This window comes from Muntiacus reevesi, chromosome 2, assembly GCF_963930625.1.
Source record: "Muntiacus reevesi chromosome 2, mMunRee1.1, whole genome shotgun sequence".
NCBI lineage: Eukaryota > Metazoa > Chordata > Mammalia > Artiodactyla > Cervidae > Muntiacus > Muntiacus reevesi.
Genome location: NC_089250.1, coordinates 155,996,578 through 156,140,756, shown reverse-complemented (window position 1 = coordinate 156,140,756; position 144,179 = coordinate 155,996,578). Strand labels below are relative to the sequence as shown.

The window sequence follows — 144,179 nt, the reverse complement described above, 5'->3', positions numbered from 1 at the left end:
AGTGCTGTCCCCAGGCCTCCTTAGAACCCTTTGACTGGTTCTGTGTGCCTATCCCCCAGTTTCTTAGCGTTTTCCTTCCAAAGGCTCCAGGCTGAGACCGCCTTTGGAGGATGGTCGCTGGGCTGCTGGAGCTGCTTCTCCCAGCCCCTGGCCAGTTTCTCCTGGGAGCATCTCCATCGTAAATCACTTGCCCGTGAACCTTCTCCTGAGTCCACATCTGAGGGACCCACTGAAGACAATTTATGATCATTGTGAAAATTTACTAGTGAAACATAATGTGAGAAATTGCCTTTGAAATAACTGCAGAACTGACTGCAAATCTTCCATCTCTGAAGTATTGGGGTCAGGACAGAACAAAAGTTCAAAAGGTGACCTGAAGCTAATTGTTGCATAACATACTCAGCACAGTCGGCCTCCGGGTGCTGTCCCAACAACTAGGAGCTTTCATCTTCCTGGGCCTCGGGGGACCCCTGAACTGCTCTGTCTGCTAAGTCGGCACCGTTTTCCACTCAAGGATCATCAGCATGTTCCCACTCCACTCCCTGTGTGACCTTTCTCAGGGCTCCAGAAGAAAGGCAAAGTCCTGAGCTTAGGACAAGAGCCCAGACTAGATTCACTTTTGACAGCTGTATCAGGAAGGCACTTACTTTTGGAAACTGTCAGGGGGGCAAGTGGTTAACCCAGATTTTTGATCAACAAAATGTAAATAGAAACGAAGGCCATTTTGTTATATCACCAGATTTAGTACTTTTCCCAAGGATCACATTTGTTGCTGTTTTTCAGTCACTGAGTCATGTCTGCCTCTTTGTGACCCCATGGACTCAGCATGCCAGGCTCCTCTGCCTTCCACTACCTCCCGGAGTTTGCTCAGATTCACGTCTACTGAGTCGGTAATGCTGTCTAACCATCTCATCTTCTTCTGTGCTCTTCTCCTCTTACCTTCAATCTTTCCCAACATCAGGGTCTTTTCCAACCAGTTGGCTCTTCGCATTAAGTGGCTGAAGTATTGAACCTTTGGCTTCAATCATTCCAATGAATATTCAGGGTTGATTTCCTTTAGAATTGACTGATTTGCTCTCCTTGCTGTCCAAGGGAGTCAAGAGTCTTCTCCAGCACCACAATTCAAAAGCATCAATTCTTCGACACTCAGCCTTCTCTATGTTCCAACTCTCACATCTGTACATGACTACTGGAGAAACTATAGCTTTGACTATGCAGACATTTGTCTCTGCTTTTTAATATGCTGTTGAGGTTTGTCATAACTTTCCTTGCAAAGAGCAAGCAACTTGGAGCACATACACACAGGCTTAAAAAACATGTCCTCAGAATTCAAGGTCTTGTTTTGGTATCTTTCCTATGGCTGAGTTTCCACACGTCGGTGACATCCACTTGAGTCTGCGGACAGGACCGACCCATCACCATGTTCAGATCCTCAGTTTTCACCTTCATTAAGTGGGTACATTTCTACTCCCATATAAACTCAGATCACTTTAGAGACATTAATAAATAATCAAACTCTCCTCAGGAGACCCAGCAGCCTTGTTTTTCTAGTGGCCAAGTTTTGCATGCCCTGTCTTATATGCCTCTCATGCCAATAACCAGAGAAATCATACATGTGCTTATGTATTTGTGTACGTCAGCATTTCCTTAAGTCATGGTGTCCAGCCTGGCCCCCTTGGCTTCCATAAGACAGGGTGGGATTAATCTGGAATTAGACCCATCCAAAGGGCTGAAGGAGGAATGGGAGGGGCAGAGGGGGCCAGGCAAAGCTAGCTGAGACCAGGAGGGAAGCCAGAAAGAGGATGAGCCTAGAGGTTCCCAATCCGGGTGGGACATCAGATTGGGAACCTGCATGTACACACATGTACAGACTCTGAACCACCATGTGCTTCATTCCAACCCAGCCAGGTGAGGCTTTGGCACCAGAGAGGTCTAGTCTAAGATTGTTCCAGAGGTTGGCAGGACAGAAGGGCAGGGGGTCCAGAACCAGCTCTTAGGACATCTGTCACAGACAGGGTTGTGGGGAATAATGAGTGAGTGTGCAGGGTAGAGCGGAGCAAGGAACCTGGTAGACAATACCGTGGGCACAGAGGAGCAAAGCACAGATGCCAACCTAGGAAACAGGCAGTTGGCACAAGTCAAAACTGAGAGCCCAGGGCAGAGCTGCTTACATCCCTCCTGGCTTCTACAAGCCAGGCTAAGACAGGCTTTCCAAGGGAGCCATGCAGGGATGAGCCAGATCCACACTCAACCCCGGGTCCCTCTGATTTCTGGTTCAGTGGCTCCATTAACTGAAGCCACCAGAACCAAATAGCAGAAAATTCTAATTCTCATCTGCTACTCAACCTCGGCCTGCCTTAGGGGACCAGAAGGTGTTTGTCTTGTGAATCTTTGCTGGGGGCTACAGAAGCAGCAGAAATAGGCTAGATGTTTGTGAAACGCTTACCAGGCATGAATCTGGTAAAGGAGTATAGAACACTCAACTCGGCAAACTCAATAAACAGATCACTTATATAGAAAAGTCAAAGAACATTTTTCTCCTACTGGACATATCCAACCCCATGAAAGGAAATGTCAAAATCTCTAGGTTCTGTTGGAACGCTGTTATAGCAAATATAGACTGATATTGGTGGGCCTATGGCAGGATCTATTCCATGTTTTGGTTACCTGGAAACCCTGCAGAATTGTAGTGAGCAGATACAACTTTGGATTGGGGCTAGGGGGTCAGGAGGCCTGGCTGGGTTCCAGTCCCATCTCTGTTACCAACTAGAAGGTTTCCCTTGATGACCCACTTCAACTTACTGCTCTAGGATGAGGATGTTGTCCTAGAAGATCTCCAGGATCCTTTCTAGCTCTAAGAATGCATGATTTTATAATATAAATGGGGCACTGTGGCTAAAGCCAGCTGATGTTCATTTGAACTTAAAATCATTCCGATGGGTGTTTTCAGGCTTGGGAGGTGGCCTGCCATGCACTTGCCAGAACCAAATTGCCCTCTTCCAAACCCCAAGTCCACACGAGTTTCATGGCCTTGGGGAGCCATTTAGAGTCTCCAGGTTGGGCAGATGGTGCAGAATTTGGTGCCACTGAAAATAAAGTTTGGTTGGTATCTGGCTGGACCCTGCAGTAAAGAACACATCAAGTCTTTTCTTTCCGTTTTTAGCTGGATGGAACTCAGTTAAAACACAGAGATGGAAACTCCAAATGAAGACATGAGTATTTTAATAGTCTGTCAAGAACATTAAAACTCCTCCAAGGGGTGCTTCAGACCTGGAACTCCTGGCATCAGCCCAGGTCTGGGCTGTCAGAACAGCTCTGAAACCTGGCTTTGGAGACTCTGGGGAGAAGCAGGACAACTCCCACGTGGGAACTGTCTTGTGGAAAAACTGGTTTCTGGCAGCAGCATCTGACTCCACATCAAACATTTGCTGCTCTCCTTCAAAAAAAGGGGGAGGGTGGGTGAGGAGGGAATGAGGTAAAAAACGTCTTTCTTCTTAAAAAAATGTTATTGGACTATAGTTGATTTACAGTGTTGTATTAGTTTCATATGTCCTGCAAACTGAATCATTTAAACATATACATGTATTCACTCTTTTTTAGATCATTTTCCCATACAGGTCATTACAGAGCATTGAGTAGAGCTCCCTGTGCTATATAATAGGTCATCATTAGTTACCTGCTTTGTATATAGTGGTGTGTATATCAATCCCAATCTCTCAATTTATCCCTCTCACCTCACCCCCTTATAACCATAAGTTTGTAGTCAACATGTGTTATTCTATTTCTGTTTTGTAGAAACATAAGTTCATTTGTAACCTGTTTTTAGATTCCACATGTTAGCAATATATATTTGTCTTTATCTGACTTTGCTTAACATGACAATCTCTGGATACTTCCTTGTTCCTGCAAATGGCATTATCTCATTCTTTTTCAGTTCAGTTCAGTCGCTCAATCATGTCCGACTCTTTGCGACCCCATGAACTACAGCACACCAGGCCTCCCTGTCCATCACCAGCTCCCGGACCTTACTCAAACTCATGTCCATAGAGTTGGTGATGCCATTCAACCATCTCATCCTCTGTCATCCCCTTTTCCTCCTGCCTTCAATCCTTCCCAGCATCAGGGTCTTTTCCAATGAGTCAGCTCTTTGCATCAAGTGGCCGAAGTATTAGAATTTCAGGTTCAGCATCAGTCCCTCCAATGAATATTCAGTACTGATTTACTTTAGGATGGACTGGTTGGATCTCCTTGCAGTCCAAGGGACTCTCAAGAGTCTTCTCCAACACCACAGTTTAAAAGCATCATTCTTTTTAATAGCTGATTAATATTCCATTGTATCTAAGTATTGCATCTTCTTTATCCATTCATCTGTTTTCAGTTTGATATAGTCCCACTTGTTTACTTTTGCTTTTGTTGCCTTTGCTTTTTGTGGCAAATCCAAAAGTAAAACCATTTCCAAGACCAATGCCAAAGAGTTTACAGTCTATGTTTTCTCCCTTATGGCTTCAGGTATTATATTAAAGTCTTTAACTGATTTTGAGTTAATTTTTGTGTATGGTGGAAGATAGTGGTCCAGTTTCATTCTTCTGCATGTGGTGTCCACTTTCCCAGCACTTTTTATTGAAGAGACTGTCCTGTCCTTTCCCCCATTGTATATTCTTGGGTCCTTTGTCATAAATCTATCGTGTGTGTGTGTGTGTGTGTGTGTGTGTGTGTGTGTGTGTGTGTAGGTATGTATGTTTATTTCTGGGCTCTCTCTATGCTGCTCCATTGGTGTGTGTCCTTTATGCCAATATCATACTGTTTTGATTTCTATAGTTTTATAATACAGTTTGAAATCAGGACACATGATATCACCAGCTTTGTTCTTCTTTCTCAAGATTACTTTGGTTATTTGGAGCCTTTTGTGGTTCCATACAAGTTTTAAGATTGTTTGTTCTATTTCTGTGAAAAATGTCATTGGAATTTTGGTAGGGATTGTATTGAATCTGTAGATTTCTTTGGGGAGTATGGACATTTTAACAATATTCTTACAATCTATAAGCATGGAATATGTTTGTTTATCTGTGTCTTCTTTGATTTCTTTCACCAATGTCTTATAGTTTCACCTCCTTGAAGTGAAGTGAAGTGACAGTCACTCAGTTGTGTTTACTCTTTGCAACCCCACGAACTATACAGCCCATGGAATTCTTTAGGCCAGAATACTGGAATGGGTAGCCTCTCACTTCTCCAGGGGATCTTCCCAACCTAGGTATTGAACCCAGGTCTCCCATATTGCAGGAAGATTTTTTTTTTTTTTTAAGGGTAGGAAGATTTTTTTATCAGCTAAGCCACAGGAAAGCCCAATACTAGAGTGGTCACCTCCTTAGTTAAATTTATTCCTGGGAGCTTTATTCTCTTGATGCAGTTCTAAATGGATTGGTTTCTTAATTTCTTTCTTTGTATAGTGTATAGAAATGCAACTGATTTTTGTATATTGATTAGTTATATTTTTGTAAAATTGATTTTGTATCCTACAATTTTACCTTATTTATTTATTCTAACCCTTTTTTTTTTTGTAGTTTTTATGGTTTTCTGTATGTAACATGCCATCTGAAAATAGAGACAATTTTATTTCTTCCTTTTTAATTTGGGTGCATTTTCTTTCTTTTTCTTATCTAATTGCCCTGGATAGGACTTTCAATACTTTGGTGAATAAAAGTGGCAAGAGTGGGCATCTTTGTCTTGTTCTTGATCTTCAAGGAAAAGCTTTCAGTTTTTCATTGTTGAGTACATTAGTTGTGGACTTGTCATATCTGGCCTTTATTATATTGAGGTATGTTCCCTCTATACCCACCTTTTAAAGAGTTTTTAATTATATTTTTTAAAAATTAATTTGCAAAAATGGGTCTTTCATTGGGGAGGGTTTCAGTTATGTGGTCTTTCATTTCACTTGGACCCTACCCCATCTCGTTCTTCTTGTTTCTCGTTTTTTTAAATTGATTTAATAAGCTGCATTAATGACTCAGTCTGTTCTGGCTGCTATAACATAATATCATAGGTTGGGTGGCTTACAAACAACAGAGATTTCTCACAATTCTAGAGCTTTAGAATTCCAGGAACAAAATACTGGCAGATTCAATGTCTGATGAAGTCCTGCCTTCTGGTTCATAGAAGACAGTCTTCTTGGTTATGTCCTCATGTGGTAGAGGGGTAAGGGAGCAACATGGGGTCTCTTAAAAAGGAACTAATCTCATTCATGAGGGCTTCACCCTTATGACCTAATCACCTCCAAAGGCTCCACTTCCTAAATACATCTCAATGGGGTTTAGGTTTCAACATGAATTTTGGGGGGAGACAAGAACATTCAGTCCACAGCAGTTTGTTATCTATGGGTGTATAACAAGTTACCCCCACATTAGTGCCTTTAAATAAATATTTATTACTTCATAATTTCTGTAGGTCAGGAATCTGTACATAGTCCTCTGCTCAGGGTCTCTCATAGGCTGTAATCAAGCTGTTGGCCTGGTTGCAGCCCTCCCAAGGCTAACTGGGGAGAATTTATTTCTAAGGCCTCCTAAGTGGTATTGGCAGGATGCTCCAATTTCTCACAGGCTGGAGAGAGGCCACCCTCAGTTTCTTGCCATGTGGGCCTCTTTGTAGGGCAGCATACAATGTGGATCTGCCTTCCATCACAGGGAGGGCATAAGAAAGCAAAAGAGAGTAAGCAAGACAGAAGCCAGAGCCTCTTCATAACCTAATCTCAGGATTCACATCCCATCTCTTGCAAGATCCATTAAAAGGAAGTCACAGGTCCAGCCACTATACAAGGGGAGGGGATTACACCAGGATCTGAATTCCAGGAGGCAGGAATTACTGGGAACCGACCTAGAAGCTGCCTATCACCTAAAGTTCTGTGGTTTCTGGTTTAGCCAGCCTGGTGGTGGCCTTGGAGGCTGGTATTGCAACAAAGTACTTCTCATACTGCAGACCCTAGAAGCAGTACATGTATTATCTCCTTGGAAAAAGATTCCAGCCAAACCTCCCCAGTGTCTACAGTAAGTCTAAGGGGTTTCTGACAGTGAGTCAAGATGCACAGCTGTCTTGGTTTAGGCCCCATTTATCAAGCCCCTGGAGGCTCCATCTAGAGTTCAGTCTCCTGGTTCCTCTCTGGGGAGGGGCATCCTGTCCTCTCTAACTCCAGGCCAGCAGCCCTCACCCAGGGTTGGCGGAGGAGACGGGACACAGTGAATAGATTCATTGCCTGTAATCTCAGATGGTGAACATCACAGGACCCAAGCATGGGTACATGAGATTGTCTCCTTTCTTCCATGTGATAGGCCAAAGATTAAAATCCCTCTGCCCTTCTCCCCATCATGTTCTTGAACTTGGTTGTACTTGGAGCAGTTTGTTCACAGCAGCTATTGTATATGTGAGTGTAGAGTTTTTGGTTGTCTCAGCTGCCTCGTAATCATGCCAGTTTAAAATGAGAAGCAGAGGTCAGGGTTCAGCAGGAATAGAGGTGGCTGTGAGGTGGGTAGTGGCTGTGGGACACGTTCTATGCATCCAAGTTGGCAGGTTCACACAGAGGAATCGGCAGCATTGTCCAAAGGAGAGGGAGGCTGAAAGGATGTTCTTCAGATTCAGTGCCAAGTGAGGGGCTCATGCTCAGGTTTGCAGAGTCTTTGAACTGCAAGAATTTTAAAGGAGGACACATAGCTCATCATGAGAGTTATGATTAAGGCTTAAAGGTTGTCCTTAAAATAATGCTCAGAAATGATTGCCACTCTCCAGTGCGTCCTCTGGGGAGAGAAGCTGGGCCATTTGCATCCACCAGGGCCCAGTGGCTAGTAATTCACAATCTGTGATCCAAAAGGTTCTCAGGCTGCAAGGGACCTTACAGTGATCTAAAACTACTCACTTGGCAGGCAGAGTAGTGAAGGCCAGAGACCCTCTTCAGTCTTCTCAGAACCTTTCCTGTCCTTCCCCTGAACCAGATGCACCAGGGGCTCTGCTCTGTTTCTTGTGGTACTTGCCTCTCTGCTGTCCTCTTCTTAAATCCAATCTCCATTCCTACGGCACCTACAGTTTAAGCTGTGGGCTCCAGTGGGTGTAACCAGTCTTCCATCCTCCATTCATCCACCCATCACGTGACAGTTGAGCGAACTGCTATAAGTCTTCCACTATGAACCATGAATGTGGAGATTATTAGGGCAAGAGTCTCGCCTAACAAGCTTATAGTCTCATCAGAGAGAGGAAACTTGTCTGCAAGTAGCTAGACCTCCAGCAAGACTCCTACAATGAAATACAGACGAGCTCCCCATATATCAAATCATTTGAAGAAGTGGAGAAGAAATAGAGGATATGATGACTAGACGACAAGGTCTTCTATTAACCTATATAATTTGAAAAATTAGTGGAATGGATATTTCAATTTTTTAAAGTAGCTCTGATTTTAAGTATATTATTATCTTTTCAGTTCATGTGTCTTAACTATTGGTCAGGAAAAGCTGCATGTCATGTAGTCTAGAGTTTTCTTTACCTATCTTTGAACTTCAATCTTGTTACAACGTGTATGTCCTTGGATGGGTAACACCCTACACCATATGTTAATATCAGGAACATGTGCATCAGTCACCTGAAGCTTTGCTCTGGATGGAGCTTAAGGTGCTTAAGTGTGTCCAGGAGTACTGGGCTATTGGGTTGAATAGGACAGAATCTTATAAATATCAAGAAATAGGCACCAACTGAACGCTTGTGGGATATTATCCCTGGGACTTGGAACAAGTTTTGGGGATGACTGGGAAGGTGCTGAGAGAAGACTGTAGGAAGTGAAAGAGAATCAGAGAGATTCTTTTGGCCATTTCATCACTTTGCCCGGCATCAGCTCTGTTGGATAGCTCACAGGCTCGGGGCATGGAGACGAACTGTTATAAGCAAGGGTCTTCCAAGTCTTTGCATTTCAGTTTTATAGATAAAGGGCACCCTGCTCTCTAGGGTTTCCTTGGTGGCTCAGCTGCTAAAGAATCCGCCTGCTATGTGGGAGATCTGAATTCGATCCCTGGGTTGGGAAGATGTCCTGGAGGAGGGCATGACAACCCACTCCAGTATTCTTGCCTGAAGAATCCCCATGGACAAAGGAGCCGGGAGGGCTACAGTCCACGGGGTTGCAAAGAGTTGGACACGACTGAGTGACTCAGCACAACACAGCTCTCTCTTTCCCTAACAGTTTAGGAAGAAACATACTTCAGCATTGCTTCTTAGGTGCGTGCAAACACCTCTTCTCTTTGTATAGGGACAAACAGCTCCCTGAGAGGCAGAAATTCACTCAATTATGGAAAAATGTAAGCAGAAACCAGGGAGCATGCCAGGGAATGGCCTCAAGGCATCAGAGCTTCCTCCGGGCTGGCAGCCCTGACACATGTCCCTGCGATGTCACAGTGGCCCCCTCCCCCCCAGAGACTTTGCTTACTGGGGATTCAACTCCAGTTGTCAAGGTAATTTTCAAATATACTCTATAGCATGCATAGCTGAAGTGGACGCACAAGCTTAGAGTAGGCTTGTTATAAACATTTTCCCTCGAGAAAACCTCTTTTGTTCATTTAAATGTCTTTTGGGCACCAACTGTTTACCAAACACGAATGTGGCTGAGAAGGCAAGAGTCGCCGGTGTAGGTGAGTTGTGCTTCTGGGAACAAGCAGGACTGGTGACTTGTCCCTGCTGGAGGGGGGCGTTCCTTCTTCAGACCTCAAACTGCTCTGTAAGACACGCCATCAACGCAGGCCACCCGAGAGCCTCCCTTAAATCCGTGACAAGGAATCTAAGGTGTTGTCCCAATGTTCCTCACCATTGATATTGTCTGAAACAAAGTTCAGAAAGCCTCTGTTTTATCAATGATTTTTTAAATTTAAATTTTATTTGATTATTGGAGTAAAACTGCTTTACAATGTTGTGTTGGTTTCCGCTCTACCACAGCGTGAATCAGCCATATGTATACATGTATCCCCTCCCTCTTGGGCCTTCCTCTCACTCCCTGCTTTACAATTTTTTGACTTTGGTCATCTGACCTGTTGCTTCCCCCCTCGGTGGTGAACTTGTGTCTGCCCAGTCTGCTGTTTGACTGGAGATTACAAGAAAGACCTCGGAGCAAATCTCAGAGCAGCTCAGGGAGCTCGTCTGGGTTAGACAGAGTGAGGCTGCCAGGCATGGCCTCCCACATAAACCAGTCTACCAGGCCATCCGTTTATCTCACCTCTGGCTGGGAAGGACCTTGGACGTTGTGGTCATAGCTATGTGGTCAAAAGCTCTCACTATGTGTCAAAGCTCTCACTTTTCAAATACGGAAACTGAGACCAGAGTGGACTACGTATTGTCCAAAGCTGTGGAACCTTATGCTTTTATTCACTTTCATTGTTTTTAATTGGAAGATAATTGCTTTATAATGTTGTGTTGGTTTCTGCCATATGCATCATGAATCAGTCATAACTGAGCCCTCCTCCCTCGTAAGCCTCCCTCCCACCCACCCCCACTATCCTGCCTATTAAGCCTCTCTTTTGAGCCTCCCTCCTACCCTACCCCCCACCATCCTGCCCATTTAGGTTGTCACAGAGCGCCAGCTGGACTTCCTGCATTATAGAGCAGTTTCCCACTAACTCTCTATTTCACACATGGTAGTGTATATATGTCGAAGCTACTTTCTCAATTCATCCCACCCTCTCCTTCCCCCGCTGTGTCCATACGCCCATTCTCTATGTCTGTGTCTCTATGGAATCATATGCTTTTAGCGATGGAAGACAACTTTGGTCTTTTGTGATCTGGCTTCATCTCTCACCCAAAGGAAAAACACTTTCTACACACTCTTCACCAGGCCAGGTGATCACTCAGCCTCTGCTTGAACACTCCCGGCTGTGGGGCGACACGATTTTTCCTGTCCGTTCCATTCACAGACATGTCTAATTGTTGTCTCGCCCTTCTCTGTAATCAGAGGGCATCTACTTTCCTGCTGTGTCTGCTGACAGCTGCTTCCAGAGCGACCAGAACAAAACCCGGAGCCTTCTGTCTCTGGACAGTTACCCTCGCTGCCTGCCTCCAAGCCCCCACTCCAACCCCACCTCCCAATGAATCCCTTTACTGATTTGACTGCTAAGCTTGCCCTGCCTTAGTTTCCAATGAGGGTTACGTCCAGACAGACTTCCTTTAGTGTAGTTTAGTATGTTTATTTATTTTGTTTTTATGTATTAATGACAACCATCACCTTCAAAAAGTCCCACCCACTTTCCATTCCTTTCTGAAGTGCAGAAGGCTCTCATTAGAACATGAATGAGTTCACTGCACTCTTCAAAATCGGGCAACAACAACTAAAAGCTTGCATGTGCTTCCCCTGACAAGCCTGCTTAAATATAATCATAGATCTGTCACCAAATGTGCAGGCTTATGAGGGGTTGTCAAAGTCTTTGCTGAAGTGGGAGATGTTAGGGGGTAGGGATTTTTTTTAAGTTAACTGAAGAGGAACAAATCAAGGACCAAATAATTTTATGACAGTTTTGCATAGCTGCAATGTAGCAAGCTTCACGTGGATTCATGATATTGCAGAGGATTCCTAGAAGAGAAAAAAAATGAAAGTTCTGTGTTGTATAGATAATCGGTCTTGATATCTCTGTTCTTTTAACCTAGGGAGGAAACAGGTAAGGTAAAAGAACCAAGTGATCAATTTCACTCATTCAGATGCAAACCTGTGGTACTGCCTGGAATAGACCAGAGGGCAGTCACTGAATACACACTTGGGTTTCTTTAAGTAATGCCCTGTTCAAATGATTCTTATTATTAGTCAAATTTCACATCATGATGCCAGAGGGTGATGGGCTCTGAGGATATCTTTAAAAAGATTTAAAGCTTTCCTTGTTAGGCCATTTGGATTTACATCACAACATAAAGGAGAACAATTCAGATCTTTATGGGTTCTGTAGATGGGATCAGTGATTGTTGTTCAGTCACTAAGTCATATCTGACTCTTTGAGGCTCCTCTGGACCTCAGCACACCAATATTCTCTGTCGTCCGCTATCTCTTGGAGTTTGCTCAACTTGTGTCCATTGAGTCGATGATGCTATCTAACCATCTCATCTTCTGTCATCTCCTTCTCCTTTTGTTTTCAATCTTTCCCAGCATCAGGATCTTTTCCAATGAGTTGGCTCTTTGCATCAGGTGGCCAAAGTATTGGAGCTTCAGCATCAGTCCTTCCAATGAATATTTAGGGTTGACTTCCTTTAGGATTAACTGACTTGTTCTCCTTCCTGTCCAAGGGACTCTCAAGAATCTTCTCTAGCACCATAATTCAAAATCCAGCACCATAATTCAAAAGGATCAGTTTTCCAGCACTCAGCCTTCTTAATTGTCCAGCTGTCACATCCGGGCATGACTACTGGGTAAACCATAGCTTTGACTTTAAAAACCCTTGTTGGCAAAGTGATGTCTCTGCTTTTTAATACGCTGCATAGGTTTGTCATAGCTTTTTCCCCAAGGAGAATTAAAAGAATTAAAACATCTTTTAATTAAATGGCTGCAGTCGCCATCTGCAGTGATTTTAGAGTCTAAGAAAATAAAATCTGTCCCTGTTTCTACCTTTCCCTATATATATATCATGAAGTGATCAACAGAAGCTATCCTAATTTTCTACATTTTGGGGGGCTGCCTCTTTGAGGTCCTGTGGGCATCGGCCAGGGCCTCTAAATCCCAAATGGATTCCACTCTGGCCTGTGCATCTAGTTGCTTCGAGGGCTGGGGTGGACACAGCGCCACCTTGTACAGTTGTTGCAGAAACAAAACCCAATGAAGAGGGGCATGTGATTGAACTGGTGCATGGGCTCCCCTGTGGCTGTCAGGCTTTCCCATGGACATTCCTGCATCCTTCCTTCAGCTTCCAAAGCTGAATCTCCCAGGCACTCTATTTGACAATGCCTCAGCAGAAATAAGATTTCAGGACTCTGCCTGGTTTAACATGTGCTTTCCACTTTCTCACGAGCCCACGGCTCGGACATGCCTTGCCCTGGATGAGAAGTTCATCAGCAGGAAACCGCGCAGTTCTCAGACTGCTCCAGTGGCACATTTCTATCTAGTTCTCCAGAGAACTTCCCCTTCCTTCTTCACGCAGCCAGGTTAAATGAGGGCATCTCATTCAGACATGGCTTGAATGCCCTGACCCCAAAACAGCATCATGAAAATCAGCTTACCCTTTCCTCCAAAGAAAGCAACCCCACCCTTTTAAGCTCCCAGGAGTGATTGTAATGGGGATTATGAACAAGCGCTGCAGATACCAATTTCATATGTAAGAACGCTTTCCAGAACCCTAACCCTAAGGATAACCCTAAGGGTAAACTGCTGCCGCTGCTGCTGCTAAGTCGCTTCAGTTGTGTCCAACTCTGTGCGATCCCATAGACGGCAGCCCACCAGGTTCCCCCGTCCCTGGGATTCTCCAGGCAAGAACACGAGTGGGTTGCCATTTCCTTCTCCAATGCATGAAAGTGAAGTCGCTCAGTTGTGTCCGACTCTTAGCGACCCCATGGACTGCAGCCCACCAGGCTCCTCCGTCCATGGGATTTTCCAGGCAAGAGCACTGGAGTGGGGTGCCATTGCCTTCTCCGCTAAGGGTAGACTAGAGCAGTATTACTGGCAGTGGTTTTCAAAGCCAGGCTGATGATGTTATATTAAGTTATATTATATCTGCACATGCAAAGGAAAGGGACATCAAAGAAAGAATGGATTTGGATGGGAAACAGAAAGAAACATGCCGGGTATAGACGCTGAAGACATCTGGCTTTTCTGGAGCCTGATGTTTATTTCTTGAAGGTGACATTGTTAGTCGCTCAGTCGTGTCTGACTCTTTGGGACCCCATGGACTGTAGCCCACCAGGCTCCTCTATCCATGGAATTCTCCAGGCAAGAATACTCGAGTGGGTAGCCAGTCCCTTCACCAGGTGATCTTCCCAACCCAGGAATTGAACCTGGGTATCCTGCATTGCAGGCAGATTCTTTACCATCTGAGGCACCAGCGAAGACAATTAGGGACTTTTGTGAGAGCTGGGTGTGACTTTGTAATATCCTCTAATTTTACTGTAAGCCTCTTTCTGAAACCTTCTCATTTCTGGGCACCAAGAATGTATACATTGTCGTATTTGTTACTCTTTAAAACTTATTCTTATACCTGAACAAGGAAAAGCAATCTTTCAGGTGAGGAGTGTAGGTCCTCCTGAAGAATGCATACAAAGTCAGGATTAGGTAATTATCAAGGAAATTCAACTTCCTTATTCTCAACCTAGAGAAACAGAAAATCACTTGGGAGAGGGAGGTCTTTATGGGAATTGCTCAAATGAAAGAGTAACAAATATTTGTAATTAAGGACTTCCCTAGGGGCCCAATGGTTTACACTCTGTACTTCCACTCTAGGGGGCAGGGGCTTGATCCCTGGTTGGGGAACATGCCATGTGGTGCAGCCAAAAAAAAAAAAAAAAAAAAATTGTAATTAATGTCATCTGTCCTTTTTATGTACTTTGTGTTTTGGAGTTTATTCTCGGATGTAAATTTAACGATACCTCCTAAGATCTTTTTATACTTTCATTTACCTATCTAAAATGTGTCAGATGCTAAATTGACAGTGTTTTAACAAAAAGGGTTTTGTTGCCCACTATGAATCTGTATCAGCAGCTGCAGAGTTGCACAGACCTAGGTTTGAGTCCTGGCTTGGCAGTGTTGCCCAGGTGATGTTGGGGGCGTGACTCCAAGGCTCCAGACAGAAAATGGGGGATAATAACAGCCTCACTTCCTGGAGGTGCTGTGAAGGGTAGGATGACATACTGTAAATAGTCACTGATACCAGGGCTGGGCACCTGATGTCAAGAACGTTAATCTGTATCCAGGGGTTTCAGAGGAGAATGGGACTGAGAGTCTATGACTCATCAGGCAAACACTTGCATCTGTAAACGTCTCTGCTCTCTGCTACCCTTCCTAGGACCAAGCCAGACAGCTAGAACCTCCTGGTTGTGCCCAGGTTTAAACCCTAAGTAAATATCAGATATAATCTCACGGGGAGCAAGAGCATTTTGTTACAGGTACGGAAATATTTTATCAGTCTTCAGACAAAGTAAACAGGAGATGAAAGGGCATCATTTTTTCCAAGTTTTCTGATGTATAGAGTGAGAAAATACCACTATGAGAGTCTCAGCAGCCTTTGGGGCATCTGTAGTATGGTAAATAAGACCATGATGGTGTTAAGTGTGATGGCCTTGCTAGATGCCTAGGTTCTAAGCTCAGTTCTGCCACTAACAGTAGGACTGTGCTGAGTCACAAGCTCCATGGGTCTGATTTTCCCTGAGAATATGATGACTCAGCTAGTGGGTCTCCATGGCCCTGTGAACTTCTGAGTTCTCGTCAGGTCTCCCAGGGTGTCACTTCCCACTCTGGGGGTCAATAAAGGTACTCTATAGAGCCCTAGAAAAAGGCTCAAAGCAAGACATGTTTTTCTTCCCAGATAAATGAGTCCAGGGAAAAAGGCCCCTCCCCCAGCCTCGCTATGCTCTGGGGTGACACAAGGCAGCCCAGCCACCACCTCTCATGGGGGTCTCCTTGGGGGGATACTTTCAGGGTCACCCCCCATATGAGGCTGGTGGGAGCCATAGTTAAACAGAGGCATCTCCATTTGGAGAAGAAACACCTTTAACTGAAGCTGGCAGCGATTAACCAGATGGCCTAAAAAGCCTAGCCAGTCTCCATCAGCGTGATGGAAGGTCTTCACAGGGAGTTTTAGGACTTTCCATATTTAGTTCCAAACTGCACGTCCTTGTCACCACGTTGCAGGCTGGCCAGCTGTCTCTCAGTGGGAGTGCGTGCTGCTGTTTCTTCCTGACGTGGGCTTGCTTGACACTGTCGTGCTCGCTCCGTTTGAAAGCAGAGTCCACTGGCCCTAACCAGAAGAACTGGAAAGTCCAACACAGATCTCTGTGGTTCCTAGATGCGGGGAGCAGCCTTTTGCTGGACAATGGGCCACTAGTTCGGTCATGTGTCTGGTTTAATTGCTCATAACTTGTCAAAGTATAGATATCCTTTTCAAGTGCTACATAATCATCATAAAAGCAGAATTCACACATTGTTTCCTATATCAATCCTCGAGTAAGTTGCTTACCTTCCATCAACTGATCAGCTACAGTCACATCCGTAGTAAGGGTGTCATGAAACAGGCTTTGCTGCCATGATGGGTGGGCTTGCTTTCCACGAAGTGAGTAACACTCTTGCTGTTTTCTTAATTATTTTTATTTTCATTCATGACATAAATGAGTGAGTCAAATTTAAAGAAAGAGGGCTTATTTAATCAATCACATTTTAAAAGCAAAGACTGGTACTGAGACTCAGGGTTGAATGTGTGGTTATGAGGGGCACGCTGATATACTGGGTGAAGCAAGGGTAGGATGTTGGTGAATAAAGAAAGTGATGAACTTGAGAAACCATCCACAAATCACTGAAGATTTTCTACCCAGACTGATGCTGGTACATCAGGCGAGCTAATCATTCTTTAACAAAGACCAATTTTATGCCCTTACTTTAATCTTTAATCTGGTCACCATATGTTGTTTCTGAAGGATTGGATAATTAAAAGACCTTATTTTGAGGACAAGCTGAATTGGCAGTGGCAATATGCTGGAAAAAAAGAAAAAAATTTCAGAAACGTCTGCAAAAATGCTTAATGATTTCTTTTATTAATAAAATTTTTGAAAACTTAAGCTGGCCTGGACAGAGACCATAGATTTTATTCCAAATTCTTGAGCTTTTAACTCACAAGAAACAAATGCCCACAATTCTTTTAGAGAACACAATTAAACGTCAACTGATAATAGTAATTTGACAGTGCCCATGGGGTAGAGACACCTCTAGATTAACTATATTTCTGAGGTAACATTTAAACCAGTAAGAATTCTACCTTGTTAGAATTCAATATTGCTTTGTTGTTATTTTTTTATACAATAGTAAATATTTGCATAGAATTAATTTGTATCAGTTTCCTAAGGCTGCTCTAGCAAAGTCCCACAAACTTGGTGGTGTAAAAGAAGAGAAAATTTTCTCCCCCAGTTCTGGAGGCTGTAAGTCCAAACTCAAGGTGTTGACAAGGTGTGGACAGTCCAAGGTATTGCCAGGACCATGCTTCCTCTGAGTCCAGGGAATGATCTATGTCATTCCTCTCTCCCTAGCCTCTGAGGGTTTCTGGCAGCTCTTTGTGGTCTTTAGTTGGTAGGTACATCACTCCAGTCTCTGTCTTTGTGTAGCCTTATCTCTGCATGAGTCTGGATCTCTATGTTTTCGCACGGTCTCTCTCATGCATCTGGGTCCAAATCTCCTTCTTTCTAAAAGGACACTGGTTGTTGGATTGTGCTGTGCTGTGCCTGGTTGCTCAGTCGTGATTGACTCTTTGTGACCTCATGGCCCATACCCCACCAGCCTCCTCTGTCCATGGGGACTCTCCAGGCAAGAATACTGGAGTGGATTCCCATGCCTTCTTCCAGGGAATCTTCCCAACCCAGGAATCAAACCCAGGTCTCCGGTATTGCAGGCATATTCTTTACCATCTGAGCCACCAAGGAAGCCCATGAATACTGGAGTAGTTAGCCTATCCCTTCTCCAGGGGATCTTCCCAACCCAGGAATCTAACCGGTATCTCCTGCATTGCAGTCAGATTCTTTACCAGCTGAGCTATCAGAGAAGCCCTGGTTGTTGGATTAGGGCCATCCTAAAAGTTATGACCAACCTAGACAGCATATTAAAAAGCAGAGACATTACTTTGCCAACAAAGGTCCGTCTAGTCAAGGCTATGGTTTTTCCAGTGGTCATGGATGGATGTGAGAGTTGGACTGTGAAGAAAGCTGAGTGCCAAAAAATTGATGCTTTTGAACTGTGGTATTGGAGAAGACTCTTGAGAGTCCCTTGGACTGCAAGGAGATCCAACCAGTCCATCATAAAGGAGATTAGTCCTGGGTGTTCATTGGAAGGACTAACGCTGAACCTGAAACTCCAATACTTTGGCCACCTTATGTGAAGAGCTGACTCATTGGAAAAGACCCTGATGCTGGGAGGGGTTGGGGGCAGGAGGAAAAGGGGACGACAGAGGATGAGATGGCTGGATGGCATCACCGACTCAATGGACATGAGTTTGGGTAAACTCCGGGAGTTGGTGATGGACAGGGAGGCCTGGCGTGCTGCAATTCATGGGGTTGCAAAGAGTTGGACACGACTGAGTGACTGAACTGAACTGAACTAAATACATTAAAACTGCATCTTAACTAACAACGTTAACAAAGACCTCTTTATCAAATAAGGTCACATTCTGACAGTTACCATTTCACTGTCTCCAAGTTTCCATCCATATAGTGGGAATCATATTTCTGGTTCATGTTTGGTTTTAGGGTAATGGATGTATTATTAACCATTCTCCAATAAGATCTATTCTTTGAGTCTTACTCCTGAGGTCTGATAAGATGGGAAGCCAAACTTCCTGTGGAATTATTTTCATAGAAAGTGAAAATTATTAAGCAAGGAAGCTTTTCTCATGTAAACTCTTCAGACTTGGATTTCCTAGAACACACCTTCAGGAAAATCAATCTAGAAATTTTATCCAGTAAGAGGAATAAAACTAGAGATGTAGGGATGTGGTCTTCATGTTTATGTCTTTCCCACCACTCCCCATTCATATGTTGAAATCCTAACCCCCAAGGTGATAGTATTAGGAGGTGGAGCTGTTGAAAGTTGCTGAGGTCATGATGGTGGAGCCCTGATGAAAGGGATTAATGCTTTAATAAAAGAGACCCAGAGAATTAGCCCCTCCATTGCATCATATGAGGACATGTGAGACATTGACAACCCGAAAACTAGGAGAGGGCTTTTACTGGAACCCAACCATGCTGACCCTGACCTTGGACTTCCAGACTCCATAACTTGGAGAAATTGATATTGTTTACAAGCTACCCAGTATATGATATTTTGTTATAAGCAGATTAAACAGACTAAGAGAATAAGTAAAATCCTTATCTTCAAGTCCTAATCCTAAACACACACACACACACACACACACACACACACATCGAACCACTGAATGCCACTTTGAGCTTTTGGCTTTAGTAGACTGTTTTGGAATTTCTACAAGTGCTATATAACATCTTCATGAACTTCTGTGTAAAGGCATTCTTTTTTGATCTTTTAAAAGATTCACAATGACTTTGGAGATGGTTGCTGTTGGAAGAACAGTCTCATGAGTGCAAGGCAGGGAAAGATGGTCCTTGTTTGGAGTACAACCCAAGAAGATGGGAGAGGAGGTCACCCTGTGGAGTGACGGTGTGTAGAGTTGACTCACTCTCTGGTGAAACCAGTTAAATTTATAAGAAAGCAGCCATTGAAACTTCTGGAAATGATCCTAAGAACAAACAGTAAATGAAGAATAACCTACACAACTCAGGAAATTCAATGAATTTCAAGTAGGATAAATACAGAGAGATTCACAAATAGACATATCATGGTAAAAATGGTGAAAGACAAGAGAAAGAATCTTGAAAACAAGAAAAAACCAAATTCGTTACATTCAAGGGCATCTCAGTAAGATTAACATCTGACTTCTCAGCAGAAACAATAGAGGCCTGAGGTTGGGGAATAATATATTCAAAGTGCTCAAAGATAAAATGTGTCAACCAGACAGAGTTAGTATAGACCCCAAGTTGAAGGGTATGGTCCACAACGAGATTGACCCTATGTCAGATCAACCGACTAACAAGCCAGAGGGGTTTAGTAACTTACCAGAATAAGCCACAGAACTCAGGACAACACCATAGTTAACCTGCAAAAGAAGATACAGGTAGTGTGGGGTCTGGGAGGACCCCAAACACAGAGCTTCAATGCCTTCTCCCCAGGGAATCAGTGTATGTCCCCCTTCAGGCACACTGATGCTTTTGCTAACCAGGAAGCTCTGCCAGTCATGCCTAGAGTTTTTATTAGGTTACCACTGCATTGAACATTGGCCATGTGAACTCTTGTCTCCAGCTCTTTCCTCCCCTCTCTTCCCTGGAGATCAGGAGGTCAGGTTGATATCATGTGGCTGAAAGTTCCAACTCTCTTATCACAGGGTTCTTTCCAGCATGACCAGTCTCCATCCTGATGCTAAGCAGGGGTTCACTGTGAGTCAACTCATTGGCCCAAACTTAGGTGTAATCCAAGGGGCTCACAAATAACAAAGGTACTTCATCACTCAGGAAATTCCAAGGATTTTGGAAATTCCATGCCAGGAACCCTGGGCAAAGAAAAGACAGATCATTTATTATACAACAATCATCGTGTGCCATTCCTGTTTGCTACATTCAATTTGTCTGTATTTTTAATTGAGAATATTTGCATCTGTATTCAAAAGAGATATTGGTTTATAGACTTCCTTTATAGATGTCTTTGTTTTGTTTTTGGTATCAGGCTCATAGGATGAACTGGGGAGTATTCTGGTATTTTTTGGAAGAGTTTGTGAAGAATTAATGTTAATTCCTCTTTCAACATTTGGTAGAATTTACCAGTGAAGTCATCTATTCTTAGAGAAATTTTTGTGAGCAGTTTTGCAATTAATAATTCAATCTATTGATTTTCTTAAGTCTTTTAAGACTCTCTATTTCTTCTTGAGTCAGTTTGAGTCATTTTTGTATTTATGGAAATGTGTCCATTTTATCTAAGTTGAATTATTTGCATTTTTCATTCATAGTCCTGTTTTTTAATTTTTATATTTGTAAGGTCAGTAGTAACACCTCTCTTTCATTTCTGCTTCTTTGTACCACTGTTCTGGAGATGGTAATAAGGATACTGCCCTATGTTTTTGGAGTGACACTCATGGTTCATGAGCATGGCGGTGGGCAGGGGTGGTAGCCTCTGGCCTTCTTGGCTTGAGAATTATGCTGTGGAACCTCTGCCAAATGAGTGAGGTAGGATGAGGGGCTCAGGCCCCAGGGTTCTTGGCTTGCTATACCTGGAGTAGAGCCATCACGGTATAAGTGAGGCTGGGTAAAGGAAGGGAGTCCATGATCTCTTGGCTATACTCACCTGGAATTTCAACAGAGGCCGATGGGGTAGGCGAGATAGACATGCAGGCGGCCTGCCCACCTGCAGAACCACTGCAGCTCTTTATGGGAACTGGGGAGAGGCAGTTAGTTCAGTCTTCTTGGACTGCCAGAGTGAGCCTTCTATCACACTGATCTGGGGCAGCGGCTGCAAGAGTATGGGTCATAGCTCTAGTGCCACAGATTCTTGACATTTAAGTAGATTTTCTTGGTTCAGTATTTCTTCCTTTGCTGTATGCAATTAGACAATTTACAGAGATGGTTATTTATAGATAATTCTACCAGTTAATGTTGTTCACTGGAAAGAGGGTCTTTAGGACTCCTCACATGAAATTCTAGAAGTATACCCAATCTCCAGCCTTGCCTCAATGCACTTCAAGTCTTGGCTTTGTAACTTTAGGTGACTGTGAACAGTTTAGGGAGGGCTGACAGAAAATAGGACACAAAGACCATATAGGAGACATATATGTGGGGAGTTAACCTTGAATTGGAGACAATGTTAAAATATGAAATAATTACCTTTGAAAAGTAAAGTTTAACGTTGTGAAGAGCTTAGGACATGTTCATTGAGCAACAAAAAAGTGGAATGCTTGCAATGGAGAGCAAGACACATAACTTAGACACAAATAATCTCTTTATAAGGTTGTTAAAAAGCACAGTGTGCTGCCCATAAAGCTTGTAGAATAGCACTTTAAAACAAACTGGATCTTCAACTTTAGATGATTGATCTCCTGAGTAAGTAAAATGCAGCTTCCCTATCATCACATTCATTATGGAAGAATTTGACAGAGGTATTTTATTAACATAAATTATTAAAATAGCATCAGTGTTATACGTTTTACCTACAACATTCAGTCAGAGTAAAATACAAATATTTTAAAATTTTTAATATGTGTGTGTGCTCAGTTGTGTCTAACTCTTTGAGACCCCAGGGATTGCAGCCCACCACGCTCCTTTGTCCATGGGATTCTCCAGGCAAGAATACTGGAGTGTGTAGCCACTCTCTACTTCTGGGAATCTTCCCGACCCAGGGATCAAACCTGGGTCTCTTGCATTGTAGGCAGATTCTTTACCACTTCAGTCACCGAAGTTTTTAATAGCAAAGTGCAGTTAAACCAAATGATGTTCTGGGCCAGACAGATGAGTATTTTGTTCTTCCTCCAGGAAGTTAAGGATTGCCCTGGTGGCTCAGATGGTAAAGTGTCTACCTACAATGCAGGAGGCCTGGGTTCAATCCCTGGGTCAGTAAGATCCTCTGGAGAAGGAAATGGCAACCCACTCCAGTACTCTTGCCTGGAAAATTCCACAGACGGAGGAGCATGGTAGGCTACAGTCCATGGGGTCGCAAAGAGTCAGACATGACTGAGCAACTTCACTTCACCAGGAAGTTAAACAAACAAAAACAGCTATCTTTCCTTCTTGACTTCTGGCAAGGCTGTTAGCTATGTTGCTGCCCAGACTGAAGCACAGGGTAAACAGCCTTGTTAGATCCCCAGCAATGCTTGGGTTGTTAGGGCAGTTAGCTTCCAGAACATGGGTAAGCTATCCATCACCAACTCCTGGAGCCTACTCAAACTCATGTCCATCGTGTCAGTGGTGCCATCCAACCATCTCATCCTCTGTTGTTCCCTTCTCCTCCCGTCTTCAATCTTTCCCAGCATCAGGGTCTTTTCCAATGAGTCGGTTCCTTGCATCATGTGGCCAAAGTAGCCAAAGTATTGGAGCTTCAGCTTCAGCATCACTTCTTCCAGTGAATATTCAGGACTGATCTCCTTTAGGATGGACTGGTTGGATCTCCTTGCAGTCCAAGGGACTCTCAAGAGTCTTCTCCAACACCACAGTTCAAAAGCATCAATTCTTTGGTGGTCAGCTTTCTTTATAGTCCAACTCTCACATCCATCCACGACTACTGGGAAAACCATAGCTTTGACTAGACGGACCTTTGTTGGCAAAGTAATGTCTCTGCTTTTTAATATGCTGTCTAGGTTGGTCATAGCTTTTCTTCTAAGGAGCAAGCATCTTTTAATTTCATGGCTGCAGTCACCATCTGCAGTGATTTGGGAGCCCCCCAAAATAGTCTCTCACTGTTTCCATTGTTTCCGCATCTATTTCCCATGAAGTGATGGACCAGGTGCCATGATCTTAGTTTTCTGAATGTTGAGTTTTAAGCCAACTTTTCACTCTGCTCTTTCACTTTCATCAAGAGGCTCTTTAGTTCTTCTTCACTTTCTGCCATAAGGGTGGTGTCATCTGCATATCTGAGGTTATTGATATTTCTCCCGGCAATCTTGATTCCAGCTTGTGCTTCATCCAGCCCAGCATTTCATATGATGTACTCTGCATATAAGTTAAATAAGCAGGGTGACAATATACAGCCTTGATGTACTCCTTTCCTGATTTGGAGCCAATCTGTTGTTCCTTGTCCAGGTCTAACTGTTGCTTCTTGACCTGCGTACAGATTTCTCAGGAGGTGGGTCAGGTGGTCTCGTATTCCCATCTCTTTAAGAATTTTCCACATTTTGTTGTGATCCACACAGTCAAAGGCTTGGGTGTAGTCAATAAAGCAGAAGTAGATGTTTTTCTGGAACGCTTGTGCTTTTTTGATGATCCAGTGGATGTTGGCAATTTGATCTCTGGTTCCTCTGCCTTTTCTAAATCCGGCTTGTACATCTGGAAGTTCTCAGTTCTCATACTGTTGAAGCCTGGCTTGGAGGATTTTGAGGTTTACTGTGCTAGTTTGAGATGAGCACAATTGTGAGGTAGCTTGAGTATTCTTTGGCATTGCCTTTCTTTGGGATTGGAATGAAAAGTGACCTTTTCTAGTTCTGTGACCACTGCTGAGTTTTCCAGGTTTGCTGGCATATTGAGTGTAGCACTTTCACAGCATCATCTTTTAGGATTTGAAATAGCTCAACTGGAATTCCATCACCTCTACAAGCTTTGTTCATAGTGATGCTTCCTAAGGTCCACTTGACTTTGCATTCCAGGATGCCTGGCTCTAGGTGAGTGATCACACCATCGTGATTATCTGGGTCATGAAGATCTTTTTTGTATAGTTCTTCTGTATATTCTTGCCACCTCTTCTTAATATCTTCTGCTTCTGTTAGGTCCATACAGTTTCTGTCCTTTATTGTGCCCATCTTTGCATGAAATGTTCCCTTGGTATCTCTCATTTTCTTGAAGAAATCTCTAGTCTTTCCTATTCTATTGTTTTCCTCTATTTCTTTGCATTGATCACTGAGGAAGCTTTTCTTATCTCTCCTCGCTGTTCTTTGGAACTCTGCATTCAAATGGGCATATCTTTCCTTTTTCCTTTGCCTTTACTTTTCTCCTACTGAAAGGCAAATTTCAGATTTCAGGAGCTTGGAAATCCATTTGCCTGTCATTTCAGTATCCAAGTTCCTTGATTATATCTGCTCCTAAACAGCTGACTAGATAAGAATTGAGCACAAAACATCATCAATGTCTTGATGTATCCCATGTGTCATGAAAAAAAATAATCACAAAATAAAAAGCAATATATTTTTTGTAAAGCAGTTAAGATCAAGGTCACAAATCTGTAAAACAGCACAATTACTGTATATTGGATAGCCCATGACTTTCTATAAACCTTCATTTTAATGGATTTTTAAAATAGTCTAAGTAAGGTTTTATGTACATAAAGGATACTTAAAATATTTATTGTGGCATATTCATAAAGCAAAAGGGAAGTTATACAAAATTACTTATACTAACAACATTGCATTGGGTTATCTGTAAGTGCTTTAGGTAATTTTCTGAGTCCTATTAAAAATCTGTATATCTTTAAATGTACTAGTATTTGAGTTGGTTTGTAGTGTGTGTATTTCATTCGAAAAAATGTTATAAAGTCTTGTCATAAATAACAAATTGTTATTATTTTGAAGTAAAAGTTAACAGAATTTTCCATATGTATTCCAAATCACAGACGCTTAGAGTGATTCAGAATTTGAGGTCATCTGGTTTCATTTACCACCCACTGTGATAAATACTGGATCCAACTATCTTACAAGCTCTATCTGAAGACATTCATGGGCAGAGAACTCAGTGCTCTTGGCACATAAATGACTCAATGTTGAAGCATGGGCTAGTTGTTAGTCACTGGGCTAAGTTCTTTTCTAATGTTATCATAAAATAATTCTGTGAGGTATTAATACTCAGTTTAACAGATGAAGAAGCAATGTCAGAGGTGAAGTTACTTGCTCAAGGCCATTCTGTTATTCAGTGATCGTGTCAGGTCAGTTGACACAAATTCAGTGTTTTAGACATGCCACTATGCTGTGTGACAAATTCATTCTCACTTTACATGATTTCTCTTCACATATTCCAAGATAACCATCACAGGCTTTCCTGACCCCTACACACCCAACAAAGAGTTTCTTATTCAGCACTGTTTCTCATATTATTAATACTTCTCAATGTCCTTCTGGTTACCTTTACCAGGATGTCGATTGTGGGAGACAGAATGCGATTTTGGGAGACAGAAATCATCTTTTCCCCACTTTCGTTTGCCCTCAAAGCTATAAATATTAATTTGTAAAAGATCAAACAATAGAAAAATATATCAGGTCAGTAAATACTAGTCCTTACCTGTCCCCTGTATTTAACTCTGTATTTTGTTGCTGATGTTAAGTCGCTCAGTACTGTCCGACTCTTTGTGACCCCACGGACTGCAGAATGCCAGGCTTCCCCGTCCTTCACCGTCTCCGAGTTTGCTCAAACTTATGCGCATTGACTTGGTGATACCATCCAACCATCTTATCCTCTGTTGTCCCCTTCTCCTTCTGCCTTCAATCTTTCCCAACATCAGGGTCTTAACTCTGTATAGTTATTAGGAAATTATTGTGTCCCTTCTATTATCTATTTCTTGTTTCTCTCTATATTCAAGGCAGCCCTTGCTTTGAACAATTCTGGTGTGCAGTTTTAGGGACTACAGTTTAAATAACACCAGTTGCCCAACAACACAACTTTCAGCTTCAGGTATCATAGTATATTAACGGTGAGTAACTTACCTATGAACAGATGCATCCCATGACCAGTGATTCATAATGTCACCTTCAAGTCTATTAGTCACTGGTCACTGTTCATGCTTTGAGTTCATGCACAGACAGCAAATCATGTAGTTGTGTTGCCTTCTTGTTTTCTAGTCACAGAGCCATGTGACATTTTACAAAAGTGGAAAATCAAAAGAGGGAATTGGCCTAAAAGACAAAATGTACAGCGAAGGAATGAAAAGTGAAAACAGTGGAAGTGAAATTTGAACGGAATGTAAATACAGTTTCAGAGAAAATAGCTGCCCAGGAGAATGTCTGATGGACTCTAGGTACACAACCAGAGAAACGTAGTGAGGGTGAACTTATTAACATAAATGAGGAAAGTGAATGTAATGAAAAGAATTCGCTGTCTCAGGGGAAGTGACACTGGCCAAAAAAAAAAAAAAAAAAAAAACACGTTAAAGGAACTCTTAGCGATAACACAGCACTTAAAGCACAAAGATTAAAATGCTAGTAACTGATCCAAACTTAGAAACGAGCATGACAATTTGCCAGGGCAGAGAAAGGACACCTGCTTTGTCTCATAAATTTGTGATGAGAAGAAAGCAAACACTGTTCAAATAGTCTTGGTAAATTTTCTTAATGAAGAAATAAAAATTTTAACTCTCAATATTTGTAATGTTTTAAATTACAGTGTGCTAAATAAGTATTAGCTTTATTTTTAAATTTCCCCCATACATTTATAATCATGAAAATATTTACTATTTTAATTGACAAATAGTTTTAAAGATCATGGAAAAATAATACTTTCTCCCATTGATTATCAAGATTGCTTTGCAGTTTCAGCTGCATGCATGGTCATTTTTATAATCTTGCATTACTGTACATAGCAATGACCATTTATGTAATTTGTGTGTGTGTAAACAAATGTGTACCTCTATAGAGATAGTTGCTTATTTTTAAGTTGAACTTAGTACCTTTTGACTCTTTACCCATTTTGCCTGTTCCTCACCTCCCAACCACCCATCCGTTCTCTACATCTATGAGCTCTGTTTTTTGGTTTGTGTTTTGTTCTTAGATTCACAAGAAAGTGAGATCATGGTATTTGTCTGTCTGACTTAATTTTGCTTATTATAATGCCCTCAAGGTCCACTCAAGTTGGTGCAAATGGCAAGATCTCCTTTTTTATGGCTAAATAATATTCTACTGTATACATTCATACATACACACATATATACATATACTATGCACACATGCATGTATCACATTTTTTTAATCCACTCATATATAAATGGACACAGGGTTTTTTTTCCCTCATATCTTGGCTCTTGTAAATAATGCTGCAATGAACATGAGGGTGTATGTATCTTTTCAAGTTAGTGTTTTCAATTTCTTCGGATATATACCCAGAAATGGAATTACTAAGTCATATGATAGGTCTATTTTTAGTTTTTTTAGGAACCTCCATACTGTTTTCCAGGGCTTCCCAGGTAGCTCAGCTGGTAAAGAATCTGCCTGCAATGCAGGAGACACCAGTTTGATTCCTGGGTCTGGAAGTTCTCCTGAAGAAGGGGTAGGCTACCCACTCCAATATTCTTGGTTTCCCTGGTGGCTCAGACAGTTAAGAATCTGCCTGTAATTCGGGAGACCTGGGTTTGATCCCTGGGTTGGGAAGATCCCCTGGAGGAGGGCATGGCAATCCACTCCAGGGTTCTTGCCTGGAGAATCCCCATGGACAGGGGAGCCTAGTGGGCTACAGTCCGGGGGGGTCACAAAGAGTCGGACATGACTGAGCGACTAAGGGCCGCGCACGGTGTTTTCCAAATTTCACGATGGCTGCGCCAGTTTACATCCTCACCAACAGGACACACACAGGCGTTCCCTTTTCCTACATCCTCACCAACAGTTTTTTGTTTTTGTCTTTTTGGTAATAAATGTAGTTAAAAAACATAATAGGATATTTACATTATATCACATTTTGTTGATGGATACTTAGGTTGTTTTAAGCTTTTCACTATTATGGTTGCTGACATTCTTTTGTCCACGTAGGCAAGTACTCTAATGAACGAATTTCTGTAAGTGCAACTACTGGGTCAAGACATTTATGCATTTAAAACTTTGATAGACATTGCCAAATAGCCCTTGAAAGAGATGTATAATTTATATTCCTTTAAGCCATTATATAAGTGCCCATTTCCATGTGACCTCACCAAGTCTTCTTAAATCTTGCCAATTTCATGGGCAAAAAAGTCAAATCTACCAGCAAATCTCATGGGTTTACCTCCACATGTCAGTACTATCCAGTTCTCCCATACTAAGGCAATTCATAATTAGCTTTTTAAAAAAGTTTTAAAATATCTATTACGGTATAGTTGCTTTAGTTTCTACTGCATAACAAAGCGGATCAGCTCTACGTATACATACAGCCCCTGTTTTCTGGATTTCCTTCCCATTTAGGTCACCGCAGAGCACTGACTTCCCCGTGTGGTTCAGTAGGCTCTCATTAGCTGTCTATTTTATACATAGTAGTGTATATACATCAGTCCCAACCTCCCAATTCATCCCATTCCCCCTTTCCCCACTTCGTGTCCGTAAGTTTGTTCTCGACGTCTGCATCTCTATTTCTGCTTTGTTAATAAGATTGTCTATACCGATATGTCCAGATTCCACATATATCTGTTAATACACAATATTTGTTTTTTTCTGACTTTACTTTGAGTCTCTAGGTCCACCCACATCTCTACAAATGACCCAATTTCATTCATTTTTATGTTTAATATTACTATTCCACTGTATATATGTTGTTGTTGATTAGTTGCTGAGTCGTGTTTGATTTTTGCAACCCAATAGACTGTAGCCCGCCAGGCTCCTCTGTTTTCCAGGCAAGAATTTCCCAGGCAAGAATACCGGAGTGGGTTGCCATTTTCCTCTCCAGGGGATCTTCCCCACCCAGGGATAGAACCCACATCTCTTGTGTTGCAGGCAGATTCTTTACTGCTGAGCTGCTGGGGAAGCCCTCGTATTTATGTACCATATCTTCTCCATCCACCCCTGTTGATGGACATTTAGTTTGTTCCCATGTCCTGGCTATTGTAAACTAGTGCTGTAATGAACACTGGGCTGCATATCTTTTCAAATTATGGTTTTCTCTTGGGTACATGTCCAGTAGTGTGATTGCTGGGTCACATGGTAGTTCTATTTTTAGTTTTGAAAGGAACCTTTAGACTGTTTTCCATAGGGACTGTATCAATTTACATTCCCACCAACAGTGCAAGAGGGTTCCCTTTTCTCCACACCCTCTCCAACATTTAATGTTTGTAGAATATTGTTATGATGGTCTGACAGGTTTGAAGTGATACCTCATTGTAGTTTTGATTTGCATTTAAGTGATATTGAGCATCTTTTCATGTGTCTCTTGGCCATCTGTACATCTTTTTTGGAGAAACGTCTATTTAGACTTTCCACTCTTTTATTGTTTTTGTGATATTGAGCTGCATGAGATGTTTGTATATTTTGGAAACTCACCTTTTGTCAGTTGTTTCGTTTGCAAATATTTCCTCCCATTCTGAGGATTGTCTTTTTGCCTTGTATATGGTTTCCTTTGCTGTATAAAAGTTTTTAAGTTTAATTAGGTCCATTTATTTTATTCTCATTACTCTAGGTGGTGGGTCAGAGAAAGATCTTGCTGCAATTTATGTCCAAGAAATGTTCTATGCTTTCCTCTAAGAATTTTATAGTGTCTGGCCTTACATATAGGTCTTTAATCTATTTTGAATTTATTTTTATGTATGGTGTTAGGGAGTGTCCTAACTTCATTCTTTTACACATAGCTGTCCAGTTTTTCCAGCACTACTTATTGAAGGAAGCAGTCTTTGCTCCATTGTATATTCTGGCCTCCTTTGTCATAGATTAGGTGATCACAGGTGTGTGGGTTTATCTCTGGGTTTTCTCTTCTGTTCCACTGATCTGTATTTTTGGTTTTGTGCCAGGACCATATTGTCTTGCATAATTAACTCTTTATTGCTTGGACTAATAGCTTTCTAACTGCTTCCTCTCTCTTGGCCCCATTTCTCATAATCCATTTTTCACACAGCAGGCACAGAGATCTTTAAAAACAAACTAGATCACAGGACTCCCTGTTAAAAATTCCTTAATGGCTTCTAGCTTAACTTTGAAATGCTAAAGGATGCACATCACTCAATTTTGGCTGCTGCCTACCCTCCTGACATTGTCCCCATCCTCCCGACCCCCATCCAGTGCAGCAAGTTTGTACCAGCCTCACTGCCTTCTCTTTTTTAATGGAATGAAGTACACGCAGTTATATTATCCATAACCCCTGGTTTTAACCCCTCTCCCTAAAACTCCTGAATCACTTAACACAAAAGCTAGGATCATAAGACTCACATCTATTGGTCACCCTCAGCTCACCTCCCAGACTCCTCCAACCCAAACTATGCACCATTTTTAATCTGGATGATAGGATTCCAAGCAATAAAGTGATCTCATGGTATACTTAAAACAGAAAGCATAAAAAAGAGAAACATAGCTTTAGAGGGAAAATATTTAATCTATTTCATGAAAAAAAATGTACAAAGCTTTAGAAAAGAGGCATTAGGTTTCAGTGTACAGTATAAACACCTTCTGGTTTTCTATAATCACATGTATTATACACTTCTTTTGAGTTGGAAATGAAGGCCACTGTGCTCTCATTCCAAACCATCTTCTCTTAACACATGTATTTGAAAAAGTCACTGGAAACAGACTTGAAATAAATGTAGAAATACAGTGTTGTACAAAAATATATTACTCTATCTACATGAAATGCTCACAAATGCAGACCAAGTCAATTCTTTTAGAACTCAACTAAGTCTAATACATGATCCTGTAAACTGGATTTCAATCACATTCTTTATCTTTGAAGAAAAATTAGATATAATCAAACTCTTGGAATGACAGAAGTGAAGTCAGCACAGCAGACCAACACTATTCTCAAAGATAAAACCACAACTTAATACACACACACGAGGGGAAGAGTCTCAATTTTAAAACTTGACAAATTTATGAAATGTTACAATTTGAAAGTGATTGTGTGTATATATGTATGTATATGTGTATGTATGTGATATATATGTATCACAGCAAACTTTGATTAATCCATAACCCATATGTAAAGTGATGACAGCAATTAAAGCATTTCTAAACTGACTCTCAATGCATCCTAACAGTGAAAACTTCAAACCTTTAAAAAATATTAACCTATGTATAACATAATTAGAAACATATACCTCCAAGTAAAGTAAAATTGATTTTAAAGTCATGTAGCACACTATTCTCCTTCTTTAGAAATGGACATATGAAGAATTTTAGAAAAAAAAATTTACCACAACAAAACCAATCTACTGTATCTGTCATTTGTGGAACTATATAGTTCCTCATTGCAACTTCTACAGACACTACTGTTTTCAAAGAGAGGGAAGCCTAAGGTGTGGAGTGGATGTGGTTGTGTATTTCTACAGGTAAATTTGGGTGATGAACATCAGAGGCACACAAAGTACATTCCAACTCCACACATACACTTGTTAGCATCTGAACATGTAATGAACACAACAGGTAGACCATTCTGCACATGCTCACAGAGTTAACACATTTCTGGTGGGACTAAGAATAATGATGACAAAAATCTAAAAATAGAAGATAGTTCCAAGACTGAGCCCGTCTTCATTTTCAGAAATTAATGTGTCTGTTTTTACCTTTCATTACCATAATTTATCAACTGTTTTACCCTATACACCTTAACACATATTTTTTATGAGCATAGCACACTAGATAATCATAAATACTATTTAAACTGGTTCTATTCAAATTTGAGGATTGCTTTTTCCCCCCTCTATTATGAGGCCTCATTTCAAACATAAATATGTAACCCAGTATATTAAAAGCAAAAGGTAATAAATTCCACTGTCCCTTTAACTCATAAAAAAATCTGACAATTTTGCTTAATTCTGTACTACTAAAAAACACCAGCTCTGAAAGTTGCTCCTTTAAGAGGAAGGAATTCATACCATGCCCTGACATGTTCCAAAAATGCTTGCGAGTATGTGGCTGTTTAGTGCTTCACCAAGCTTGTTCAGGGCTTTTCAGGATATGGTTGGTACAGGCCAGGAAGTAGATTTGGAAGTACTTACAATTCTTTCCTTTTGATCACGGGGCTTTCAACAGAATAAAATGTCCTTTGGTCCACTTGAGAGTGACATGCCAGTGTGGAAAAGGGACGTCCCAAACAAGGAATAACTACAGTCAGGTTGACAGTCCACAGGCATCTGGGGTTCTCACTTTCCAACTCCAACTTCCGGCAAAAACTAAACCGAACCCGCACACCGAGAAACACAGGGGATGCAGTCAGAGAAGCCGGCCACGCCGCCTCCTGCTCTGCTCTTCCCAGGCTGCGGTCAGACCGGCAGCCCTGGCCCAAACCAGCTAGGCTGACCCGCAGTCTAATAATAAAAGAAAGGGCCAAGGTGTGCAGGGCATGGAATACACACAGGAGGTTAGTCCAGCCTCTAGCTCTTAATGCCGTGCTTTCTATTATCCTACTGCAAGGAAAAGAGGGGGGTGGGGACACACTTTTAAATATTCAGAACAAAATCATGATTTATGGTTACTGTGAATTCATTTAAATAAACTGTGTGCCACTGGAAGAGAAAAGGAGGAAATCTTGGTGATTAACAGTTAATTCTACTTGTAAAGTATAACACTCCCATGTCTTAAAGTTGATGCACATTTCCTTATAGATTTCTGATTTGGAATTTTATAACAATATTAACAAATTCTAGTAATATTTAAATTAGCAGATGATAAATGAAAAACATTTCCATTCTTGTAACTGGATGCTCATGAATCATAATCCGTGGTAGGCAGCATTCTACTTCAGACCTTTTAATAGTACCTAAACCTGGAATAATAGGTTGACCTGGTGAAAACTTTACTAGAATGAAATTGCATATATCTTGAGTCCTGGGGGGCAGAGTGGGGTAAGGTCTATATACTGCAGTAGTTATTAATCAAGTAGGCAGATGATTCTGTGTGTTAACAGATGGGCCAAGTATTGTTTCTATAGCTCACTTTGGTCATTAAAAGTTATTTTCTTAAATATGAACAAGCTTTCAAAGGTTTGAGACAGTCCTGTACTAAGAATAAAGTTATACTTGTGACAAGGTCTTATATAATTACCTTCTGAAGACCAATTAAAATAGCATTGTTGGAACTAATACTGAATGGCTAGTTAATTCTTTAATACATCCATCTGCCAAGAAAAACTCTTGATAATATCTGAATGTCAGAAAGAATGGTACATAAAATCTTCTGAGAGAAACAATTATACAGACTGTTCCAAACCCCGAAGGATAACTATGTATAATGAAAAGTCCAAAAAGCTGATATAATTAAATGGATTTACTTTAAACTTCAAAAACAATCACTACTAGGGCTTTTGAAGTTCTTTGGGTTGATCAGTTACTATATATAACTACGGAAGATTTACGCTTTAAAAAAACCAAACAAACACTTTTAAAGGCAGGCATAAAAGCATGGTAGTTGAGTAGATGCACCCAGGTTGGGCCAGTCCTAAATGTCTGATCTCAATTATGCTGGTCTAATTGCTTACCACTTCTTTGTGTCTCAGTTTCCTCATCAGAGAAATAAGGAAAACTAGAACCTCTCTCATAAGGTGGTTGCGAGGATTAAATTACTTAATACACAGAAAGCACTTAGAAAAGTGCCAGGCACATAGTTAGCACTGAATAGATTTAGCTATTATTCTTATAACTTTATTCAAATACTGCAAAGGCTTAAGAAAGCATTCACAAAAATAAATACTCTTAATCCCAGTTTGTTTTCACTTTATGTCTAGGAGTAGAGCTAGAAATTAGGAGATCTGTGTTCAAATAAAAGATCCATCACCCACTAGTCACTCTTAATCATTCAACAAAACTGGCTGAGCAACTGCCTGCACCAGGCACCTCTCCAGCATCAGGCAATTATTCGGGTAGTGCTGCACTTGAGACGTGAAGCCAACATTCTAAAGTTGCTTCCTCATCTGTAAAATGGACATAATATCTACCTGTCTGATTTGTGAGGCAAAATGCATGAAGGCACTTGGATGGCTTGGAAAAGCACCATCAGCGGGTATTCCGGGAACATGGTTTAGGGTATGTCTGGACTTTCTCAAAGGAAGTTCATCAGTCATCATTATAGGTCTTAAAAAACTTCTTAAAACTGCAGGTTTGTTTCTTTATAACATCGTTTATAAAACAGTAATATATTTGTTATAAAACTATTTCTCTTCTTGAATCCCAGCACTGCGGAGAGTATTAACATACCACATAGTTGGTAAAGGAATAGTTTCCTTTAGAAACTGCAGTTGCAAAGAAAGCGTGAAGCCATGTGTTTTATGGTCATAAATTATCATCATTATTATTAATGACCAATAACTGGTAGTTTCATTATCTACTAACTGCTATACAAATGCTATTTCACTGAGCCCTTACAAACCCCATAAGGCAGGTATAGCGACCCCATTTTACAGGGCAGAATCCAAGTGACTGCAGAGTCTGTGTTCATAAACACTATACTACATCACACAATAAAAATACTAGCAGCAAAAGCCACAATTATTTTTGTCTCCACCAAATCACAAACTGAAGACAACTGGTAGATCAAAGAGCTCTAAACTGAGTTCTGATCTTTCTTGATAAAAGTGACTTCAGAAAAAGTTATTTTGTAACTACTGCTTACTGTTCAGTTCATTTTAAGTCTTTAAAAGCATATTCCCAGTTTTTTTTTTTTAAATAACCCATTGCTCAATTTAAAAAAATGAAAAAGTAGAAAATAGTCACAACTCCATAATTTAAAAAAAAAACAGAAAAAGTTGAAAATATTCACAATTCCATCATTCACAGTCCACTACATGACATAGTCCCTCTGCATATATTTTCATGCAATTCATGAGTTAAGAAATTTAGTTTTTGATGACTGTTCCTGTGTCAAATATAATGGTTAGACTGTTTCTAATCGACAGATATAAACTAATATTAAATGTTAGGCAAGTAGAAAATTACCATATTACAGAGGTATGTAATGTTAATGTCTTCCCAAATTTTCCAACTATGAAAAAGCAAGCAGAGAGCAACTTATCTCAGTGGTACTATCTCCAGACTATACTGGCTATGTGAGAAACTTAGTTGATCTTTGTATCTGTGTAAGTATATAGACACACACATTTATCTCCATATACTAAGCTTTCTGGGGGCTGTGTTAAGATTTATAGCTTTCTGCAGGCCTGATAATACTATAGGTAAATATATTATTACAATAGCTTAGGAGAAAGTTGCTTAGTCATTGAACTTCGTCAAAGTTACACTTACGGGTGATTAAACTGTAAAGTTTTCCCTTGTGGACAGGTTAAATATTTGCTTGAGCATTTCCAAGATAACCAAAATTCTTTTCAGAGATATCAATCCTGAGTATAAGTTCAGAAAAGAAAATTTTACCATTTGTGAAGTGATATAAAGAATGTTGGAAAAAAACAGTGACAAAAAAGCAGAATAATTTAGGGCAAAGATCCAGGTATTGTGTCTAAGTGTATGTAATGCCACAATACTGGCATTTTGATTATGGTGACTAACACTAAAATCGTTTTTCAAACTATCACTGAATATAACTTTTGCTTTTCTTCATGCCATAAATTTAAAAACAGACGCAGGAATCACAAAAGTTTTTAAAAATGAACTTTCTAGTGCTCTCTCTTATGTAAGAGGTTTATTATGTTAGTCATAAATTCTAAGAACCTATTTATATTGCTTAACATGATTTACAAAAAATCATGTAATCTGTATACATAATATTTTAGATGTGAAAAACAATGTAGATTACTGGATGGGTAAGAATAAGAATGTTCAATAGAACTGTAGTTAAAAATCAAGACGAGTATAAGCTTAATACTAACAGAAAACTCTATACAGACAAAATGAACATAATATATTCTAGAAATATTTTTGGATTTTAATGTACATGAAAATATATACTGTGTGTAAGTTCATGCATAATACTGCAAAAATAATTATCAAGCATTCCTGCATTAGTGAGTTAAAAGTGTATATATTTTCTTCAGAGAGTGAAATTGTTTATGTCCTTGAATAGGAAAAAATTAAGTCAAACTATTTTCATTCTGTCCAGCTGGAAATGACAAGTATAACAATAAAATGAGATTTTAAAAATGAATATGGCCTCTTCTCCATAAAAGAGAATGTCAATATTATACATTCTTTTATTACAGAACATTTTTTTTTATGGAGAGAAAAGGTTTATGAGGTACTTATATATATATATATGCATATACATAAATAATTTTAAACAGAATTTCTTTTAACTTTACATTTATTCTTCTCTTTAAAAATAGCTTTAGGAGGCTACAAATTAAATAGTCATGATCTCTGCATTCCCTTACTTCATATTTAGGTAATCTGAAATAGTATGTTCAAAACTATATTTCAAAAGAATATAAAGATATAGGCAGATGATTATGCTTAAAAAATTACAATTCAAATTGTGCACTGGTTTTGAAGCGAGAAGGTGTATTATGTTATATTGTCTATAAATATTTACTGAATAAGGATGATTCACCTGTTGTTTTTAAAATCTTGTAAGCTGATTAAACCACAAACATGTGGAATCAGTTTTAGTAAAAACAAGCAGAGTCTTTTAAAATAGTTATAAAGAGAAAGCATCATTGAAAAAAAAAAAACCTTCCCAAAATCTTCTGGTGACTATTTCTTTTAAGGTTAGAAAAAAACATACCAAAAACAGGATCATCAAGTTACTGTATGTTTCAGTCTTAATATTTTAAAGTAATATATTAAGATATACTATATATAATGAAAGCATAAAAGTGCTTCATATTGAAATTTTCACCTTGAAGGCTTAACAGCTATTTTTAAAAACATCACAACAATGATCATTTAAATTCTCAATATGGGAACCAAGAAAACCCCAAACCTGGCAAATCTGCATTTAATGCTTCAACTGAAATGTAAATTTCTAATACAACATACATACCCATTTGCATTGAACTTAGCGGTAACAGTTAATTCTTAACCATTAAGTGGTGTCACATGCAGTAATGTGTTCTGAAGTCCCTTTCTCCTTGAAAGTTATAATATTTCTAAGGAGTCATTCATTGCTAAGACTGTTCATTCATTACTAAAACTATTCATTCAGAAAAACGTTAAAAGGAGTCTGTATATGTCCTTAGAGACTCTTAACTTTCAGAAAAATAGAAATATATTTTCTGTATATAGAAATATACAGAATATTTAACATACCATTAATAACAGTATGCTAAAATAGCAAATAACTTATAACCATAAATATATCTCAAATGAGAAAATCACAGAAGAGAACAAGGAACATTTTTACCACCTAGATGCTCTTTAAGCTACTACTGTGATGAAAAGACACTTTTTTTCTTGACCTAAAACAGACCTTACACCTTGAATGGCAGGTGTCCTTATACCAACACGTAGACTGGATCTTAAGCACTGTTTAAAGTTACTGTGAAATTTACACATTCTGATGTGCTGCTTCATAAAAGGTAAAAAAGTTAGTTAAAATATTTGGTATCATTATTGTTATCAGTATTCACTGAAAATTATCTTTCCTGTAACATGGTCTTAAGTCTTGTGCCAAGTAACAGCCCAGATTACAGAATCATGGTTCGAATCATGGTCAGTGACTTTGCTGGTACACAGCCAGAATGAAGGAATTTGTCTATAATAAATAATTAAATAAGCAGCATACTTTATTTTAATATCAGTTGCTAGACCTGAACAATGGGTTTCTGGGTACCCAGAGGCAAAAATAAAGTTTCTTTTCATAAAGTACAGTGATGGTGGGGATATCGAGAAGAGGCGGCACTGGGTTGCTAGTCAGCTTGCTAAAATATATACTTGAGTTCTACTGGAGGTATGTAGTCTTGCTGTGTATCAGTTATTTGTAAAGGCTGGCTGAACAAAATTCCCTTCATCATACAGGCACTACTGTCTGCACTACAGTAATAGAGAAACACGCTGATAGACAGAATGGCCTCAAGTGATAAACAATCTCCAGGAATCTGCAGTGAGATTGTTGGTTGATTGGAAATGCTCTCTATCTCTCCAGATGGTATCTGTCCTTGAAGAAGCCATTCATTGCCTAGAAAATAAAAAGATAAATTATTAAGACTGCATAAGAAGTTGAGTAGGAAATCAGACCGACTTTACAAACACTAGATTTACTCAACTAACAATATTTACTGAAAGCCTCTAAATGCCAGGCATTGTGCTCTGTGTGAGGGACACAAGATATAAGAAGTCCTAGTCTAGTTATCCTGATATCAAATTAAAATTCTTTCTTTGAACACTGCAAACATAAATATAAATTAATTTTTATTGAAATCAAGATGAATATTACAAGTATGGTTATAGATTTAAAATGTGGTAAAATTAAAATGAAAATGTAAAACTGAAACCTGTTAGTAAGTCCTAGAAATAAACATAAGACACTTCAGAAAATAGTTAATTTTTACCAGATAAAAGTGTCTAGAAATATAATATGCAAACTACAAAACAAGCTAGGGAATACAAACATACGTACAACTCTGCAATGACTTTCCAGTAAAGACAGTGATGAATTATTGACTATCCAAGGGTAATAAAAAAAAATTGATTTTTTTTTTCAGAAACAAGTAACACTGCATACATTATTCCAATGGACTCAATGTAAAAAACAGATCTTTGTTTACTTCATGTTAATACATAAGACTCCTCTGAGACTTAAATATATAAATCATCTATACAACAAACATCTAAAAATCACTAAAAATCTGTCTTCTAGTATTAAAGTTTTTAAAATGTCTTCATTCACTCAGTGTCTTCTCTCCAAAGGAACGTGTGTGTCACCCTGAGGAAGCACATACCTAGGCTGACAGCGTTAGAGGGGCTTAGCTATTAAGAGCCAGTGTTTGGGAAATGCAGGGCATGCTTTCCTGCCATCTGAAATAGAATACACTGAACATAATCTAACAACTTACCAACGACTCAGGGCTATCTGTACAAAAACTGGACCATCTACTGAGCAGGGATGAAATTCTATGTCTATTTTTTAGCTTCTCTGTTTTGACTTCAGGATGAGTCGACAGACTACAGCACCTGTCTCTACCTGTCCTCTTCATCTCTCCTTTAGTTTATTGCTTCTAATATTCTGTTGATTGAAAAATTAAATTTGAGAAAAATATATCAAGAGTAAGGAAAATGTGAAAGGTGAGACTCTAAAGAGTTAAATGCAGAGCTTTTAAACATAATTCCTTTTAAAGTCTCTGGCCTTCTTTGCTTATTTCTGGACTGAGGAATATGCTTGATTTTGTTATACAGCAGATTAGTAGGGGAACTTCTTATATTTTAAATGAAAACAGGGAAATAATAAATTATGCTATTTTAATGTCCAGGATTAGAAATAAAAGTGTTTCTGTAGACAGTTTTCAGATACTTCACATGAAGGATTTGTGAAGCACAACATGCCTTTGGGACTTTTATACTGCCATTTATTTATTAATTTATTGGCTTAAAACCTTCCCATAAATGCTGGCAGCTTGAAGATTAGACCCACCAAAATTTAGTTAAAAATCAGTGTTATGGTCTCTAAATAACAGGCCAAGAAGAAAAAAATGTCCTTTAATCACAGGTTTACAAATGTACCCTATAAAATAATATTCAAAGACTTAAATTATTAGGATTCTTACTTGAAAGTTTATTTGTCCCTATACAAAAAAAAAAAAAATTGTTTCTCTGGTGGCTCGGAGGTAAAGAATCCGCCTGCAGTGCAGGAGATGTGGGTTTGATCCTTGGGTGAGGAAGATCCCCTGAAGGAGGAAATGGCAACCCATTCCAGTCATGGCAATCCATTTTCCATTGCTTGGGAAATTCCATGGACAGAGGAGGCTGGCAGGCTACCATCCATAGGGTCACAAAGAGTTGGATATGAGTTGGCAACTAATGCACAACAATACAATAAAAATGGAACCCATGCCTTGGATAAGTGTTAAGGTAACTAAGAATTTTCTCTCTAGATTATTTCATTTTCCTTTAACACTATATTTTGTATTCTAATAACTCAATATTAATATCATTAACTTGTGTAATTGACAAAGTAGAGTTAAAATAAGCATGTTAATTTACCAGTAACCTACTTAAAAATAATGTTTAATTTCACAGAGAGAAATTAAATTAACATGATCTCCCAGTGATGCAATGCTTTCAGACTAATGGACCTAGGCCGAACAGCTGAATTGGCAGTCGAGGACTTGCTCTAAACTAACTGAGGAATGAATGGCCAGGTTCTGAGTTCTCTTCTGCCCACAAAGCTAGCTCCAAACATCCTCTAGTGCTGCATGGCTCAGAACTCTCCTCTGCATGGAGTGGATGGTGGTGATCTTCTCACAGGCTCAGCTGGTCCCTCTGGAGCCAACACACATTGTCTTCTGGCTAGCCTACCAAGAGCTCTCTGCTCTCTTGCTGTGGATTCCAAGCGGGCAGCTGCAGCACAATAGCTGCTGCCCTGAGAATGTACCAAGGTAAGAAGGCATAAAGCCTGGATCTGGGTAATGTACAAAAGAAAAGTGTGTGAGAGGGCATGAGAGAGGCGGAGTAGGGCAGGAAACTGAAAACTGAGTGAGAACATGTGAAAGAGCGTGGGAGACTAGGACAGAGGAAGATCACTAGAGACAAGAAGTCAGAATTCAGTTATGGACCACAACTATTTCACTTTGAAATTATCGTCTACTCTGTTGGAAATGCTGGAAAGCACTGCTATAAGACAAGTAGTATACTGGTTACTTGCTAATTCATGAAATAAGTTCACACTGATTCAGATACACACCCAAGTCTTAACATAACTTACAGTAACTGAATACTTTGAGAATAGGCTCAAACAAGAAGTGTTCTTCTTAGGCTAAAAGATCGCAACTTAGAGAGTGAGGACAAAGGCTCTGCCTGGATTCTAATCTTAGTAATTTGTTTGTATTCAGTTACACATCCTCCTCCAACAATGTTTTTTCTTCTACTTGAATGGCATACTTTTAAGCAAAGGCTTTGGCATTCATTTTCTTGTAGCAAGCAAGTTAATGGGGCTCAAGTTCTACTTTGGGAATCTCTAGAGAAGAAAACACAGATTCAGGCTTAATAACTGGTCTCAGTGGACATGAATCTGAGCAAACTCTGGGAGACAGTGAAGGACAGAGAAGCCTGGTGTGCTACAGTCCATGAGGTCACAAAGAGTTGGACATGACTGAGCAACTGAACAAGTCAGTTCTTAATGATACTACTGAAATAAAATGAACAGCAATTGAAAGCTCTAAAGTATTTGACAAGAAACTACCTGGAAAAGTGAAAGATAATAAAACAACCAAAGAACTGAATTAGAATATGTCAAGTTATTTCAATTAAAAACAAGAATAAAAAATTAAAAAAAAAATCATACTCAAGGGGGAAATCTAGTTCTTTAGAATCTGTGAGATTTAATGGTATAGCGGTAATCACAATTAATACTGGATCAGGACTTCAGAGAACTTCTGATTAAACTACTTAGTAACTACACTTTTTAAAATTAATTTTAATTGGAGGACAACTGCTTCACAATGTGTTGGTCTGTGCTGTGCAATGTGAATCAGTCGTATCCATATATTTCCTCCCTCTTGAACCTCCCTCCCAAGTCCCCCACCCCACCCGCTAGGTTGTCACAGAGCTGCTCCCTCATGCATTACCTTGGCTGGAGAAAAACCACTTCCATGTGGACCAGACTAACTTTCAACTCATGACAGCCAGCCTCAAATTCAACCTTTAAGCCCTTCAGCAGTCATATTGTATTTCCCTCACGTAGTGACCCTTTCACCCTTCAGATCCTCTTTCTTCAAACTTCCAAAACCTTCTCCCCATCCCCTTCTCACGCTCAGCTGACGGTCATATTTCCCAACATATTAATACTAAGCAAACAAGCATACAGAAAAACACTTCTGCAAGCATTCATCTCCACAGCTTCCTATCCAGATCTCTGGGTCACACCTGGAGTCTTCCCTCCTTACCATGGAAATGCTGCCCACTTTCCTGGCAAAGACCAGTTTTCCACCTGTGCACTCGAGCCCATCCTCTGTCATATCTTCCTAAAGGATATCCACGGCTACCACACATCATCTTTTCTCTACTGATCTTTGCCATCAATAACAGCAAACACACTGCTCTCCCAACTCTGCTTTCCCCTTCAAGCAACTGCTCTCTTTCTCGTTATCTTTTTAACTAAACTCCTCAAAGAGCCATCTACATTTGATTTCTCCAGTTCCTTTCTTCTTTTCTAATCTGCTCTCATCAGGCACCTCCTTCATCATTCTGAAATAGCTCTGGTCGAGGATATAAATTAACTATAATGTTGAATCAAAGATCAATTCTTGGCCCTTATCTTAGCTCATCTATCAACAGCACTTGACACAGCTGATCACTCTTTCCTTAAAACACCTGCTCTAGAAAACTGCCCTCTCAGTTTTGCCTGTACTTGCTTATTCATTCTTCAGTCTCCTGTGAGGGTCCCTCTTCCCCTCCTTGATCTCTCTGCTGCGATGTGCCGGAACAGAGCCACCAAAGTATGACCTATGGATGGGTGCTGGTCCACAACACAGTGTGTTAGATCAACACAATGACGAGTTAAGTGCAGAAACCAAGAGTAAGATTTGGAACCTTCTGTAACATCCAGTGTGTAACTGGTGGCCTTGAATTTTATGTCTTTAGAAAATTAAGTTCATTTCAAGCAACTAGTAACCCTAGAGCTAGCTTGAGATGGAGGGGCACACTGGAAGGGCTTCCCAAGTGGTGCTAGCAGTAAAGAATCTGCCTGTCAATGAAGGAGATGCAAGAGATGCAGGTTTGATCCCTGGGTTGGGAAGATTCCCTGGAGGAGAAAATGGCACCCCATTCCAAAAGTCTTGCTTGGAAAATCCCAGGGACAGAGGAGCCTGGCTGGCCATAGTCCATGCGGCTGCAAAGGGTCAAACATGAATGAGCAACTGAGCACACACACAGCACAAAGGAAAAGATACTAAACTAAGGACTAGCAGAACTGGGTTCAAGTTCCATCCTTTGACCTAATTAAATATATGCCCTCAAGCAAATAATTTTACCCCTTTGAGCCACGAGTCTCCTCATCTATAAGAGGCTTAGGACAAAGGGTGTATTTTGATGCCTTTCAGTTCTAATATTCAAGGACCTATCATTCTAAGACCCAACAGTCCGCCTCATGTGATGAACTTACCTAGGAGCAAATGGCAGCAATTATGATTAACTTAGGGTGAGTTACACAGTTACTTAATAAAGAGAGAGAATCAATCTCAAAGACTAAAGAAAACTGCTAAAGTGGGGTTAGATCTGGATCTTTTTGTGTTATAAGACCCCCTTCAAATCCTGCCTAACTGTAGAGTTAAAGTATCACGTAACAAACGAGAAAAATTTCTAGATCAAGCATCAAAAATTCATGAAATATTTGCATTTGCAAAGGTTACTGTCATACCTTCAGCTGACAGAAACCAGCAACTGGACGCTCCCTCCGTCAGCTTTGTTCCTGATGGGAGGTCTAGTCTCAGCTTGAACTGAAGAGTCTGTCCAGGACACGCAGCCACGGGGGAAAGTCTAACGCCCGGAGCAGATTTAGGAAGTTTGGGTAAGGTCTTTGGTTTTTCTGCTAGACATGGACCATCCACCACAGCATTTTCAGATGTGAAGACTGGGAACTAAAAACAAGAAAATCTGTTTTCTAAAGCACAAGTACTTTACAGTACTGTAGACTGAGAGAGCTTATTTTCAGACTTCAGTACAAAAGTGAGGTTCAATGTCAAGGAAACTTAATTGTCATTTTCTTCTGAATCAGAATGCATTTACTTAGACTTCCTCATGATTATTTTGTAGGTTCAAAAAAATACTTCATCCTAGCCAAAAGACTGTCAACATTTATGAATGAAATGGAATGAAATTAATTGTTCAATATGTTTATTGATAGCAGGAAACTAAAACTTTATCAATTTAAAGGCAGTGGATGTAATACACACCCTCTTATAATTTTCACTGCCAAGTATAAGATGTCAATCATATCAGAGATCTATGTCAAGAGAAATGAACTTATAATGGCAATCTGTGTTTTTATTTTAAATCTTGGAAATTGCTAGAATTTTAGACAAAGAACTCCTGCATTTTCTGGAAAAATGTGACGCAGAAAGGGATAACTTGAAATTTTATTAGAGACCATGTCCATATCTTTAAAATTAGAACTTATTTAAGTTTCCTCTCATCTTATTTTTAAGTCCTGACCTTTAAAGACCTTTCTTTAAAGATTATTTGGTAATGGATTCACCATAGGAAACAAAGATTACACATTAGTCTGAGGATTGTTTAAAAATTTAAAAAAAACAAAAACACTCGATTAAACAATCCAACCCACATAGTTTGTGTGTATCAGTATGTCCATACATTTAAAAACAGGTGCACCTCTTTTTACCCTTTTCTGAAAGTTCATCAAATTCTCTCCAACTTCTAGCGTTTTTCTCAAACATTCTTGGCACAGATGGAATTTTTACTTTAAAAGTAACAGGATATCCTTGGAAGAGGCACCCACTCACTACTCTGTCTATATGTTTCACTTTCACCACTAGTGTTGGTCTAACCAAAAGTGCCTCTGTTGTTGCTAGGGATTTCAGAATCTTTCTTAAAATGATGCCCCTTAACTTAAAGATTACTTACCACTGAAACTGTTTTGGTTTCTAAATCCAACACTTTAATTTGATGGTTATTGGTGTCTGCCACATATAATAATTGACCATTCTCTCCAATACACAAGCCTCCTGGTTCATTAAAAGTTGAGTCGGTAAAATTGGAACCGATAATATTACTTGCATTACCAGTTCCTGCTAATGTTGTACAGTTTTTTGTTTTTGGATCCACAACTTTAATCTAAAAAGGAAGAACAAAAATTTATTTATCTGAAGCTCAGTTTCACATTTGTGGTGTGGAAGAGTAACATATTAATAAGCAAGGCAGAGAATTCCTGATTGCCATTAGTATTCTTAATAAACATCAGAGAAAGAACAGACACTTCCATATTTTCTTGAAAAGCCAAACATTCAAATTAGTCTAAGGGGAGATATTTCATCCTGAGAGTTAAACACTATAAAATCCCCAGTTACATCCTGTCTTCTAGAAGAAATCTTTGAAAAAATTATTTAATGTTATTCTTTTCCCTCACAATGGGACACAGTTGAACTGACTTCCTTCTTAGGAACATCTAATACCGGTTAAGGATTTGCTACTTAGGTTAGACGCTGTGATTCCTGTGTTTCAATTACATTAAATTCATAAGCTTCTCACCACACAATAATATTTATGTTCCAATGGTTTTATTTTAAAAATGCATAGTAAAAATAAAATAGACAAAGAAAACAGAAATGTTGATGAAAACAAATTATTTGCTAACAGGCACGGCAACTATGCAAAGGCTCAAAAATGTTCATTTTGTTAACTGACATATTAATTTCCCTGTTACCTGACTTCTCCTTATTTACTGAAGATGTTACTAAACAACTTTAGTGGCTTGCAATTCCCAATTTTTGGCTATTGTCATTGGGAATTTGTTTAGTCCTTTCCCCAACTCAGAGTACTATCACATCATTTCTGCAAAGAAAGGACCAAAAAAGGAACAGAAAGGCTTATGTACAGTTGTCAAAGACTGTTATTTCTCTCTACATTTTAGAGTGGCAGTTGTAGGAGGCTCACAGATCTTTCAGCATTTTAAATACCACAAGTAAAAAGCAGGGTATTATATAATTCTGTCAAGACTCACCTTGTGATTATAAGAGTCTGCCACGTACAGTAAATTCCTTTTCTTGTCCCAAGTTACTCCAAGTGGGTGCTGAAGCCTTGCATTGATTCCTACTCCATCAACATCACCAAAAGCAAATAAATTCTTTTTTTGAAAAGAAAAGAAGCAGCATGTATTAAAATTTTCACAGAACTTTGTTAGGGTATAAAGTGAAAATTCAGATGGCTGTACATGCTACTTAAGTTAAAGGGGGAAAAGTCTGATTTCATATAAATAGGGTTGGGCATTTGACTGAAAGTAGAAAAAAAAAAATGACAGAATTCTGAACCTGACTTAATTTGTGGTTCTAAGGAATCTTATTCACAAAAATGACACATCTGATCTGGACAGGTCAGGTCTACTACTCTGGTGCTCTTTCCACCCTCCTGCCAAATATCTACTCTTCATTTTCCCCTTGCTCAGTAATCACAATTTTATCCTTCCTTTCTCTCAGAAGCCTTGACATTTATACAGAATCGAATCGTATCAGTTAACTTTTCTTAGGTGGTTTTGTTGTGCTTCTTTATAGTCACATTTCCTTTGGTTTGACTTCCATTTTAACATGGATAAGTTCAAGCATTTTCTCCTTCCTGCGTCTTATTAACTTCACAATTCAGAAAACCGCAAGCCCGCTAAGCAGGCACGCGGTGTAAAAGTGCTTTTCATTACCATGGGATCTCTCTCTCCTCCCACGAGGTGCTTCACTGCTCCATCTTTCAGCGAGACGGTTCTCACTGTGCTGCTCTCACTATCTGCCACAAACAGGCAGCTCCAGGGATCCTCTGCGGCCAGAGACAGACCTGAGGGCTGGGCAAAGCCTGCCTTGTGAGGGTATGCATTATTTCGGTTCTCTTCATTTCCACTTCCAGCAAACCGAAGGCAGGTTCCTTCTTTTAACTCGCTAAAGAAGACAAATTCACAGGTGAAATTACACTGTGCCCAATTTAATTATTTAACAAATGAATGTAAATGATGAAGCCAATGGTGACAGCATTATATATTAAAAAAAAATTTGCTGATCTTGACCTAGTTAAATTGTGCAAATAAGCTTTCATTGTAGTTTTTCTAATCATTAACTTATTTACCCACTGTATAGGGATCTTTCTACCTTTTTTTTGAAACATACACAAAAGTGAAACTATTCTCAATGATTAAACAGATCCCCGACAAAGTTAAAAAAACATGAATTAAGATCACATCACTGATGAGATAGTTTTCCTCCAGATGATCAGAGGTAGGTACAGCTAGATCCCACCTTTATATCCTGGTGTCTTCTTAGCTTCATGCAATATTAGATTTTGAAAGGAAATTAAAAAGATCTAGGTAATCTCTTCTAGCTCTTGATAGTTCTGAGCCTATATTTTCATTAAAAATGTTTTATTTTCTTGTACATAAGTAGAGACCAGGCTTCCCTGGTGGCTAAGTGGTAAGGAATCCACCTGCCATCCAGGAGACATGGATTCAATCCCTGGTCAGGAAGAGCCCCTGGAGTAGGAAATGGCAACCCACTCCACTATTCTTGCCTAGAAAATTCCATGGACAGAGGAGCCTGGCAGGCTACAGTCTACGGGGTTGCAAAAGAGTTGTACATGACTTTGTGACTAAACAACAAAAAATATAAGAAGAGACTAGCAAAAAGAATTAAAAGAATCATTTGTGAAAGATGGGTGCTCATTTTAAAGTAATAATATGATTTTGCTGCTTTAATCAATTGTACAAATCCATTTCCTATGTATACTAGGGAAATTTCTATTTAAAGGACTATTGTAATGATTTCTCTGTAATGTGGAGAAAGTTTTATACCTTGCTTTCTAAGTTTATGTCAGAGGAACTGTAAGGAAGACATGCTAGTGTCCTGTATTGAGGGGAGGGAAGAAGCTGACTTGGGATACAAAACAATGAGAGACTCTGTATCATTTTCTAATACTGTAATACATGCAAAAAAAAAGTCTAAAATGACCATCAGTCACTTACTGGTTAATATCATCCCAATGCTAACGTAGGTAGGGAACAAGGAGTGGAAGCAAAGGGATAGAAAATGTATAAATACAGCCATTTATTCAAGGCCTATTTATATGTAATAACAAATATGCCAAACAAAGGTGTTATAACAATTTTACAAAGGAGCTCTCTTAATAAAAGCTAGAAATAGTGAGGAGAAACAGTAACTTCTAAAAGCTCAGGAATTATTACCACTTTAAGGTCAGTGACAAATAACGCATTCTTGAAATTATAATACAACTCAGACTGGACACTTTTCTATTGTGAAAGAGTGACAACTCTACTTGGTGAAATTTAGACCACTCTTGACTGTCTAGGTCCCAAACAGTCATCATTTAGAACAACACAGTCTGGTCCTCTCTGCTACTTCTTCTTTCCTCATCTTATATGCTGTTGGCTACCTCACTATTCAGCTTCTGTCAGCTCTGGCCTGGATAACAGCGGTGGCCTCCTCCTTGCACCAGTCTGTAGTATTGCCACACTCCAAATGCTACCAGTGTTCTTTCAAAAACACAAATCTTATCATATCACTTCCCAACTTAAAACTTCCTATAAAGTCATGCAGAATAACTTTCAAATCTCTTAGAAAGATTCACAAGGAACTTCAGGATCTGGCTTCCACTGACATCACAAGGGTCATTTCTTGCCTAGAAAACCTTTACCCTTCTGAACTCCTTCCTACCCTTCTGTCAGGTTTAGTTAGTAGCTAAAAAGCTCTTAGTTAGTAGCTTCTTCCAGGAAGCCTTCCTTTGATACCTTAAATTTTATTTATGTCAGATGTTCCTCTTATTTATGTAAGAGATATGCCATTTCATCTCTACTACAAAGCATAGTGCCTTGTTAGCTTAATAAATATTTTTCAATAGATGATTAAATGCTGCTACATCTTACAAAGCAACACACACACAATTTAGGATATCCGATATTCTGGATTATCTATACAACTGCTCCTCTCTACTAATAAAGGTAACTGAGGTGACTGGCATGTACTTTCTATGGTGATTTGACAGTCTTTATGGTCTATGAATTTCATTCATTTACTTCCGCAGACCTTCACTGAGCTTCTGTCATGTATCAGATACTGTGCTAGGTGCAGAGGACAAGAAGCAAATGAGAAAGGGTCCTTTCCTTAAAGAGGCAGACTAGTAGGAGAAAATAGCTATATAAACAAATAAGTGCAAACAAAAATACAGAAGGTGAGAGAGAGAAGAGGGGAGGGTGGTGGGATGAAAGGTGAGAGGGAGGGAAGAAGGGAAATATGGGAGGAGAGGGGAAGAGAAAGGCTGGGGTATTAGAGGAAGAGGAAAGGCTTTACAGGAGAAATACAAGAAACTTTGTAGAGACACTACTTTTCCATCTTCATACCCCTAAAAGTGGCAGCAATGCAACCTACATTCACTGTACAGGCCAGGCACTAGGCTGAGCTTTTCACATATATTAATTCTCAAAACAAAACCTATGAGGTAGATATAAGTGAAGAAAACTGAGGCTTAGAAAGTTAAAGTGACTCTCCTAAGCTCATGTAGATAAGAAGTGGCAGAGCCAGGCTCAATATCAGGCCTGACGACAAAACCGGAGCTATTAATCATTCTTCCATGCAGTCTTCAAACATCTGAACTGATCAGGGAGATTAGAAATAAGTGTTAAAAGATGTTTCTAGTTCTCTTTATGAATGCTTGGTGAGACTGCTCTTCCTAAGCTACTCAAGATTGGGTGTGGTCCTAAGACATACTTGGGCTGATGCAATGTGAGTAGAAGTGATATGTCACTTTTGAGAAGTTTTAAGAGCTGGTGAACACCTCACCACCTCTCTCTCTCTGCCAGGACAACTGGCAAAGCTCCAGATGGTGGCTGCTACATCAGCTTGGGTGGCAGAGTAGTGCTTCCCCTGCAAGCAAACCTTGTCTTAAGCCACCAAGAACCAGAGCTATTCATTGTGGCAGCATAGCCGCGCATATCCTGTCTAGTACAGAGGGTGTTACAAGGACGGAGACTTTCGGAAGAGGAATTCTGTGAACTCCATGTTTACCCAAACTCCATGTTTACTCAAACATCTGTTTTACCAAACAGATGTTACCACTTACTTTTTCTTTGGTAATGTGCCACAGTCCAACAAGAGTGCCCATATCTGATGAGTCCCTGCCATGGCTATCCACAGAATGTTATCTCTTTGGACCTCTGAACCTTTATGAAAAGAAACAGTAATTATCATATATGTAACTGGTTAATAAACACCCCCAGTTGTTTCAGAAATTTAAATTAAGGGAGACAATAGTATGTTTATAAATCAGCTGATAGAAGGAAGCAAAAACATCTGCAATGTTTTAAGTCGTTTTGGAAATTTTTCCATTTTCCTCATGAAAGGTTTACTTCTTTAGACTTAAAAATATACATTCACAGAAATCCAAAGTATTCTCAGTAGCAAAATGTCCCTCTGCATCTCTGGGCATGATGTTTTTAAACATTTGATTTCTTATTTTATGTGACAAGAAATCGCCTGATGCACACGCTCCAAAGAAACTTTGGCAGTCAAGAACCTAAATTATATGCTTCAGGAATACAGGAATAGTTCTTTGAACAATTTCTCATGGAAGAATTGTACCTTTTAATAGTTTAAGAAATATATATTTCCACCATATATTAGCTTTTAGGCTTAGACTCACATCACTACTGCTATTTAAAAACCTACTTTTTAATTGCTGTGAACTTTTCTCAAAAAGATATAGTTGACATGCAATAAAGCTGAGTACAATATATTATACCTATTTTCTAAAATTAATAAATAATTTTGTTTTTTAAAACTGATATTACAACTTATTACAATGTGACAAGGCTCCATTTCTCAAATTAATTCTACTGTTAAAATATTTAACAATTTTAACTTAAACTGAATTCTGAGGCTACTTTTACATGTAGTTGAGACATTTTCACTAAAATAATTTGTTCAGATGTATCTTGTGCTAAAAGAAATATCTTGGTAAGATTATTTTATTTTTTCGTTCTTTAACTTTAGTTACATCCAGAAGAAATTTTTCTTCATTAACTTGTATTATTTTCAAGTGTCTTTCACAGCAACAAAAATAATGGTGATGATCAACAAATTGTGGTGCTATATGCTAAGTATGTTATAGAGAATATTACCTAAATCTTCTCAAAGCCCCAGGAGACAGGTGGTGTTATTAGGTCATTTTTACAGGCCCTTTACAGAAGATACTGAGGCTCAGAGAGGTCATGTAACTTGCCAGGATCACAGAGCTAGTAAATGAAGGAACTGGAATCTGAACCCAGGCAATCCAACAGAAAACTCTATTTAATATATTGCCCCTTTCTCTGTTAATTGCTATCACAGAAATCTAAAGGAAGATAGTTTATTTCAATTTAATTTTTCATAGTCAAATACTTTTATAAACAAAAACTGTATTAAGAGTGACAATGGCATCCATATGCTCTGGGGACTCAGTCTCTGCTTAATCACTTTAAAACTATATCAAAAGCTCTTCATTATTCTTATTTTATCCCTGCCATGTGACGACAAAGCTTGAAGATGACCTTCTAAAAGCCAGAAGAGAGCTCTCACCAGAAACCAATCATGCTGGCACCTTGACCTTGGACTTCTAGCCTCCACAACTGTGAGAAAACAAAATTCTGTTCTTTAAGCCACCCAGTCTGTGGCATTTTGTTATGGCAGCCCGAGCTAAGATATTCCCCCTGAGAATAGAAATGAGACAAGGAGATCTGCTATCAACACTTATTTAGCATCATATGAAGGTCCTTATTCATACAAGTAGGAAAAAGAAGCAAAAAGCGTAAAGATTGGAAATAAAACTGTAATCATTAGAAGATGACATGAGTTTAAGCCTCTCTAACTTGGCCAAAGAACTGTCTGGTTTATACATGAGTAAAAGATCAAATCAGGTGTCCAACTTCTCCAAACAGGCCAGTCTAGTTCAACTAGGCTTGACTGTAAGAGGCCAAAGCTTCAAAGTAATGTTAGTGTGAGCCTCTGTTTGTTCTTGGTCTCTGTGTCCTTATTTCCTTTAGAAGTTGGAGGTATGAAAAAGAGCGCAGAAGCAGAGGCTATATCAGGTTAGGTTTCAGGAGTTTATGATTCTACACACCAACTGATAAGGATAATGATGGGGGGTGTGGTGGTGAAAAGGATAACCATTCAGAACACTTCCTAGTTTAAGGCACTGAGCTAATAATAAGCCCTTTACATGGATTATTTCGTTTAATTTGACAACATTAGCAAGTCCTGCTATTATCATCTCTATTTTATAAAGAAACTGAAATTGAAGTGGGTTAAATAATTTGTTGGTATTCACACAGCTAAACCTGGAATACTAATACCTTAGTGAGTTCAACTGCATGGTGGCTCAGGAGGTAAAGAATCTGCCTGTAATGCAGAAGACCCAGGTTCGATGACTGGATTGGGAAGATCCCCTGGAGAAGAAAACGGCTACACACTCCAGTATTCTTGGAGAAGGCAATGGCACCCCACTCCAGTACTCTTGCCTGGAAAATCCCATGGACAGAGGAGCCTGGTAGGCTGCGGTCCGTAGGGTCGCTAAGAGTTGGACACGACTGAGTGACTTCACTTTCACTTTTCGCTTTCATGCACTGGAGAAGGAAATGGCAACCCACTCCAGTGTTCTTGCCTGGAGAATCCCAGGGACGGCGGAGCCTGGTGGGCTGCCGTCTCTGGGGTCACACAGAGTTGGACATGACTGGAGTGACTTAGCAGCAGCAGCAGCCAGTATTCTTGCCTGTAGAATTCTACTGACAGAGGAGCCTGGCAGGCTACAACCCTTGGGGTCACAAAGAGTTGGACAGGACGGAGTGACTAACACAGCAGCACACAGCAGTGAGGCCAAACCCAGATTAGTGCTGTGATCAGAATGAAGGAACTACAGAAGTGACCTTGTGCTTTATAAACACCGAGTCAGTGTGATAATATTCAGACACAAAAATACAACTGTTTTATTTTATTAAAATAAAAACACACTAGTCACATTATATAAGATTTATTACTCAAAAAAAATTCTGTTTCACCTGATTAGAAGATAAATGCTATTTTAGAGCATATTAATGGAAGTCAGAGAAGCATATTATCTAAGCTGTAAATTACCAGACAAGCATACTAAATAGTTGGATTTCAATCATTAAAGGTCAAATAAGTACAGCTAAATTTCTATCTAGGGAAATGCTGATTAAAGGGCCAAGGAAGGTTAATGGGATTCAGGCATACTATCTTTCCTTAAGTGATTTTAAATCAGGTGAAGTCTGAATTACTTAGAGACTAGCAGGGGTTACTGAAAAAAAATTCTTTATGATAAAAAATAATTCTTGGGTTATTGTCTTGTATGAGTAAGAGTCAGCACAGACTTAATATGCACATTAGAAACACGGCAATGTTTCTGCTGAAAAATTTTTTTTTTGGAGTTATTTTTAATTATTTTTAGTGGATGACAAAGTTCTGACCATATTTAGAGTGATAATCAAAAATAAAGATGAAAAACCTTTGGCATAAATGTTAATTATTTTCATGCTTTTATCACTGTAACAGCATAACTGGATTAAATATTCAGGTACTATTAAAAATACAAACACACATATTTACATATTACATATATAGTTAAAATAATCAGAGGTATTTCAAATCCCTTTCCTTAATGTCTTCTTTAAGTATGCTGTTCATTATCTGAGTCTCTTGGGGGAGTATATACACAACTGTATATTTATCTTTTATTTTTCATTCTCTTTACCTGACCTATTTTATCTCTGTTTAAGATTTACTTTTTCTTTAAATATGCATATGAATAGATAAGTGTTCATTACAAAGTTTAATAGTAAGTAAATATCCATATGCATACCACCAGCTCAACAAAAGGCAGTATTATTTGAAAACCTCCTGCAGCCCTTTATGAATATATCCTCCTCCTCTCTACCAGTCTAAAACTTTGTTTTTTTATTATATTCTTCAGTTTTTAAAAATCACCATGTTTGAATGGCTCTCTCATTGTATAATTAGTCTTGTTTGCTATTGAACATTCTACAAAAACTGAACATTTTTCTGCTCAACAGACTTCCTGATACTCATCCAAGCTACTAGGTATAGCTATGGGCTCTTGTTTGTACTGCACAACAGCTTAATATATGAAGATATTATAATAAATACAACCTATTTTTCATGTTTTCCTTCTGATAATTCCACCCTCTTTCATATTCCTAACTATGGTAGAATTGAAATATTCTATATAATTTTTAAAGTACTAAAGAATTTAAGTGTTTACAAAAACAATTTTTCTTAACCACAATCCCTGTCAAATTACATTTAATTCCACATCTGCTTAAACCAGTTCTACAATGATATAACTTAAATATATATGAATCAATTCAACATGAATGCAAAAGGGAAGCTATCTCTCTGAAAACAAAGTTAATACTTTGGAAAGACTCAATAAAGCCGAGTAGCTAAGTCAAATTATCAGTGAACCAGATGTGGAAAGATAACTGGGAAGAATAGCTTTTAAAAATTTCAGCCCTCAGTTTATTTTGCAGGTGTTTAAAAAACTCTCATCATGGTTTAAGGAAACCAAAATAATACATTTTGACACAATGTATATTTATAGTTCTTAAAACAAAGCATTTTTAGTTTTATGATTCTCAGATTTAACAATTTTTTTTTTCTCTATGGATCACTTATAGCCAATCACCTAAATAAAGGATTCTACTGGATTTATTCACCTCTACTTTTATTTTACAAACTATTTAGGTAGTTCACAAAGAAAGAAACCCTAATAAGATAAATAAATCTAAAATAATAAAATTGAAGCAATAGGTAAAGAGAGAAGAAAAAAAAGATGTAGCCATACTAATATTAAAATATGAATGTCACTTGAAACACTACAGAGCCAATAATCATATAAAAAGTGTACCCGTAAACGCTGTACAGTTTTATACACGTTCACAATGTACTTTTGCTGCCTTCTAGATAATTTATTTTGCAACACATTACTGCACAGTTGTAAATAACTTATGTACTGTAACATCACTTCAGTTATGTGTAAAGAAATAAATTAATTAATTACATGCTCTTTGTAAAAAAATAAAATAAAATATGAATGTCATGTTTCCATTATACTTTGCTAAAGACAAATCTGTCTCTAAGTTTCCTACAAATCAATATAACAATGCAAACATAATCAGTTAAGATATTTAAATTATCCTGGAACTTAAAAATAAACTTGATACTGAGAAAAAAGTATAATTATTTATAACACAGAAAAGAAATTCTCTAGTAGATATTCAGAGAGGTTAAGATAATAACTAAAATGAGCAGCAAGCCCTTACAGTAAAAACAGTTAACAGTCCCATAGGACTGTGTTTTGATGAAATATAAATATGAAACATATAAATAAAAATGAATGTAAGATACATTGATATGTTAAAATATTTTTAAATGAATGATATGATATGATGCCAAAATATAGTTTAGTAAAAACAACTGTAAGGAGAGGAAGTAGTCTATGATCCAATTTCCCCATACCCTGACAAAATACATTAATCTAGGATTATATTTCAGAGTGCTTTAAAGCAGTGGTTCTAAAAATGATTTTGGGTAACATACCACTTTGGAACTCTATTGAGAATCTGACCAATTCCCCCAAACCTTAAATAGAATTTCTGGGAAATTTAAGTACTTCACAAAGTCTAATCACGAATGCCTTGGGTATATTAAGTCAAGGTTAAAAACTCTTGGGGTTAAAAAAAAAAAAACAAAACTCTTGTAGTCATTGTGATTACAGGACATTCCTACAGTGTTTGAAAACCATTTACTCTTAGCATTTGAAAGGTGTTGAGCTTATTTAAGCTTATTTAAATTCAAGATTATTCCTCTTGCCAAGTATCTGGAAGTGAGGTCACTTTAAGTTCAGCTCAGTTCAGTCACTCAATTGTATCTGACTCTTTGTGACACCATGGACGGCAGCATGCCAGGCTTTCCCGTCCATAATTAGCCCCTGGAGCTTGCTCAAACTCATGTCCATCGAGTCAGTGATGCCATCCAACCATCTCATCCTCTGTCATTCCCTTCTCCTCCTGCCTTTGATCTTTCCCAGCATCAGGGTCTTTTCAAATGAGTCAGTACTTCGCATCAGGTGGGCAAAGGATTGGAGCGTTAGCTTCAGCCATCAGTCCTTCCAACGAATACTCAGGACTGATTTCCATTAGGATTGACTGGTTGAATCTCCTTGCAGTCCAAGGGACTCGCAAGAGTTTTCTCCAACACCACAGTTCAAAAGCATCAATTCTTCAGCGCTCAGCCTTCTTTATGGTCCAACTCTCACATCCATACATGACCACTGGAAAAACCATAGCTTTGACTAGACAGACTTTGTTGGCAAAGTAATGTCTCTGCTTTTTAATATGCTGCCCAGGTTGGTCATAGCTTCTCTTCCAAGGAGCAAGCGTCTGAATTTCATGGCTGCAGTCACCATCTGCAGTGATTTTGGAACCCAAACATATAAAGCCTTTCGCTGTTTCCATTGTTTCCCCACCTATTTGCCATGAAGTGATGGGACTGGATGTTGAGTTTTAAGCGAACTTTTTCACTCTCCTCTTTCACTTTCATCAGTTTCATCAATAGGTTCTTTAGTTCTTCGTTTTCTGCCATAAGGATAGTGTCATCTGTGTATCTGAGGTTACTGATGTTTCTCCTGGCAATCCTGATTCCAGTTCAGCATTTTGCATGATGTACCCAGCACATATGTTAAATAAGCAGGGTGACAATATACAGCCTTGATGTACTCCTTTCCCAATTTGGAACCAGTCTGTTGTTCCATGTCCAGTTCTAACTGTTGCTTCTTGACCTGCATATTTCTCAGGAGACAGGTAAAAGGTGGTCTCGTATTCCCATCTCTTTAAACTGTTAAGTTAAATGCAGAGTCATATGCTTTTAATGATGGTTCCCAGGTGGTGCTACTGGTAAAGAAACTGCCTGCCAATGCAGGGGATACAAGAGATGTGGGTTCAATCCCTTGGTCAGGAAGATCCCCTGGAGGAGGGCACAGCAAACCTCACTAGTATTCTTGTGTGGAGAATCCCATGGACAGAGGAGCCTGGCAGGCTGCAGTTCATAGGGTTGTACAGAGTTGGACATGACTGAAGCAACTTAGCACGCACGCATGCTTTTAATGATCTATTGAGCTAAGGTAGCACTCATTTCTTTCTAAAAACTGAGCCTAATAAAGATATAAGCCTCAGCACATCACTCCAGTTGGAAGCTGAGGGAGTACTTGTCAACAGAGTCAATATTTTCCTTGGAAAGCAATTTGGGTACACTCTCAATATGAGATAAACCACCAGAAATTCCATGCCATAAAGTAGGACCGAAAAATTTCTAGCCTAGAAAAATATGTAAGTACTCTACTAAATGAATCCAACATAATAAGCATCTGATAAAGTACACCCGGTTTTTAAACAATATAAATTCTGATTATAGGCAAGATTAGACAGTGTTTGTCTTTCTCTGATATACTTCACATAGTATAACACCTTCTACATCCATCCACGGTGTCACAGATGACAAGATTTCATTCTTTTCTATGACTGAGTAATATTCCAGTATATATAAGTATTATTATTTTTTTAAACTACTCAAAATAAGCTATAATTATTAAATTAAAATTTTAATAATCTAAAAAAAACCCCAGTCATTTCTTGATTTGTTTCTTCACATGGCAGTAAATAAAAAGGACACTGTTAAACAGTATACGGCATGAATAATCTTTTGAAATTTTGAAACTATAATCCTTCCAATTTAAGAATATTCAGAACTATCTTAATTGAAAACTGCAACTAAGATGAAATTCTTTAACATTAGAGAAATATATAATCTATCTTGTATATAAAATATGCATGTAATGTCACATGTTATATATAATGATATAGCTATCCTACCTTCTATATATTATTGGTAGCTCTGCTTTTATGCAATTAACAAATCCCAAGTCATGGATATAAAGGCATAAAATAACTAGTAACAATTAACCCAAATGAATGTTCCTATAATATTTTAAAAATCTTATTTTAACTCAGCAAAATTTACTTATTTAATATCAAGTTTACATACCTGACCTTCCAAAAACCACATCCCAAGGGGAACTGATGGGCTGTTCATCTCCTTTAGCTCCACCCTCTCTATCTGCACCTTGAATTCCGACGCCAGCCACAGTGCTCACCATCTCAGCTTCTAGGTCAATCTACAGAAGTCAATACAGGTTTTATACAGTGCATCTATTTCCAACAGAACATACAGAAAACATGTTTTATTTATACTATGTGTGAACTTATATATTAAAAAACTGAGTGGTTTTAGATGTAAAATAAAAAAGGAAACATGTACAACATAAATACTTTAAAAAAAAGCTTAAGAAAAAAGGTTTATCAAGTACATGGTGATCTTGTTATTAAAATGCACAAAACTTAGTCCTTTTCATTTCTCTATCCATCCATTCCCCAACTTTCCTCTTACCCACTCGCCTTCATCATGCCTCTACCAAAACTGGAATTGACCTCAACTATAAAATATTTTTTAAAAAGGTGATATTTGAAAATGTAAAGCAGCGTCAAGAAAAACACTTCTTAAAATTAAATGCATATTTAAACTGTGCTTGGTTAGTAATTGACACATTTAGAGTTTAACATGTGGCAAGCACTGACCTCATCTATCCATCCAAACTCATATACCCCTACAACTGTGGTTTTGATTATTTCAGAGGAAACTGAGGCACAGATCATTAAGTAAGATCCCAATACCCCACAGCCAGTAAGTCCAGGATCTTGGATCTGAACCACTTCTAGCTCTACTACATGCCTCTGCTTCATAAACCAAAAAAGTAATGCATTCTACTGAAAAAAAAAGATGCTCTAGTTTCATCTGAGACTTTTCAACATCTTAGGAAAATTTTCAAACACAGAGAAAAGCTGAAAGAATTTAACTCGAGCACTTCATTTTTTCAGAGCTCCGTTTTCCTTTTTTTGAGGCAAAACTTACAATAAAATGTACAAATCATAAGGGTATCACCTGATAAATTCTCATAGATACATAAACTTGTGTGGTCCCAATGTACATAAAGATACAGAATGTTACCATCACTCCAGAAAGTTCCCTCACACCTCTTTCCAGTCATCCCCAAACCCATGGGCAAACAGTATTAAATTTTTTTTTCCATCATAGATGAGCTGTAACTCTTCTAGGATTTCAGATAAATAAAATGATACAGTAATGAACTCTTTTGGTAAGGCTTCTTTCATTTAATGTGTTTGAAATTTATCATGTTCCTTCTGATTGCTGAATAGTATTCCATCAAAGGAATATATCACAGCTCATTTACATATCTTTAAAAAATGTATTATTATTTATTTGGCTGCACTGGGTCTTAGTTGAGGCATGTGGGATCTTTAGTTGCAGCATGTGATAACTAGCTTTCTGACCAGGGATTGAACCTGGGCCCCCTGCCTTGGGAGCTCAGGGTCTTAGCCACTGGACTACCAAGTCCCTCATTTATATATTTTCTTACTGATTGACACCTGGACTATTTCCAGCTTGGGGACCTTTAAGGAGGGATGCTATTAAAGTTCTTATATAAGCCTTTTTGTGGACATGCTTTCACTTTTCTTGGGTATGTACACAGGACAATAACTGCTATGTTATAGGGCAGGTATATTAGCAGCTTGATATAAAAACTTCCAGAAGGTTTTCTCCAATGGTCTATCATTTTCATTGCTACCAATAATGTATGAGAGTTCAAATTGCTCCACATCCTCGCCAACCTCTGGTATCATTGGTTTTTTTTTTTAATTTATTTTTTTATTGAAAGATAATTACTTTACAGAATTTTGTTGTTTTCTGTCAAACCTCAACATGAATCAGCCATAGATATACATATATTCCCTCCCTTTTGAACTTCCCTCCCATCTCCCAGTCTTTTTAATTTTAATCATTACAGTGGCTATACAGTGATATTTACTGTGGTTTGAACTCACATTTCCTTCTCAACTTACAATGCTGATCATTTTACTACGTACTTGTGGTTACTGTCATAACTTCTTTTTTAAAATGTTAAAATCTTTGGCTCATTTTTTATTGGGTTGTCATCCCATTTTTCAGTCGTAGATACCTTTATATTACACGGATACTGATCCTCTTCATAGATGTATTTTTGTAAATTTTTGTGACTATTTTGTGATAGACTGTGGCCTTTCACCTTATTTTAATTATTTTGTGGCCACACCATGTGGTTTGTGGGATCTTAGTTCCCCAACTAGGAGCTGAAGTGGGCCCTCAGAAGTGAAAGCACAGAATCCTAACCACTGGACCGCCAGGGAATTCCCACGGCTTTTCACTTTAACAGTAAATTTTAATAATAAGCAGAAGTTTTATAGTTAGATAAATATGAATCTACAGGTTTTCTTCTTTTGTGATTTTTGTTACTGTGTCCTGTCTTTGAGAGACCTTTGCCTACATGCAAGTCACAAAGATATTCCTGTACATTTTCTTCTAAAAGTTTCATAGTTTTAGCATTTACATTTAGGTCTGTGATGCATCTTGAACTGATGCTTGCACATGGTGTGTGAAGCAGGGGTCATGTTTATCTTTTCCCCACGTGGGTATTTAGTTGTTCAAGTACAATGTGCAGAAATGACTCTCCTTTCTCCCAACTGACTGCTTTGATGCTTTTTAGAAGATCAAGTAATTACATAGGTGTATGGTTACCCCTAGGAGCTGGTTGTTGTTTTTTTTATCTAATCTATATACCTATCCTTATGAAACTATCACTTGTCTTGATTAGTATATAGTATAGCATTAGTATACTGCATAGCATTATAGGGTCTTGAAATCAGGTAGTATGAGTCTTTTAACTTTGTTCTTTTTCAACACTGTTTTAGATGTAGTAATCTTTGGCTTACATTTCCACACAAATTTTAGAACCCTTTTGTTAATATCTACCCAAAAAGTCTGAGGGTGTTTGGATTGGGACTGCATTAAGCCTATAGATCAATTTAGAACAAAATGAATTCTAATACTGAGTTTTGCAGTACAATACTGAGTTAATTTTTCTCAGTTCAGTTCAGTTACTCAATCATATCGGACTCTTTGTGACCTCACGGACTGCAGCACGCCAGGCCTCCCTCTCCAGCATCACCTCCTGGAGCTTGCTCAAACTCATGTCCTTTGAGTCAGTGATATCAACCAACCATCTCATCCTTGGCCATCCCCTTCTCCTCCTGCCTTCGATCTTTCCCAGCATTAGGGTCTTTTCAAATGAGTCAGTTTTTTGCATCAGGTGGCCAAAGGACTAGAGCTTCAGCTTCAGCATCAGTCCTTCCAAGGAATATTCAGGACTGATTTTCTTTAGGATTGACTGGTTTGATCTCCTTGAAGTCCAAGGGACTCTCAAGAGTTTACTCCAAAGACAGAAATATAGATGAATGGAACAAAATAGAAAGCCCAGAGGTAAATTCATGCACCTATGGACACCTTACCTTCGACAAAGGAGGCAAGAATATACAATGGAGAAAAGACAATCTCTTTAACAAGTGGTGCTGGGAAAACTGGTCATCCACTTATAAAAGATGAAACTAGAACACTTTCTAACACCATACACAAAAATAAGCTCAGAATGGATTAAAGATCTAAACATAACACCAGAAACTATAAAACTCCCAGAGGAAAACATAGGCAAAACACTCTCTGACATAAATCACAGCAGGATCCTCTATGACCCTCCTCCCAGAGTATTGGAAATAGAAGCAAAAATAAACAAATGGAACCTAATTAAACTTAAAAGCTTTTGCACAACGAAGGAAACCATGAGCAAGGTGAAAAGACAACCTTCAGAATGGGAGAAAATAAGAGCAAACAAAGCAACTGACAAAGAATTAATCTCAAAAATATACAAGCAACTCCTGCAGCTCAATTGCAGAAAAATAAACGACCCAATCAAAAAATGGGCCAAAGAACTAAACAGACATTTCTCCAAAGAAGACATACAGATGGCTAACAAACACATGAAAAGATGCTCAATATCACTCATTATCAGAGAAATGCAAATCAAAACCACAATGAGGTACCATTACACGCCAGTCAGGATGGCTGCTATCCAAAAGTCTATAAGCAATAAATGCTGGAGAGGGTGTGGAGAAAAGGGAACCCTCTTACATTGTTGGTGGGAATGCAAACTAGTACAGCCACTATGGAAAACAGTGTGGAGATTTCTTAAAAAACTGGAAATAGAACTATCATATGACCCAGCAATCCCACTTCTGGGCATACACACTGGGGAAACCAGATCTGAAAGAGACATGTGCACCCCAGCGTTCATCGCAGCACTGTTTATAATAACCAGGACATGGAAGCAACCTAGATGCCCATCAGCAGACGAATGGATAAGGAAGCTGTGGTACAACATGGAATATTACTCAGCCATTAAAAAGAATACATTTGAATCAGTTCTAATGAGGTGGAAGAAACTGGAGCCTATTATACAGAGTGAAGTAAGCCAGAAAGAGAAACACCAATACAGTACACTAATGCATATATATGGAATTTAGAAAGATGGTAACAGTGACCCTATACCTGAGATAGCAAAAGAGACACAGATGTATAGAACAGTCTTTTGGATTCTGTGGGAGAAGGCGAGGGTGGGATGATTTGGGAGAATGACATTGAAACATGTATATTATCATGTGAAATGGATCGCCAGTCCAGGCCCGATGCATGAGAGAGGGTGCTCAGGGCTGGTGCACTGGGATGACCCACAGGGATGGGATGGGGAGGGAGGTGGAAGGGGGGTTCAGGATGGGGAACACATGTACACCTGTGGTGGATTCATGTCAAAGTATGGCAAAACCAGTACAATAAAATTTGAAAAAAAGAAGAGTTTACTCCAACACCACAGTTCAAAAGCATCAATTCTTCAGTGCTCAGTTTTCTTTATGGCACAACTCTCATATCCATACACGACAACTGGAAAAATCATAGATTCAACTAGATGGACCTTTGTTGGCAAAGTAATGTCTCTGCTTTTTAATATGCTGTCTAGGTTGGTCATAGCTTTTCTTCCAAGGAGCAAGCATCTTTTAATTTCATGGCTGCAATCACCATCTGCAGTGACTGCAAAGTTTTATAGTTATGTATTGCTAAAAATTTATTCCAATATTCTGTTTTGGTTGCTAAGTAAGCAGAATTTTAAAATTCCATTTCCAGTTGACTGTTGCTGCTGCTGCTAAGTCGCTTCAGTCATGTCTGACTCTGTGCGATCCCATAGACAGCAGCCCACCAGGCTGCCCGGTCCCTGGGATCCTCCAGACAAGAACACTGGAGTGGGTTGCCATTTCCTTCTCCAGTGCATGAAAGTGAAAAGTGAAAGTGAAGTTGCTCAGTCGTGTCCAACTCTTAGCGACCCCATGGACTGCAGCCTACCAGGCTTCTCCATCCATGGGATTTTGCAGGCAAGAGTAGTGGAGTGGGTTGCCATTGCCTTTGTTCAGTTCAGTTCAGTTCAGTCACTCAGTCATGCCCAACTCTTTGCGACCCCGTGAATCGCAGTACGCCAGGCCTCCCTGTCCATCACCAACTCCCAGAGCCTACTCAAACTCATGTCCATCGAGTCGGCGACGCCATCCAGCCATCTCATCCTCTGTCATCCCTTCTCCTCCTGCCTCCAATCCCTCCCAGCATCAGGGTCTTTTCCAATGAGTCAACTCTCCGCATGAGGTGGCCTAAGTGCTGGAGTTTCAGCTTCAGCATCAGTCCTTCCAATGAACACCCAGGACTGATCTCCTTTAGGATGGACTGGTTGGATCTCCTTGGAGTCCAAGGGACTCTCAAGAGTCTTCTCCAACACCATAGTTCAAAAGCATCAATTTTTCGGCGCTCAGCTTTCTTCACAGTCCAACTCTCACATCCATACATGACCACTGGAAGAACCATAGCCTTGACCAGACGGACCTTTGTTACTAGTATATAAAAATATAGATCTTTTTACATTGACTTTGTAGTTTGTAACATTCCCAAATTTACTTATTAGTTCCAGTAACTTTGCATAGATTTCTCAGAATCTTCTATGTACATGACATGTCTCTGGCAAATAGTTGTTATTCTTCCTTTTTATCCTATATGCCTTCTATTCCTCTTTTTTGCCTCATTATAATGGCTAGTACTTTCAGTACAATGTCTAATAGGCATGGTGAACGTGATCATGCCTTGTCTTGTTCCTAACCATGAGGCGAAAGTATATAATACTTTGCATTAAGTGTAGCTGTAGGCTTTTTGTAGATGGTATTTATCCTATTGTGGACATTCATTTACATTTCAAGTTTATTAATTTTAACATGATTAAATGTTTTCTGCTGTTTTTCTGAATCTAGTAAAGCATCAGATGGCTATTTCATTCTGTTATTATGGTAAATTACATTGATTTATTTTGGTGATATCCTCTTGCATTATTTTTAGTAGCTGCTCTATAATCTTCTGAAATTATAAATAATGTTCATCAATGTAACTTTATATTTTTATTGCAACATATAATTTGTAAAAATACAATAGGCAGCCAGGGATGAGTTCTTGAAATAGATCATGATTTAAGACTTCCCTGGTGGCTCAGACTGTAAAGCGTCTGCCTGCAATGCGGGAGACCTGGGTTCGATCCCTGGGTCGGGAAGATCCCCTGGAAAAGGAAATGGCAACCCACTCTAGTACTCTTGCCTGGAAAATCCCATGGACAGAGGAGCGTGGTAGGCTACAGTCCATGGGGTCACTAAGAGTCGGACACGACTGAGCAACTTCACTTTCACTTTCTTTTCACAGAAACTGATAGGATAGTTTAAAAATTCCTTTTGGAGAAAACCTGGGCCTAGGTAATGTTATAGGAGTTTTAATAAATATTCAAAAACCATTAATTCCTATGTGAGACAAATTATTCAAAAAAAACAGGAAAAAAAAAAAAAAGAAAAAAACTTACTTTGATGAGATCAGTATGACATTGATTCCAAAATCAGATGAGAACAGTACAAGAAAATATAGAATTTATGAATATGAATTTTACAACATTGAATGTAATTTTGGATAATCAAATCTAATTTGGCTTTTAAAAAAATCATGATTAGGTAAGTTTTATTCCAGGGATAAAAAGATGATTCAACATCAAATACACCTAATAATATAATTCATCACATCAGTATACTAAGGGCAAAAAACTATACAATTATTTCCATAAATACAGAAAATGCATCTAATAAAATCATATAATAATTCTTAGTAACTAAGAGAAAATTTCTTAAGTTCGTAAATATTTTATCTCCCAAAGCTACAGAAAATGCATGTAAACTTCTGGAGAAAGTTTACATGCATTCTATTTAAGACTATGAGCATGACAAGATATCTACTATTACCACAATGCTTAAAAGCAATAATAATAAAAGGTAATGAAGTATAAAAATGAAAAGGGAAAAGATAAAACTGTTGTGTGTTTTTTCAAACAATATATTCACATGAGAAAGAAACAGAAGTTTTTGCAGAAATGGATAAGGTGATCCTAAAATTCTTATAGAATTGCGAGGGATTCAGGAATGGTCAAAAAATGTTGACAAAGAAGTAAGCAGGAAGACTCATACTTTCTGATTTCACAGCTTATTAAGTTATGGCAATCAAAACAGTGTGATATTACCATAAAGACAGATAAACAGACCAATGGAATAGACGTGAAAGTCTGGATATAAACCCATGCAAGTATGAATAATTGATTTTCTAAAGGCTGCCAAGACTACTCAAAGCAGAAAGAACAGTCTCTTCCATAAACGGTTCTGGGATAACTAGATGTCCACATGTAAAAGAATGAAGTTGAACCCTTAGCTATGACAAACCTAGACAGCATATTAAAAAGCAGAGACAAAGGTCCATCTAGTCGAAGGTATGATTTTTCCAGTAGTCATGTATGGATATGACAGTTGGACTATAAAGAAGGCTGAGGATTGAAGAACTGATGCTTTTGAACTGTGGTACTGGAGAAGACTACTGAGAGTCCCTTGGACTGCAAGGAGATCAAACCAGTCCATCCTAAAGGAGATCAGTCCTAAATATTCATTGGAAGGACTGATGCTGAAGCTGAAGCTCCAATCCTTTGGCCACCTGATGGAAAGAACTGACTCATTTGAAAAGGCCCTGATGCTGGGAAAGATTGAAGGCAGGAAAAGAAGGGGACAACAGAGGACAAGATGGTTGGATGGCATCACCAACTCAATGGACTTGAGTTTGAGCGAGCTCCAGGAGATGGTGAAGGACAGGGAAGTCTGGCGCGCTGCGGTCCATGGGGTCACAAAGAGTCGGAGTGAGTGACTGAACAACAACAACCCAAAAGAAATAAAAATGTATGCCCACACAAAACTTCTATGTGAATTATCTGTAATAGCCAAAAATTGGAAACACCTTAAATGTCAACAACTGGTTACTGGATAAAATGTGGTTTATGCACACAATGGAATGCTCTTCAGCAGTATAAAGGAACTCCTGACATGTTACATCATCAGTGAACCTCAAAAACATTACACAGAATGAAAGAAGCCAGACACACAGAAGAAGCCATCCATTATATGATTCTATTTATACAAATGCTCAAAAGAGGCAAATTTATAGAGACAGAAACTGGGGGATGGAAATGGGGATTAATTATAACTGGGTATGAGGGTTCTTACTAGGAAGATGAAAATGTTCTAAAACTGATTTATGATAATGGTTTCGCAACTTGTTAAAATTACTAAAAATTCCTAAATTATATACTTGAAATGGGTGACCTTTATTCTATGGAAAATGTATCACAATAAAGTTCTTAAAATACTACAGATTTTATAATATAAGGTCAGTTCAGTTCAGTCGCTCAGTCGTGTCTGACTCTTTGTGACCCCATGAATTGCAGCACACCAGGCCTCCCTGTCCATCCATCACCAACTCCTGGAGTTTACTCAAACTCATGCCCATCGAGTCAGTGATGCCATCCAGCCATCTCATCCTCTGTCGTCCCCTTATCCTCCTGCCCCCAATCCCTCCCAGCATCAGGGTCTTTTCCAATGAGTCAACTCTCCACATGAGGTGGCCAAAGTATTGGAGTTTCAGCTTCAGCATCAGTCCTTCCAATGAACACCCGGGACTGATCTCCTTTAAGATGGACTGGCTGGATCTCTTTGCAGTCCAAGGGACTCTCAAGAGTCTTCTCCAACACCACAGTTCAAGTGCATCAATTTTTCAGCGCTCAGCTTTCTTCAATCCAACTCTCACATCCATACATGACCACTGGAAAAACTACAGCCTTGACCAGATGGACCTTGGTTGGCAAAGTAATGTCTCTGCTTTTTAATATGCTATCTAGGTTGGTCATAACTTTCCTTCCAAGGAGTAAGCATCTTTTAATTTCATGGCTGCAGTCACCATCCACAGTGATTTTGGAGCCCAAAAAAATAAAGGTCACATACAAATAAAATACTACAGGTTTTAAAAGGTCACAAACAAACAAAAAGATGTGAATTAAACACATCAAAAAGGCTGCCTATAGGTATAGTTATGCACAGGGAATGGCAGGGGAAATGGAAATGGAGATGAGGAGGAGTTTACAAATAAGTAAGTAAGTTATTTCTAACAAGAAACAGGCTGACATGGAACAATGATGTTCGTGAGGTATAAACATAGGAGTATGATCCACCCTCTGCAAATGAGATCTTAAAAATGTAAAATAAACATTTTTATAGATTTTAAAAGAGAGGAAGAAATAATTCTACATCATTTCCTTTTTCTGAAGATACTAAACTGTCATATAATATAAAAATGACTCCAAGTAACCTATATTTGTTATGATGATTATGCTATCAATACTTTAGAACCCACTAAGTTCTAAAGCAAGAGAAATTAACGTGTATTCAAAAAAGAACAAGTATTCCCTCTACCTTGTGGGCTAAATACCTTATTACCTCATTATTCTCTTCGATATCTATGATACTCTGATGAATTTTAGAAGCACAGAGCCCAAAAAAGATAATGATAAAGAAATACTGACCTTTAAGGAGCAACAGAAAACCACGTTTGCTCGAAGTACACAACGTTAAGTTATCAGTCCTATGAAAAGTTCTGCCAAATAGGGCTTCTTGGTCAAGTAAGTTTAGAAATACTGGACACACATCTATCCCCCCACTAATGTATGCACAATATATTGGCATATTAAAATCTAAGAAATTTTCTAAGAGGTTTAAAAAACAAATCTGCTTTAATTTAAAAAGCCACAAAATCTTTTTCTCATGTAACATCTTTTCATATTAGGATAAACACACTTTAGAAAATGCTTTAGTCAACAGATGTTACTTGCTTATAAATTCATTCAATAAATATCTATTAAATTTACCTACTGTGGGCCAGGCTCTGTTTTAGGTGCTTAGAATTTCAGTAGTAAAGAAAATAAATTTCATGCCTGTGTGGGGATTTACATTACAGTGATTATTATCATTATATGTTCTACATGTTTTTTCCTATTTTATGTATAATTATCAACTAAGTATATTAGTTGACAATTTTGCCAATATAAATAGGCAAAAACATCAAGAGAGAGAAATAGAAAAGCAAGGGAAGTCCCTGAAATAGTATGTTCAGACAGAATGGATTAGATGAACTTATTTTCCAAATAGATGGCATGTTAAAGAACGATAAATTACAGCCAAAATACTCATCTGTAAGAAATGCTTAAAATAACTAGGTAATACTATGCAGTCATATTCATATGACTAATATGGGGAAAAAAAGTTAAGGGAGAATGCAAAAACTATGTATATACATTATGATTCCATTTGTTTAAAAAGGAAGATTCTCTAAAGACAAAATTAATTTGTGTATGAGTAGAAAACTTCTGAAGACACAAATTTTAACAATGGTTGGTTACCACTAGGGAGTCCAAATAGATCACTTGGGACTTTTAAACTCTTTAAGTATTACATCATTTAAAAAAAAACAAGATCATATATTGCTACTATAATGAAACTAAAAAAATATTTAAGTCTAATTAACACATAAGTATTCTCAGAGAAAACATAAGGGCTGAAGGGAGGCAGAAATGTGTGTTTGTTTTTTTCCTAGATTTGAGAAAATTTAACTGAAAAGGGACAAAGCATCACTTTACAAACTGATTAGGAAGATACCTCAAATTGAGGAGCCTTAGGGTGATTAGGCACATGACTTTGAAATAAAGGATTAAAAAAAAGGACTTGATGGATTTGCCCTCTGTGACAATAGGCTGACCCACAGAAAAACAAGCTACATAAGAATAAAGTTAAAGCAAGTACCTCTGAGAAAAACTGAATGAGGATGATCTAAAATATTTAAGCAACACCCTCTCATTTCAAATATTTATGTAGCAAGTATATATAAGTTTTTCTGATTGGAAGTATTAAAACTTTATTTAAAATGGAAAATTACCTTTCTTATCAGGTGATTTTCTGTATCTGCCACATATATGATATTATTCATTATGGCTACACCTTGTGGTGAATGAAAACTTGACTCTGAAAAGATTCCATCTTTTCTTCCAGGGTTGGGTCCTAAAAGACAAAGCAACCAAAAGAGAAAATTTTTCTTAACCCAAAGGAAAACAAGCAAACAAAAAACCCAAAATAAAAACTTGTATTTAAAGCTGGGATTTTAATATAAATGATACTTCTGCAGTTCATGGGGTCGCAAAGAGTCAGACATGACTGAGCCACTGAATAATAACAACTGTTTCCCAAGATACCTGTTTTTCTCAGGAATAAGTTTTGCAAGTGACAGGACTTACTACATAATGGTTACTGAAATACTTTAGTAGTGTGTATCAGAAGAAATTAATTCAAAAGGCATCTATTACCTAGACTAGAAAGAATTAAAAATAATTTAAATCTTTCAGCATCTAGATGAATGATTTTTAACAATTTTGGAACATAAACTCCTTCGATAGTAACAGTGAAAATTATGAGCCCTTCCCTTACAAAAATACACATGCCCATTAAATGTCTGGAGAAGGAAATGGCAACCCACTCCAGCACTCTTGCCTGGAGAATCCCATGGATGGAGAAGCCTGGTAGGTTACAGCCCATGGGGTCATTAAGAGTCGGACATGACTGAGTGACTTCACTTTCACTTTTCACTTTCAGAAGGAAATGACAATCCACTCCAGTGTTCTTGCCTAGAGAATCCCAGGGACAGAGGACCCTGTTGGGCTGCCGTCTATGGGGTCGTACAGAGTCAGATACAACTGAAGCACCTTAGCAGCAGCAGCATTAAATGTCACAAACAATTTCAAGGGGTTCACAGGTCATGAGGATCATTCAAGCATTCCTTAATAGCCCACGAATCCCAACTTAACAGACTTGGTTTAAACCCCAGCTCTACTTAGCTGTTGATCTAGGCAAGTTCTGTGTGACAAAAGTTTCTCTTTTGTAAAATGGAACTAATAATATATCTAACTTATAGCACTGTGTACATTAATACAGGTAAAGTGCTCAGAATAATGCCAGGTATATTTTGGTTGTTTGTTATTATTAATAACACTATTATTGTTGATGATGAGAGCTCTCTGAGGGGGAAAAAAAGGGAGAGTACTGTGGTCACTTCAGATTGGAGAGTACTATGTACTATATAACCCCTTCGCATATATTCTTGAGCCACATTAGCAGAGTAAAAGATCTAGTAGAGTGAGACCACCACCACCACCAAGAATCTTTTAAAGCACATCTGATCAGTGTCTCCTGAGTGCATCTGACCACAAAATTCTCTTTTAAAACTTGCAGAATAACTATAAATTTATCACAAGATAACAGTACTTCTAGAAACATGTATGGAAAAGGTAGTTTGCTGCTGGTTTCTCTGTTTAACAAAGGAGAATATCCATCTAAACTATTTTGAAAATTTGAGAAGCTATTAAAAAAACTTTAAATTATTTAAATGTAACTTGCTATAACACATGTTTTTGAGTAACAATTCTCTGCCTGTTACAAATTAAGATACAAAGTTGCCAAAGCAAAATAAACAACACAGAACACACACAACAGAAACAACAAACAAATGCATTCAAGAGCTAAGGGAATATTATCTTGGCATAATAACAACCCCAGGGCTTAGGGTATGATTAGTTTATCTGCATCCTTCCTTATGTACTAACAGTGCAGTATGACTAAATCAAGACTGCAAAGAGATGAATTACTTTTCTCTTTGACTAATATGTTTTTGGATGTCATTTCAGCCTGGATGAGCAGGATTAATAGTGTACTTAGTAGATTTTATTAATTAGGTAAGATGTCAATAAGAGCCCTTTTAGATACAGACCAGGGAGATATGGAAGAAAATGACCTACGCCTATATGATACTTTTATTTTGCTACAACCAAAGGCAATGGATTCAAAAACATGCTTAAGTTCTTATGGAAGGAGAGAAAAGTATAATGTTATACAAATTCTAGGTTATTTATTTTCTAACCTAAGTCTCAAGTTCTTAGTGTATAATCTTGGTCTTAAAAAAGATATGGCTATATTTTGATGGAAAGGGAAATACAATACTTTCATATAAAATGACCCAAATCTAAAATGTATACAGTATTTTCATAAGATACAATAAAGTGGCAGTTTTTTGAACAAACAAGATAGGATATACAGATATACTTGAAAATTATACAAAAGATTTCCTCCTTCTGATCTTAATGGAATTTTTTTGGGTAGTTTTGGTTGTTTTTGAGGAAGTGAGAAGACATTAATTCAGACACCCCACGTTAATTAACAAAATAATTTCTGATGAAGTTAACAGTCAATGTATATTGCCCTTCTGTAGTTATTTATAAATTTCCATTTTAATACATTTCTCTGAATAATTTTTACATATATAATGTGAAATACATTATATATATCATAATCAGCAAACTTTACCTCCAATGCTGTACTGAGTTTGTCCATTCTTCCAGACGACCAAAATTCTATGATGTCCAGTGTCTGCTATTACCAATCTATTAGAAACATGGTCCACTGTTATTTTGCCAGGAAACAGCAATGGTGACGGTGGCAAGGAATCTTTATAGAGTTTTATTCCAATTTTATTAGGTCTGATCTGTCCCCTGTCTTTGTAATACTTTAAAGCTATTGAAGTATATAAAAATAATTTCTCTTTATGTCCTTCTCCAATCAAAGAAAACAACATGTTTCCACGGGGTCCAAGTATGATCAGAGTCGGCCAGCAGGAAACTTCTAGTTCTTGCCAAAGGCTGGCATCTGCATCATTAACCACAGGGTGGGTGATGTTGTATCGAAGAACAGCACTCCTAATATTATCCAGGACTTTTTCATTTGGAAACTTAGCCGAGTGAACACCAACAATCAGAAGACCATCTAAATGCAAAAAATTAAAAGTTGAACATTATTAAGTATTAATATTTGACTATCACTATCCATATATTAGGGTTGGGGTCATTAATAAGTATAAACAGATAAAAAGAGAAAAGATAGGACTAAATCAGTATCTTCAACTGTATTTAAGCTCAAGAATAAAAAAATTAACATTTAAATCTAAACTCAATCTTGATGACTACATAAAAACCACATATGATCAAAATCACGTAGCAACTTTAAGTTTAAAACCCTGTGTCCTTTATCTAGATAAAGCTTTAAAATAATTTTTTATTTTATTAAGAAGATGTTGAAATTTTGTAACCTTTTCCCACCTATTTTAAGCTCCTTTAAAATTCACAAAGACTATGATTGTTTTCTGCTGGTACTGACTGTCACATTATCCTCTTAAATATTTCTGATCTAACTACATCATAGATTAACAGAATGAATAGGAACAAGATGTTTCCATAAGGTCCTTAATTTATTTAAAATTCCTACTGTATAGCTCTTAGAACAGATCATATTATAGACAGCAGAATTGCTGAAAACCAAAAACAAAATATTTCTTTTACCTAATCAATACAGCATATCAAGAAAATAACACAGAAAAAAAAAAAGTATGAAGTGTTAGGCTGGATTCACAGAAAAACTCAGTATTGACTACCAAGGTGATAGAGGTAATAATAGCCATGTAAATTAGAATCTCCCAACATATTCATTAAAAACTATACAAACCAGTATGAAGAAAAAATAAAACCACACAAATTGGAAGGTCTAAGTACCAGACAGCCCATCCTTCCATTACAACTAGCAACTCTAAATCAAAACACACACACACACACACACACACACACACACACACATGTCTGATGGCTGAGAACAGCAAACAAAAGCAGGGAAACTGAGAGAGGGGTCAGAATTTGGAAAAGCAAATTACAGGAGGGCGCGTTTCCAGCTGTATTTTGTTTCCCCTTTCACAGCTGTGCATTGAGAATGGGCCCCAGTGAGCCTGTGGAGCAGTTTCAGAAGATCTATCTACTATTCATGGCACAGGAATCTTAGAAGGAGAGGAGCAAGAGACTGGGGCAGAAAAAATACATAACACCAGAGCTTCCAAAATTTGATTAAAGATATAAACACACAGAATTCAAGGTTAGTACACCTTAAAGATAAACTGAAAGAAAACCATGCCTACCTACATCATTAAGTTCTGAAAACCAAAGATTAAAAAAAAAACCCCACAAACGTCTTGAAAGCAGCTGCAGAAAAAAAGACACAGTGAAGAGTGGCACCTTGGAGAATGAGGTAGAAGGGCAGTGGGGAGGAGTGAGAAGGCCTGTACACTTAAAATACACTGTATGTCAAATATGCAGCAATAAAGTTCTTAAAAAAATAGAATAAGCTCCCTGAATTCAAATTCTGGCTTTACTACTTGCTAAGTTACCTGAGGCATGGCACTAAATCTCTCTGTGTTATCAGTTTTCTTATTTTTAGAATGGGAAAATAATAGTAATTGCCTCACAGGTCAGCTTTGAGGATATAGAGATAATCTGTATAAGACATTTAGCATAGTACCTAGTACACTGTAAAACTGTAAAACCTCAACAAATGTTCATTATTATTATTTAAGTTATAAGTACAAAGATAACCAATAAAAGAGAAATATAGCATTTTCTATGTATCAAAAGAAATTAGTAATGTAAAATAGAAAAAAAGCATATCATGTTGAGAAACAACAAATAAAACCTAATATACAAAATAACACATAACTATACATAATAATACTTAAAAATAAATGTGAATGGGTTTAATTCATCTATTAAAAAGATTCGGACACATTCTGTACATCAGAGACACATCGAAAACATAGTGAACCAGAAAAGCAAAAAATAAAGATATGGGAAAAGATGTGGGCAAACGAAAGGATAGGAACAGAAGGGTGTAATTCTGGTAAACAGGATATATCTGGGAGAAGGAAATGGCAACCCACTCCAGTATTCTTGCCTAGAGAATCCCATGGACAGAGGAGCCTGGTGGGCTGCTGTCCATTGCGCACAGAGTCGGACACGACTTAGCAGCAGCAGCAGCAGTGGGATATACCTAACAAGACAGATGTCAATCCTCACAGCATTAAACACAGGAAGAAATTTTTTAATGTGAAAGCATTTACAACAAAGATAAACAACTAGGAATACCCCCAAGGAATAAAGGAAGCAACTTGATAAAGCAGACACACTCCAGTAATAAAAAATACACCTTCCTCTCAAGTATATATGGGATATTTATAAATACTGATCACAAAGAAAGGATTATAAAGATTACATTCTAAACCACAATACAGTAAAACTGGTATTATTAACAAAAAAATTGTCTTTTGTTTCAGAAAAACTCCACTATTCTTGCATGTTTCTCCTTTACTCCTACACTAACACCACTTAAAAACTGCTGACACCAGATGGGTGGGTTTTTTCCCCCACACTAGGCAACTGTTTGCAACAACTTTTGGGTGTTCTCAATTCTAACATGGGGGCAGTCACTCACAAGACTGCCCTCCCACTTCTGATGCCAACAGCAAGTCACAGGTCCCCAAGATAGCCACACTTCTGTTCAAATTGGCTACAAATCAGATTTCCATGACCCTTCCCTTGGATTAGATTATTTGCTAGAAGAACTCACAGAACTCAGAGAAACACTTATGGTTTACTGGTTTATTGTACAAGAGTATGATAGAACATACAGCCAAACATCCAGATGGAAGAGAGAACATAAGGCTAGGTATGTGGGAAGGGGTACAGAGCTTCTACGTGCTCTCCCAGTCTGCCACTATCCCAGCTCCTCCTGTGTTCACCAACTTAAGTTCTTTGAGCTCTATACCCTTGGAAATTTTATAAAGGCTTCAACACAGAGGCATGGTCCATCATTAACTCCATTTCCAGCCTCTTTCCCCTCTCTGGAGAAGAGGGATGGGAGGTGGGGGTGGTAGGGGTCTGAAATAATCAAGCTTCTAATCATGGCCAGGAAAAGAGAATAAATCAAAAGAAAGCAAGTAATAAACAAGAAATTCATGAGATTAAAAAAAATTTTTTTAATTCAGCATTCACTCCTGACAAAAAAATTATAAAAAACTGAAAAATGGGAAATAGGAATTGATGAGTATTTTCTTTCAGTAGGAAAGTTAACCTTAATCACATTTATTGATGTGATTGTTTGTTGATCAAACCTTTTGTATTTCTCTATATTGTAATTACTGCATATTAGGTTACAGTGTGTCTATTTGGTATGCCCATTTTCCTTTTTTTAAAAGACATTTTGGAGGTTTTAGGAAGGTTTTTATTTTTGTTTCAGTGGTTATTTTCTATTAATATTTTTTATCATATTATAAAAGTATTAATTCCCATTTTTATAATCTTTTATGATCTGGTCTACCATTTTTAAATGGTATCCTTTAACTGCCACTTATTACCTATACAATTATCAATAGTCTGTTTCCCCACTTTCACTTTTATTTCCATTTTTCTTTAGTAGGATTCTTTCTAATTCTGTCAGAATATATGATTCTATATTACTCTTCAACTCTTGGGTTGTATTCTGCTGATTTAGCTAGGTTGCAACTGTTGTCCAGTAGTCTATTCCCGGTCTAGTTCTGGGTTGTCCTGGACCACGAGATACTTTGAGAGAACTGGAAGGTGTAAAGCAGCCGCAGCCTGATCCTCTCCTGTGGGAAGACTGGTGCAGGCACAGGCGCTGCTGCAGTTCACACACGCTCCTCATCCGCCGGCTCACCTGGAGGGCTGTGGGGGAGCGGCTGGGCCCCGGAGCCGCACTAGCTCGGCCAAATCTCCTCCCTCAGCATGTCCAACTCCTGGGCCAGGTTGAGCGGCTAGCTCCATGATGAAGTGAACAAACATATTCTGCTGGTCACCTCATTACTTAAGTTGGAAGTTGACATGGGCTGCAGCTCATCCTTAAGGGATTCCAGTTCAGGCATATAGGTTGTAGTTTGCCCTTGTTCTCCCCTACTTCATATCCATCTTTCCTTTTCAACTGCCTGACCTCCTGACTTCGAGTTGAGCCATCAGACATACAGGCAACAGCTACAGGTAGCCTAACTAACCAGCACAAAAATGTATCCACGAGATTATTCACTGTTTGTATTAGAAACACCGTTAAGAGCCTGGTGCGCTGCAGCCCCTGGGGTCGCAAAGAATCAGACATAACTTAGCGAGTGAACAAAGGGTCAATACACAGGACAGCAGAGTAGCTAAGTTATGGCACGTGCCCATGCACACACTACTACGCAGCTATTAAAAATAACTGGGGAGTTTTCTATACATGTATATGAAGTGACTGCAGGAAAACTTACATGATAAAAAGTGCACAAAAATGTCAATGGTATGTCACTTAAAATAATACAAAATATTTTAAAAAAAAGAAATTTAAAAAATAAAAAGAGCAGGACAAAAAGAATGAGACGGTAAGAATAAGCAGAAGAGATGGGTAGATGGAACTGTATTTTCTGTGTGGTTCTGACTTTTAGACCAAGTTATAATTCCTCATGAAGTAGTGAATGTGTTAGTCACTCAGTTGTGTCCAACTCTTTGTGATGCCATGGACTGTAGCCTCCCAGGCTCCTCTGTCCATGGGGTTCTCCAAGCAAGAATACTGCAGTGGGTAGCCATTCCCTTTTCCAAGGAATCTTCCTGACTTGGGTCTCCTGCATTGCAGGTAGTTTCTTTACTGTCTAAGCCACCAGGAAAGCCCATAGTTTTGCATACTTAAAAACAAACAATATCAAATAAAAATGGGGGGAGGACTAAAAATACAAATAAAAACAAACGAATCTTGCTGCACTTCAAATGGATAACATAATCTCATGGGGGGTGGGGAGTGGGAGGAACCAATTTAAATAATTTTTTAATTTAGTTGAGAGGGACTGGAAGCAAAGACACCCCAGTAGCGACAAGCACATCTAGTCGTCCAGATCTTATTTTCTCAAAACCATTCTCAATATTCAATACTAAAAGGAATCAGAGGCTTCTTGGAAAAATGGCTGATTTAGACATGGAGCTGGGAAAGTACAAGACGAACCTGGAAATATTTTGTTATTGACAAGAAGTGCTCAGAGAATGATAAGGACAAAAGGACACAAGTGATAGAATAGCTTGAAGGTGATCCTATTAGTCAAATAGGAAAACTCTGAAAATCAAAATAAATAATGACAGTGATGCTTTATAGAAACAAATAAGAACTCATGAGTTGAGTTCAAATATATTTAACTTCAGAGTACATCATGAGAAACCCTGGGCTGGAGGAAGCACAGCTGGAATCAAGATTGCCAGGAGAAACATCAATAACCTCAGATGTGCAGATGATACCACCCTTATGGCAGAAAGTGACGAGGAACTAAAAAGCCTCTTGATGAAAGTTAGAGGAGAGTGAAAAAGTTGGCTTAAAGCTCAACATTTGGAAAACTAAGATCATGGCATCTGGTCCCATCACCTCATGGCAAATAGATGGGGAAACAGTGGAAACAGTGGCTGGTTTTGTTTTTCTGGGCTCCAAAATCACTGCAGATGGTGATTGCAGCCATGAAATTAAAAGATGCTTACTCCTTAGAAGAAAAGTTATGACCAACCTAGATAGTGTATTAAAAACCAGAGACATTACTTTGCCAACAAAGGTCCGTCTAGTCAAGGCTATGGTTTTTTTCCAGTGGTCATGTATGGATGTGAGAGTTGGACTATAAAGAAAGCTGAGCACTGAAGAATTGATGCTTTAGAACTGTGGTGTTGCAGAAGACTCTTGAGAGTCCCTTGGACTGCAAGGAGATCCAACCAGTGCATCCTAAAGGAGATCAGTCCTGGGTGTTCATTGGAAGGACTGACACTGAAGCTGAAATTGCAATCCTTTGGCCACCTGATGTGAAGAGCTGACTCATTTGAAAAGACCCCGATGCTGGGAAAGATTGAGGGCAGGAGGAGAAGGGGATGACAGAGGATGAGATGGTTGGATGGCATCGCTGATTCGATGGACATGGGTTTGGGTAGACTCCAGGAGTTGGTGATGGACAGGGAGGACTGGCGTGCTTCGGTTCATGGGGTCGCAAAGAGTCGGACACGACTGAGTGACTGAACTGAACTGAATATATATCATATATATATATGTATATATGAGATGGTTGAATGGCATCACCAACTCAAAGGACATGAGTTTGAACAAGCTTGGGGAGAGGGTGAAGGACAGGGAAGCCTGGCATGCTGTAGTCCATGGGGTCGCAAAGAGTTGGACACGACTGAGCAACTGAACTGATACCATATTACTTTTAAAAATGTTTATTTTTTTCCTTCTGGTCAATATACCCCAATACTTCTTCAAAAAAGTGATGAGTAAGGTGAGATTTGAAAGATGAGAAGATGTTAACTATGTGAAGAGAGCAATGAAGGAGATTGCAGGGAGAGAAAGTAACACACGAAAAAGAGACTGAAGAAGGTCAGTGACTAAACACACAGAATAAAGGGGAGCACTGGACAAAATGAGAATAAAACTACTGACAGAGACAGGCTCGTGAGTCGTATTAAGGACTGAGATCTTCATTCTTAAAAACAATGGAAGTCAGATGAAGAATGAAGTGCAAGTCTCAGAGATACTTCAAACTAAACTCATGAACTTCCCCTCCAAATTTGTCCTTTCTACAGCATTTCCTGTCACAGAACGGCACCACCATCTGTCCAATTATACAAGCCAGAAAACTACCTAGGATATCTCTGTCATAACCAACCAGCCCTCTATCATCACCCATAGTTAATCCATGATCAAGTCCCACTGATCTTATTACCTAAAACCGACTTCAAGCTATCATCATGTCTCACAGGGAACACAACAGCCTTGTCACAGAGCCATTCTTCTCCACTAATTAAATGTTACCCACCCAGGTAACTCCAGTTCCAGGAGAGGAACTAATAGCTAGATATCTGGCTACTATAGATAGCAAAGGAGCTCAGCTGGGTATTCCGTGATGACCTAGATGGGTGTGCTTGGGAGTCGGGGAAAGGAGATCCAAGAGGGTGGGGGATATGTGGCTGATTCACTTCACTGTACAGAAGAAGCTAACACAACATCCAATAAAACAGAAAAAGCTTTCTATTCTTCCAGGTGACTGTAATTTCCTTCTTAGCACTGATCAGAAATTATAAAAATATTTATGTGGTTATTTAACTTTTCCCCTTGTTAGACTATAATTCCTATTAATTACTTAGGGACCATACACCATTTTATTATTTACCAGCACAGTGCCTAGTACAAAGAAGGTAATGAATGGACAGGATATAAATGCTAAAGAAACTTTTATGTGTGCAATAAGCCATACTATATTGACAAAATAGTGTATCTATACTGATCTATATACAAGAACAACTGCCAAACAATTGCATCTCATGTTTTTCAGTGTCAGCAACCTTAAAGTAGGCATACAGAGATTTTTCTTTTCTTTTTTCCTTATTTTTATTTTTTGAGATTTTTCTTAAAATAGTTTGCTTGTTCTGTTAATCATACACAAAAAATAAAACAGGATGTAAAAGACTCTTTCCTTTTAGATCTTTTGCCAACACACGGATCAAAACTACTGCATTTAAAATATGGAAGGAAGAAAGTGAGAAGAGAGGGAGAGGAAGAAGAAAGGGAAAAAGGGAAGGTGAAACCAAATAACGAGTAACAGCTTCTAAAATGTTAGTAATAAAGTTAAGTTTTTTTAACACATCAGTGACAGGGGGATTTTTGCAGAAGCAGTCAATAATGTGTTAAAATCATTTAAAAAGCTTTAAAGGAAGGTCTTATTTTTGTGAAATGTATAGACATATAGATACAATTATATATAGTAGTATATATATAATGTGTGTGTGTGTTCAATTGCTCAGCTACGTCTGACTCTTTGCAACCCCATGAACTGTACGCCACAAGGTTCCTCCATCCATGTAATTTTCCAGGCAAGAATACTGGAGTGGGTTGCCGTTTCCTATTCCAGGGGATCTTCCTAACCAAGGGGTCAAACCCGTATCACTTGTGCCTCCTGTATTGGCGGGCAGATTCTTTACCACTGCACTGAAAAGCCTCATATATTATGTATATATAGTATATAAAAAACAGTATAGTTTGATCACAGGCAGTATAATAACTTATTTCAATGCAAAAACTAAAAATAATTGAGGGGTTTTAGATGTTACAAAAACTGTAAACTGACACATTTTGAAGTCTAAAAGATAAGTGTGACTTTAGTACTAGGCAAGAAAGGATCCAATGGAGTAGGAAATAGCAACCCACTCCAGTATTCTTGCCTGGGAAATTCCATGGAGAGGAGCCTAGCAGGCTCCAGTCCACGAGGTCGCAAAAAGTCGGACACAACTTAGCGACTGAGAATCCATACACAAGAAAAGATGAAGGCAGACAAGGGAGGTTAGAAGACCGAGGGAAAGCAAGAAAGGTATGGAGAGAGAGGATTTTAGGTTTTATACCAAGACCACTAAAAACCTGAGGTGAAAAAAAATCACAATCACTGAATACTAAATTAAAGCAGAGGCCAGAAGCAAATTTGAATGTTTTTAAATTTCAAAAACTGACATTTCCCTGTGTCCACATTAAACACTCTGAAAGTTCACCATAAATTGTCCAATATTTTCATCATACTTTAGGAACAGAGAATAATAAACATATGGGCTGCTACAAAAAGAAAATATGAAGTGTGTACAAAAAAGAGTTAACACAGCAGGCCCCACTGCTATTCTTTCAAAGGTCTGCTTACAGGGCTGGTCCTTGCCTGGATTTTGGGAGTGCTCCCATCATTTCCAGAACTGATAAGAGTAGCACACAAGACCTAAACTGTTTGTACAAACACTATGGTTTATGCTGAACACTTGCTTTCCTTCTGGGAGTCTGGAATTGTGGTACATGGCGCCAGGCAGAAGATGCCTCTGTGGCCAGCCCCCAACAAAAACCTCGGGTGCTGTCTCTAATGGCCTTTCCCGGCTGGCAACATCTCAAGCTTATCCTAACAACTCCTTGCCGGGGAAATTAAGCACATCTTCTGCTTCCCTGCTGGCTCAGATGGTAAAGCGTCTGCCTGCAATGCGGAGACCCGGGTTCGATCCCTGGGTTGTGAGATCTCCTGGAGAAGGAAATGGCAACCCACTCCAGTATTCTTGCCTGGAGAATCCCATGGACAGGGGAGCGTGGTAGGCTACAGTCCATGGGGTCACAATGAGTCGGACACGACTTGAGCGACTTTCACTTTCACTATGTGATTCCACCAAGAGGGGACTCTGGAAGCTTGCTCCTGGTCTCCCCGGGATTCAGTCCTATGTGTCTTCTCCCTTGGCTAATTTTGCTTTGTATCCTTTTGTTGTAAAAAATTGTAGCCACCAGGAGTACAACTACATGCTGAGTCCTGTGAGTCCTCCTAAAGAATTGACCTAGGGATGGTTTTGGGAACCCTGACAGAGTAAAATCATCAGATAATGACTCATTAAAAGGTTTCATTTCCCAAAGGAGACATACAGATGGCTACTTTGTGTTGTTCAGTGTTCAGTGGTATTCCCACCGACTCCTTGTGACCCCATGGACTGCAGCACGCCAGGCTTCCCTGCCCTTCACCATCTCCTGGAGTTTGCTCAAACTCATGTCCATTGAGTTGGTGATGCCATCCATCTCAACCTCTGTCACCCCCTCTTCCTCCTGCCTTCTATTCACCGCCCCCCCACCTGCCCAGCATCAGGGTCTTTCCTAACGAGTCAGCTTTTCGCATCAGTTGGCCAAAGTACTGGAGCTTTAGCATCAGTCCTTCAAAGAATATTCAGGATTGATTTCCTTTAGGACTGACTGGTTTGATCTCCTTGCAGTCCAAGGGATTCTCAAGATGGCTAACAGACACATGAAAAGATGTTCAACATCGCTCATTATTAGAGAAATGCATATCAAAACTACAATGAAGTATCACCTCACACCAGTCAGAATAGCCATCATCAAAAAGTCTACAAACAATAAATGCTGGAGAGACTGTGGAGAAAAGGGAACCCTCTTGCACTGTTGGTAGGAAAGCAAATTGATACAGCCACTATGGAGAAGAGTATGGAGATTCCTTTAAAAACTAGGAATAAAACTGCCATATGACCCAGCAATCCCACTACTGGGTATATACCCTGAGGGAACTTAATTGAAAAAGACACATGTACCCCAATGTTCACTGCAATACTATTTACAATGCTAGGACATGAAAGCAACCTAGCTGTTGATTGACAGATGAATGGATAAAGAGGTTGTGGTACATATACACAATGGAATATTACTCAGCTATAAAAAGGAATGCATCTGAGTCAGTTCAAATGAGGTGGCTGAACCTAGAGCCTATTATACAAAATGAAGTCAGAAAGAAAAAAGCAAATATTGTATATTAACACATATATGTGGAATCTAGAATGATGGTACTGATGAACCTGTTTGCAGGCCAACATTGGAGATGCATATATAGAAAACAGGCTTGTGGACAAAGTGGGGGAAGGAGAGGGTGGAACGAATGGAGAGAGTAGCATGGAAATATATATATTACCATATGTAAAATAGACAGTCATTGGGAATTCATTCTATGACTCAGGGAGCTCAAACTGGTGCTCTGTGACAAGGGTGGGGTGGGAGGTGGGAGGGAGGTTTAAGAGGGAGGTGACATATGTATAACTATGGCTGATTATTGTAAAGCAATTATCCTTCAACTAAAAATAAAATTTTTTTAAAAAGTTTACTTTCACTGTAAAATCAGAAATATATTCTTCTAATTTTTAACAAAGTATGAAATGGAAAAATAGCATATACTACAAAATGAGAATACCAGTGGTTACTCAGAAGTATTATGGAATTTAGATTTCTAGAGTCTGATTTAATTATATATTAACATTCACCTAGCAAGCACATTTAAAAGTATGCCAAATTTTCCTACTAGATGTTTTCTTATAAAATCAGTGCTTTTCCTTAGATAGCCACTGTGCTAAATTTGCATGTTATATAAAAATATACCATTAACATATCCAGTATAAAAAGATTAAAAAAAAATTAGAAACCCTCAAGGAGAGAAGGGAAAAAAAAACCAGAGGTACCTGTCAATTTAATACAAATATATGCTAACTCATTACGAATTAATAACAAGCTTAGGGCCCAGCTACATTCTTAAAAACTGTTTGAACATCAGAACCATTCACTACTATTAAGTATCTTTTTACTTTTGCTTTAGATCTTTGACATTTATAATTTCTTGTATGCTATTGTGAAAGTGATACTGGTCACCATTACAAACCTGATTCTAAAAGCTGTTTAAGGGGAAGGAGACTGAGTATGAAATCAGCCCTCTTTCAGAGTGTTTTTAAATTAAGATCCACTTACTTACTCAGCTGAGCATTTCTGGCTTACTGATAAATGAACTGAAATTCCATGAAATAAAAACAGGCTGCTGAATGCCTCTTCAAGGACATAAATAACACGGCTAGAGATACATTCATAAATATATCAGACAGTACTGAGATAAGACACAGCAGCGTGATAAATTAGGAGACTAGAATTAACATATACACACTAACATACGTAAAATAAATAACAAGAACCTACTATAAAACACAGTAAATTCTACTCAATATTCTGTAATAACATAATCTGTTATGAGAAAAGAATCTGAAAAAGGATGTGTGTGTGTGTGTGTGTGTGTGTGTGTACAATTGATTCACTTTGCTAAAACTGAAACACAACATTGTAAATGAACTATATTCCAATAAAAAAATTTTTAAAAAGACTCTTAGCAGCAAGAAAGCAAATTAATTTAGTGCCAGCTTATTGAACTTTCATATGATAATTCTGTTATGTTATGCCTGGTTTTGTGAATATGAACTGAACTTATCTTCTAATCAATATAAAAACATTTTATTTCTAAGTTACCAGAATTTTAATACAGTAGCATATTACTGAAGTAATGTTTCTTTGAAATTACAATGTTGAAACCACTTACAAAGTATTTTACTTTTCAGAAGTGTATTTATATGTAAAAATTGTTATTATTTTTTGTTACGAAGTGTTGTAAAATATTTTCAGTAAACTGGAAAAGAGATTATAAGGACTCATTCTAAGAAGCCACTGAATTTGCTTCAGATAGAGGTTAAACAACTGAGTTAACCGAACAGTTTATTAGCAGTGATCTGAAGAAGGAAATGGTTAACTTTGGGATTTTTAACCCAGTCTGTAAATGCCATCCTGAAACACAAATCATATTGTCATTCTCCTATTATATAAATAAAAACCTGAAACATCTCTATATTTTCAACGGATGAAAAAGTCTATATAAACTTAACTATTAAGAATGGTATACAAAGCTCTTCATAGTGAGTCTGAACCTAATCTACCTTTCTCTCCTTTCACTTTTCTGAGGAGCCCCTACAGTCTTGCCACAGTAAACTATTTTCCACTCCCCAAATCTACTCATTCCATTTGGTACCTAAGAGAGATGAAAATGTTTGCAATTTCCTAGAAGGAGGATTGCAAGTAAAGCATTTCATGGACATTTCTAATCTTTGACTATATGAATAGAGTATCACTGTTTTATTGTAAAATTTCCTAATTTGATTAAATGGATCAGGGGAATTAACTGCCTCTCATATTAGCTATAAATCTAACTTAAATAATTTTTAAGATGCTTAATCTTTTTCTTTTAAAATTTTTATAAAAGCATTTTACATAAAGGTAATACAATAATATGGGAAAAACTTAAACAGAAATATAAAATGTGAATCAAGTATTCCTCCTTCAACTTTAGTCCTTCTTTGCTTCCCTGCTTGTTTACCTGTCACTTCCTCAGCCAGGAGTGTCACTCCTGCCCCATTTTCATTTTCAGCTACACTTCTGCTCATTTTTCAAGTTTCAAGCTAATTGTCTCCTCTGAGAAACATCTTCCAAAGCTTTTAGGCAAAGTGAGTTACTCCTTTCCCCACTGCTTTAATTCAACTTTGTTATATATTTCCTTAGCAGTTAGCGTATCCTGCACATAATACATACTCAATAAATGCATTTATTACATGGACTTGGACAAGACACACAAGCATCTAAAACCTAGGAGACAATGAAATACTCATTTCTTAAATATGGATGGATTTTTTAAAACATGATTTAATTACGGGGAATAATTGAGTTTTTGATAAATCTCATTAACAGTCATTAACAGGCATCAGAAGTTTCACCTGCACTGAAGATTTTATTCAATATTTCTTTTTTTTAAATAACTAAGTTTCAAGATACCCTTCATTTTTGTACATACATACTCTACTCTCATTTTTGCTCTCACAAGATCAGTGAACACTTTTTAGTCACTGCAAAGAGGACAGCTTCAATTAATTTAAGCCTAATCAAATGAAGCCTTTATTTCATTTACTCCACATGTTCTCTTTTTATAGAAAGAAGTAAACAAAAAACAAAATCTGAAAAATGCCAAAGTTTTAAAGAAAATACTAAGCATAATCTCTTGTTAAAATTTCAAAATTTGTAATACCATAAAAAAGGATTTCCTAGTGTGCTCTGGAAAGTCTTAACCTTTATAAATAAATAAAGCAGGGTCAAAGAAAAAGTATCTGTTATAACAGTCTGCCTTCTAAAATATCAGTAGTAGTTTTAGGTCATTTGAAATCAAAGGAAGCCTAGTTATATTTCCTAAAAAGAACTTTAAACCTTTTTATCACAGTGAGAAGAGTATAAAATTAGTCATGCATTTTATTTTCTTTTTTTCATAGAACAAATTTAGGTTAAGTCCAGATGTACAAAAAGACGTTTTTAAAATACCTGATCATGAAAAAAGTAAACTATATCCTTATTTTTAAAGAAAAATGATATACTAAATGCTGGTTCTTTAGGAAAGCAACCCACTATCATTAAACTTAACTCTTCACAAAAAGGTACATGGAGTCCTTAATTCACAGATTAGAAATTACTTTCAGAATCCCTGAAGTCTTGCCAAATGTTCATTCTTCTATGAGCAAAATGAGTCAGCCACTCTCCAGCAACTATGCCAGGACAGTCGGTCAGAAGCCAATTAAGAAGAGCAGATACCTTTATCGGAGTACGTGTGTTCTAGCGCATGAAGGTCAGGCAACAGGTGAACACAGTTTATGCAGCAGTAGGTGAAGAAATCAAGGACGACCACTTTTCCACATAGATCCTTGTAGATCGAAATAGGTTCTTCCGTATTCAGCCATTCTAATCCTGAAATTTACACAAAATAAGTAATGATTAAAGGAAACAATGAAGATGATTTATCTAAAACTTTCCATTAAAATGTGAACCATTATTATTTTTAAGAAAAGAGAGGGGACAGGAAGGGAGAGGGGAGTTAATACATAGAAAGCTACTATTATGAGGCAGTCTGCAAATATAGTAAGAAAAAGCTACTAAATTCTCTCAGAAATAGCATATTAGTCTGTGTGTGAAAGGAAGATCACATATTTAGGTAAAAATGGGAGGAAGAATCAATATTAAAAGGACTTAAGTACATGATTAGGTACAAATGAGCTATTGAAAATGAAAGTCAACTTAAGAACAGAATAAATATCAAAAAGGAACAGTGTTAAACTTTAAGGGTAAACTAAACACGCTGTTGTGCAGTCCCAGTCATGGCCGACTCCTTGCAACCCCACGGACTGCAGTACATAAGGCTTCTCTGTCCTTCACCATCTCCCAGAGCTTGCTCAAACTCATGTTCATTGAGTCCCTGATGCCATTCAAACATCTCAACCTTTGTCATACCCTTCTTCTCCTGCCTTCTATCTCTCCTAATATCAGCGTCTTTTCCAATGAGTCAGCTCTTTGCATCAGGTGACCAAAGTATTGGAGCGTGAGCTTCAGCATCAGTCCTTCCAATGAATATTCAGGGTTAATTTCCTTTAGGATTGACTGGTTTGATCTCCTTGTTGTCCAGGGACTCTCAAGAGTCTTCTCCAACACCACAGTTCAAAAGCATCAATCCTTCGGCACTCAGCCTTCTTTATGGTTCAGTTATCATATCTGTATATGACTACTGGAAAAACCATAGCTTTGACTATATGGACCTTTGTCGGCAAAGGATAACATACAAAATACCTAAGCCAATTTCATAAGAGAAAGAGCTAAAATGCTCTGGATTTAAATGAGACCTTAAATACAAAATATTTTAAATGAAAAGTTAAGCAAAGCACAGTTAAAGATTTCATGAAAGCAATATTAATATTGATGAAGAGCATGTTCCCTTCTCTCCAAAGGAAAGAAAAATAAAATCTCATTAATCTGTGCTTTCATAAATCAGAATTTATAATTACTAGACCATGATTTACAACTTTACACACTATGAAGAAAAACTTTTGTCAAACAAAAGTAGATTAAAAGAGCACCATCTCTGTTACCAATTTAAGAAACAAAGATAATGAGTTTGTTGCTTATAAGTAAATAAGTGTACCTACTAAAACCATTAATTATACCTTGAAGCTTGAAAATAGCTTATAGAAACTGAAAACCAAAGTTGGGTGGAACCAGTGAATAATAACAGTTAACAACTAATAACGGCAACTGAAGTTACTCAAAACAAAATCTAAAAAAAACCCTGCAAATCAAACTAGTATTTCTGTCAATAGTCCAACCTAGTGAGGGTTTTGGCTTTCCTGGTGGCTCAGACATTAAATAATCTGCCTGCAATGTGGGAGACCTGGGTTTGATTCCTGGGTTGAGAAGATCCCCCAGAGCAGGGCATGGCAACCCACTGCAATATACTTGTCTGGAGAATCCCCACAGACAAAGCCTGGTGGGCTACAGTCCACAGGGTCACAAAGGGTCAGACATGACCCAAAGACTAAGCACAACAGTGAGGCTTCAGAGTACAGCAAGGTCTTAATTATCCACTTTAATAAAGTGTTAATCATAAACCCGATCAAATGACCATATAAAACTTCAAACTAATTCATGTGTATTTCACATCCCCTAATTTTAAAATATTTATGAGTCTCAAATATATTTTTTATAAATAATCAAGTGATTTAGATTAGGGAAGGGGGGAAAGTATTATATATGCCAGTTATTGTGCTAGGTGCTTAGCAGACTTAATAATGCATTTTATAATAAAAATAACAATGAATGTAATTTTAAAAGCTGCTAACATTTACTGAGCTCTCATATGAAGTAAGAACTTTAGATAGATTACTTCCAAACTGCATAATAAACCTGAAAAGTAAATACTGGTTCCATTTTATAAGTAAGTAGAAGTAAGGCTTGGAGAAGTTAAGTAACTTGCTCAAGATCATATAACTAACAAATGGAATAACTGGGATTTAATTCCAGGTCTGTGTGAATCCTTCATTTATACCATGCTGCTTCCCATAAAACATGTTTCTTTTAAGAAATGAACAAAGCAAAGTGTTTTTGAGAGAGTTATGTTTATGACTTCTTCATTACCATAATTGATAAACCAAGAAAAAACTCATATCCAGTATCTGTCCTCAGTAATTATGCTAAAAACAAAGACTGAGTATTTTGTTATTATATTACGTATGAGTCATGGAGATCAAATCTCATGGTAATAAAAGACACTCATTGTAAATACCAACAAGAAAACAAAAGCACTGGGCAAAGTCCTAGTTGCTGGCATGCTGGTTTATGACAGTGTACTATATACAGCTGATTTTGGTACTAACAACTTGGTGATGTCTGTGCAAAGAGTCATCTCTTCTGTTGTTGGAAAAGGGTGTTTGCTAGGATTGCTGTGTTCTCTTGACAAAAGTCTATTAGCCTTTGCCCTGATTCATTCTGTATTCCAAAGCCAAACTTATCTGTTACTCCAGGTATCTCTTGACTTCCTACTTTTGTATTCCAATCCTCTACGATGAAAAAGACATCTTTTTAAAATTTCAGTCTTGTAGGTCTTCACAGAATCAGTCAACTTCATCTTCTTTGGTGTAAGTGTTTGGAGCCTAGACTTGTATTACTGTGATGTTGAATGGTTTGCCTTGGAAGCAAGCCAAGATCATTCTGTCGTTTTTGAGACTGCACTCAAGTACTGCATTTTGGACTCTCTTGTTGACTATGAGGGCTACCCCATTTCTTCTAAGGGATTCTTGCCCATAGTGGCAGATAAAATGGTCATCTGAATTAAATTCACTCATTCCGATCCATTTTAGTTCACTGATTCCTAAAATGTTGTTCATTCACTCTTGCCATCTCCTGGAGTTTGACCACTTCCAATTTACCTTGATTCATGGGCCTAACATTCCAGGTTCCTATGCGATATTGTTCTTTACAGCACTGGACTTTACTTCTACCACCAGACAGGTCCACCAACTGAGTGCTGTTTTTGCTTTGGCTCAGTTGCTTTATTCTTTCTGGAACTAATAGTAATTGCCTTCTGCTCTTTCCCAGTAGCATAGTGGACACCTTCTGACAGGGGGCGGGGGGGGTCCTCTTCTGTCAAATCTTTTTGCTTTTTATACTGTTCATGTTCATTGGGAAAACCATGATGATGTGGTCACTCACCTAGAGCCAGACATCTTGGAATCTGAAGTCAAGTGGGCCTTAGGAAGCATTACTACAAACAAAGCCAGTGGAGGTGATAGAATTCCAGCTGAGACTCTTAAAATTCTAAAAGATGATGCTGTTAAAGTGCTGCACTCAATATGTCAGCAAATTTGGAAACTCAGTATGGGCCACAGGACTGGAAAAGATCAGTTTTCATTCCAATTCCAAAGAAGAGCAGTGCTAAAGAATGTTCAAACTACCATACAATCGTACATGAACCAAGAACTTCTACATGTACAAACACAGTTTAGAAAAGGCAGAGGAACCAGAGTTCAAATTGCCAATATTTGTTGGGTTGTAGAGAAAGCAAGGAAATTCCAGAAAAACATTTACTTCTGCTTCATTGACTATGTGAAAGTCTTTGACTATATGGATCAAAACAAACTGTGGAAAATTCTTAAAGAGATGGCAATACTAGACCACCTTACCTGTCTCCTGAGAAACCTGTATGCAGGTCAAGAAACAAGTTAGAACTTCATATGGAACTGATGAGTTCAAAATTGGTAAAAGAGTATGACAAGACTGTATATTTTCATCCTGTTTACGTATCTTAAATGCAGAGTACATCTTTTGAAATGCTGGGCTGGATGAAGTACAAGCTGGAATCAAGATTGCTCGGAGAAGTACCAACAACCTCAGACATGCAGATGATACCACTCTAAAGGCAGAAAATGAAGAGGAACTAAACAGTCTCTTGATGAGGGTAAAAGAGAGTGAAAAAGTTGGCCTAAAACTCAACATTCAGAAAACTAACATCATGGCATCCAGGCCCTTCATGGCAAAAAAGAAGGGGGGAAAGTGAAAGCAGTGACAGATTTTCTTTTCTTGGGCTCCAAAATCACTGCAGAGAGTGACTGAAGCCATGAAATTAAAAGATGCTGGCTCCTTGGAAGGAACGCTATGACAAATCTAGACAGTGTATTAAAAGCAAAGACATCAATTTGCCAACAAAGGTCTGTACAGTCAAAGCTATCGTTTTTCCAGTACTCAAGTATGGATGTGAGAGCTGAACCATAAACAAGGCTGAGAGCAATGATGCTTCAGAACTGTGGGGTTGTAGAAGACTCTTGAGAGCCCCTTGGACTGCAAAGAGATCAAACCAGTCAGTCCTAAAGGAAATCAACCCTGAATATTCATTGAAAGGACTGATATTGAAGCTGAAGCTCCAACATTTTGGCCATCTGATGCGAAAAGCCAACTCATTAGAAAAGACCCTGATGCTGGGAAAGAGTGAAGGCAAAAGGAGAAACAGGTGGTAGAGGATGAGATGGTTAGATAGCATCACCAACTCAACGGATATGAGTTTGAGCAAACTCTGGGAGATAGTAAAGGACAGGGAAGCCGGGCATGCTGCAGTTCATAAGGTCACAAAGAGTTGGACAAGAATTAGCAACCAAACAACAACAATACGTATGTAAACTTTTGAAGTTTCTCGGATAGGATAAGCACTAATGCACCCAATTCTTTTGACAGAATTCTACAATATTTCAAGTCCAGTATAGAATTAACAACAGAAAAAAATAAGCACGTCTGAAGGCCAGAGCAAAAGGCTTGGAAAGACACAAGGCTGTCGTCAGAGGCAGGGTTCCAACAGGCCTCCCATGAGACACTGAACCCTGCCACAGCCAACCAATTAACTATACATGTGGTTTCAGTGTCATGAGAGGAGACATGCCAACACCACCGGGCAAAACAATGCCAGTCCCAACCAAAGAAGGTAAAGTTCAGTTTCCTTTATCATAGCAAAATGAGCTTCACAAATAGCACTGCTGGGAATATCAGTTCTCTCACCCTCCGAACATTGACAGCAACAGGATTCAAACCTGGAGACAGGCCATAATTGATTCCGATTTTCAAAATTACAAGTTTCACAACTTTGAAAGGAGGAGGGTGGCCCAGTTAAGAAACCAGCCGATGTGGGAGGTAGTGTCTGTATAATCCAACTTCGGCATTTCTTAGTTGAGAGGCCCTAGGCAAACGACTCTGTTCCTGTGCTTCAGTTTCCCAACTGTAAAACAGCTAACAAGACCACCTCAGGATTCTCTGGTGGCTCAGAATCCTCCTGCAATGCAGGAGACCTGCGTTCGATCCTGAAGATTCCCTGGAGGAGGCCATGACAGCTCACTCCAGTATTTTTGCCCGGAGAATCCCCATGGACAGAGAAGCCTGGCAGGCTGCAGTCCATGGGGTTGCAAACAGTTGGACACGGCAAAGCGACTAAGCACCCACGCAGTAAGACGACCTCGATGGTTTCCAAAGAGGATTAAATAACAAATACTTTGTGTTTAGGACTCTGTTTGGCCCACAAGTGATCCGTAACCGTTAGCTTGGATGATGCACAAAGAAGATGATGATGATGATGATGGGCAACCAGACTGAAAGGACAGGGTGGCGTGGACACTGGAATCATTGTCAACGGGGGCCACGACATTTTAACTCAGTGTACGAAATTAACCCAAGGCCCGGGCTGAGACGGAGAATGAAGACGAAGATGCAGGTTCCCGCCCTCCATAAACCCTCGTTCGCTGCCGCCTGGGGACAGAGGCTCGGCTGGGCGAGGCGTCTCTCCGCCGCGCGGCGGCACAGCCGCCTCGCCCACCGCTTCAGGGGAGGGCGCGGTCCGCGAGAAAGGGGAGGTTCCGGAGGGGGTCCCCACCCCGAAGCCAGCCCCTCACCTTCCGGAAACTCGGGCACCGACAAGTCCTGCTCCCAGCCGTCCACCTTCTGCAGATACTGGTAGACCAGGCCGTCCTTCTCCTCCTGGGTCACGGCGTCGAGCAGGGCGTACTCCAGCGAGGTCTGAGCCGGGAGCAGGCCCGAGAGGTTGCAGCTCCGGGCTCCGGGCGCCGCCATGTTCTCTCCGGATGGTCCAGGGGCGGCCGCCCAGCCCGCGGGACGGTTTCGTGTGGAGAGAGAGGAAGCGCTTATTGTTCTTTGGTTTCCAAACCGCACATTCGCCTCCCTTTCCACCAGCCCCACTCCACGCTAACGGCACTTTGTTCAAAGGCTAAAGTGTAAATCGGCGCAATTCCCAGGCACGTAATTAAACTACCTTCCCAAGCTACCCCGCCCGTCCTAAGTCTTCCCGCCCCAGGGGAGCCTGGACATTCGGAACGCCAGATTCAACAAGGAAAAGGCCCCTGGGCCGGCGTTCTAGAAGCTCCGAGAGAACAATTCCCCACCCTTCAGTTTGGAAATTAGCAGCTTTTAGAACTAAAATAAAACAAATCTGTAGAACTTAAAGGGCCCAAACTTTTTTTTTTCTTTTCAAAGTTCCCCCTTTTAGACCGGGAACAGCCGATTCGACACAGCGTTGGTCACGGGAAGCAGTTCCCGCCACGACATGAAAGGTAAAGAAGCAGGCTTTTTTTAAGTTGGGAGGAACTAGCCAATGGCTTGGCTCATACACCAAGGCCGCCTTTTATTACCAGGCAGTGCAGTGAAAGCGCAGGAGCGAACACGGCGACCCGGCGGGCGAGGGGTGTCGGGGGGAGCGGACGCAGCTGGAGCTTCTCGCGGCGGGGTGGGGGTGGTGAGGGTGACAGGTGGGCGCCTGCGGGCCCGGCGTCTGCCCTCAGAAGAGGGCGGGGGGCACCGATGGCTTTTGCGGAGCGGGCTGTGTTGGCAGCTCCCTCACTCCCAACCCTGGGGGTGGGGAGGGGAATGAGGGCCCCCTCCACTGGCCTTGCCGCCTCTAATGCCCAAACAGGAGGTCGAGCCGGTGGCTGTCGTCAGGCAGGTGAACCTTGGTTTTTGAGGCTGGTGGGAAAGAAAGCTGATCACTTGCAGTCAGATCACCTCTGCGATCTGAAGTTAGGCGTGTGGGTGGCCTCGGTGCAGGTACAACTTCACATACTTGAATTTTGTTTGTTCATTGTGCAGCCTTTATTCATTGCCGCTGGAGGAAGATACTGGACTGACCTAGGAAACCGAAGTTGTTGAATGTCCTGGAGTCACGGATAAGGGCGATTACTTTTCTTTTGCCAATCGCACACATTTAATTATGGTGTGACTAGAGTTACTAGCAAGCTGAAGTAGCCGTTAAGTGTTTGGAACACCTGCTGAGTCAGTTACCTAGGGACTGTGCTTGGATTTGTGATTTGGACAGTTGTCCAGCTGAAAAAGAATTGACAGGAGCTTTATAACAATTTTACAAAGCTCCTTCTAAAATTAGTCTGTTAAACCTATGATTTCCGTTAGGGCTTGGTATTCAAAGTATTACTGATTCTTATTTTTATGAATCAAGTCCTGGAAAAAGCCAAGAGACCTGAATGAAGTATACACAATGGAAAACTCAGATGCCACCCCTGTTAGTTTTACTGTGCTGTAAATGGAACAGCAAGTGTTCTTAGGTATAAGGCTTGTAGTTTGCCCAATATATTCATTACCAGAGCTTTAGAGTCCCATCAAGTTAGTAAGGTTTTTGTTACTTTTTTTTCCCTCAGCAAAATAATTCCCTTTAATAATTTTGTAACAAGAAACAGACTGTCAGTTTGCTTAAGATTAGTGCTTTTTTAATGATCAGAATAATTTTGCCATGTTAGAAGATGCTTTTTCAGAAGAAGACATCTGGGAATACAAATCCAGAAGAAAACCAAAACGAGTACATCCAAATAATTGCTCTGAGAATATTCCAGAATCTGTTGAAAAAGCAACAGATGGACAACACCAGTCAAAACGAAACAGAAATAAAAGAAGGGCTGTAGAAACTAAAAAGAAGGTCAAGACCCCTGAAACGTGCCTTAGAGAAACAGACAGTCAGACTTCTGTAGCTTCCAGTCAGAACTCCACTTGCGGAGATGGTATTCAACAGTGCCAAGACACGGAGGCCACTCCAGAAAAGCGCTGTAGGACTCAAAAAAACAAACACGTGTCTCCAAAGACACGACCTGTTTATGATGGGTACTGTCCCAACTGCCAGATGCCTTTTTCCTCCTTGCTAGGTCAGACACCTCGATGGCATGTTTTTGAGTGTTTGGATTCCACACCAGTCTCCGGAACAGGTAAGATGCCAAAAAAGCCAGTGGACTCGAAATAGTCAACAAGACCTGCATGAGGCCAGATTTACCAATCTGGAAGGAAAGAAGGAAACAAGATAAGTAGTAAACGGGAAGTGAGATGAGATTCTCTAAGAATGACTCACCTTTGAAGGAAACAAGATAATGCATTGTTACCCTTCTTGTGAGGGTAAAAAGATACTAGTCATTGGTATAACTGTAGCGAGTGTTGCAAACCTGAAAACAATTTGAATGGGGAATTCCCTGGCGCTAAGTGGTTTGGGCTCCTTTCTTCCACTGCAGGTGGAACAGGCTCAATCCCTGGTTCAAGAACTAAGATCCTATAAGCCACGTGGCCAAAAAGAAAGTTTTAATGCATTTTATTATTTCATAAGCGTTCCAAAACATCTGTGATTTTTCATAAATGTTAATTGAGCACATATTAAGCTACTTTCATCTGCATAAGGTAGGTAGTGTTGACATCTAATGGGCTTTCTAGGTGGCATAGTGGTAAAAAATCCACCTTCCCAGTGCAGAAGACATGGGTTCAATCCCTGAGTTGGAAAGATCTGGAGAAGGAAATGGCAATCCGCTCCGGTATTCTTGCCTGGGAAATCCCATGGACAGAGGAGCCTGGGGGGCTACAGTCGCTAGGGTCGCAAAGAGTCAGACATGACTTAGCGATTGTGTTTTTAGTCGCTCAGTCATGTCTGAACCTTTGCGACTCCAGACACTGCAGCCCTCCAGGCTCCTCTGTCCATAGGGATTCTCCAGGCAAGAATACTGGAGTGGGTTGCCATGCCCTTCTCGACTTAGTGACTAAACAACAGCAATTGATATCCAGTAGAGGTGAAATGAAGTCGCTCAGTCATGTCCAACTCTGTGACCCCGTGGATGTTGCCTGCCAAGCTCCTCTGTCCATGGGATTTCCCAGGCAAGAATACTGGAGTGGGTTGCCATTTCCTTGGCCAGGAGATCTTCCTGACCCAGGGATAGAACCTGGTTCTTCCTCATTGCAGGCAGATTCTTTACCATCTGAGCACTTGGTCTTCTTAAAAATTGAACAGTTTGCCCACTTTATCTTTTATGAAACAGACTTTTAGAGAATCATGAGTGTAGTCCACAGGATTCTTGAAGTCAAGAATGCTGTACATTCTTCTTAATATACAGAAAGAAGAACTAGGAAAGAGTGTTAGGTTATTAAGATTCTAGTAAATAAAATTGTGCCAAATGAGAACTGAAGTAATATTATGTTTTTGTTATCTTTTAAACTATATAGTAAATGTCATGTTTAAAATGTAGAAAATCCTACTTATAGTATATGGAGAATGAGTTGTTATTGATTTGTTTTGTATAAAGTTATATACCCTATATAAAATTTTAAATCTCAAAGAACTGAAATTCACTAAAATAAAAGTAATAGTCAATATGGCTTTCATGTTAACTATGATTCAAAATACATTTTATTATTAACCTCTAGTTCTCATTTTAAAGTACTGCAAAGATGCAAAATAACAACAACAAAACTGGCACTAGCCTTTCCTGTATAAGTGAAAGCCTCAACAAATGCTAGTAATTTGGTTTTCAATGGCTTGAAAATCAGAAATCGAAGTCCCATAATGAGCCCCTCAGGGTGAAATGTCTTACAGATGAAGCCACCTCAAAGAGATTTTTCTCTTTGCTTTTCACTGATAAACTCCTTTGAACAGAATCTCAGGTGGATTGTTCTTGAGTTCTATAACATATACTTTTATGAGGTAGTTTTAAACAATGAAGTCTTCCAATTTAATGTAACATCCTTTTTGGAGGTGAAAGTGAAAGTCGTTCAGTCGTGTCTGACTCTTCGCGACCCCTTGGACTATACAGTCCATGGAATTCTCCAGGCCAGAATACTGGAGTGGGTAGCTTTTCCCTTCTTCAGGGAATCTTCCCAACCCAGGGATGGGACCCAGGTCTCTTGCATTGCAGGTGGATTCTTTACCAGCTGAGCCACAAGGCAGGCCCTTTGGAGGTGGAGGGAGTCATTTTTTGATAGGCCTGGAAAGTGACATACAGAGGGGAGGTTGTGCCAAGATGGTTTCCATACTGTTTCTCAATCATAATAGTATGACATGGGAGTTTCCAGGTTACTTAAGCCTTATTATTAACCAATTTATCAAATTAAATTGCAAATCTTACAACAGAATCTAAAATGTTTAGTGTATGGACAGCTCTGATTAAGATTGCTATTATTGTTTTTGTATACAGTGTGAATATTAAATAATGGAACCTAATTTGATACTGCAATTGTCATACATCTGTGTTGCCTGATAAGACAAAAATTGGAGTAGAATTTTAGTCTGTGGAATTTTAAACTTATGATACAGGCATACCAGCTTTCTCTACTCTTTTTTTGCCTGAGCAATAGGGATGTAGTGAAACTGATGGGATCGATTTCTCATGCAAGCATGATATGCATTTTGGAGGAGCTCAACTTTGTGAAAGTTTTTAGTGGGGAAAAAAAGGTGTTAGTCTTAACTTTTTTTTTTTCCAAGAAAAGAGTATTTGAAAAGAAATTTAAAAGAATATTTGATTTAAAAATAATAACTAGCACCTTGTAAAACCATACTTGATTACTGATAATTGTGTGTTGATTTTTTTTGTTGGTATAAAGATAGCTATTGTCCTAAGGCTGCAAAGTAGGGCTGATTACTTACCTGTTAAACCACTTACCTGTTAATTTATATTGCTAATACTGTCAAAGCTTAGTCTGTGCTTTGATCCAGTAATACTTTTTTCTTTATTAAAATTTTCAGAGTGTCCTGATGGCCTTCAGTGTTCCTCAACAATTCCTTCTCATTACCAGAGATACACTCACCTTCTGCTAGCTCAAAGCAGGGCTGGTAATAGTCCTCTCAAGGATCCTTCCCATGGATCAGGTTGGAGTTTCAGTGAGACTAATTCAGACTTTCTTTGTAGCCTTGAGAAAAGATGGTCTTCACATCAGAAACAAACAGAAAACTTAAAAAATGTTTCAACTGATCCCTTGCTAGTGACACAATGTCTAAAAAGCTCTCAGTCTCCAACTGAAACCCATAAAAAGATTTCCTCTTTGACAAATATCCAAACTTCCCAACAAGTCACACAGTTTACAGGACATGTTAATAGTGACAAACTGGTAGGAGTTGGTTTGCCTCTTGTTGAAGAATTAGACCAAAACAACCCAGGACAAAGAAATTTGCCATTGCCAGAAAATGACCTTAGCAACTGTGAAATCTCCTATTCTCCACTTCAAAGTGATGAAGAAACTTATGATACATATGATAAGCTGGATGATTCACAACAGGAACTATTTTTCATGGAAAGCTCTAAAGATGGCAGCCTAGAAGATGACAACAGCTCCACTTTGTCTAAAAAATTATATGACCCCTTACTGAAGGATCAGGAGGCCTGCCCAGAAGTGGATAGCTTCTTAACACAGGATAAATACAATGAAGAATTGTATGAATGCGACTCTCTTAATGATTCGTCTCAACTTACTTTCCAAAATAAGAGATTTGTTTCACGTGGTCATCCAGCATATACTGATGATGATTTTATGTTGCTTCCACCTGCATTAGCAGAGAGGTTTACTTCTCCTAGTTACCAAGCCTCTAAAGCAAAACCTAATGAGCCAGAATTTCATTCATCTCAATCAAATAAAGAGAAACAGGTGATTGAAGAATCAGCTGTTTACAATCAAAACTCTCTTCCATTACTTAAGAGTAAAATGCCAAAAGCTTTTGAAAACCAGAGAGGAGGGTGTCATTCTGTCCACCCAACCCAAAGTAAAATCAGAGAATTATCAAATAAGAATTCCAATGTTAAGAACAACGCAAACTCAGCATGTTTCTGCAGAAAGACATTAGATGGTATGCTGGACAATCAAGTTCCAGTTTTAAATTCAGAAACATTTTCTAGTACACCTACTGTTGCTAAGCCTCCAAAAATGTTGCCCTCTGGCCCTAAGTGTCATGCAACACAGCCTTCTACTAAGGTAATGAAGCAGATGGATATAGGTGTGTATTTTGGACTGCCACCCAAAAGAAAAGAAGAAAGATTGCTGGAGGAAAGTTCATTAGAAGGGATGAACTTCAATACAGCTGTAAGTCCTAATGAAAAGAGGTCCCAGCAGCGCAAGAGGAAAGCAGAAAAATCTTTAAGTGATTTAGAATTAGAGGCAAAGAATTTAAGTGAAAGTCAGCCCTCTGTGGAGCTTTCTGATAAGGGGTCACAGCGTCAAAGAAAGAGACTTAAAAAGTCAGATTCATTGCAGGAAGGGGGACATCAGAAGAATCCAGGTCACCTTAAAAAGACAGTGCCTGGAACAGTCAATTTAAGTAAAGACAAAGCCTTCATGAAATCATCTCATCGCAGGGTGCAGAGGGAGAACACGAAAATCTCAGAGTTATCTAATGCAGGAGAATTAAGGAAAAGGGCATGTCCATTCTATAAGAAAATACCAGGTAAGTCGAAGTATCAATGCTCAGTGTATCTACAAAGACGCAACTTCTTTAAACTTCATGTTCATTGCTCATGTTGTATGCCTGTGAAACTATTTTTTGCGTTTCCCTTATTTTTTATTCCTCATTAACCTATAGCAGATTTTGTGTGTGTGTGTGCCTATTTAATCTTTTTTTGGTCCATTTAGTTCAGCAAACTTCTACTAAACATATTCTATATACAAAATGGGGCTTTCCTGGTGGCTCAGATGGTAATGAATCTGCCTTCAGTTCGGGAGACCCAGGTTCAATCCCTGGGTCGGGAAGATCCCCTGGAGAAGGGAATGGCAACCTACTCCAGTATTCTTGCCTGGAGAATTCCATGGACGGAGGAGTATGGCGGGTTATAGTCCATGGAGTCGCAAAGAGTTGGACACAACTGAGTGACTACCACCACCACCATATACAAGATACTGTACTAGTTAAATAGATATTACAGATTTGACAAAAATGAATATAGATCAGTTTAATACAGAGGAAGGAAAGGATTTATGTAAGTAACCATAGTAACAGACAGCCTCTAAGAACTTAAGAAAAATGCAAAGTTCTAAAAAGCTTCAAAGAAGGAAAATGTCATGGGTTACACAGGTCATAATAATGCTAAGTATTTTAAATGTTCATAAAATTTTCATAAAAATGCTAGACATTTTAAAACCATATCTTAACTTAGTTTCATAATCTTTTCATATTTTTTTAATTTCTTGTGCCTTCATAGAAGAGCTAATAGAAAAATGTGTAGTAAAATGAATTTTATTATTGAAGAAACCGGGTACCCTTCTGAAAAGAATATAAAACTGCCAAAATGCACTTGGTTTCAGGAAGATTCTTTAATGTGCTTTTTTGGTACTATAAATGTATAATTTGCTCAAAATATTTATGTAAAGAAAAGTATTTATGCACATCATAGCACCAGTTCTGTTTTTATTAATTATTTTGATTAAATTTATATATTTAAAGTGAGCCCAGAACTAGTGGGCCATGTGTGGATAGACCTCTGTAGAATTGTGGAGGTATGCTTATTTATATATATAGGAGGGATGCTTATTTATATATATAGGAGGTATGCTTATTTACCTGCATATTTTAGAACAGCTTTTTTTTTTTCATAATTGCTGCTCTAGGGAGCCTTTTTAGGCTTTTTTTTTTTTTTTCTCATTTCCCTTTCTCCTCCCCGTCTCCCACAATGAAATTCAATACTACAGATATCTATTTACCTGTTGTTCTGTGACTCTTTGGAGGGCCAGTGAGATCGTTTGGGTTATCAGCCATTTTTCTCCTGCCAGAAGCAGGTCAGTGTCACCCCCATTGAGATTTCATGTTTTAGAAGAAAGATAGCATTCTCCTTTTTCTGTTTCACAGAAGTAAAGGATTTTTAGGTGGCTAGTAAGTATCATGAAAATATTCAGCTAGCCAAATAACTGGTTTGTAGCTTAGTGCATTTTTTTTGAAGGGGGGGAGTTATTCTTAAAAAAGACTATACTGGGTATATTTAGCATAGACTTACAAGACTCATTTTCATCTCCAGGATCATCCTTTGGTGAATTTATGTGGTATAGATTTTTTAATTAAATTGTAAAGTTAAGTTGGACATGAGATGTAAAGGTGTAAGATGGTTTTCTATATAAGCAAATTGGGTAACTTTTACATCACTCTTGCTAAAGCAGCTGCTTCTGTGTTTTCATTGTAGGAACTGGCTTTACTGTCGATGCCTTTCAGTATGGATGGGTTGAAGGTTGCACTGCCTATTTTCTCACTCGTTTCCATTCTGATCATTATGCTGGATTGTCTAAAAACTTCATGTTTCCCATTTATTGTAGTGAGGTAAGTTCTAGTATTCTAAATTCTGAATTTGTGGAATGTAGTGAATTTCTAAGCAGTCTGGTTAAAAAATAATTAAAATTGTAAGATCATTTTTCTAGAAAATATATGAAAAACCAGATTCCACATTGAGACTAAAATCAAATGAGTTATTGTCATAGTTACAGTAGATGTTTTAAAATATGTTTTATTTTATGGAGACAAAAGATAAGCTAGTTCATGATGTACTGAAATGCGGTTCATTCAGTAAATATTTACTGAATGCCTAAAAAGAGACTCGTGGCAAAATACCTAACTTCAGGGAGCTTACAGCCTACACATTCACCAGTATTCCCGTGGGCTCTCTATTTGTAGTAGAAAAGTGAACAGAATGCCTAGAAGTAGGGAGAAGTTGGGGGCTTTACTGTGTCCTAGGCTAAGGTTAGAAACAGTTTCATGGTGAAAGAGACACCTTGAGCTAATTTTAAAAAGGTGAGCATTTTAATGTGTACTACTAAGGACTTTGGCTAGAATTTGATTTAATCCTCAAGTATTCTTGAATAATCCTCTTTTTATTAGTGAAGCAGCTGAGGCTTGGAGCTGTTAAATAGCATGCTCCAAGTCACAGAGCTAGTAATGACAGATGCAAAATTTGAACACAGGTCTGTGACTCCAGATCCAGGCAAAAGAAAGAGAAGAGAGCCTTCCAGGTAGAGAAGAGTTTGTGTAAACGAACAGACACTGAGGAGTATAGCCATTCCAAGAGCTCCAGTTGCTAAAAACAAGCTAAGGAATATCAATAGATAAATCCGCAGAATTGGGTAGGGGCCAAATCATGAAGCATTCTGTGTTTCATGATGGGGTAATAGACTTTTATAGGTGAGGGAGAAGTCGGTGATAGTGTTTAAGCAAAGTTGTGATGCAGTCATTTTAGAAAGTTCTTCCTGGCATTCTGAAAAAAAAATAAAAATTAAAAAAAAAAAAAAACGTTCTTCCTGGCATTCTGGTAAGTTTACATGAATATATAAGTGAGAGAACAAGGAAATTATTAAGATGCTTGAGTTCTTAAGTAGATATGAAATAAAAGAGTTATTTAGTGTTTTAATGTATCAGCAATAAGCTCATCCTGTTTTGCAGATAACTGGCAATTTGTTGAAGAGCAAACTTCACGTACAAGAACAATATATCCATCCATTGCCAATAGACACTGAATGTATAGTGAATGGTATCAAGGTTATTTTGCTAGATGCCAATCAGTAAGTATTAAAGTTACCTTACTGACAACCTGTTTTTAAATATTCAAAAGGGAAACACATTGCATGGTTATTTAAGAACTTTTTATTGAAACTATTATGCTTGATATTTCTTAAAACAAGTAAAATGTGTTTCTTCTTTTGAAAAAACAAAGTGTACCCAATACAGAAACAAAGATTAAATGTAGAGTTTAATCTAAGTGTTTTCTAACCCTTTTTTAATACAGTTTAAATTACTGTGCTTTACATATGAGACTCTATCTTATTTTTTTTAATCTTTTAACATATCGCTGCTGTTCTTTAAGAGATAACCTTTTGCCATTTTCTTTAATATCACTTATATAAATTAACAGCTGGTACTCCATTCAGATTCTAGAGGATTTTTTTTTTCCTTTAAGAAAGCCTTTAGGTTTTTGATACTAAAGACTTGGAAGATTTTTTTCTTGAAAGAATTTTTTCTTTTTCGCCTCATTTTTTAGATGTTAAGTACTGTCAGGATTCACAGTGCCAAAATACAACTGTCAGTCAGCTACGCACGCATCTTTACACTTTCCATGGAATGTTATCCTTATGTACCTTAGAGATCATAGATACCTAGAGAATTAAAATTAAAACTAAATCAAGGTCTCCTAAATTCCAGACCAGTGCTTTTTTTTTTTTTTTTTTCAGATCGCCTTGAGATTTTATCTGCTAACTTTGCTGCTGATTATTTATTTAATTACCAATTATAACAACTCCAGTTCTGATTTTTTTTTTTTTTGGTGATCTTTATTGAGGTGTAATTTACATAAATAAAATGGACCTATTTTAAGTCTTTGTTGAAATTTGACAAAAGTACACATCCATGTAATTCCCACCACAATAAAAATATGGGAAATATTCCCTACCACAGGAGTTTTCCTTGTGTTCCTTCCCAGTCAATCCCAAATCCCAACTCGGATTCAGAAAACCTTGTTTTCTGTGACTGTGGATTAGATTTGTCTTTACTAGGGATTCATCTGAATGAAATCATATGGTAACTCCTGTTTTGTATCTGACTTCTGTCACATGTTTTATCTTTGAGATTCATCCATGCTGTTACGTGTTCCTTTTTATTACTGCGTAGTATCTACTGAATGACATAATACAATTATTTTATCCATTCAGTTCTTGATGGACAACTGATTTTTGTTCTTTGACTTTGCATCCTGAGACCTTGCTAAACCTGATCATTAGTTGTTTTAGGTTTTTTTGTATTAATAGCTTCTTGAAAATTTTCCATATACGTCTACAAATAAAGATGATTTCATTTTACTTCTTTCTTTCCATTTAAGGTGGTACTTTTTCTTTTATTTATTGTACTGGATTAGACCTTCAGATACTGTCAAATGTAAGTGGTAAGACTAGACATGTTCCCATGTTCTTGATCTTAAGAAGAAAGTATTCAGTCTTTCTCCATTAAGTATGATGTTAGCAACAGGTATTTCATAGATGCCTTTTATCAGTTTTGAGGAAAAGCCCCTCTGCTGGAAGTTTGTGATGATGAATGGGTGTTGAATTTTGTCGGATGTGTTTCTTTGGCATCTATTGAGATTATAATATAATTTTTCTCCTCTATAATGTTAATGTGGTAAATGACAAAGATGGATTTAAACCAGCCTTACATTACTGAGATAAACCCACTTAGTCTTCATGTATTAACCTTTTTGAAAATTCGTAGGTGGATTTGATATGCTAATATTTTGTTAAGGAATTTTGTCTTTTTTACAATGTCTATTGGTCTACAGGTTGTTTTAAATAATACTTTTACTTTGATATCAGAGTAATACTGACCTCATGAAGTATTCCCTCCTCCTCTATTTTATGAAATATGTCATGTAGTAATTGTTATTATTTCTTCCCTAAATGTTTCATAAAATTGCCCAGTAAAGTCACTGAGGTGTGGATTTTGGGTTCAGGGAAGGAAAGGGAAGTTTGTAATTATTTCCTGTGTTTTCCTAGAATTTAAAAGTTCTCTGTGTTTTGGCGGTAATTTCCAAACCCCTTTGTGTCAGGGGTCCACAAGACCACCTCTAGGCTCACTGGAAGGACTAACAGGACATAGAAAAGCTGTTTTATTTGTGGTGACAGCTTATCACAGTGAACGGACACATTAAAATCAGCAAAGAGAAAAAGGCAAATGAGGGTGAATTTAGGAGAAACCAGGTCCAAGCTTCCAGGTGTCCTCTTCTAGTAAAGCGGCATTCTTGCCGTTGTTTAATCGCTCAGTTGTGTCTTGACTCTTTACAACCCCATGGTCTGTAGCCCGCCAGGCTCCTCTGTCCATAGGATTTTCCAGGCAAGAATACTGGAGTGGGTTGCCATTCCCTTCTCCAGGGGATCTTCCTGACCCAGGGATCAAACCAGGGTCTCTTTCATTGCAGGCAGATTCTTTACCATCTGAGCCACCAGGGAAGCCCTTGACAACACATGGGACCTGTGACTGACCAGGGAAGCTCAGCTGAGCCTTAGTATCCAGGGATTTTATTGAAAGTCAGTGGTGTATAATTCTAGCACCCATATGACTGACCTCCAGTCAGCTAACGCAAGAAACAAGTATTCACCACTGCTAGTAACTATCTGATCAAACTAGTAACACGTGGCCCAATGAGTGAGCATCCAAAACACTCTTAGCAGGCAGAATGCTCCAAGGACTCAAAACTCATCTCCCAAGGGCCAGTCAAGGACTAGTCCTAAAGACAGGCTTTTTTTGAGGATGTGTGGAGTTTTACCAGCCTTGGCCTGCTGAATTAACCTTTTCCTGCACACCAGTTTTTTGTGTGTGTGACATGAATTCCCTGAAGTTAAAATGCTACACTTCTCTGTAGTACAATGCTATATCATTATGGCCAGTTGATAAAGTGTGTTAACTTGTTGATATTGAAATGAAAACTCTTTCTTTAGATGCTTTGATCTGTGTAAGTAATATTCCTCTGAAATGTTTGTGTTCAGCTGTCCAGGTGCTGTCATGATCCTTTTTTATCTTCCTAACGGTCACGTCATTCTACACACGGGAGACTTCAGGGCAGACCCCAGCATGGAACGTTCTCTGCTTGCAGGCCAGAAAGTCCACACGCTTTACCTAGATACAACGTAAGAGAAGCTTTGTTTGCCTCTTTTTCCCACTGACAGTATTTCCCTGTGTATTATGAGGAATTTGAGCTTGTGCTTAGGTAATCAAAGCAATGACTTACTGTCAATTATCATTTTAAGTATTTATCAGAAAAATGGTTGAAAAAACATACTACTTACTAAGGACAAATCTGGGATTACATGTCTTAATTGACTCCAGCTCAATTTTTTTTTTTTTTGTAATATCCCTTTGAAAATATGGTTTTTATGAGAATCTTGTTGCTGAAACAAGGAAGAAAAATTTGAAATTTGGGAACAAACTTTAGGAAAACATCCTTTAAGGTTATCCTTTTAAAGTATCTGTGCAACAATTAAGTGTGATTATGAAGAAAAGAAAACAGAGAATGAGGTCTGTGTCTGAATATTCAGAATTATGTTCTTCCTTTCTCCAAAAGGTAATGTATAAGCAAGAGTCTTGAACTACTAAGTGCTATCAGCATAATAGTATAAGCCATTGTCTTTTTGACTGCATGCATGCTAAGTTGCTTCAGCTGTGTCTATCTCTTGGCGACTCCATGGACAGTAGCCCACCAGGCTCCTCTGACTAATAGGATTCTCCAGGCAAAAATGCTGGAGTGGGTTGCCATTTCCTCCTCCAGGGGGATCTTCCCGACCCAGGGTAGAACCTACGTCTCTTATGTCTCCTGCCTTGGATGGGGATTATTGACTACTATAACAACTGGGAAGCCCCGTTGTCTTTTTCAGTTCAGTTCAGTCACCCAGTCGTGTCTGACTCTTTGCGACCCCATGGACTGCAGCACACCAGGACTTCTTGTCCATCACCAACTCCCGGAGCTTACTCAAACTCATGTCCATTGAGTCAGTGAGGCCATCCAACCATCTCATCCTCTGTCGTCCCCTTCTCCTCCCACCCTCAGTCTTTCCCAGCATCAGGGTCTTTTCAGACGAGTCAGTTCTTTGCATCAGGTGACCACAATATAGGAATTTCAGCATCAGTCCTTCCAGTGAATATTCAGGACTGATTTCCTTTAGGATGCACTGGTTGGATCACCTTGCTGTCCAGGGGACTCTCAAGAGTGTTCTCCAATACCACAATTTAAAAGCATCAATTCTTCTGCGCTCAGATTTCTTTATAGTTCAACTCTCACATCTATACATGACTACTAGGAAAACCATAGCTTTGACTAGACGGACCTATGTTGGCAAAGCAATGTTTCTGCTTTTTAATATGCTGTCTAGATTGGTCATAACTTTTCTTCCAAGGAATAACTCTCTTTTAATTTCGTGGCTGAAGTCACCACCTGCAGTGATTTTGGAGCCAAAAAAAAAAATAAAGTCTCTCACTGTTTCCATCGTTTCCCCATCTGTTGCCATAAAGTGATGGGACCAGATAGCATGATCTTAGTTTTCTGAATGTTGAGTTTTCAGCCAACTTTTTCACTCTCCTCTTTCACTTTCATCAAGAGGCACTTTAGTTCTTCGCTTTCTGCCATATGGGTGGTGTCATCTGCGTGTCGGAGGTTATTGATGTTTCTCCCGGCAACCTTGATTCCAGCTTGTGCTTCCTCCAGCCCAGCATTTCTCATGATGTACTCTGTGTATAAGTTAAATAAGCAGGGTGACAATATATAACCTTGACACACTCCTTTTCCTATTTGGAACCAGTCTGTTGTTCCATGTCTAGTTCTAACTGTTGCTTCCTGACCTGCATAGAGATTTCTCAAGAGGCAGGTCAGGTGGTCTGGTATTCCCATCTCTTGAAGAATTTTCCAGTTTGTTGTGATCCACACAGTCAAAGGCTTTGGCATAGTCAATAAAGCAGAAGTAGATGTTTTTCTGCAACTCTTGTACTTTTTCGATGTTGGCAATTTAGTCCCTGGTTCCTCTGCCTTTTCTAAAACCAGCTTGAACATCTGGAAATTCATGGTTCACATATTGCTGAAGCCTGGCTTGGAGAATTTTGAGCATTACTTTGCTAGCATGTGAGATGAGTGCAAATGTGTGGTAGTTTGAGCATTCTTTGGCATTGCCTTTCTTTGGGATTAGAATGAAAACGGACCTTTTCCAGTGCTGTGGCCACTGCTGAGTTTCCTAAATTTGCTGGCATATTGAGTGTAGCACTTTCACAGCATCATCTTTTAGGACTGAAACAGCTCAGCTGTAATTCCATCACCTCCACTAGCTTTGTTCATAGTGATACTTCCTAAGACCCACTTGACTTCACATTCCAGGATGTCTGGTTCTAGGTGAGTGATCATACCATCGTGGTTATCTGGGTCATGAAGATCTTTTTTGTGTAGTTCTTCCGTGTATTCTTGCCACCACTTCTTAATATTTTTTCTGCTTCTGTTAGGTCCATACCATTTCCGTCCTTTATTGTGCCCATCTTTGCATGAAGTGTTCCCTTGGTATCTCTGATGTTCTTGAAGAGATCTCTAGTCTTTCCCATTCTATTGTTTTCCTCTATTTCTTTGCACTGATCGCTGAGAAAGGCGTTCTTATCTCTCCTTGCTGTTTTTTGGAACTCTGCATTCAAATGGGTATACCTTTCCTTTTCCCCTTTGCTTTTCGCTTCTCTTCTTTTCACAGCTATTTGTACGGCCTCCTCAGACAGCCATTTTGCCGTTTTTGCATTTCTTTTTCTTGGGGATGGTTTTGGTCCCTATCTCCTGTACAGTGTCATGAACCTCCGTCCATAGTTCTTCAGGCACTCTGTCTATCAGATCTAATCCCTTGTCTTTTTATTATTCTTAAAATATCTCTTATTGGTTTTTCAGAAATGATGTTAACTATTTCAGTCTGTCTCAAGAAGACCTGAGTTTGGATGGCATATTTTAGTAAGAGATGATCTTTCCATATCCAGTTTTCTAACACTATAGCCAATTTTCCCATCCTTTTATATGTACTTAAATACCTGGTGAATTAAGAAAATAATGTTTTAAAAGAAACCTTTTTATTGTTACTTTAGTCTACATACCATTCTGAATTTCTTTGTGGGTTCTTACAGGAGAGAGGACTGAGTTTTTTGTCTACTCTCATAGCTGACCAGCAAAGAGTATATTTCTTTGATGTTTATACTTTATGAGTTTTTTAGTGGAAAAGTGCTGAACTTTCATGTCAAATATCTATAACTAGTAGTGTTAGGGTTAATACTAATAGTAGTATTTTTCATTGGGTGTTATTATATTGAGGTAGACACAACTAGATCTGCTATCTTCCTATAATACTATATATATTTCTGAATCGCCCAAGAAAGAATAACAACCATGTGAATATTAACTATTTGATTTAATGCTACTTCATCAAATTTATGTTCAGTTTCAATTATTAAAAATATATATTTTTGATAAAGCAGAATTCTTTAGTCCATAAAGATAATCCCTATCAATAGTATTTTCTTTGATATGGGTTGGGGTTAAAAAAAGAAGATATTAAGGTTTGCAATTCATAGCTAAAAGAGCTAGCTAGAAATACTCTTGAAGGAAGAAAATGCAGTTTCTTTATTTGAGAATGATAAAAGAAATATAATGAAAAAGGTATATTGAAAATGTGTAATTCCATCATAAATAATCGATAGCTGTTAACAAATACTTTAACCACAGGCACTGGTGAGGTAACTGCAGTGGTGTTAATATACCATACTGCTGTTGTGTATAATTTTGATAAAGCTTCTTTTCTAAAATAGCATCCGACTTAATGCTATGACTTTCTTGTTGTTCTTTTAATAACACTGTATTTACATATTACAGATATTGCAGCCCAGAATACTCTTTTCCGTCTCAGCAAGAGGTTATCCAGTTTGCCATCAACACTGCCTTTGAGACTGTAACTCTAAACCCACGGGCTCTTGTTGTCTGTGGCACTTACTCTATTGGAAAAGAGAAAATCTTCCTAGGTGGGTGATAGCTATAGCTAATTTACATTACTGTATTACAAGGATCAGATTCTTTTTGCATAAAGCCCTTGCAGGCATCGTTCTTGTGCTCAATGTTTATTTCCTGAAACAGTTCAGTATTACCTTTGAAGTCGAAGAAAAACTTGATAGAGTTTAATTCCTTTAAACTTTGAAAGACTTAATGGAAACATTTGATAAGTGTGTTTATGGTAGCCTTTATATCTACAAAGTGTTTATAGAGCAAAAGTCCATGCTACATTAATATTTTAGCAGACTGAGAGATGACTAGTGCATAGTTGTTTCACTGCATTTTTGGATAACTATCAATTATTTTAGAAAACAGGTTTAGATTTTGTTCCTAAATGATTTCTGGAAATGCAACTGTAATTTTTCTAGATAGTATGGTACTATTTTGCAAAGTATTTTCTATTTCTTCTTAGCTATGGTCCCATAATGTCAAATATTAAGATGTAAAATGATGAAGTCAGGGTTTTAACTCCTGCAAACCTATTTTTCCCCCTCCCTCAACCCCTTTCCATCTATCTTTTGCAATTTTGAAAGACTAGTTCTTTAAAAATAGGTTCTTGAATTTCTCACAATTTATTCCTTGTGGTTAACCAAGAAAATTATTCAGCCTTTTTGAGACATCATTGCTAAAGTGTGAATGTTTTGAATTTCTTTCTATTTGGTAAATTCTTGTTTTAAAGTTGATTAAGTTGTTATTTAATCTTTTCATGAACTATAACTTAACTATTTTTGAACTTTTCCTGTAGCCATTGCCGATGTTCTAGGTTCAAAAGTAGGCATGTCCAAAGAAAAATATAACACATTACAGTGCTTCAATATACAAGAAGTCAATTCCCTCATCACTACAGATATGTGCAATTCACTGGTTCACCTTCTCCCAATGATGCAAATTAATTTTAAGGTAAGCATTCAAGAGATACATCTTTAGGATGAACTAGAAAAGGCAATCTGATTATTGTAAACTTGAATCCCATTTTACTTGCATTAGAGGAATTCGATTACAATGGAGTCAAAGTAAAGTTTGCCCTAGAAAATCTTTTAAGTGGAATTTGAAATGTTTTTAGGTTTTTTTGGTGCAGCTGTATGGCGATTCACATGCTCACCAGGAGTTTAGGAGCTAGGGAAGGAAGAAACAAAGAAACAAAAGTAGAAAAAAGTTTGCTTCTCTCTGGTCATTCAAACCTTCTGTTTGTAAGATTATTTTCCATTTCTTCCTGGATGAGTGGGGAAATGAGTGAAGAATTCTAAGGCATTCTTACTTTTCTTCAGGTCTATTCTGTATAATATTAAGCCACTATACCATTGATATATGTTGAAAATATATATGTGAGGATTAAATGAAATAGTAGAAGTATATTTTAAAAGAAATTCTTAGTGTTAGTTCTGAGGTATAAATTAAGATACATATGATGTGACCTCCCTGTAATTTATGGGGGTTTGTTTGTCAGATTTATTCAGATACTAAGATTGATTCCTTTTACTAACGTTTTGACACCTTGCAAAGGAATACATCAAACCTGTGTATTAAAAGCAATAAAGAACATGATGTACACCAGAAAAATATATTTTTAATTTTGTTATAATATTTATGAAACAATTTTATGGAGCCTTCTGAAATAGCTTAGTAGGTATTGATTACTTTGTCATAAATAAGAACACTGATATAGTATAAGGAAAATTAGTATTTTAGTGCTATCCTTTGAGTAAGGAAATTCTCCTCTTTTCACGAGATTATGATAAAATCCTTTCGGCACCTGTTTCCGTGAGTATGTAATTCATAAAAATGTCAAGGATAATCAAGTCACAGTGTCGTCCATTAGTGTTTAAGCCAGCTTTGCAAGCATATGTTAAATTTGAGAGGTATCCAGTTTGCATGGAGGCTAATGAGCATGTTGCTTAATCAAAAAACGAACACTGATATCCTGAGGAGGGTATAACATATGTTTATGATTTTTATCCTAGTCTTATCTCTTGCTTAGTTTGTTTCATTTGAACAAATGATCCATTTAAGGGGACAAAACAGGTGGGAAAGTCAGAATATTATGGAAGTGAAGGGGCTAGAGTTCTCAGGAAAGAATGTTCAAGAGTACTATGTGCTGTGCAGAGGTCATATAAGGAAAGGATGACGTTCACAAGGACCATTTCAGTGAAGTAATGGAGGAAGCCAGAGGCAGCAGAGGGCTAAGGAATGAATGAGAAGGTATACAAATAGCCAAGAAGCACATGAAAAAGGAGGATAAGCACTGTTAGCCATCAGGGAGCTGTAAATCAAAACCACAGTGAGATACCATTTTACACTCACAGGGATAGCTTTAGTAAGAAAGATAGTGCCAATTGTTGATGAGGATATGGAGAAACTGGAACCTCATGTATTGCTAATAAGACTGTTAAGTGGTGCAGCTGCTTTAGAAAACAATTTGTTAATGTCTTTAAAAGTTAAACATGGAGTGAGTATATGATCAATAATTCCAGTCCTAGGTATATGCCTAGGAGAATTAAAACATTATATCCACACAAAAACGCCTACACTGATGTTCATGGCAGCATAGTTCATAGTAGCCATAAAGCTGGAAACAGCTCCAGTGTCCATTAAATGATAAATGGATAAAAAGAAAAAAGAAGGAATATGTACATAAAACAGAAATATTCAGCTGTAAAAAGGAATAAATTACTGTTTCATGCTACTGTATGAATAACATGCCAAGTGAAAGAAGTCAGACACAAAAGGCTATATATTTTGTGGTTTCATTTATGTGTAATGTCTGGAATAGGTAAATCTGGAGAGAGTAAGTAGGTTAGTGGTTTCCAGGGCTTGAGGGAGGGGGGATAGGGAGCAACTGCTAATGAGAACTGTGTGTTCTTTGGAGGGTGAGCGGAGGTATTGATGACAACGTTCTAGAATTAGACAGCGTGATAGTCATGTAACTTTGTGACTATTACCAACAACCACTGAACTGTATGCTTTAAAAAAAAAAAAAACTGGCCGTTACCTGCTTTGAAGGAAATAAAAAAAGAACATCTGAAGTCTTTGTCTTATTTCCATTATTTGTTGTATGTTATTGGTATTTTTCTGTAGCCCTTCCCTTTCTTCCATTAAAGTGACCAGATATTGATGACACTCTTTTTACAATTTCATATCTTCAGAACGCAGATGGAGTGAAAGCAGATGGTTACCATAAAGCTACATTTTAGTTAGTACTTAAAGCCAATTTTTTAAACTAGGCAAAATCGTTTCATTGCATCAGAGATAATGACATTTTTGTGGAAATGTAAACATGATACAGTTGTCATCATTTCTGAGGCAGGCTTGAAAGACTTAGAAACACTGTAAATCAGGGATCCCCAACCTTTTTGACACCAGAGACTGGTTTCGTGGAAGACAGTTTTTCCACAGACTGGGAGGTGGGAGGGGAATGGTTTGGGGATGATTCAAGCACATTACATTTCTTGTGCACTTTTATCTCTATTATTATTACATCAGCTCTACCTCAGATCATCAAACATTAGATCCCAGAGGTTGGAGACTCTTGCTATAAATAATAGCACTCATGCTACTTAGTTCAACACCCCAGGTTCATATATGTAAGAACGTAATTGACTACCACCACTGATTTTAACCTGATTGATAGGATGTGGTAAAACATTAGTTATAGATGATTAATTTACATACTGGAAAATAACTTTAGTAGCATTTTTATCACAAACTAATTACCAATAAACAGAGAGACAAGTCATAGATCAGGGACTTTATGTTGACTAAATCATAATAAAATTCCTCTTGATAGTAATCCTCCAGTTGTGGTTAATGAATGCCTAGTGGTGGTTGCAGTCTTTTTTATGTGCTTGGCTTAGATGATGATGTCCTATGTTTTTGTTTGTGGCACAGGTTAATAATGTTTTTGTGGTAACTCTAATTTGTCTCATGAAAAGCAGAAATTACTTCTGATTCAGTTCAGAAGTGTTTTTACAGAGAAACATAAGAATGGATAAATTTGATGACCTATTTTTGAAAGTTGGACTCTTAGTTTATGATATTACATGTATAATTGCTCTAAACCTGGTTCCTGTAATTTTCTTTTCTTTGTGAGACCAGGAAGAGAAGAGGATTAGTAATTAAGCAAACAGTATTATATTAGCTAGATCCTAGACTAAGCAAGACAAAAACCTGAAAATTTTCAGAGTCAGGGATATGGTAATGAAAACTTATATATCTATAACTGAAGCTTCTTTTTTGGAGGAGGGATAGTAGTTGGTAAGATATGTGACTGTTTAATGGTAGGTGTACAAATTAGTAAAAGGTCATTATTTGATATAAAAGAGAAATCAAAGGATTATTATTAATTCACCAGTAAAATATTAATGTCTGATAAACACAATAAAATCATCAGCCTCTGGATAATAAGAAGAAACATTTTTTTAAATGAAATGCAATGATATGTTTATCTTCTACCAAATAGGCATACTTTTAAAGAAGGTAGTATTCCTATGCTGAGATTCAGAGAAAGTGGCACTCTTCATCCACTTATAGGAGATATTATGGGTAAATCCTTAGCTATTCCATTTCTAAGAGTTTCTACTAAAAAAATAAGTCCTTTCTGAAGAGATCAATCTAAGGTGCTGATGGTGTAATAGATGGTGAGAGTTTTTAAAAGAAAGAGCACATTGTTTCCATTAAAAAAAAAGAAAAGGATTCAGAAAGTGGTGTTTGTTGAAGTCTTCCCCTTATGCTGTAGGCTTCCAGAAGGTGAAGGCTCTGTCTCACTGACCACTCAAACATCAGCATCTGGAACAGATGCTTATTGAAGGAATGAATAGGTAGATGAGTGATTTTTGTCTTTATGATTTCTTCAGAACTTCCTGCCAGCATCTTTTTAAAATTCATAGTTTATATATATGGTTAAAAAAGAAACAGGAGACTTTTGGAAATCCAAGATGATACTATGTACTGTTTAGGTTTTCTATTGTTTTGAATAAAACTAGGATGTTATTATAAATTTACACTAAGCCTTTGACACTCTGGGTTTAGTCTCTAGCCAAAAAGTATTAGACTTTTCTTTTTTTTAATATCCCTCATGACATTTTGCCTTTATCTGGGTTTTTCTTATCTTTCGAAGGTTGAACCTTGGTCATTGATTTTCTAAGAAGCTTACCTAATGTCCTCATTAGTGACAACCTTAGTTTGGAAAGTTCTACACAAAATGTATTAGCGTTTTATTTCTAATTACAGCAGCATGAAAAGTTTTGCAGTTATTCTAGTTCATGTATAAAGGGTGAAAAGGAGTAAACATTTGAAAAGAGCTACTGTGCACCTTCAGATGTGTGTCTGTGCTGAGCATAATGCGGTTATAAAGTTACTTCCATCTTTATAGCCATCTGTCAGTCCTCTATTGGTGTAAATGCTTGGAGAGTATGGACTCACATGTATCAGTGCTAGTATCATACCTCTAATAGGGGTTGCAAAAAGTCAGAAACGACTGAGCTACTCTCTCACACACACACACACAACTTCAGATAAGTAAAGGGGAAAATTTTTTTTTTTTTCAGTTTTTTATTTTCTGGTGAGGAACACAGCACTAGGTTTTCCAATGCTCATCAACTGAAAACTCCCTAAAACTGTGCCGATGTAACATTTTAATCATTCTGTTTTTTATTCCACATTACCCATCTTCACTGACCATTAAATAAATATCTTGTGTTTTTTTTTAACAGGGTTTACAGAATCACTTGAAGAAGTGTGGTGGGAAATACAATCAGATTTTGGCTTTTCGGCCTACAGGTTGGACGCATTCTAACAAGTTAACTAAACTAACAGATATTATTCCCCAGACCAAAGGAAACATTTCAATATATGGTATATTCATTTTGCTTTTACTCTTAATGTTTGTAGTTACATTTAAAAAAAAAAAAAGCAGTAAAATTAAGATCCAACAAAAAAGAGGCACCAAAGTATCTTTAAGAATTTAACAGATGAAAATTGCTCCTCACTTTCTAAACCTTTATCTTTAGTACATTGTAAACTCATGTAAAGGAGTACAGCTAGTAGACAATGACTAATACAGAGGAGTCCATGTGTGTTATCAGTGACATGTCGGGGAGATTGTAGAACTTTCTGGCCAACCCAATATACTACTTGAAAGGAGAGATGGGTAGTACCACTGTGCTGTGGAAGGTTAAATGATGCGGTGGCACTGAGAATGGGAAGACAGTGACAGGTGCGGTGACAGCAAGAGTTACAGACTTGACTTTAGTTTCTTCATCTTTGGAGTACGTTAACCATTTCTGTCCTCAGAAATGGGCTTATGACTATAATGGCTGGTGGAGACATTTTTGGACCCTAGATTACTCTAACCAGGACCCTTTCTCTATGGTATTTGATCTTCAGTAAAGAAAATAATGAGATTTTGAATACTTAATCTTTTTTTTTCCTTTTTATGTGTACAAAGCTTGGGGATGGAATCTGCTTGCTTGCTCTGGAAGTCAAGAGTCCTTTGCTTGTTACCCTTCAGGTTTTACTCATATTTTTTCCAGAATTTTCATGAAATCAGTAGCTGGGCAAAGTGCTTAAGGAAAGAATTGTTTAAAAAGAAAAAATCTATTTACAAATAAGAATCTATAGAAATGCATATTATTAAGTATCTAGCATGGAAAAGTAGAAAAGACCCAGGGATTGAACCCAGGTCTCCTGCATTGGCAGGCAGATTCTTTACCATCTGAGCCACCAGGGAAGCCCACTGGTGGGCATTTTTTAATGTTCAAAAGTGTTTATGTAATTTTAATCTTTATTATTTGTAAAAGACAGCTTCCCTGGTGGCTCACTGGTAAAGAATCCGCCTGCCAAGGCAGGAGACGGGTTCGATGCCTCACCTGGGAAAATACCCTCGAGCAGGGCATGGCAACCCACTGCAGTATCCTTGCCTGGAGAATCCCATGAATGGAGGATCCTGGCATGCTACAGTCCATGGGGTCGCACAGAGTCAAGTGCGACTTAACGACTGAACAAAGGAAAAACAATTTGTAAAAAATACTAGCAAATTTTGTTATCAGAAAAAAAAGCACCAAGGAGTTTTTGGTAGAAATACTCAGATTGCTTTCTTTTTCTCTTTTATTTTATTTTGGGTGTGTGCAGTTTTCTTTATTAGTTTGATGTTTAGTAGGCACTATCTTTTGTGTTGCAGGGATTCCTTACAGTGAACACAGCAGCTACCTAGAGATGAAACGTTTTGTTCAGTGGCTGAGGCCGCAGAAAATCATACCCACTGTGAATGTGGTCACCTTGAAATCTAGACGCACAATGGAGAAATATTTTCAAGAGTGGAAACTGGAAGCTGGATATTGACATTACCTCAAAGGGCTCAGAAATAGTTAAATAACTTAGACCTCGCTTGTTAGTAGTTAAATCTTGAGTGATAATGAAGTACACCTTATGTGAAAAACCTCATGAAGGTCACTCATTCTGCTTATGTTCTCATTTACATTTGAGTAGTATGTTCATGGTGCTGACTATGGAGAGCATCTTAGCATCATCCATGATAGTTGGTCAGCCTAGTATCTTTGTTTTTTGCCCCTTCTTTCGGGGTCTATTGTATTCTACATCCAGCAGTAGGAGGGGAAACAAAGGCAGATTCAGGAACCAAAGAATTCATGATAATGAACTAGATTGAAAGCATTATATATAAGTAATTATGTATCTTTAAAATTATTTAATATGGGGCATATTTTTATGAAATGAAAAGTTTATATGATATGCATACTTAAATAAATTAATCTTAAATATGCTATAGTGTCATTTGTTTTTTAATATTTATAATTGATGTTCATGTAGTTTTATAAAATTTCAGTGACAGTAATTGAACATTTGACTCTGAAGATGACTCAGAGAGCCTAGACAATTACCCAATAAAGGATGGAGAAAAGCTTGCATGAATAATGTTTATCTGGATTGTTTGCTCAAGACATCAGATAACTAAAAATTTAGACTGCAGTTTTTTAAGTGAGATTATGTAATTTATTTATGAATCTTGATCGCTCCAACAGAGATTAAGCAGCTGATCCAAATGAAAATTTGGGGTAATGCGTGTTTTAAATGTTTTAATGGAGTTTAAATAAGGAAATACATTTTTTGCACTGGGCTTCCCTGGTGGCTCAGCAGTAAAGAATCCACCTGCCAATTCAGGAAACGTGGGTTCAGTCCCTGGATTGGGAATATCCTCTGGAAGAGGAAATGGCAACCCACTTCAGTATTCCTGCCTGGGAAATCCCACGGATAGAGGAGCCTGGCATGCTACAGTCCATGGGGTCATAAGAGTCCTACACAAGTTAGCGACTCAACAACAACAATTCTTACATTGCCTCTAACAATGAAATTAATTTAGGGATTTCTTAATAAATGTTTTAATAGAAAATTATTTTCCATAACAGTTTTAGTCACCAGAAGGATGGTACTGTCAATGAAATTTGTTTTCATAGGCTTGAATTTTACTTTGTTATGGAGGTAATTGTTAACAGAGATCACAATAAGGGAGGAAAAGCTTTGAGAGCCCAGTAGTAATAAATCCACTGTAAGTATGTTCTCAGTTGACTTCAATTACATATTTAAAATATTTTGACTTGTTTAGGCTTGGTGTTTTAAACTTTTTATAAGTTATTAAGAGTTATAATTAGAAAGACTATAGTCTATAAATAAAGGAATTTTTAACATGGGAGAGTATAGTCATTTAAGGTTATTACTTATTATTTGAGTAATATTTTTTTCCTAGAATTGTATTTTTCATTGGCAAAAAGATTTTTCATGATTTTGAATGTTTTACTTTGGAAATACAGGCATGTTATTTAAGAGCAGCCTCAGCTGTCTCATTTTCTAGTGCAGAAACATCTTTCTACACAATAGTCCATTTATGGCAGCTTAGAATTATTTTGTTTTGCTATTATTATTGCAGAATATGCACAACCTCATTTAGAGACCATTCCAAAAATGGGATTTATTTTATAAATAAGTCACAACAACCAAACTTTTCAAGGCTCTGTTGAGAACTGTATATGAAATTCTTAGTTCTAATAGCCCAACAACCTAATTTGGTAGGTTAAAATTTTCAGTTTTAAAGTAAAACAAAAGAAGCAAAAACATAAATGGACAGCAGCTCTTGAACAACCTTAACAGGAGTAGAGAGGGAGAAATAGAATTAAGCCAGTGCAGGGGAAAATGCTTTACTACACATTACTTGTATTTGGAACTTTTCAGAAAGCTCCTTTATACTCTTAATCTGACACTGAATATTCAGTTACCAGATACAATGATACATGACAGGTTGTTTTCAAGTTCTCATTACTTTGATTTAATGGAAAAACCTTTTCTACTTGATGTCAGTGCCTTTTATTTCTAAGTTATTTATCACTTTCCCTGCATTTTTTCATGTCCCTAAATATGAAACTGGTTTTCAGAAAAACTAAATTATTGGCTTTCTTCAGTTATGGAGTTATATTCCTGTGAACCAAATACATCAAGAATTTACTTATTTGATCCTGAATAACCATCTGTACTCTGGGAGATAGTGAGGGACAGGGAGGCCTGGCGTGCTGCTGTTCATGGGGTTGCAAAGAGTTGGACACGACTTAGCAACTGAACAACAGCAACAACAACCATCTGTACTGGACCAGGGAGCTTCAAGTGCTAATATCCAAAATTATCTGTCTTGAAAAACTACTGATATTGCCTTGTAACTTTTCTGGTGGTTTTAATTCCTGTTCATTCAGTTCATGTGGAATTAATACTAGAAAAACTCCAAAGAAGCAGTTATTTGAAAGCAGCAGAATTCTAAGCTAATGGTTATAGATAATAATAGAATGATCTAGTAAGAGAATTCATTCTAACATGACTAGATAGACGCTTTTAACTTGGTAATCATTTTATATGCTAATTATATTTCATCTTTCCATTAGTATCTACCCCTTCTCCAGAAAGTAGACATACTGTCTTTGCTTAGGAACTCAATCCTTCATGATTTCACATTTCTATTTTTGGTAAGCCACAAATAATTTATAAAACTCTTGTTATGGAGTAGACCAAATATACAACACCAAGTATAACAGAATTATTCTTTTGTTAAACAGTTATAGCTGGGCCAGAGCTAGGGTGAGGCAGCAGAGATGCCTAGAGTACAAGATTTTAAAAGGCAAAAGTTGAAAGTCTTAATTTTAAGGCTGACCCCATGCTCGCATGACCCTGAGAGTATCTTCTTAAACTCAACACTAGGAAATCTCTCTTGCCTCACACTAGTTCTAAGCCCTGATTGCTAGCCCCTAATTGTGTTTTTTTTTGTTTTTTTTTTTTTGCTATTTTGATAAATCCAGAATGGCTTTCTAAATAGAATATCACTAGAGCTTTGTTTTTAATATATACTATTTTTATATATATATATACTTTTATATACACTGTTTTTAATATCTGTAAATACTGTAATCTGAATTTAGAAGGGTATATTTTTAAGAATTTCCAGACTCATTGATATATACCAGCACCAAAACCCAGATTCCTTTGTGATTCTTCACCTGGGATATTATAAATACTTTCAGGGCAGTGCTCATATCTTACTCATTTTATAATCTAGTACCTTTTTCAGTGTCTAGTCTGGTCCAGAGATAGTTCTAACAGATGGTAAATGCTTGAATGAATCTTGAATAAACAGTGAAAAAATCCATCTATATTATAAGAATTTGACTTTTAAAACTCTTTTATGTGCTTTCCTCAGGTGAAAATAGTTTGATTCCAGAAGAACCACTAAAAATAAAAATATATTGAAACTATTCAGTTGATTGTTTTGGTATATTAAAATGTCTATTACTTCAGTACATGATCAATTTATAGAATAAACTTTTTTTTAATCAAGTTTTATCACTTTAGTTTGTCACTAAAATCAGTCATTGAATATTTGAATCCTCCCTCCCAGGACTTATATTCTATCAATCAACATTATTTGTTGTTGATTGATAACTGCTGTGTGCCCACACTGTTTTTGGTGTCGTGGGGAAGGTGAGACTAATTCAATCGAATAAAGATTTATTGAGTGATTATACTGTATAAGGTGAAAGGCATACAAATATGCTCTTTGTCCAGAAATTCACATATAAATAAAATAGTCTTCAATGTCAAAAAGTAGTATTAGCAGAGAAAGACATGTCTTCAGGCACCAGGTAAGTCCAGTCATGATAACTGATATAATACCAAACACTTCAAAGGGAGAACTTAATTCTGATAAGAAAGAGTCCATAGAGAAGATGACTTTTTACACAGCCCTTAAAAGATCAACAGACTTTTCATAGGCTGGAGAGAAAACTAAGAGACAGTGGGTCCTGGAAGTATGACAGTGTAAGGCAGAGGTCCCCAACCTCCCAGATCAAATACCCAGTGATCCGAGGTGGAGCTGTTATAATAATAACAGAATAAAGCACACAATAAATGTAATGCCTTTGAATCATCCTGACACCATTCCCCCTGCCTCAGTCTGTGGAAAAATTTTCTTCCACAAAACCAGACCCTGGTGCCAAAAAGGTGGGAACTGCAGATTGTCAGGTGTGGAAGATTAGCTTTGAGCAATTGGTGTGTTGGCATGTGAAGCTCAGGCTAGAAATAATAGGTGGGGAAGATGGCAAACAACTCTGATAACCCCACTAAGGAGTTTGGAGGTTATTCTGAAGAAAATTGAAAGTTTTTGAGGGTTTGGGTGTCACCAGCATATACTAATGTATAGGAAATGAAGTAAAAGTGAGATAGATATTGATATATATACACACATATATTAATACATATATGAACAATATATACAGCTTGACAGGAGAACTGAGCTAAGCGTTGAAACTTGAGAAGCATTATAATTATGGGGTATCAGAGATGTTGACATTTAAGACAAAATCCTTGCCTTTGAGGAGCTTAGCATGTCCTTAGGGGGCTGGAAAAGAAAGCTAATATATGTAAAATTATTAAGAGATAAATTTATGTAGCTTTATATCTTGAGAAAGGAGATTGGAGTAGTTTGGAGTAATATGAGCTAGCTGATGAAATAGAATACATGTGAAACTAATTTAGAAACAATATGTAAACAGTTCATGAGTGATCAATTGAACAGGTCTTTAACAAGCTTATTTAAATCAAATTTGGTTTATATAAGTGCTGTTTTTCTATTTGGACTGCATTTTGTGGTTTAAAATCCTTATCAAGCTATTGTAGATTACATAGGGATTTAAAAACAGCTAAGAACACTATTTACTTTGTCCTAAATATGATAGATTTTTTCCAATGAAAAAAGAAATTTCATAAAGTCAAATTACATTATCTGTATAAGTCCTTCTGCTATTTCAAAGTGGAAAGCAAGGAGCTTAAAATCATAAAGCAATGCTCAAAGCAATGCTTTAATACACTATCAGATAATGTTATTAAACTGTTTTTTTAAGTTTGTTTGAAAAACTGTTGTGGACTTCCTTCCGAGGCTCCAGACTCTGATTACATATCAAACAGGATAAGCAGATAAAACTGTAAATGAACTAAAAGCAACAGTGTCTGGAAGGGGATTAAAGGCCAAATACCCTTGTTTTGTTAAATCAGCCAATTTTTTTATTAGTATCTTTTATCCATGGAAAGAGTGCTAAATTCTGTTGTTTTTTTTAATAGCTTTATTGAGTCATAATTCAGATACCATATCATTTACCCATTTAAAGTGTACAACTCAATGGATTTTGGTATACTTACAGAGTTGTTCAACCATTGCCACAATGAATTTTATATTATCACCCCCCAAAAAACTCCCATGCCTGTTAGCAATAACTCCCTAGGCCTCTGCTCCCCTCCCCCCACCCAATCACTACCACCATCCTCTCTTCCTAGGCAACAACTAATATTTCTGTCTCTGTAGATTTACCTATTCTGGGCATTTCATATAAATGAAATATAATACATGGTCTTTTGTTATTGATTTTTTTGATTTAATATTTGCAAGGTTCATCCATGTTATAGCATGTATTAGTATGCCATTCCTTTTTATGGCCAAATAATATTCCAGTGTTTGAAAATACATTTTGTTCATCCAATCATCAGCTAGTGGCTATATGGGTTATCCACTTTTTGACTATTATGAACAAACTGCAGCTAACATTTTGTCCAAGTTTTTGTGGGAAAGGTTTTATATCTTTTTCTTGGGTGTGTAACTGGAAGGGAATTGCTGGGTCATATGACAATTCTGTTTACATTTCTTGAGGAAATCCAAATTGTTTTTCAAAGTGCTTCACCATTTTACATTCCCACCGGGAATCTATGAGGATTCCAACCTCTCCAACATTCTCACCAACACTTATTATTGTCTGCTTTTTTGATTACTACCAGTGGATATGAAGTGGTATCTGGTTGTGCTTTTTATTCTTATTTCCCTAATGGCTAATGTTGTTGAGCAATTTTTCACTATCTTGAAAGAGTACACTGTTCAGAAATCTTACTTAACTGGTTGTTGTAAAATGTGTTAGTTAAGCCTAAGTAAAATAGTCAGTTTTATAGACTGTGGCTTTGACTTGCTAGAAGAAGATGATGTTTAGTAAAGACAGGTGTAAAATGTTGGTCCAATGAGAATTACTTGAATTAATAACAAGATAAATTTAAAAGGCATAACAGCATTCCAAGTAACCACCAAAGTGGTTATATGCAACGCAGGTAACACAGATTTCCTGCCTCAGTTTGCGAAAAGGAAGCAAAATGATCTTCGTAATTATACGTTGGAAAGGAAGACTTGAGATAGGAAGACAGGAAGTTTTCAAATATTGTGGTCGATAATAGCAGATCATATTGAATAAGCAATGCAGTTTATGAAAGTGGCCAACAAGTTGATGTGAATACATAAATGTAAATCTTTATCCAGTTTTTAAACTCTAAAATTGCAGCATGCTATTTAAGATATTTTGTGAAGGCTAGATAACGAAATAAACAACTTACTTGGGTCCTGTTTAGTCTTAAACCCTCTAATTATATAATTCCTGGTTAACATCCAGGTTTTTTTAAGTACATAATAAAAGCACAGTGTTTTAAACAGTTCAGCTCTTCACTTGTCATGAGAATAGATAATCAGCCAAGAAACTTATCTTTTTGTTTTGAAGCTGTTGACATTTATATAAGAACTCTTTACTTATCCCAGGTTATGTCCTAATAATTTATTCATATGTATTAAAATTTTTAACAAGTTTGTGACAAAGAACAGGTGAGATGAGTCAGGAGTCATGAGAAGGTCAGCATAAAGTTCCTTTTGTCACCATATGAAATCCTCAGACAAGAGGAAACAGATGGGTTTGGTTACATTACCCTTGCTGTGCCAAATAAACAATTGAGGAAAATGTTAAATATCCTTTTGCTACATGTCTGTGTCTAGGCTAGGAATGGTGCTTGACGTTAACAATGCTGGCTTTTCCAGCTGTTCAATATTTAATGGCAGAAACTTGAAAATTTTTTAACACATAGCATGAAAAATTCATTTGAATCCTCATTGGTTGACTTAGCTTATTCATTCGGGAGACATTTACTGGATGTTAATTATATGTAAGGCACTGTGTTGGGCAAGGGAAGGGGCTCGGATTCCTTAGGGAGGTCTTCGGGGACCAGGTAGCGTTTAAAGTAGATTTTAAACAGCTATGGTTTTTCCAGTAGTCATGTACGGATGTGAGAGTTGGACCATAAAGGAGACTGAGTGCCAAAGAACTGATGCTTTTGAATTGTTGAGCTACAGGAGACTCTTTAGAGTCCCTTGAATGGCAAGAAGACCAAACCAATCAATCTTAAAGGAAATCAACTTTGAATATTCATTGGAAGGACTGATGCTGAAGCTGAAGTTCCAATACTTTGGCCACCTAATGTGAAGAGCCAGCTCATTGATAAAGACCCTAATGCTGGAAAGATTGAAGACAAAAGGAGAAGGGGGCAGCAGAGGATGAGATGGTTAGATAGCTCACTGACTTAATGGACGTGAATTTGAGCAAACTCTGGGAGATAGTGGAGGACGGAGAAGCCTGGTGTGCTACAGTCCATGGGATCTCGGAGCCAGACATGACTTAGCAACTGAACAACAATTGGGATACTGATAATAGGTAAAAGCTCAGCTTGACAATTATATCTTAAGAAAAAAAAATTAAAGGTTGGTTGTGAGTGCTCGCTTTGGCAGCACATATACTAAAAAATTGGAACGATACAGAGAAGATTAGCATGGCTCCTGCGCAAGGATGACATGCAAATTCGTGAAGCGTTCCATAAAAAAAAAAAAAAAAAAGTTGGTTGTGAGTAAAGGTTTCCATTCAAAGAAGAGGTGAACAGCATTCATACATCCAAGAAATATTTAAATGTCCACAAAAGTTCAGGCAATAAATAGAGCAGTTCAAAAGCAGTCAAAAAGAGAGATACCTGCCTTTTAGGAAGTAAAAATACATTATCTGGGAAATAAGATGGTATGGGCAGAGATAGTGTCCAAGTTGGAGGTTGACAGAGGAGTATGGCCCCATTAAAGCTGAGCCCCTAACAAAACCCACTGAAAAATAAAAAAATTAAAAAAAAAAAAAAAAAAAAAAAAAAATAAAGCTGAGCCCCTGGCATCTAGACACATGCAAGGGAACAATTAAACAAAGACATACTGGAAGACTTAGAATCTTTTCTGTAGTCTCACAAAAGTGTCAAAAGGGGAGTCTTATTTTTAAGGTATATTTCCAAGTTAATAGTTATTGTAAAAGGAGACAATTCTTAAGCTAAAATGTTAATGGAATGTCAGTTAAATTGATGGATATTTTCCTCCTCTCTACCCCAAGATTCATTAACATGGTAGTAAATGTATTAGAAAGAAATGGTTACATAAGAATAATCCTATGGTGGGGGTCAATTGGAAGATTGGGATTGACATATATACAGTACTCTGTAAAAAATATATAACCAAGGAGAATCAGCTATATAGTTCAGGGAACTCTACTCACTTGGTGACTAAATGGGAATTAAATCCAAAATAGTGGGGCTGTACGTATACTATGTATACATGTAGCTGATTCACTTTGCTCTATGGCAGAAACTAACACAGTATTGTACAACCACATTCCCATTAAAACAACAACAACAAAGCAAAACAAAACCAAAAAATGAATAATCCCACCAGTGGGTGAAAGATTTCAACAAGAAATTTCTGGAAGACACAAAAAAGTCAGCTGGACAGAATAGATGACAGATGGTATGATAAATACTTTGGAATGAGTTAAAACTGTGTATTTGTGTGCATATGCATATAATTAAGTAAGTGAAAACCAAATTATGTTATTAGCATGAGGCAAACCAAAAGCTATACAAGAGATCAAATGGAAGCCCAGTTACACTACTTGGTTCTGCAGTGAACAATATTTACGTATCATGGCGATGGGCTTCACCAATGGCTCAGTGGGTAAAGAATCCACCTGTAATGCAGAAGACACAGGAGTCGTGGGTTCAATTCCATGGTCAGGAAGATCCCCTGGAGGAGGAAATGGCAGCCCCTCCAGTATTCTTGCCTGAAGAATCCCATGGACAGAAGAGCCTGTGGGCTACAGTCCATGGGGTTGCAAAGAGTTGGACATGACCAAGCAACTAAGCACATAGGCACGATGATGTTAACAGTGATGATGATTTCATCAAAGTCAGTTTTATAACACTATTAAGGAATGGAACAGAGGAGGATGTGAGAGAGAATGGTTAAATCAGTTCCCTGCTGAAAAGCCTCCCATGGGTTCCAATTGCACTTAGAGTGAAATCCTCACCATGGTTTAAAAATCCTCACATCCTCTGGTCCCTGTCTGCCTCCCCGGAGCCCACAGCCTCTCTCCCCAGCTCTTGAACCATCACTCAGTGACACTGGCCTTCTTTCTCTTCCTTAAACAAGCCAAGGTCTTTCCCTCCTCAGAACCTTTGCCCTTGATCTTTCCTGTGTGTAAAATATTCTTTTGTTGGAGAAAAAGTTGATCCCTGTTACCCATTCTCTTCTCCCACAGGAATAGAATTTTAGCTCAGCACATGGCTGCCCAGAATAGAAACCACATTTCAAGTTTCTCTTGCAGCTAGCTGTGTCTCTGTGACTAAGTTCTGGCTAAAAGAATGTGAGCAGAAGAGATGGGAAATTTCTGAGTTGTGTCCTTACAGAGAAAGGATGTACCCTGCTCTTTCTTCCACCTTGCCGTGTGGAACACGAATGTAGTGAAAATATCTTGGACCTTACAGATGAAAAGCAAGAGAACAGAAGGAGCCTGGACCACCGGCTGGCCCACCCTCAGGCTACGATATAAGGCAAAAACTAATCTTCACTGGTTTAAGCTGTTGTTATAGGGTCTGTTACATGCACCTTACCCAGATCCTAATTAATACCATTCTTTCTAACTCTAGATCTTCAGAATACAGGCTCACCTCAGATGTCATTTTAGAGGAGCATTTCCTTTTTTAAAAGTTTTTAATTTTTTATTTGTTGCTGCACTGACTCTCTGTTGCTTTCTCTAGTTGTGGTGAGCAGGGGCTACTTGTTGCAGAGAAAGGGCTTCTCAATGCAGTGGCTTCTCTTGTTGCAGAGCGCTGGTGCAGGCCTCAGTGGTGCATGGGCTTAGTTGCCCCACGGCACGTGGAACATGCATGGGATATTCTTGGACCAGGGATGGAACCCATGTCCCCTGCATTGGCAGGCAGATTCTTAACCACTGGATCATCAGGGAAGTCCTGCTTATTTGCTTTTTGATTGCCTTTCTCCTGGAATTAAGTTTCACGAATATAATAATCTTCTCGGTTTTGCTCATTGCCTGCAACTGTGTCTGGCACATAGTAGTGAGTAACATCTTTGAGCTGAGTTATTGACTCGATCACAACAGATAAAATAAATCAATACAAAGTGGCATACCCATATTATTGGGAAATATAGAGATCAGTTAGGAAAAACAACAGCTGAAACATTCTTAAGTGGCTCCTTCTTGGTACCAGATCTGGAGGGTGGACTGTTGGCACAGGGTGCTATTGGGTTTTTTAAATTATTATTATAAACCCATTAATACTATTTAATTTTTTTAACTTGTGCACTTACCACTTTGGAAAAGATCAAGTTTAAAAATAAACAAATCAATAAAATAAAATACTGCATGGTCATCACCGTGGTAGAAGAATGTTTAATAACATGAAAATATGAAAATAAAAAGAGTAGGTTGCATAACACATCAGTATGTAGAGCTAGATCTATTTCTGTATATATATATGAGGCACATATGCATAAAAAAGATGCTGTGTTATAGTCAATGCATATGCCGAATTACTAACTTTAGATAAAAATGGATAGTCAAGTTTTATTAATAGAATCCACCTTTTCCTGATTAGCAATGTTGAATGAATATTTAAAGACTTTAGGTTTGAAAAGACACCGTATTATCTTCCTTCCTATGAGTCCTACAGGCCATTTAATGAGCCATTTCTTGAGTTTTACGCTTACGTAAGAGCAGTGAGTTTGAGTAAACTCCAGGAGTTGGTGCTGGACAGGGAGGCCTGGCATGCTGCAATTTCGGGTCACAAAGAGTCGGACACGATTGAGCGACTGAACTGAACTGAACTGAAGAGCAGTGAGGATCCACTGGGGTGTGTTAAGCAGAGATGGTGGGATAAAATTGGCTTCAGGCAGGTTCGTCTCTCGGTATTGTGGAAATGATTTGACGAGGCAAGCCTAGAATCAGAGAAATGATTTAGAAAGCAGTTGAAGCAATCAAGGCAAGAAATGATGGATCCCTGAAGTGGGAAAAGAGTGGTTGGGTTAGCAAGAAGGGGGCTGACTCAAGAACAACAGGACAGTGTTAGCAGCATCAGTGAGAATGAAGCATGTTCATGACTAACAGCTCTGTGAGGTCAAGGACCTTTGTTACTACTCCTTTCCAGGGACCACCTAGCATGGTTCCTGGTTCATGTTGACGCTCAGTGAATATTTGTGATCTAAAGAGGTGGAGAACTTCCGCAGTGGCTCAGTGGTAAAAATCTGCTTGCCAGTGCAGGATCAAAGGGGAGATGAGTTTGATCCCTGGAGTTTGGAAGATCTGGAGGAGGGCATGACAACCCACTCCAGTATTCTCACCTGGAGAATCCCATGGACAGAGGATCCTGGCAGGCTATAGCCCTTGGGGTTGCAAAGAGTCGGACACAACTGAAGCCACTGAGCACGCATGCATGCAAAGAAGAGGGAAGAATCAAGGATGAACTCAGAAGTCTGACAAGGTGACCTGGGTGAATGATGCGCTGTTTGCTGAGCAGTCATGTGAGGGGCAACACGGGCAGAGGGCTACCAGCGAGCAACTTGAAGATTCCTGGTGTTGATGGACATAAAGGCAATCGGGGAATATTTGACTTTCCAGGGCTAGAAGATCTTGGCTAGAAATAGGTTTGAGAGTCACCAACATAAAGGGAAGAGTGCTGCCAATAGAGCATTCAGTTCAGATCTGAAAAATGGCCATTGTATTTAGAACCAAGAGGCCGTGAGTGATGTTTGCTTGGGGAGCTTAGAAACATATGAGGAAATAGGGACTGGGGACCAATTTTTTGTGTTAAGGAGACTGACAGAGCTACCACCTTTTCCTCCTTTTTAGGGTTTTCCCCTTTTAACGTTCATGCTTCACTGAACTTGCACCCACTGCTAAATTGTCACTTTCTTATCAAGTTTCCGATGACTAATTTGGCAGCAGGAAGGTTTTTCCACTTGCTCACATTTGTAATCAGTGCATTATCAGCGAGCTGACAGCGCCTTGTTTGTGCTGGTTCAGAACGTGACCCTACAAAACCGGTCCTCCAGATGCTTGGCTTTTCCTGCGTTATGATCACATTCACAGTTTCTGCGCGTATTTTCACCTTTCTTGGTATAACCACACACACACACACACACACACACACACACACACACACACACACTCAAGATTCAAAAAAAGATAATAGATCTTATAACTTTACAAATCACAAATTATGCTGCTGCTGCAGTGTTTTTGATTATTGATTGAAGTTTGGATTGTGTATTTTTCCAAATTTTGTCTACTAGGATATTCTCAGCACATGGATATTTCCTTAATATGGCATTTCCCCACCCTCTTCTTTCTTCCCTCAAGCCATTATTTCTCTTTTAACACAGCTCCGTCATAGTATTACTTTTCCTTTATAATTAACCAGCCACACTTCTTGCCTCTGCTTAACCAATATGAAATCTCTCTTTCCTCCACTGTATTTTGTGATTTTCCCTTTATAATAACTCTTGGAGGCAATAAGTGATTTGGCAAATTACACAAGAACATTAAGGGCCTGATTGTTTTGTGGTAGCTTGTACTCTGTTCAAACAAAATGTCTCTAATTATAAGCCACTTGTTTTATCATCAAAACATTTACTCAGGTACTTCTCAGCACGTTATTGGTGGCAGATGCCACGTATGTGCTGTAAACTTCAGTGGTAAATATGGGCCTTAGCAGCTATTCAATAAGTCTGTGAATGAATGAGAAACCTCAGAATGATACATCCAGGAGTTTGTGGGGAGAGTATGAGATGAGATTAGACCTCACACTTGGAAAACCCTGTAGATAAAGTCTTGACAGCCATGGTCATCCTTGCTGTGAAAGTGAAAGAAAGTGAAGTTACCCAGTCATGTCAGACTCTTTGAAACCCCATGGACTGTAGCCCACCAGGCTCCTCAGTCCATGGAATTTTCCAGGCAAGGGTACTGGAGTGGGTTGCCATTTCCTTCTCCAGGGGATCTTCCCAACCCAGGGATCGAACCCAGGTCTCCCACACTGCAGGCAGACGCTTTACCATCTGAGCCACCAGGGAAGCCCAGATCAAGAGACGGATGGCAAGTCTTGAGTCCCTTTAAGAGATGAATGTGAATGGGTAAGGCAACCTCATTCCTCATGGCTCTTAGATGATGAGAACCTTTTGGTTGGCATGACCACCAACCAAAGGAGGAGGGAAATTTTTCTATCTCTAATTAAACATGGCGGAATTAGCCAAGTGAGCTAGGAATGCTAACTTCATTTCATGTTTCTCAAAGGGTTCAGGTGTTAGCTCTGCAAAAAAGACAGTCAGTATCATCATCATGTAGAAGTATTAGTTGCTTAGTCATGTCCTACTCTTTGTGACCCCATGGACTGTAGCCTGCCAGGCTCCTCTGTCCTTGAAATTTTCTAGGCAATAATAGAGTGGGTAGCATTCACTTTTCCAGGGGACCTTCCCAACCCAGGGATCAAACCTGGGTCTCCTGCATTGCAGACTGATTCTTTACCATCTGAGCCTTCAGGGAAGCCGCTATCATCATATACAACATGTAATCAATTTACAAATTTTTTTGAGAGGAGACATTGCTGTTGTAGGAGGTGTAGTAATGAAAACTTTTGACTTAGTGTCCAGAGACTATAATTTACACCTGGCTCTGCCACTAACTACCCACTCCAGTGTTCTTGCCTGGAGAATCCCAGGGATGGCGGAGCCTGGTGGGCTGCCATCGACGGGGTTGCACAGAGTCGGACACAACTGAATCGACTTAGCAGCAGTAGCTGCCACTAACTTTGTGACCTTGGGCAAATTAATTCGCTTCCCTGAATTACTGAAATGAGTTCTGTTTCCCCCACTATAATGGGAGAGCTGATAGAACTCTAGATCGTGACTCTATAATTCTAAGTCCTGTTCAGTTGTTGTTTTGTTCAGTGTTTCATGCTTTTCCAGGACTTGGATATGATGGTTTTGATCAAGCAGCTTATCACAATATATATATATTCTATAATATTAAAATATGTCTGTCAGATGAGAAAAGGGTTTCAACCAATTTATTTTGTTTAATGTATATTCAAGCAGAACTTCCTGCCACTTAGATTTGCGACCTTGGAAGAACTGATCCCTTATAGTGTGATTAACCAAAATAGTTGTGTTAACTTTAAAAATGAGATGAGACCAGGAGTCAATATCAACAGACCAGCCCATCGGTAAGTAAATGAAAGAGTAAGAAGAGCGTGTTTATTCTTCTGCATTCTTCTGCATTCTCAGGGAATAGTGAGCATACAGGAGCAGCACAAATCTGCAAACTCGGATTATTCATTTTGATAAGCAAGGTGTCATACAAGCAGTTGGTAAGACCTATAATGGCTAATGAGCTAATGCTCAGTCATGTCCAACCCTTTGCAACCCCATGGACTATACCCTGCCAGGCTCCTGTGTCCATGAAATTTCCCAGGCAAGAATACTGGAGTGAGCAGCCATTCCCTTCTCTACCCCTTTCTCTTCCCAGATGGAAGATGGCTTAATTCTTTTTGAGGTGAGCCAAGAGAGAGGCCTGGCCCCTAGTTGGAGCACTAGAGGACAGAGTTACTCTGCTTTTGAAAAAAAAAAAAAAGAGTAGCTTTTTAAAGTTCCACTGTCTTTATCTCTCTGTCTCTGTCTCTCTCTTTCTCTCAATCTCCGGAGCCAGGTCTTCAACCATAAGTAAAACAGATACAAACCCACCAGGATTCAAACCCCACTGGTAATTGTTCACCCATTTTGGCAATGCCTATCTTCCCAACAGTGACATGATCAAAAGATACTAAGCATTATCTGTTGTTTATCCCTAAAGGGGTCCATGGAGACAATTTATTTTTGCCACATCCTGGCCTGATGAGAGAGGATGTTGATCACCAACTGCCTTTTACTGGTCAGATTACAGTGTCAGGACAAACCAGGCAGCTGGTTTGCTTCACCGATAAAAGAATGAAAGGCCTTGCTTGTAAATAGCTTTGTCTGTGTTAGCAACCTCTTAAATTAGCCTTGCTACCCTCGAATTCCCCAAGGGCTACTTCAAATGCTCTGTCCATTCTTAGGCTGTGAGTCACCCTGGTGACTAATCTTGATAATCAGTTCCTGGAGGTTTTCTTTGTGGCAGAGTCTTAGCGCCTGTGTGTGGTGCCTTTGAATTTGGTAGGAACTTGGACTCTGAGTTTGCCAGTTCCTGGTAATGGGCGTGTTTGTGTGGAGTGGGGTGGGGTGGCGAATTCTCCCTTGCTAGGATCTGAGCAGTGGAGTGCTGCTGAATTTCTCCACCACTTTACACACCTATCTGATTCACCCTAAAAATAAGAAAGGTAATTTTTTCCCAACCAATGCCAAGATTCTGCGGAGAGCAGCTCTTTAGCTTCCCAGAAGTCTTTCAGTTCTGCTAGCATTTGATAATTTCTACCTACTCCATCTTCTTAAAAATAGTCACCTGACAGACTGAGCAACAGCTTGTGCAAAAAGGGGTTGGAGAGTGAAAGGAGAAAAGAATATAGTGCCTAAATGCACCAAAAAAGAAGGAAGGAGAGGAGGAGGAGGGAGAGGAGAGACGGGGGATGAGGAAAGGGAGGAGGGTGGGGGAGAAGGAGGAGAGAGAAGAGGAAGAAGGGGAGTGGGAGGAGGAAGGGGGAGGGGAGAACAGGAAGAAGAAGAAGGCAGCCAGGTGATGAAATGAGACCATTTTTTGAAACAAAGCATTTGCCTGTATCTCTTCAGAGGCCTCCAGAAGCTTACCGCTGTGGAATGTGCAGTTCACTCCCAGAAGGACTTTTTCACTCCTCACGGGTTTCTTTCTGAGCTTAGAGAACCCTCAGATAAGAGCTTAAAAAGGAGGTGAGTAAACCTAAGACAGCTCTCCTCCATTCCAGGGTTTCTCAGAGCATTTCTTAAAATCACCTGGGGCCCTAATTTTAAAAAAAGACAAATTTCTGGACCTATATCTGTATCTCCAAGGAGGCTAGCAGGGTTGATCTGGGAATTTATAATATGCAGGGTTTTTTTTTTTTATATAGTTAAGGAGGAAGGACTCGGATGATTCTTAATGTCACCAAAATTTCGTGAATCACTGCCTTAATCCATAGGACTCAGGGCTCTGTTTTTCTCCCTGTGAAGGATAAAATTTGACAGTGTCTAGAACTTGCATCACCAGCCAAGAAATGTGGGTGTTGCATAGCTCTAAGCGTCCTGAAACATTAAAGAAAGATGTGTGTACAAATATTGAAAGAGAAAACATTTGCTGCATTGCTATGACACACAGTCAGATATCATAAAAGATACCAACATCATGTCTCAAAAAGAAAGTGAATTAGGAAGCTCACCTGCAGGGGGCTTAAGAATAATACGTACTATGTATATGGAAAGAGATGACACACCCAAAAACAAAGTTTCAGTGAGGAAGTGGCTTTTTTTAGGGATCTCGGCACACTGTCCTGCAGTGAATTTCCAGCACAATTTACTGCCAACTGTCCATGCTGGAGGCATTCTTCCCCGTTTCGTGGCGGGCACAATGGCTCATTACCCACAGTCTGCATGTTACAGAGCCAGGAAATGCAGCTGACTGAATAGTACTATAATCTGAGGCAGAAAAACATTGAGATCCAGTGCCTGGCCAGGTGGCTGGCCTATCCCTGAAATGCAAACCCGTGTTTCTGGGTTTTCTCTGCTGTGAACTCAGTGCGCAGGAGCTTCCCGAAGATACTCAGAAATGACACACGGAGGGGAGGGAAGACAGCCCACCTCACGGTGTTACATAAAGCATCAGGTACCCCTGGAAACTTGCTGTCTGAGAATAAGCCAAGACCCAAGCAAGCAACCAACAACCAGAAAAGCACCTATGCTTTCCATGTTGTGCTCTGTAATGTTGTTGTTGTTCAGTTGCTAAGTCGCCTCTGACTCTTTCCCGATCCCATAGACTGTAGGGTCTAGGCTCCTCTGTCCACGGGGATGTTCCAGGCAAGAATACTGGAGTGGGCAGCCGTTCCCGTCCTTCTCCAGGAGATCTTCCCAAGCCAGGGATGCAGCATGTCTCCTGCTTGGCAGGCAGATTCTTTGTCCCGAGCACAAGGGGAGCCCCAATTCTGTAATGACCTACCTCTTAAACTGTTTTTCATGGATAGGAATAGAAGAAAGAAATTTTTATAAACACTTAAAGCAAAGTCACTCTGTCAAAAATAGGATCAATTAAAGTCAACAGTGCGATTGAAAAATGGAACATTCCAAGGAGAAAACAGTCCAAAAAAAAAAAAAAAAAAACAGAAAAAAAAATATAAAAAAAGAAGAAAAGTCAGTAATTAAAGTTTTTTGGTTGTCAGTAATCCACTCTGCGTAGATTAAATGAACATTTTGTGGAATGATGAATAAGATAGAAAAAAATTCTCTGTTTTGTATTTATAAAGGCTTATATTGCTAAATTATGAAGTTTTCCATCTTTATACAATCCTTAGAGGTTTTGACAAATACTGTTCCCCTACTGACTCTTGTTAACCTCAAACAATAGAACAGCTATTTATCTGATCAACAAAACAAGTTTATTGGGAGCAGCAAAGACTTGCAACTCATGGCATGCAACTATTGTGAACCACATGCAAGTCTAGTAAAACAAAAGAGAGAAAACTCTTTTATAGCGGAGAAGAGGAAGTTCGAAGGGACTGTTTATAAACAGAAAGTCCATTGGGAAAACCTGGAAGTTCTAAGTATGGTGACTTTTAATTGGCTGAGTTGTAACAATGTGTCATTGATTTGTTGTCATGAATCAAGTAACGAGAGCTGAAACTGACATTTAATTTTGTAACCTTCAGATCCTGGAATGCCTGAAATCATTATATTACACAAGGATTACTCACAAAAGCTGTCTTTATGTTCTTGTGTTTTGTCAGCCTTAGAAATATTAGGCATGTGTGGAATTGAATCCAACAAAAGATATGTGCTTCTTATGTACTTAGAATGAGAGTATCATCAGAGAACTTCACTTGTAGCAAGTTGAGGCTTTCCTGTGATGAAGGGAACAAGTATGGCCACTCTGCATTGTAAAAGCTGAGTCTGAGTTTTGTAACATTCTTGGTATTTTTTCTTGTGATTCCATATGTTGACAGTACAAATGAAAGTCATGTCTTTTGTGGATTAAAATAAATGATGGACAATAATCTTTTGCTTGTCTGGTGCTTTGTTATTTACAAACCTCTTTCCCACTCATCTCACCTACTTAAGTCCAGACCAATATAAGCAGATGTCCTGAAAGTCCTTACTTAGAGCTTCGGTTATCAGTTTGTGCTCTTTCAAGAACCAGGTCTGGACAAACCAGGAAAGTTCCTGGAGATAGGTTGGAATAGAAGACCCCTTCCACTTTTGTTCCACATCCTTCAGTTCAGTTCAGATCAGTCGCTCAGTCGTGTCTTTGCTCTTTGCGACCCCATGAACCACAGCACGCCAGGCCTCCCTGTCCGTCCTTACATCCCTCCAAATGCCACTATTTCTGCTTTCATGTGTTCCACTAAGACTGGCAACCTAGTGTCATTCCATCTCAGGGGACCTGCAGGGAGCTAAGGGGAATAGAATGACTCCACACTTTTTATTGCTTCTTTATTTCTGGCAGCCTTTCAAACCACCCGATCTTCTGTGTGATATTTAATGTTTCTTACCAATTCATCCAATGAATCTAGAGGTTAGGAGTGCTAGGTTCAAGTTCTCATTTTGCTGCTGAGTTACCATGGACATGTCTTTGGAGTTTCTGGAGTGTTTCAACCTTACTCAGAAGATGAAACTGTTATATCAAATGGCCTCCCATACTCCATCCAATTCCAGCACTTTCTGTATTATGGAGAAACTTTGAATGAGAAGTATAGGAGATGGTGAGAAGGGATAGGAAACCGAGGTCTTGGTATCTGACCTTCAGTAACTACAGTGCAGTTGATGGGTTAAGGCCTTCAACCAAGTGTCGAATTATCAGTCCAAGGCTATGTGTTATGAAATGCCCAAGCAGCTGACTGCTGAGGCTCACAATTCTGATTGCAAAGCTTGAAAATAATACTGGATACAGTTTGTAAACAAATCTGTGAGCTCTTGGGAGGCCAACTATCATCAACAGTCTTTTGCAATTTATTAGAGGAGGGACAGGCATCTGCACATTGTAGATATTTACATAGATGAAATGCAATACTCTAAGGGGATTAGACTGCATCTCAGTAAAAAATGAAATGTCTAGTCACCATATTGTAAATTTAACTCCAACCAGAATCTTTATTAAGTCTTTTGGGGCAGGAGGACATGGGATATAAACATTTAAAAACTCGGCTGTTCTCCAGAAGCCAGCACTCTTTTCCAGTTGCTGAGAAGAGAATGTCCTATTTTAGTCACACTTAAGTAACTTTAATTGAATTTTTAACTCCTTATTAGCTAGTATGAGACAACAAGAAAAAGTCAAGGCATGTACAAGTATTTAGAACAATGGCTACTTTTGTGATGAGTGTCCTTTTTTAAAAAATACTTTAATTCATTCATTATTTTTTGGTTACACCGGTCTTTGTTGCTGCACACTGGCTTTGTCTCCTTTCAGGGAGCTGGGCTGTTCTTTTCAGGGCATAGGTTTCTCATTTTGGGGGCTCCAGGCCCATGGGCTCAGTGGTTGTGTCGTGTGGGCTCATTAGTAGCATCTTGAGGGTTCTAAAGTGCTAGAGTGCGAGTCCAGTAGCTGCGGCTCCCTGGGCTTTAGTTGTGCGTGACACGTGGAATCTTACTGGACCAAGGGTCAGACCTGTGTCCCCTGCATTGGCAGGTGCATTCCTAGCCACTGCATCATCAGGGAAGTTTTCTCTTTAAAAAAAAAAAAGAGTATTTATTTATCTGACTGCACTGAGTCTTAGTGTGGCACGCAAGATCTTTTAGTTGCAGCATACGTGATCTTTAGCTGCTGCATGCAAAATCTTAGTTGTGGTGTGTGGGATCTAACTCCCTGACTGGGGATTGAACCCAGGCCCCCTGCATTGGGAACACAGAGTCTTAGCCACTGGACTACCAGGGAAGTTCCTATGATGAGTATTCTTAACCATACTTGGTAACAAGTCAGGGTCATCATTAGGTAAAGCCCCTAGTATAGAGCTCTGTACATGGGAGACTCTCAAAGAATGGTTGCTGAGGGATTGACCTTGAAATTCCAATATACCTGAAAGCCAACTTTAAAGAAAACAATTAGTACTTGCACACTTGAAAATTTTGTATGTGGTTTGCATTTCAGTTGTTTTTCCATCTAAGTTATATTTTTCAAATGAGAAAACTGGGGGTTATAGAGGTTAATTTGCTCAAGACCTCATTGTCACATCATCAGGATTCCTCTACCTTTAATTTTAAATTCCATGATTCTTTCCAAATCCCGAACATGTAGGACATAAATACAGACATAAATATAGACAGATACGGCTCTTTCTCTCAATAACTTTGCATTATTTGGAAGCAAAGAAGTCCTTGAGAAAGAAACATCTTTTATTCTGTGATTTCTTTTCTTCCCTGTTCCATTTTCTAGGCTTCCATACATCTTTGCTTTAGATAAATGTGTTGAACTTTCCAAATATCAGACCCAAATATAAGTTTTATTTTTTTTTTATAGATTTCTAGTTTATTTTTTATTTTTTATTTTTTAAATTTTTCAGTGGGTTTTGTCATACATTGATGTGAATCAGCCATAGAGTTACACGAATTCCCCATCCCGGTCTCCCATCCCACCTCCCTCTCCACCCGATTCCCCTGGATCTTCCCAGCCCAAATATAAGTTTTAGAAACAAGAAAACCACAACCTTGAGAATAATTTTCAAGAAGTCCTCCAGTCTTTAAAGATTTCTTTTGGGGCCCACTGGGTCAGACTTATTAACCAGGGCTGGCATCTGGCCTGGGTTTTTATTTTCCTCTAGTGCTACCTGCTGGTAGTGAATCTGCAATGGCACCTTCTAGGCCATAGACCATGCGATCATTTGTTTCTAGGGTCAGATTCTCTGTAAATCAATGATTCTCAACTTCACCTGCATATCAGAGCCACATGGGATGTTTTCAAGAGTGCTGATACCAGGGGCTTCCCTGGTGGCCAGTGGTTAGCATTCGGTGCTTCTGCTGCAGGTTTGATCCCTGGTCAGGGAACTGAGATCTTGCATGTCACACTCTGCGCTCCCACAAAAAAGAAACTGCTGTGAGTATTGATACCCAAGCCTCACCCCTAGAGATTCTGATTCAGTTCTGTCTGGGGGGCACCCCATGCATTGATTTTTTTGAAAAGCTCACCAGAGAATTCTAAATTGTAGCCAGGATTGAGAGACACCAACCTAAATCGATCAAATCTCACTAGTACGGATAATAAGAAGGGTAATGCAACTGTGAAAAATATGCATTCAATTTTGTTATATCTAGACCAGTACCCCAGTTTATTTCATACCATTAACACAACTCACTTTGACTCTAGGTGATTTTTACGGATTCAAAAAATAGAAATCAATTATTTTCTCTGTAAACTTTTAGGATTTTCCTCATGACTAAACAGGAATCCAGCCTAAAATAAGTTAGCTTTATTATTTTACTGCATTTCTTATTAGAAGCTATGATAATGTATAATTCAGAAAGAGGTGGCTTGTGCTTCATTTTAATGTTCCTGTAAGCTTGGCATTCTTTTAACACATGAGTCAATGTTAGACTAAGTCAGAGGCTTTCTTACTATTATAAGCAGGCAGATTAAAAAGGCAATTTATTCGAGATTGAATTTCTATCCGGTCATGAGGAAAACGGAGCATTTCAAAAGGAGAAAATAATATAAGCTTTACACACACACACACACACACACACACACACACACACCCCTACCTTGCATCATGTACAAATCTTAAATATTTTCACAAATTACAAATGGATGGGAAAAGGGGTTTGGTTTCCTTTGACGTGAATTTGACAGATGATCCAAAGAATATCTCTTAGAATAAATAAATGTTAACCTTGTGTTCCCAGGAGGTATTGTGTCGGCTGCAGGTCAGGAAGCGTTTAAACACCCTAGGCAATTCCAGTCTCAAACAGCCCAGAGGAGAACATGGCATGTTTATCCTTTTCTTAAAAGTTTAGTTTTAATTGGAGGATAATTGCTTTACAATGCTGTGTTGGTTTCTTCCATGCAACAACGTGAATCATCTGTATGTATACATACATCCCCTCCTTCTTGAGCATCCCTCCCACTCCACACTGCATCTCACCTTTCTAGGTCATCACAGAGCACTGGTCTGAACTTCCTGTGTCATATAGCAATTTCCCACTGGCCACCTATTTCACACATGGTAGTGTGTATATGGGCTTCCCTGGTAGCTCAGCTGGTAAAGAATCCACCTGCAATGCAGGAGATCCCAGTTTGATTCCTGGACTGGGAAGATGCCCTCAGGAAGAGATAGATTACCCACTCCAGTATTTTGTGGTTTCAGACAGTAAAGAATTCACCGGCAATGGAGGAGACCTGGGTTGGATCCCTGGGTTGGGAAGATCCCCTGGAGAAGGGCATGACAACCCACTCCAGTATTCTTGCCTGGAGAACCCCATGGACAGAGGAGCCTGATGGGCTACGGTCGATGGAGTCGCAAAGAGTTGGCCATGGCTGAGTGACTAAGGACACACACCACGGCACAGTATATGTCGGTGCTACTTGTAGAAATCGGACTTGTAGACACAGTGGGAGAAGGAGAGGGTGGGATGGATTGAGAAAGCAACATCAGACTGCTTATCCTATACATCCTCATTATTGTTGGGAGACTTTGTATCTTGTCAGGACAGAATGTCAGAATCTATCCATCACCTGTGCCTGTGAGACCCTGACACTCTGACCTGCTGGCCTTCATGGCGTTTAGGAAACTACAGCTGGGGCATTTTCCTTTAACTGTGTGAGCTTTCTAGAAAAAAGCCAAACCCCAAACCGAACCCCCACAAGTAACAACAAAAAACCTCATCTGGTATCTTTTGACCTTTAGGCCTTTCCTTAGCTTCAAAAATTTTATAAACACACAAAAAATTCACAGTCTTGTTAAGTGCTTTCTGTCTGATGGGGGAGAATTGCCAGTGTTATTCTCAAGTGCAATTTTTACGCAAAACATTTTGTAATAGAATATAACCCATTATTTAACAAGATGGATCTGAAAATTTCACTGAACTTAAAAGATTTCCAATAAATGTAGCCTTACAAAATATAAGGACACATGAAAGGGAGGCAGAGTAAATTCATTTGTTTTTAGTCTTATTGCCTAATTAAAGTTCTGAAAATATTGTGCAATTATTTGTTTTCATGGCTGAAAAGATGAGTTACAAAACTAGGGAGATGTGATCTTGAAATTATTTGAAAATAACCCACTAGCTCATTCTCTCACACTTCTTTCATCTAGAGGATTATAGTCCCGTGAATTTCCCAGCATTATCATTTTCAATTTAGCCAAGATTCCAATTCTGATTATCCAGAATAGATCTAGGGGAGGTAATGTGATTTTTAAATTTCTGTTAAAATCATTTGGTACTCGGAAGGAAATCATTCCAGTGCCCTTTGGTACTGCAAAGTAAACAGGCAGTTCTAAATTCCTGAGATTAGTGTCAACATCAGTCAAAATGCTATCACTAAGATGGATTGTTCCACCTGGTTCTATTTTAAACTAAACAGGATTGCTCATAGAGACCCAGTCTACTCCATCAAATTGTTCAGGAGGGAAGACTATTTGGAGGCCAGGTGTGGGTTTAAACTGGAGAGCGTTGGGGATGTAGAGAACTTGTCACTCATCTAAGTTTGCACAGTGAGTCATGGTGAAGGTCAGACTATACCCAAATATTCTACTGTCCACCAACACCCCACCACCTTGGGAACCCCACCCTCAAATGCGCTGTTGACATTACTGTCTTTTTAATTCTTTTGGTAAATGCAGACCTCTGCAAGTTCTTAATCAATTTCTTGCTTTTCCAAACGGTGCACTTTCTCATTGGAATGTTAAATTCCAGATTTTTTATATCTAAAAGATGTTGCTAGGAAATGTCTGATCCATTCCAACTACCTTGCAAATGAAGCAAAATTATGAAGTGAAAAATATTTGAGGCCTTTTCAAGGGTACACATGTGGGATTGTTACTTTTTAGGACAAAACAAAGTTATTAAAGAGATTACATTTGCCGGGAGGGGAAAGCCAAGAAACCACATTCCAGCAAGACCCAGGATCTTAGAAATAACAGCAAATTAATGAAAATGTTTTGATATTGTCAGTATGTTAAGTGTATTTAAATGTTTAAATAGTCAGTTAAAATATGCATATTAAGTAATAGCACAGTTATACTTAAATTTTAAAGTACCTAATTTTTCAAATAAGGGTATAATTAAATAGTAACCAGTTCACATATTGTGAAATGAAATTCATATTTTATGGCAAGACAAGAATGATTTAGATGTAAAAATTTTTCTCTGCTCTTTGGCCTCCTCTCTCCCTGCCACTGTGCTTTATGTATCTGCATTATGCAACAATTAGACCTCCCCGTTGGCAGAAACACCCTCTCTCAACCAAGAAGAGCAACTTTCTCCCAGCACCAGCAAGCAACTCTTTAAAAGATAACATTTCTTCTTGAGCTTGTAAGGGGGCCATGATTCCACTTAGATCTGAATTGTGTAAACTATCAATGATATGTCATTTAACGTATAGCCCTCAGTCTCAAAATACTTATATAACTGTGCCTTGACTTCTAACAGGTGGAACAATCCTCAGAGTTTTTTGAGATGCTCTTCTCAGGTTATAATCCTCAAATTTGGCTCAAGTAAAATTTTCCATTTTTTTCTTAGATCATCTGATTAATATTTCAGCAACCATGTTATTTAGAAGAGTTTATTTTTTTAACAAGAGAAAAACAAACAGAAGCTTATTAACTTGGATACCTCAGGTGTTGTCCATGGGACACACAGAGGGAAAATCAGGAAATTTTATGTTCAGCTTAGATGTCACTCAATAAAAATTCTTCCTAAAAAATATTGGCAGAAAATACATACTCTCTGTCAATTTTGTATAGAAAACACATCCATTATTATAATTTCTACATTGGAGGTGATGTTTTTACCAAAATGTAAGGTCAATGAAAGCAGTGACTTGCTGCTTTTTTTTTTAAACAAGGAAGATTTTATTCCTTTATGCATTTCTCCAAAAAAAAAAAAAAAAAAAAAAAAATCCCACAAAAACAGAACTGACAAATGGAAGCAAAGAACAAAGTTTTCTGGCTCTCTGGGACATGCAGAAACATGTCTTACAGAAACACAGCTATGTACTAAAAATGTACTAATCAACATTGCCTTTTGATTCCCCAGTCAAAAAGTCTATAGGGAAAAACACTTTAAATCGTATCCTATGATAACTAACAAGGACCCACTGTAGAGCACATGGAACTCTGCTCAATGTTATGTGGCAGCCTGGATGGGGAGGGAGTTTGGGACAGAATGGATCCGTGTGTATGTACAGCTGAGTTCCTTCGCTGCTCACCTGAAACTATCACAATATTGCTTTTCAGTCAGCTATATCCCTCCCCAAAATAAAAAATTAAAAAAGTTAAAAAGTTCACTAAAAGAAACTAAGTGAAAACCTACACAGGAACTCCCAGCACTATCTTTTCAATTTCAGTAGATCTTTATTTTAAAATAAAAAAATTTTTTTTAAGTGTTAAAAGAAATAAATTATATTCTAATATAAATTTGTTGCACACTTAAACTTCAGCTTACTCAAAGACTTACTGTGTAATAAACTGCAGAAAATAGAGTAATCTTTAATAATCTGGTCACAATGAGCAATTAAGCAGTAGACGCCTCGATAAATATAGCATGTATTACTTATTTGTTCAACTTCACATTTGTAACAAGCAGATGATTTATCATGAATAGTAACTACTTTCTTATATTTTAGGAGATACCAGATCCAGAAATGGAAGTAGGAAGTAATTTAATGAAACTGATTTTAGAAAACATTTCCTTGAATCTGAGTCACTATGGTATTTATTCCATACTTAGACCAGTTGCAACAGTTTAAAAATGTAGATATTAACAGATTGATAATCTTCAGGGAGAGAACATAGTGACACCAATTCCTAAAGCAATGCTTTTTGGGTTTATTGCTATAGCTCTGGTACCTTGAATAGTCCCTGGAACATAAAAGGTGCTGGAAATATTTGTTGAACCAGTGGCTTTTTCTTAAACAGATACAAATTGGCCGCCAAGTAACCAGGACTGGAAATCTGGAGAATTTACTAAGAGCACGGAGAATTTAATACTGGATATTATTCTCACTTTCAGGCTTCCCAGGTGATTCAACAGTAAAGAATCTGCCTGCCAAGTAGGATACATGAGTTCAATTCCTGGGTTGGGAAGATCCCCTGGAGAAGAAAGTGGCAACCTCCTCCAGTGTTCTTGCCTAGGAAATCTCATGGACTGAGGAGCCTGGTGGGCTACAGTCCTTGGGGTCACAAGAGTCAGACACGACTTAGTGACTAAACCACCGCCACCACGATTCCCACTTTCAGGCTGGGGTTGGTCATTGACTTGGGGGTAAGGAAGGGATTTCCACTTTGACCTTGATTTATATTTTCAAATCTTCATCCCATGTGTTGACAGTCACATGTTCAC

General features: G+C 38.4%; 2 protein-coding genes and 2 non-coding genes across 5 annotated transcripts; 2 read left to right on the top strand and 2 right to left on the bottom strand.

Moving 5' to 3' along the window:
• Positions 1 to 30,655: 30,655 nt before the first annotated feature.
• NHLRC2 (NHL repeat containing 2) lies at positions 30,656 to 93,199 on the bottom strand. The gene is made up of 11 exons (XM_065923382.1): positions 92,807 to 93,199; positions 86,649 to 86,801; positions 72,075 to 72,530; positions 69,601 to 69,722; positions 58,219 to 58,348; positions 50,171 to 50,270; positions 46,755 to 46,986; positions 46,068 to 46,190; positions 44,972 to 45,181; positions 43,749 to 43,968; positions 30,656 to 38,354 (listed from the first exon to the last, which is right to left on the bottom strand). The coding sequence occupies exons 1-11, from the start codon at positions 92,982 to 92,984 to the stop codon at positions 38,098 to 38,100; spliced, it is 2,181 nt and encodes a 726-aa protein (XP_065779454.1). The 5' UTR covers positions 92,985 to 93,199; the 3' UTR covers positions 30,656 to 38,097.
• A 125-nt stretch (positions 93,200 to 93,324) lies between these two features.
• On the top strand, positions 93,325 to 117,501 carry DCLRE1A (DNA cross-link repair 1A). 2 transcript variants are annotated; one of them, XM_065923381.1, is made up of 10 exons: positions 93,325 to 93,481; positions 94,014 to 95,134; positions 97,924 to 99,612; positions 101,336 to 101,469; positions 102,583 to 102,701; positions 105,669 to 105,809; positions 109,559 to 109,704; positions 110,478 to 110,632; positions 115,441 to 115,507; positions 116,907 to 117,501. In XM_065923381.1, exons 2-10 carry the CDS (start codon positions 94,669 to 94,671, stop codon positions 117,065 to 117,067), a joined length of 3,078 nt encoding a protein of 1,025 aa, XP_065779453.1. In that variant the 5' UTR covers positions 93,325 to 93,481; positions 94,014 to 94,668; the 3' UTR covers positions 117,068 to 117,501. The 2 variants fall into 2 exon arrangements, with proteins under 2 accessions (XP_065779453.1, XP_065779451.1); XM_065923379.1 differs by having other exon boundaries at positions 115,441 to 115,582.
• Positions 117,502 to 124,900: 7,399 nt separating this feature from the next.
• Positions 124,901 to 125,009, top strand: LOC136162103 (U6 spliceosomal RNA). The gene has a single exon (XR_010661952.1). It is a non-coding gene; the product is annotated as a U6 spliceosomal RNA (small nuclear RNA).
• Positions 125,010 to 137,489: 12,480 nt separating this feature from the next.
• On the bottom strand, positions 137,490 to 137,562 carry TRNAG-CCC (transfer RNA glycine (anticodon CCC)). Its single transcript has one exon. It is a non-coding gene; the product is annotated as a tRNA-Gly (tRNA).
• Between the last annotated feature and the right edge of the window lie 6,617 nt (positions 137,563 to 144,179).

Bases quoted from the DNA above. Each gene is read 5' to 3' on its own strand.
- NHLRC2 (XM_065923382.1), bottom strand. From the start codon at position 92,984: ATGGCGGCGCCCGGAGCCCGGAGCTGCAACCTCTCGGGCCTGCTCCCG. The intron at 58,349-69,600 runs GTAATTTTCCAT...TGACTTCTGTAG, and splicing joins AAAATCACCTGATAAGAAAG to ATTGACCTAGAAGCTGAGAT. The intron at 38,355-43,748 runs GTATGACAGTAA...TTTATTTTCTAG, and splicing joins CTGGTTTCTGTCAGCTGAAG to GCAATGAATGGCTTCTTCAA.
- DCLRE1A (XM_065923379.1), top strand. From the start codon at position 94,669: ATGTTAGAAGATGCTTTTTCAGAAGAAGACATCTGGGAATACAAATCC. The intron at 99,613-101,335 runs GTAAGTCGAAGT...TTTTCATTGTAG, and splicing joins ATTCTATAAGAAAATACCAG to GAACTGGCTTTACTGTCGAT. The intron at 109,705-110,477 runs GTGGGTGATAGC...CTTTTCCTGTAG, and splicing joins AAAAGAGAAAATCTTCCTAG to CCATTGCCGATGTTCTAGGT.